Source organism: Cornus florida, unplaced genomic scaffold (genome assembly GCF_030987335.1).
Source record: "Cornus florida cultivar Cherokee Brave unplaced genomic scaffold, ASM3098733v1 CherokeeBrave_3.0.0_Hap2_Chr03, whole genome shotgun sequence".
In the NCBI taxonomy this organism is placed as follows: domain Eukaryota; kingdom Viridiplantae; phylum Streptophyta; class Magnoliopsida; order Cornales; family Cornaceae; genus Cornus; species Cornus florida.
Genome location: NW_026775573.1, coordinates 26,560,316 through 26,704,494, shown reverse-complemented (window position 1 = coordinate 26,704,494; position 144,179 = coordinate 26,560,316). Strand labels below are relative to the sequence as shown.

General features: G+C 34.3%; 8 protein-coding genes and 1 pseudogene across 10 annotated transcripts; 4 read left to right on the top strand and 5 right to left on the bottom strand.

Annotated features, from left to right (window-relative positions):
* Positions 1-31,465: 31,465 nt before the first annotated feature.
* LOC132300037 (probable cinnamyl alcohol dehydrogenase 1) lies at positions 31,466-34,915 on the top strand. The gene is made up of 5 exons (XM_059796963.1): positions 31,466-31,634; positions 31,908-32,021; positions 32,178-32,405; positions 32,995-33,437; positions 34,423-34,915. The coding sequence occupies exons 1-5, from the start codon at positions 31,546-31,548 to the stop codon at positions 34,623-34,625; spliced, it is 1,077 nt and encodes a 358-aa protein (XP_059652946.1). The 5' UTR covers positions 31,466-31,545; the 3' UTR covers positions 34,626-34,915.
* A 5,746-nt stretch (positions 34,916-40,661) lies between these two features.
* On the bottom strand, positions 40,662-49,565 carry LOC132300036 (uncharacterized). The gene is made up of 10 exons (XM_059796962.1): positions 49,318-49,565; positions 47,726-47,793; positions 45,300-45,325; positions 43,558-43,648; positions 43,111-43,206; positions 42,670-42,738; positions 42,353-42,411; positions 42,135-42,257; positions 41,274-41,345; positions 40,662-41,185 (listed from the first exon to the last, which is right to left on the bottom strand). The coding sequence occupies exons 1-10, from the start codon at positions 49,402-49,404 to the stop codon at positions 41,121-41,123; spliced, it is 756 nt and encodes a 251-aa protein (XP_059652945.1). The 5' UTR covers positions 49,405-49,565; the 3' UTR covers positions 40,662-41,120.
* A 3,226-nt stretch (positions 49,566-52,791) lies between these two features.
* Positions 52,792-54,283, bottom strand: LOC132300034 (transcription factor MYB44-like). The gene has a single exon (XM_059796961.1). The coding sequence runs from the start codon at positions 54,088-54,090 to the stop codon at positions 53,185-53,187; it is 906 nt and encodes a 301-aa protein (XP_059652944.1). The 5' UTR covers positions 54,091-54,283; the 3' UTR covers positions 52,792-53,184.
* A 37,189-nt stretch (positions 54,284-91,472) lies between these two features.
* On the top strand, positions 91,473-95,737 carry LOC132300033 (uncharacterized). The gene is made up of 2 exons (XM_059796960.1): positions 91,473-92,032; positions 95,255-95,737. Exons 1-2 carry the CDS (start codon positions 91,760-91,762, stop codon positions 95,528-95,530), a joined length of 549 nt encoding a protein of 182 aa, XP_059652943.1. The 5' UTR covers positions 91,473-91,759; the 3' UTR covers positions 95,531-95,737.
* Positions 95,738-102,925: 7,188 nt separating this feature from the next.
* On the bottom strand, positions 102,926-103,058 carry LOC132301819 (U2 spliceosomal RNA; annotated as a pseudogene).
* A 6,122-nt stretch (positions 103,059-109,180) lies between these two features.
* LOC132300032 (probable carbohydrate esterase At4g34215) lies at positions 109,181-111,698 on the top strand. The gene is made up of 2 exons (XM_059796959.1): positions 109,181-109,845; positions 111,257-111,698. The coding sequence occupies exons 1-2, from the start codon at positions 109,297-109,299 to the stop codon at positions 111,485-111,487; spliced, it is 780 nt and encodes a 259-aa protein (XP_059652942.1). The 5' UTR covers positions 109,181-109,296; the 3' UTR covers positions 111,488-111,698.
* Positions 111,699-114,843: 3,145 nt separating this feature from the next.
* On the top strand, positions 114,844-119,806 carry LOC132300030 (D-3-phosphoglycerate dehydrogenase 1, chloroplastic-like). Its single transcript, XM_059796955.1, has 5 exons — positions 114,844-115,608; positions 117,023-117,399; positions 117,480-117,590; positions 117,678-117,773; positions 118,973-119,806. The coding sequence occupies exons 1-5, from the start codon at positions 115,062-115,064 to the stop codon at positions 119,642-119,644; spliced, it is 1,803 nt and encodes a 600-aa protein (XP_059652938.1). The 5' UTR covers positions 114,844-115,061; the 3' UTR covers positions 119,645-119,806.
* Positions 119,807-120,943: 1,137 nt separating this feature from the next.
* On the bottom strand, positions 120,944-137,666 carry LOC132300031 (sodium/proton antiporter 1). Of its 3 annotated transcripts, XM_059796958.1 has the most exons (12): positions 137,272-137,373; positions 136,768-136,968; positions 136,306-136,676; positions 136,036-136,212; positions 135,782-135,910; positions 134,034-134,210; positions 132,002-132,108; positions 125,801-125,921; positions 124,529-124,590; positions 124,109-124,411; positions 121,507-121,801; positions 120,944-121,418 (listed from the first exon to the last, which is right to left on the bottom strand). In XM_059796958.1, exons 3-12 carry the CDS (start codon positions 136,306-136,308, stop codon positions 121,299-121,301), a joined length of 1,494 nt encoding a protein of 497 aa, XP_059652941.1. In that variant the 5' UTR covers positions 136,309-136,676; positions 136,768-136,968; positions 137,272-137,373; the 3' UTR covers positions 120,944-121,298. The 3 variants fall into 3 exon arrangements, with proteins under 3 accessions (XP_059652941.1, XP_059652940.1, XP_059652939.1); XM_059796957.1 differs by lacking the exon at positions 136,768-136,968 and having other exon boundaries at positions 137,272-137,350; XM_059796956.1 differs by lacking the exons at positions 136,306-136,676; positions 136,768-136,968 and having other exon boundaries at positions 137,272-137,666.
* Positions 137,667-139,350: 1,684 nt separating this feature from the next.
* LOC132300029 (uncharacterized) lies at positions 139,351-143,670 on the bottom strand. The gene is made up of 7 exons (XM_059796954.1): positions 143,494-143,670; positions 143,275-143,313; positions 142,923-142,978; positions 142,756-142,814; positions 141,900-141,949; positions 139,866-140,011; positions 139,351-139,760 (listed from the first exon to the last, which is right to left on the bottom strand). The coding sequence occupies exons 3-7, from the start codon at positions 142,940-142,942 to the stop codon at positions 139,559-139,561; spliced, it is 477 nt and encodes a 158-aa protein (XP_059652937.1). The 5' UTR covers positions 142,943-142,978; positions 143,275-143,313; positions 143,494-143,670; the 3' UTR covers positions 139,351-139,558.
* Between the last annotated feature and the right edge of the window lie 509 nt (positions 143,671-144,179).

Sequence of the window (144,179 nt, the reverse complement as noted above, 5' to 3'; positions counted from 1 at the left end):
TTGAAACGTTGATAATAGCTTAGAAATGGCAGAAATTTGCATACTTGAGGTAGTCTACTTTCAACACTTGTTTAATATGTGTCGTTGCTTCTCAAGTAAGAAAGAGCTGTTGATGTTTGTGGGTACCATTTCTGTAAACCCTCACGAGACTTCACTCGTCCACTAGGGGTAACCTAGGGGTTTAAAAGGCTTGTTGCATATGCTAAATGCAACCGTGATCCCTACGAAAGTGGTGTTATCTTTATTTGCTTTATTAGTTCATAATTGTATATATGTTTGTTTCATTTCCATGCTGTAGTTTATTGCTAGGGACTAGCAATATCTAAGTTTGGGGGCGTGATAAGTGCTTAAATGTTGCACATTTCAGCACCTAAGCTAAGGTATTTCAGTCTTTGCATCTATCTTAATTTTATATTTTAGTCCTAATTTATGTTTATGTGTATTTCAGGGCAATAAAGTTAAAATGAGCTAAGAACAGTCCAATTAAGCCATTTTGGAGTTAAGCAAAGATTTTCAGATAATGGCACAAAGCGGTCAATTTCGGGCCTTTGATGATGTTCCCAAAGATGGAGAAGCAAACCAAATAGCCCGGGGCAAAAATGGAGCTGAATAAGGCTTAAAGGAATTTGTCAACTCTGGGGGGATCGATCCCCAGGGTGGGGGATCGATCCCCCAGGACTTAGCAACATTACAGTTTTTATTTAATTTTTGGGCTCATTTTGGGAACTGTTGGGCTTTAATGAGATTGTTACTTAAGGCCCAGTGAGCCATTAGATTAGGGTTAGTTTTAGTTTTTATTTAGGTAAAGATTATTAGAGAAAAAAAAAAAGAGTTTTATTTTTATTTTTTTTCTGTATCGTGGTATCGTATTTTCTCTCTGGAAAAACACGCGAAGAAAGGGAAAAAGAAGAACAGGCTAGGGTTTGGAAGAAAAGTTCAGAGAAGATGAAGCAGATGATGGGGATTGTCCTATCTTCGACTCCATCAACCGTGAGTGGCTAATTCTTCTACTTAGGGTTGGATAAACCCTAAGCATGTAACCTATTCTCTCTCTCTTTTCATACTTTTTGGGGATTAATTTATGTAATTAGTGTATAGTCTTGAATATTATGAATTAAATTCTTCCAATTGATTATCTGTATTAATCTCATATTGTCTTATGTGCGGTTGATTGATAAACAAATTTTACACACGAATTCTTTGTTAATTGATTCTTGTGATGGCTATGCATGGTATTGCTTAGTTGTAATTGTGTTTCAAATTGATGAAAAATGCTTACATTTGATGGATGGTACTACATGTTTAGGTTAATTTGTTGTTTAATTAGTTTTAAATTCATGTTTAATTAGTTTAATTTAAGTTTAATTAATTTAATTGCAATTCAATTATTAGGTAAGTAGACCATCCATACTTATGTTTGAATTCCATACTTTTTGTCACAATTGCATTATCTTCTAGATTAATGTGTGTTAAATTTGTAACTTGGATTGATAAATCATGCTTTGAATGGGTGAATTGCACTACACTTAGTTTAATTGTCATTAGGTAGTTGATTCATGCTTGAAATTGATGGTTTACACTTTTCATTGCTCTTGTTAGCCACATATAGATTACATAGTATTATTTCCCCAATTAGTTGAAAGTGAGTGAGTTAGGGAATGTGCTTAGTGGTGAATCCTACACCCTAAGTCTCTTTCCAATCTCTTAAACTCTATTTCTTTATTGCAATCATTTAGTTTAAAATTAGTTTTAATCACAAACAAAACCCTTTTGGCAATCACAGAAGCACTAAAGTAGAATTCAATTCTGGAAAACCTATAATTGTTTAGATCTCTTGGGACGATCCCTGCTCACTTCATACTCCATAGTATAAGTGTTTAGTGGTTTTATAAATTTTAAAATATGGTGCCCACTTGACATTATTTCTAAACCTAAAGTGTTGTGCATTATTTTGTGCACACGCTCGGGTCGCATCAGAGGGGAGGAGAGGATGTAAGGCTCTCGAACACAGACAACACAAAGAGTAATCCAACCACTCGAGTAACAGGAAACTCTCAAAAAGTAGTTTTGTTGGAATGGGTTTTAATTAAAATGTGATTTATATACTACAATAATTTATAAATAACATTTTTCGGGAAGCTAAATTACATTTGTAATTGTAATAAGTTGGCCTTCGGCCCTGGCAAAGGCCAAAGTCCAAGATTAACATATAAAACTGTTAGAAAGCCCAAAATGGTCCGTACCCAAAAGAACTAAGCTGGCCCATTTACGCACCCTAACCAACGAGTCTGAGACTCAAGCTCAACTCGTGGTACTATAAACATATATATAAAGTCCGTCCAAATTCAGGGTATGCAGTTCAACTATTTATTAAACTGACATACAATAAACCAACTAGTTAGTCACTTAACTTATTCAGTTGATATGACTTAACTACCATCCGTTAATCCAGGAAGTCATCCAACTTGGTTACAGCTGATCTAATTTAGCCACAATTAGGATTCGATAACTTCCAATCCATTCCATTAATCCATTAGGTTAGGTTTATGCGTTTTGAACTAAACCGTCCCTAGTATGTCACCGTCTCATACCGGTACATACAATCCTCCATATCCATATAAATTACAACATATATAACAGTTCAATAATTTACAGACCCAAAAACCACCATCCAAATAATTGCAGAAAAATATTTAAAGCTTCAGCAATTTAAATCCAAGCATTTAACCATATAGTTGCAGGAGACGATTTAACAAATCAACAACTAACATCCAAAGCATGCATAAACCAAATTTAATGTGTCAGGGACTCCATCATGCATATGAATAGGTTAAATAATCCTATTATTATCGAATAAATTGCTAAAACAATTTCAGAAGATTGTTTAATATTTCAGCAATTTAAATCCAAGCATTAACCATATAGTTGCAGGAAACGATTTCATAATTCAGCAACTAGCCTCCTAAGCATGCATAGATCAAAATTAATAATTAAATGACCTTATCATGCACTTGAATGCATTCTAAAATAAGTTTTATAAACACATTATATTCCATCAAATTGCTGAAATTTAATTCAACAATTAATTCAACTTCTATTTGTTAACAACATAGGAAGTGCCTTAATTTTTACACTGTTTGTCTCGACAATTTAGAATTAAACTTTAATCAATTTAGGGTCTTAATAACACTCAAAATTCATTCCTTAATATCTCTGTAAAGTTCCAAATTCACTCAAATAGTCTCCATGCTCCAACAGTGAACATAGTACGTAGAAAATAAAAAAAAATAAAAAAATAAAAAAAACTTAAAATAAATCAAAAATAAAAAGGGAGCCTGCTCCAAAATTTGGAGCAGGCTCTTTTTCCAGCCTAGAGCCGGCTCTAAGACTCCTTAGAGCCGGCTCTACTTTGTTGTGGGAGCCGGCTCCCACTTCTATGGAGCCGGCTCCCACTTCTATGGAGCCGGCTCTCACCTCCTTTGAGAGCCTTCAGTCCTCGGTGCGTCGTTTTAGCTCTTGTGCTCCTTCTCCGGCTTATTCCAAACACTCTGTTAGTTTTTAAAACCAAACTTAGGTGTCATATTAATACCCAGTAGCATCCCAATGGCTTGATAACAACAATTAAAATCAATTACAGAGATTAAATTTGCTACCGAACTAACCCGCGTTAGGAACAAAACTGAAACTATAATTCTATTCCAACCTCTCTGTTTCTCTTCACAAACTGATCTTAGGAGTCTTATATCATCTCATTAACATCCCCAGGGTTTGTTTACAGAAGATATAAGCAAGAATCGTAACTAAAATCTCAACAGATTTTAATATGCTTTAATGAACAGAGCTGGGAGCAACAATACACGAACTATAAACAGATTTGAATTCAATGTAAACGAATCATCAACAAGCATACATTAAACACATAAGTTTCATTTACTAATTAGTTAATCCCTAGAGACTATCTAGGTGCACAGAACACGAGCCAAAGAGAAGGAGAAAGAAAAGAATTTGCCTGTAGTTTTGGACTCAAAACGTGTCGCCGTCGTCCTAACTTCCGGTAACCACAGACTATCTTCTAGCCTCCTCTGGTTCTGGTATAATCCACCAAAATCCTCCCTTGGTACTCACTGTTCTTCTCCTTGACAATTTTTACAGGGCCTCCATTCACAACCCTCTGTGTGCTAAGAACTTACTTCACGTTTATGTAATCTGATTTATGGTTGTAAACCCTAGGCTAAAGCATAATGGTTGTATTTATAGATTTAGCTCTAAAACCCTAATCCTTGTAATTTTAGTGGCAGGGCCCTAATCTTAATCCTAGTCGGCCCATAAACAAAACCTATGATTAAATTAAAAAAAAAAATCACGTAACTTAATTTTAACAATTATAATAAGTTAATTACCTAAGTTTAAAACAGTGAATTACAAATAATACAATTAATAATTTATGAAAATAGACACAACAATTTAAGAATTTAAATAAACCAAATAATGCACATAAAACCAATTTAATTTCAAATAACCAATTAAACAAATGAAAAACAATAAAAGAAATAAAAAATTGCGATAAAGACAATAAAATAAATAAAAATGCAATACAATAAATAAAAATGCAATACAATAAATATTAAAAATGTCGAGACTATCCTTTTTAAAATTAGGGGTATTACACATAACTACCCAAAGTGTCGGTCTAAGGATCCCGAAGTATTCGCCGAATAAATCAAAGTAATTATTGATTAATAAAAGAGTCTATACTTCTCTCATGCTTAAGAGTCAAATGTCATGACAGTTATAAGGAGCAATTGCATACGACGGCTCTCGCAATATATCTCAACCTAACGCGGATCCAGTTCAAGTCTTAATTAATTATGAGTCAATCCATAATTACTGACTATGAACAATTTATGATTACTATTTACATTCATATATTGATCATCATCACATACATATATAAATATCTCTTGTAATTAAGTGGACATTATCAATTCCATAATAAATCGAAACATAATACATTGAATTCACCAATTATATAAATCATAAATATTTCAGATATTACAGGAACATATGTCACTATAATCCAAATATGAATTTGCTATGCCAAGGCATATAAATCCCATTAACTAATTGCATACCACGTAATTGCATTAGCTAAAAGTTCAATCTTTCTAGAGAAATGATTTTTTGGCCAAGCACTTCAACCGATATCTCCTTGAACTGCATTCAACAATTTTTCTGGCATAGGTTCTGCATTTCACGAAATATCGAGTTTATTTATCATAACTCATCTCTTGAATGCACCTAGGGTTGAAAAACTCTCCGTCCTCTAGTTCGGTTTACTTATTTGGTTGATAAATCATTTTTTTCCATAACATTTTTACTGATATATAATCTTTAAAAAGTATGGACTTGGTTAGCTTGTCATTTGGAAAACAACTCTTAAAAACTCAGAAAAAATAAAACTATTTTTAAATAATTCTCTAAACAATTTATGGACAAGCAACCTGATGGATAAAAATAGTATGGCCAAAGAAATTTTTATGCTTAAAAACTATTTTCAGAAAACTAAACCGAGCAGGTTCTATACAACTAATGATAAAAGTAAAAAAAGTATTAATCATCCCACATAGAATCCCCCACCAACAATGTGAATCACATCCCATGCACAACAGGATCCAGCTCCAGCTTTTTGACTTTCGAAAACAATCATTTTATTTAGGCATTTTCCAAATGTAGGGTAGAGAAATCCATGGTGAACCTACAAAAGGAAATTTTTTGCGTAAAGGTAAAGCCCAAGAAAATGTTGCCACAAAGGTCATATCTCGAGGCAAGAACATGGTAATTCGAGTAAACATGGTTTTGGTTAATCCTTGTCTTGTGGAGGGTCAATAGGCGGGTTCATAGCATAGAATTTTGAAACTCTCCCATTATAGTTGTGACGACTTTAGAGTATGTTCACATCTTCCTTGCAATCGTGGTAGTTTTTTTGGTTCTATTGGAAGTTAACTTTGTTTCGGTGGAGTATTTGTAACAGTCTATCATACCAATCACGTGTGCACGGTGCTTGAATCACAAAAAAACTAACCAAATTAGTATTTGATCCAATACTCTATTTTTCTTTTTTGAAATTTAGTGCTTTTATTATTCTAAAAAGTTGCAGATATATTAAGAAAATAAATTGCAGTTCTAAAATCTTTTAGATTCATAAAACTCCACATATGATAGACTTTAAAGTTTATTCAAAATATTGTGAAATTTGAGGAGTTGAATGAAAAAAAAAAAAATGTTGTCTTCACCTAATAATAAAAAATATAACATAAAAATCTCCAATAATTTGGTAAAATGGATCGAATAAAAATGGAGAATTTTTTCACACGTCTGCCATTTTCAAAGTAAAAAATGAATTATGCAAGTTGATGACTAAGGCCATGGAAATTAAATTACAGTTTCTGTCATATATATATATATATATATATATATATATATATATATATATATATATATATATTTCACCTTATTTACCAACTTGAATTTTTTTTTTTTTTTTTTTCAATTGATCCACATTCAATGCGTTTTCTCCTAAACTATGACCCACTTGACTTCCTCAGAAAGAATAAATAATATCAGAACCCTAATATTACTCTTTAAGTCTACAACTCAGTTGGCAATTGAACCAACAAACTGTTAAAAACACTATATAAGGAAGCTTATATACTTGGTCACTTGGGCATATACGATATATATATTCATAAACTTGTATTTCTTTGCAACCTACGTATTACCATGAACATGTCTAAAGGAGTACTCATGCTCCATTACTTCTTCCCTCTTTTGCTGATATTAAGCTTTAATTTCGTAGCAATTGAAGGCCGGGTTTTGAAAGGTCCGAATACAAAAGCTTCTGGTGGAGGAGGGATGAAGCGTTTCTTCGCCGGATTTTCTTTTCAGGCGGCTAAGCATTCCGGCCCCAGCCCTGGCGGTGGAGGACACAAGCAGCGTACCGGCGGCCACTACTAGTGATCCCAATGATATATGTTCCATTCATTCCTATTATTAGTATTAATTTTTTGTTTCTTTTTATACAAGTTTCATGAAACTAGTGCTCATTTTTTCTTAAGATACAAGTGATGAAACATACCCTTTGGTATTTTCATTTTCAAATTTTTTTTTTTTTTTGGGGTGAAAAACTATTTCTAAAATAATATTATGAGCCTTTAAAACTCAGAGCTGATAATATATTCTCTTCTTAATTTGGAATGTATTTATGAAATAGCACTCATAGCCAAACAGCTGATTCGAAAATATATTATTAACATAAAAATTGAAAATTAACTTACGCCCTTTTCGTTATTATCATTATTGTTTCTTTATTGATGTTAATCATGTTACAGAACCATATGTCCACAAATTGATGTTTTTCAAAAATTAAAATAGCCTCTACTAATTAGCCTTAAATTTCATAGGTTTTTTCTTTTTTTAAAAAAAAAAAAAAAAATTGTAAAATGTATAGATAAGTATAACTGAACAAGGCCTGAATATATAGGCCCAAGAAGCCCAAAGGTCAAAGAACCCCAACGAAAGTTATGCGTGAGGAGTTCAGTATTTATTACATAATGTAAACAATGTAAATCAATAGTTATACCATAAGCTTTTAAAAAATAATTTGCTATCTAGCCCATACGCACTTTCCATTGCAAGAATGTTAAGGGTTGGAGGGGAGGAGAGGGTGCAAGGCTCTAGAACACGAACACCTCAACACAATGAGTAATCCAATCACTTAAATAACACGAAACTCATTAGTCTATACACAGACTCAAAAAGTAGTTTTGATGAAATGGGTTTTAATTAAAATGTGATATATATACTACAATAATTTATAATAACATTTCTTTTTCGGGAAGCCAAATTACATTTGTAAATGTAATGATGATGTATGAATTTTTTAACTGATCTCTAGGGCCCATAAAAAAAAAAGGGTCAAAAGTCCAAGATCAACAAATACAGCACTTAGAAAGCCCAAAATGGTCAGAGTACCCAAAAGAACTAAGCTGGCCCATTTAGAAGCAGCCAATTTGAAAATAAAAGATCGTTGTGTGCATAGCATTTCACATACTGTATTAAAATTAGGGGTGGTCATGGATCGGATCAGATTAGGTATCAATCCTAATCCAATCCGCTCCCAACAGAATAGACAAATCTTAATCTGCTACCAATCCGTTATCCCACCGATTGGATCGGATTGGATTCGCAGATTGGGTTTTATCTAAATTATTTATTATTATTTTTATAATTAATATTATTTATTATTTTTTTATCTTTTAACCATAACTAAAATTTTAATTTATTAATATTAATTCATATATTTAAATAATTATTAACTAAAGAGTCCATTTAATTATCATTAACTAATTACATTAACTAATATATTTTTTAAAAATATATATATATTTCACGGATCGGATCGGATCGGATTTTTAACAGCACAATCCGTGAGCTACGGATTCAATTTTTTTTAATCTGCTATCGATCCGTGGGTGTAGCAATCCGATTAGATTCGCATGAATTGGATCAGATTCGCGAATTCACGGATTAGTTGCCTACCCCTAATTAAAACAAGGCAAAAGTGCAAAATACCCCTGGAGGTTCCGCATATGAGCAGTATTTCCCTATGTGGTACAAAACTGAACAAGTTAGTCATAGTAGTTCCAAAAGTGAACACATTGCCCCCAAAACAAACTGGAACCACTTTCCCGCGAAATAGCATGCTCGTGACTGAAACATTTTAAATAATTCCTAAACTACTTTAAAATATGAATTTTATACCCTCCCTCTCGATAGAAAGCCTTTTCCTTCCATTTGTTCAAATAATATATATAGGGTCGTGATAGAGGACCGATCATTTTTGCCGATTGCTTTGGCAGAATCCACATGGCAGTCCACCTGACAACCAACTTTAAAAATATATATATATAAAAATCTGTGTCTTGCTTCTTCTTCTTCTTCTTTCCTTGTCAGTTACCTGTCTTGTTTCTTCCCTCGTTAGTTGTCGTCGACTTCACCGTCTTGAGGAGACCGTTCTGTATGGCCTGCAACCGTGGCAACGTGTTTCGATTCATGACTCTACATTATTGATTTTCATTGCACACCTTCTCCAAACACTTGAGGTTGAAGATTTTTTCTCACCTTGAGAGTAACCTCACTCATTTTTATATAAAAATGATAGAAGTTTCAATCCTATTCGATTGATGTGACAACGTATTAAGATAAACTTACACCTTACACTTTTTAAAGAAGAGAAACCATATCTTATCCATTACCGACTAAAAGTCTTGTTAGCCTGTGTGGACGAAAGTCTAACAAGAACTTCATCGGACGCTATAATTTATAATTTGCTGTAGAGATTTTGAACGTAATTAAATTATATTTTAATATATATTATTCTAAATTTAGACATATAAAATTAATGTGCTAAATCTCTTTTCAATATATTACTTCGTATTTCAACATGGACAATACTTCATGAAAGTTGTTGTCTTTCATCAAAACTAACTTATAATTTTGAGTGGCACAATATCAAGAAACAGTTGATAATTAGTTGATTGGGTGGAAAACAAGCAAAAAAAGGAAGTGGAAGTTGATCAAACACATGCATAGTATGATTCCTTTCTTCTTCTAAAAGGAAGTGGAAGTTGATCAAACACATGCATAGTATGATTCCTTTCTTCTTCTAACTGAACACTTCCAAACCATTAGACAAGATCCAAGTCAAATCATCATTCCACTACATTTGCAAAGATAAAACTAATGTTTCAATGATGATACACAATGTATCGATTGGTTTACAATTTTTTTTAAGGGTTTGACACTAGTACATACCTTCGTGAATTGACCGATTTAACTGGTTTATAACAATATTCGTCCTTACACCGACTGCTAACCATGATTTCAATACATTACTTTTATCTTTGAAATGTATACATATATGTTAAAACACAATTTAATTGCATTAAAAATCTCTACACCACGTTAGAGTAGGAATCCGCTATTGCAGATAGGCACGGACCCAATAAGGGCTCAGTGGAGGCAGCCACCCCCACTAAATTTTTTTATTTTTAAAATTATCTATAAATTTTGTTCAAATCTTAAAAATGTCCCTAATTTTTTTAAGAATCTTTAGAATGCCACTACTCAATTTCTAATGATACCCGACTATATATTATGGCCGTTCAAGGAAGTCCCATCTCATACAATTCTCTGGTCTATCACTAAGTGCAGAAGATCCAGAATTCACCATGTAATCCATATATACTTATTTCTTTTTCTTTAGAGCCTTCTCCCACAGCCTATTCAGCTATTTCTATATGAAATTTTACAAAAAGGAAACGGAAAAGGAAAAAGGGGGGTCTCATGTGGTCAAACCGAAATTCTTTTTTCAGTGGGAATGAATTTTGATATCTACAGTTATACTTTGTGGAGATGCTGAAAACAAATTTAGTTCAGCACCAAAGAAATTAAGATAAATTGATGGATAGTCTCCATCAAGATCTAACTTGTAGTTTTCGGTGTCACAATATCAAGAATGGGTTAAAAAAGTAGTTCATAGGGTGGAAATCAAGCTAAAAGGGCAGTGGAAATTGATCAAACATATGCACAGGATGATTCCTTTCTTCTTCCAACTGAACACTTTCAAACAATTAGATAAGATTCAAGTCAAACTATCATTCCACTAAATCTGTGAAGTTTCTAATCACAAGTAACTTGGTGTGTACGTGTATCAAAAATTGCTCAAGCAGCACACCTCTTTTCCTATTAGTCATGGGAGTCAATTTGGCAATGAAGTGACTCATGCTATAAAAAGAAATTTTAAAGCGTACGTGTCTAAAGACTCGTTATTAGATTTTATCTCAAAGGAGATAATTCAACTGGCTGGTCGGAATATTTCATATGGAGATTTGTAATTTGTTGTGTTTTCTGTTTGTCCCAAAAAAAAATAAATAAATAAATAAAAATAAAGGTATCAAAATGAAAAAGAAAAAATTTCAACTGTTAAATAAAGAGATGATTCAAAAATTTTAATGGCTTAGTATTAAACAACTAATAGGGTCATTGCCTGATTGGGAATCAGAAGAATCTATTAACTTGAAACTAATACATCATAGAAAGAGTGGGGAAGGAAGAAACTATGATCAATTGCATACCATGTAATTGCATTAGCAAAAATTTCAATCTCTCTAGAGAAATGATTTTTTGGCCGAGCACTTCAACCGATGTCTCCTGCATCCAACGGTTTTGCTGGCATATCGAAATATCACGAAATATCGAATCTATTTATCATAACTCATCTCTTGAAAGCATCTAGGGTTGAAACACTCTCCGTCCGTAATTTTATTCTGCTTTAATGCAGTTAGGGTTGAAACGCTCTCCGTACTATAATTCGGTTGATAAATCATTCTTTTCCATAACATTTTTACTGATATATAATCTTTAAAAAGTAAAGACATGGTTGGTTTGTCACTTAGAAAACAGTGCTTAAAAACTCAAAAAACATAAAATTGTTTTCGAATAATTCTCTAAATAATTTCTAAACAAGCAATCGGATGGATAAAAATAGTATGGACAAACAGATTTTTATACGTGAAATTTATTTTCAAAAAACTAAACCGAACAAGTCCTATATAAAAGTAAGAAATTTATTAATCATCCCACACATAATCCCCACCAACAATGTGAATCACATCCCATGCACAACAGGATCCAGCTCCAGCTTTTTGACTTTAAAAATCAATCATTTTATTTAGGCATTTCCCAAATGTAGGGTAGAGAAAATACATGGTGAACCTAGAAAAGGAAATTTTTTGCGTAAAGGTAAAGCCCAAGAAAATGTTGCCACAAAGGTCACATCTCTGAGGCAAGAACGTGGTGATTCGAGTAAACATGGCTTTGGTTAATCCTTGTTTTGTGGAGGGTCAACAGGCGGGTTCATAATCCCAAGTGCATAGAATTATGCAACTCTGCCATTAGGGCTTTAAGTATGTTCACATCTTCGTTGCAATGGTTGTAAGTTTTTTTTGGTTTTATTGCAAGTTCAATTTATTTCGGTGATATCACAGTGCTTGAATCACAGAAAACTAACAAAATTATTTGATTCACTACTACATTTTTCTTTTTTGGAATTTAGTGCTTTTATTATTCTAAAAAGTTGCGCGCAGATATATTAAGAAAGTAAAGTGCAGTTCTAAAATCTTTTAGATTTATAAAACTCCGTATGATGTGCTTTAAAGTTTATTCAAAATATTGTAAAATTTGAGTAGTTGAATGAAAAAAAAAAATGTTGTCTTCACCAAATAATAAAAAAATTAATCTCCAATAATTTGGCAAAATGGATCGAGTAAAAATGGAGAATTTTTTCACACATCTGCCATTTTCAAAGGAAAAAAATGAAGTATGCAAGTTGATGACTGAGGCCATGGAAATTAAATTACACTTTCTGTCACACACACACACACACACACACACACACACATATATATATTTCTCATGTACCAACTTGAAATTTTTATTTATTTATTTTATTTTTTTCCTTCTGTTCCCAATTGATCCACATTCAATGCGTTTTGTCCTAAACTATGACCCACTTGACTTCCACAGAAAGAATAAATAATATCAGAAGAACCCTAATATTACTCTACAAGTCTACAACTCAGTTGGCAATTAAAGCATAATTAAATAAGGAAAATTTGACCTTTTTAATTAAAGAAATTTAAAGAGTAAAAGACAAAAAAAAAAAAAAATTTAAAATTTGAAAACTAATAATTTTGGGGGGACATAATTAACAAATTTCTATTAAAAAATAAAATAAAAATTATAGATAAACATAAGGTGGGGCCAGCCCCCAATCAGAGGTTACGCCACGTAAGTGCCATGCAGACATCTAGCAGAAAGTCCAATTTCCTCCGCCCTTGCATATACTGTATATATATTCATAAAACATCAAGATTCATATATTTGTATTTCTTTGCAACCTACCTATTACCATGAACATGTCTAAAGGACACAAGCTCCATTACTTCTTTGCTCTTTTGCTTATATTAAGCTTTATTTTCGTAGCGACTGAAGACCAGGCTTTGAAAGGTCCGAATACAGAAGCTTCTGGTGGAGGAGGGATGAAGCATTTCTTTGCCGAATTTTCTTTTCAGGATGCCAAGGATTCCGGCCCCAGCCCTGGTGGTAAAGGTCACAAGAAGCGTACCCGTGGCCACTACTAGTGATCCCAATGATATATGTTGAAATAATATTTCTTCTATTGAAATAATATTATTAGCCCTTTAAAACTTAGAGCTGCCATTCATGGATTGATGACTTTCATAATATATCCTCTTCTTAGTTTCGAATGTATTTATGAAATAGCACTCATAGCCAAACATTTGATTCGAAAATTATTAACATAAAAATTGAAAATTAATTTAGTCCTTTTTTTTTTAGTTATTATCATTATTGTTTTTTTTTATTGATGTTACTGAACCAGATGTCTACAAATTGATTTTTTCAAAAATTAAAATAGCCTCTACTAATTAGCCTTAAATTTCAAAGGTTTTTTTTTTTTTTTCAAAAGGTAAAAAATTGTAAAATGTATAGATAAGTATAACCGAACAAGGACTGAATATATAGGCCCAATAAGCCCAAAGGTCAAAAAACTTTTACAAGAAGCCCAACGAAAGTTATGTTCAAGCAGTTAATGTAAATCAATAGCTAAATTGTAAGCTTTCAAAAAATAATTTGCTATCTAGCCCATACACTCTTTTCATTGCAAGAATGTTAGGGCTAGTTTGGTGTGCAAAAATGAAATAGAGTGAGAATGGAATGAAGCTGAAAATGGAATGGGAATGACCATTCCATTCTAGTGTTTGGTTGTAAATATGAAATGATGATTCTCATTCATGTGTTTCGTTGAACTAATTTAAAAACTAGAATGGAATTAATTTACATTGATTTCTCCAAATTACCCTTTATCATGAATAAAGAAATTTAACTTAAAATAAATAAATAAATAAATTTAACAAAAAAATTAACGTAAGAAATGAAATTGGGGCAAGATTAGGGCAAGAAGGCAAGAAGACAGACGCCATGTTGAGAAGAAGGTGATTGAACAAAGGGGAGGCGTTTCCGGCAGCGTTGGTGAGATAAGGGGTAGTGAGAGAGGAAGACGGGGGAAGATAAGGAAGTTGAATCTATCTCCGGCGGCGAAGGAAAACAGCGGAGGTAGACGACGAAAGTGAAACCAGTGCTTGGAGACGAGAAAGGCGGCTGGGTTGGGTTATGTTGTGTTGTGGTCTTGTATGTTCCACCGTTGAGAAAGGAGATGATGATGACGGCGGAGCAAGACGGCTAGATTATGGAGAGAAGTATAACATATCTGATATTGGGGACGAAGATTGTGGCAATGTCGAAGGAGTTGAAGGTGCGATCCAGATTTCTAAGGTCTCTAATCTCAACGGTGTTTCTGGATTATTCGATTACTTCCTCTACTTCGGCCACCTTTGTCGTTGTCGTGGTTCTAGGCTATGGAAGGGACTCCAAAGTCGATGGTTTGGAAGAGAACAGAGATGGGTTTAGAAAAGAGATAATGAATAGGTTTTTTTGTCATAATTTTTTTAATTATATTCCATGTGGGAATGGAATGTCCATTCTATTGATAAAGAGAATGAATGATTTTGGTGGAATGACCATTCTCGGAGAATGGTCATGAATGATGATTCCACCTTTAATAGCCCACACCAAACACAAGAATGCAAAGAAAAGCATTTCATTCCTTGTTATTTAATTCCATTCACCTACACTAAACATGGCCTTAAGGATTGGAGGGGAGGAGAGGATGTAAGGCTCTCGAACACAGACAACACAAAGAGTAATCCAACCACTCGAGTAACAGGAAACTCTCAAAAAGTAGTTTTGTTGGAATGGGTTTTAGTTAAAATGTGATTTATATACTACAATAATTTATAAATAACATTTTTCGGGAAGCTAAATTACATTTGTAATTGTAATAAGTTGGCCTTCGGCCTTGGCAAAGGCCAAAGTCCAAGATTAACATATAAAACTGTTAGAAAGCCCAAAATGGTCCGTACCCAAAAGAACTAAGCTGGCCCATTTAGAAGCAGCCAATTTGAAAATAAAATACCGTTGTGAATAGAATTATGAAACTCTCCCATTATTATAGTTGTGACGACCTTGAGTATGTTCACATCTCCATTGCAACCGGTTTTTTGGTTTTATTGGACAGTTATTTTATTTTGGTGGAGTATTTGTAGTAATCTGTTGTGTCACGTTATCGTTGCAATCAATAATTTCTTATTCAGATCAAGCACAATGCTTGAATAAAATAAAAAAAATTAGGGAAATTATTTGATTCAATACTCCATTTTTCTTTTTTGGAATTTAGTGCTTTTATATATTATTCTAAAAAGTTGCATATATATTAAGAAAATAAATTGTAGTTCTAAAATCTTTTAGATTTATAAAACTCCACATATGATGTGCTTTAAAGTTTATTCAAAATATTGTAAAATTTGAGGAGTTGAATGAAAAAAAAAATGCTGTCTTCGCCAAATAATAAAAAAAAAATTATAACAAAAAATTTAATCTCCAATAATTTGGCAAAATGGATCGAGTAAAAATGGAGAATATTTTGTTGACGCTGTTCCATTTTACTTAAAGCAGCAACAAATTTGATTTAAAATTTTCTAAAATTCAAATTTATTTTAAAATTTCATCCATTCCAAATTATAGGAATTCATTATGTATTCTAAAATCCCATCAAAAGCATTTCCAAAACTGGGTTTCCCACGGTTTCTCATTTTCCCGCACTTTCTCTTTTTCTTCATCTTTTCCTTCCAATTTTCCAAAAATTCTCTCTTTCGTCTCTGTGCCCCCTTCTGTTCAGTCTTTTATGCATTGAATTAACCATACGTTGTTGTGGTTACTATTACGCTTTTTACGTCTAAATATCAGATTGTGATTCAATAGTTTTTAACTACCAATTCTTTAAAATTTAGGGTTTAGTGTTTTATCAAAATGATTGATCTTTCATTCCTTTTGTATTGAAAATTTAATTTATCTGTTTCGAATATTTACAACTTTGTTGTTAGTTGCAGAATTATATTGACATTTGAGAAATTTGTTGGTGTTATTAATTTACAAAATCGTTTATAAATTACTAGCTTGTTCTTGGAAGAAAATTTGAGATCTTTGCGTCACTAACAAGATTGTACGGTTTGGTTCCACAGAACTCTAAACTTGGATACTCAGAAAAACTGTTTGGGGCGGACGATTAGGGTTCTTGTTACAATTGGATTCAAGAGAGTTAGGACTTGAGATTGGTATTTCATGGAAATACATTGTGTTCTACAAGCCAGGTACTCTCCTGAAAGTTCACTTGCTTCATATTTTTTTTTTTTTCCTTTTTGTTTGTTGTTGATGACCTAATGATGCAAATCTGGAAATGATAAGAAGTTCTACTTAAACCTTTCTAAACTGACCTTATGTATGAACCACCTAAAAGTAAGAAGTGGATTTTTTTTTTTTTTTTCGTTTGGATTCTTCGTTAGCTGGCTCAATTGAAAAAAGAAACCAAGTGGTCACCAGTTGATTGTAATGTCTAGAATATCTGTGGAGCGCTCTTCACTTGTGTGACTTGCATTAGGACTGTGATTACTACTTCCCAGTGATTCTGATGCAGAGAATGCATCGGCTTATAAACACCCCAATACCAAGAGTATTACTGTATAGGCTATAGCTGAGTAACTCTATCCAGCATATTGGTTTATATCTAGGAACATCTTATGCCTTTTTAAATAACTATAAGTTTCCTTCAAAAATAATAATTTGATTTATTGGAGTATTGGCTGGTCTGGTGCCCAGTGCCTAAATTTCGTCTCTCTTTAACTGATTAGCAACTACTTTCTTAGTTGAGGATAATTAGTCAATTGCTTTGACTTTGTATGGGTCACATCTTTTATTAATAAAATATCACAATTGATCTCTGTATTGGAAATGTTTGCTTTAAGCCTTCAGTCATTGATACTTGTTTGGTCTTAAAATAATTTGCAAAATTAAAATTATACTGCCATTTTGCTTCTAATGAACTAATAGTAAGTGACAAGAAAGAGCTCTTTAACCCATCCATCATTGTGACACTTTTAGGTATGGTTTAACAAACTCAGGTTGATGTTTTTGCTCATCATTTGCTTTTATAAACCTACATGCCTTACCTTTGTTGTTTGCTGTTTTAGCAAATGTGTTGTAACCTTAAAAGTGAAATGACTTGGGGATGCTTGGAGTGATTTCTAGAATATCATCCTTTTTCTTCCACTCTTGAGAACCCTCAAAATACATGAATTTTATAGCCTAAACCAATTGATTGTCCAATCATAGTTCTTTTAGCTTCCAGGTTTAAAATTCTAAATGGATAGATTTTGATTTGATCGATTTTGGATTTTAGTTTAGATCTGGATTTCAACATCTATGGATGATTTTAAGAGTCTTATTTCAGTGGATTTGATATTAACAAGATGAAATAAGTTATATAGTTTTGCTGATTACTATGCAACATCAGCAAAAGTTATTGTTACATGATGAGGTTGAAGTTGAATTAAAGGAATATACAGTGATGAAAGAGGAGGTTGTCAGGAAAGAATTCGTCTTTATATCACCAGAGGGAGAAAATCTAAAATATGCACTCTGATTTGGCTTCAGAGCTACCAATAATGAGGCAGAGTACGACGCTTTGATAGCAGGATTAAAGTTAACAGAAGCTCTCAAAGTGCAACAATTGAAGGTGTTTACTGATTCTCAGTTGATTGCAGGCAAGTTTGTGAAGAGTATGAAGCCAAAGATGACAAGATAAAATTGTACTTGTAGAAGGTAAGGGGTCTAATTAGTCGTTTCAAAAAGTTTACAATCAAACATATACCCAGAATTGAGAACGAGAATGCAGATGCATTGGCTCGACTAGCTACAGCAGTAGAGCTTGAGAGTACTAAGGCTATACCACTTGAGTACTTGGAAGAGCCTAGTGTATCTAAAGAGCACAAGGAAGTCAACCAGTTGGTAGCAGGGTTAGAGTGGGCAGACTCAATAGGTAGGTACCTTAAAGATGGGGAGCTACCACAAAACCCGGTGGAAACTCAGAAGGTAAGGATCCGAGCGCCCAGATATACGCTTGTCAATGGAGTTCTCTACAAGAGGGGTTTTTCTTTGCCCTTTCTACGTTGTGTCTCAGCAAAGGAAGCTCGTTATATAATGAAAGAGATACACGAAGGCGCTTGCAAAAATCATGCAGGGAGCAGATCCTTAGCTTGCAAAGCAGTTCATCAAGGCTATTATTGGCCCACCATGCAGAGAAATGCACTTGAATTTGTAAGAAAATATGATAAATGTCAACGATTCGCCAATGTCCCTAGACAACCACCAGAGGAGCTAGTGCCGATGTCAAATCCATGGCCCTTTGCTCAATGGGGAATGGACCTGATTGGACCACTAGCTACAGGGAAAGGGCAAACCAAGTACGTTGTTGTGGCAATCGACTATATCACCAAGTGGGTAGAAGCTCAACCCTTGGCCACCATCACGGCAAATAACGTTAAAGACTTTACTTGGAAGTCTATAGTATACAGGTTTAGAGTTCCCCACGTCATTGTGTCAGACAACGGGAAGCAGTTTGACAGTGCTGTCTTCAAAGATTTTTGTTCTCAGTTAGGAATAAAAAATCATTATTCATCACCAGGGCATCCGCAAGCCAATGGGCAAGCTGAAGTGGCCAATAGAACAATACTCAGTTTAATTAAGAAGTGACTTGAAAAGGCAAAAGGGGGTGGCTGGAGGAGTTTCCCGGGGTGTTGTGGGCTTACAGAACTACAGCAAAAACCCCAACAGGTGAAATTCCGTTTCTCTTAGCCTTCGGGAGCGAAGCTGTAATTCCAATGGAAACTGGTGTAGCAAGTTTCAGAACTAAACACTACAACCTACTCCAGAATGAAAGAGAACTGGCTGTCAACTTGGACTTAATCAAAGAAATAAGGGAACAAGCCCAAATCAAAATTGCAGCCTATCAACAAGTGATGTCTCGATATTATAACTTTCGTGTAAAGGAAATAAGGTTCCAACCCGGAGACCTCGTCCTACGTAGGGTGACTCAGGCAACTAAGGAACCTAATAAAGGCAAACTTGCCCCTAATTGGGAAGGCCCTTATAAGGTTGTTCATACAAGAAGATAAGGCATTTATTAGCTAGAGACATTGGGAGGAAGGCAACTTGACTACCCTTGGAATGCAGAGCACCTGATGAAGTACTATCAGTAAAGATATGATTCGATATTAATGTTAGTTTTTAATTCTAGTGATGTTTAGTGTTAGTTTCGTATCGATATTCTCGACTTAAGACTTTTATTTTCAATAAGCCTCAAGGCAGATGATCATTTTTAATAAAATTCATTTTAGTTACACTAAAGATCTTCTTTTTTGATTTTTAACGTCCCCGTATTACAAGGGATAATAAAAAGTGTCATGTATTACAAGGACCCGAGCTGAATGAATCACGTAATCAATGTCCCCGTATTACAAGGGATAATAAAAAGTGTCATGTATTACAAGGACCCGGGCTGAATGAATCCCGTAATCAACGTCCCCTTATTATAAGGGATGATAAAAAGTGTTTACAAGGACCCGGGCTTAATGAATCCTGTAATCAACATCCCCGTATTACAAGGGATGATAAAAAGTGTCATGTATTATAAGGACCCGGGCTGAATAAATCCCGTAATCAACGTCCCCGTATTACAAGGGATGATAAAAAGTGTCCTGTATTACAAAAACCCGGGCTAAATAAATCATGTAATCAACGTCCCCATACTACAAGGGATGATAAAAAGTGTCATGTATTACAAGGATCCGGGCTGAATGAATCCCATAATCAACGTTCCCGTACCATAAGGGATATTGATCAGTGCCCCGTACTTCAAGGGTCGGGTTAAATAAAACCTAAAGCCAATATCACATATGGTATGGAATCTTAATAAAATTTTCCACATTACAACGTAAAAAGCAGATATTTTTAAAAAATAGGATAAATGTTGTTTGATATGATATTTGCAAAGGCAGTATTCGATAATATAGCAACGGAAAAATTGAAATTACATAAAGGGTGGAGCCTAAAACATAAAGCTACTCTTCGTCCTCATCCTCTTCATCTGCACCTATGGTGTCCTGTGGGGAAGTAGCCGGTAAAACCTTAAAGATTTCGAAATCCTTGTCTGAATATTCTTCATATGCAAGGGATCGGAAATGCTCAAAGCCGCTGTTAAAGCTCTGTGCTCCATAAAATGCATATTCCGTAGAGTCTTTGAACCTTGCAACAGCATGTCCTCCCTCAACTGTAAGTTTGGTGGACATCTCGGCGTTAAGTTTTGCCACACGTAAGTCAAGACTTGTCTATGCTTCTTTCAATTTTTGAGTTAGGTTTTTCTCGGCAATCTCTACTCGAACTCGGAGCTCTCTCTCTCTCTTGACGTTTCAGCTAAGCTCTGTGCGTATGTTGAATTGAACGAATGAATCTCGGAGGTGTGGTGAGCCTTTGCTCTTTCTAGTATCGCTTCAGCGATAACAGCTCGGTGCGCAACATTCATAAACATGAAAGTGCACTACAATTGTATGCAAAAGAGAGTGAAATTGTAATATGAAAGATAAAGTTATATAAGACATATATAAAGTACTCACTCGACCCAATTCATACATTCCATGTTGCAAGACAATTGGAATTTGGAAAGCATCCAGAGCATGCAAGTCTTCAGGCAATACAAACTGGTCTATCCTGTCTGCGGCGAAACCAGGATCTCTAAGGATGGATATTGGGGCTGTAGGGCAAGATTGTGATGCTACCGGATTAAATTATACCATTGGAAAGGTCAGTTGTGCATCTACAAAAGTTATTTGGCTCCCGGACGGTTGTGCATTTACAAAAGTTGTCTGGCTCCCGGACAGTTGTGTATTTAAAAAATTTGTCTGGCTTTCGGATGGACCTCCTTGGGCAAGAAGAGACTGAAAGGGGTTACAAAAGGGATTTATCCTTGTCATCAATTGAAACAGTGTTTGCGTAGGAACCCCAGAAGGAAAGGCAGGAATAATCGGTTTAGGTTCCATTTGCAACGAAGAAGCTTCAACGGTGACTCTTTGTGCCGTGTTATTCCTTTTCCTTCTACTACTAGGTGATGACAAAAGGCTAACACCCTGGCCAAGTGACGCAGGCATGCCTACAAGACCAAGGAGTGTTGAGAGAATAAGTTATGTAAAACATATATGCCAATCGTGGAAAAAATTACCTCTCTTCGTCAAACATGGTGGTGGAACGCTATGATCTATGGACGAGAGAAACGCAAGGGTCTCAGAATTAACCACTTGGCTCCAACTTCTGCTATAGTAGTTGAGGGCCTTATTCACACGGGCATTCTCAACATTGCTAAGGGTGTCCTTATCTTTCAACACTGCCAATGAAATATAAATTAGCCAATAAGGGGCTAACAAGAATAAGAAGTTGTTATAAAAGTAAACAGAGTTAGCTTACTAGTGAAGTCAATTTTGCCCCATTTGCGTTGCACCCTCGACTGTTTTTCTTCTTCACTAGCATCTGGGTAAAATTCCCACCCGTCGCCTAATGCAAAGAAAATTTTTAACCGCAAGTCTTTGTCATACTGCAGAAAATCAAGGAGCAAAGCCCCTCTCTTTTCATCATGTGCAAAGTTAATCCAGTATCCGCGCCGTTGCGTCTTAGGGCGATAACAAGATAAAAACTCTTTCAGTGTCAAAGGTGGATTCCCACACAAGTACCAGAGAATTGTGCACTCGGTAACTGTCCTCCAGGCATTGGGGGTAAGTTGGTAAGGAATGATAGAGAAAAATTGGAGTATTTCTTTGGCAAATTTGAACAAGGGGAAGTGCAGGCCACATTCAAATGCAGCCTTGAAAAAACAAGTCTTCGTGCCTTAAGGGACGTCGTAAGACCTCTCGTGAGGCTCTGCATGGCAGAGGACAATATTTTTCGGAAAAGAGTGTTTGAGTTTTAAGCGGGCAATGCTTTCACTAGTCAAGGAAGAAACTGTCATCTCTGGTCTAAACGAAAGAGCTTTGCCATTGCTATCGCGCTCAATAATATATTGTTGAACAGAGGGTTACACACCATCTTGTTGAACAAGGGTGTCCATATTACCAGAAAACCAACAAATGGAAAGAGAAGAAAGGAAAGGTTAGGACAATATAGGGTGACTTGTTGATTCTTTGAAGATAATCAACTGCCTTATTTATAGAGACATTCGAATGTTGCAACAGATGGAAATATGAACGTTTGAAATATGATCGTTAAAAAAGAATATTCTCGTCTCTTGCTAGCTTTGTATTGTGCCATCAGACTGACAAAATAAGAAAACACAATAGACTCTTGTTTTACAAGGCATAAGGCAATGAGCAAGGTTGTGGTTGTCATAATTAGCAGTGCAGTTATCTACAAACAAGGAGTAATAAAATTTAAAAGGCTATTTATTCTTAGTACAAGCCAACGACAGGCTTGTTCTTGCAAGTTACAAGTAGGGGTTACAGGCCTACAATCTGCAAGCTATCTACAAGTACCTACATTCTACAAAAGCTGAATTTTACAAGCTTGAAAAAGAAAAAAAGAAAAGGTTTGTTACAAGAGACACACAATTACAGGCGTAGTAACCAACTACATACACGCTTTCACAAGTGCTTATTCCAACTACTACAGGCGCGTTAAGCTAAGCGATTGTTTGGACAATGGATGTGATATCCCTCGGATCCGAGACACGGGTTGATCAGGCCCAGGCCCAAACCCGAGGGAAATATCAAATAATTAATATTTTGAACCGAACACAGATGACAAAATGAATTAAGAATAAATATTAAAAGCTGGAAGAAACTAAATAAAATCCTTTAAAATAAATACTTAAATCTCAATAATCCAAAACCCCCAATAGATTAAACAACTCGGGAATCCATCTTTAGTGGACGCCTAATAATAATCCAAACTGAAATAAAAACAACTGAAAGAACATCCAGAAATAAGCTATGGAGAGAGAGTCCTACGTCGTCGGAAGAGTGAGTAGTAGTCTATGCTCAGCACGATCAGGTCTAAGTCTGATACTGACGAGTACCTGAAAAATAAAAGTGGATCAGACCCACGAACAAGTTCTAACCTACTACAATCCAAGCAGAAACTCGGTACGCATATACATCCTAAGCAACTCAACAATAGCTAATAGTCCGTACGTAAGTATATCCACACTACAGGACTCTCACTGGACTATGGAGAGGGTCTCAACCTGAATAGAAGGCAACATGCAAAAACGCACCCATAGGTGGACATGAGTACCTAGACCTAACAGGGTACACCTCAACCTCTCATATCCAGCTACGCATCCTACTCAATATATGCTACCTAATCGACGACTCTGAGACTCAAGATATCGCGGTACTATAAAAATATATTTAAAATCCTATCTTATCCATCTATAAGAAATCCAGTTAGTCATTCAGCTTGTGCAGCTTCTTTGACTTAATATAGATAACCAGCAATCCGGTTAGTCGAATAGCTTATTCAGCTTCTTTGACTTAAGTATAAGTAGGATTTATTTTATAATCAATTCCCTTATTCCGTGTAAGTAGGATTTGGTATTTTGAAACTAATCCAAACCTAGGCATGCTACCGTCCCATACCGGTGCATATAACCCAACATCCAGCAGTTATACAATACAATTGTATAAGTAAATACCAACTATTCCATACCATCTAGCAGTTGATAACACTAATAATGAAAGTAATTACCAACTAGTCCATAACACATATAACCAGAATCCATTACAAGTATAACAAGAATTATGTATATGACATGCTTGTTCTGTACTACCGACACATGTTTCTCCAACAAGTTTACAATACAGAGAGAGTATTATCTATCCTGTGATCCCCTACGAGCATAATAATAACAATATCAAAATTAACATGCTCATTCAAAACCATTCCACGATATCCAGAAAGTTGACAAGATACAGTACTGTAAAATTTGCAAGTAAAGTCCCATTACGCATAACAAAGAGTTAGTATACTTGACATACTTATTTTTTTCATAATACTGTGACATGATTTAAACCACAAATTCCCTAAGTCACTTGCTAAATTAAAATCATTCACCTCCAAACCAATACCAACTTTCTGAAGAGTCTCCTACTGTGTTCTATATTTGTTTTCTATGGTATATTCTGTATTACCATAACTTCTGAGACATTAATACGAGTTTAGACATTACTGAACAACCCCTAAATCAATCTGGAATTTTAAAACCCCAACCACAATAGCCCAGAACTCACAGAAATCAACCAAAACTAAAAAACCATGAAGGGAGACGTCTCCAAACAAGTTGGAGCCGCCTCCAAACAAGATGGAGCCGGCTCCAACTCACTTGGAGCCGCCTTCAAGACACTTAGAGCTGGCTCCATGATCCGATGGAGCCGCCTCTTTGTGAAAGAGAGCCTGCTCTCTTCAACTCTCACTCGTTTCCTCACCTGCTTCGTCTCCGGTGAATTTCGTTGATTCCATCCCTCTCTTTTACAGTCTCTAATGGTTTAATTAGGTTTAGACTTAACCAGAAAAGTTTTATCCAACTCCTCTATGCATTGATTAACAGCAATTTAAAACAAGAATGAACACGGTGAAGCATAAAACTAACAACTTACAGATTGTTTTCAACACATACTGCTTTAATAAGTTTTGAACATGTATAACCAATTAATTCTTATGTTTAATAGTTCCTGGAACTACTTAGGCATGCAAAGAACACGAGTAAAAGAGAAAGAGTGAGGTTAGAACTTGCCTTACACCGACGTCGTTCTAAATTCTCCGGTTACTATCTGTTTGCTTCCTCTGATTTCTCTCTGCCTCCACAACCGTGAACAAGGTTCTAAACCCTAGGCAGAAACCTTAGATGTATATTTATAGGCCAAACTAATCCTAGGCTCAATTAAACCCTAATCTGACTTACTCGGCCCATAGAACAACCTAGGTTATAATCAACGTCGGCTACATATGTGAATTGTAAACCTAATGTAACTATATGTGTGCAACAATAAAAACAGTCATGTTAAGTCAGAAAAAAAAAAATGAAATTCAATTAAAACAATTAAATAATTAATTACAATTAAATAATCAATTAATTCATAATTAACCTAAACAATTAATTCAATTAAAATCAATTAAACAAATAATCAAGTAAATTGACAATTAATTCAAATAAAAATGCAATTACATAATAAATTAAATATCAAAAAATATTCTTTTTAAAATTAGGGGTATCACAATGGACAACTTTATACGCTAAATAGGTCTTTGTTTGATTACAGCCGAAACAAGCACGTTAATCCACGTAGTTGTTTGGACACTCGAACAAAAAACAACAATGAGATGCAAGAGGCAAAAAAAAAAAAAAAAAATGACTGCCTACTTTATATTTAGTCTTTGGTCATCTACAAAGCATTATAACACACGCGCTTCTTTGCTTGTTTATTGGGCATGTTGTCTTGTTCACTTACAACATGGGACTACAGGTCATCTACAAGGCATTATAACACACGCGCTTGTTTATTGGGCATGTTGTCTTGTTCAATTACAACACGGGACTACAAAGCTTAGCTTGTACATGCTTGTTAACTTGGCATGTTGCACCAAGTACTTGTTCAGTACTTCAATACACCATCACTTGATTTTAATAAAAAATTAAAAAAAGGCCACATGTGCTCCTGTGTAATCAATATATATATTGTTATATATATTTATACTAAAAGTTCTTATGTAAGACAAAAACAATAAAATATAAAGGTATACATTAATACTGTAACATATTAGTTAGATACTGTAACATATTAGTTAGATATTGTTTATATATGTATATATATTATGAATTTTCTACTAACCTTTCATGTACCGAACAACTTACATTCTCTTAGTTTGAAATCCAAACATAAGAATGGGGGGCAACTGATGATACGGACTCTACAATTTAACACGGACTCTAATAAACACAGGAGTCAGGGAGTTGGACAAGCTACAATCAATAAAGCGATATGGATAAATAGTAATTCTCCGATCCGTATTGAACAAGAAGGGAGAAATTAATTCCCTTGTTAAATACTACAACCTACCCTATAAAAAGGATAGTCAGCAAATTCAAAAGGTACGCCAAATATTCCTAACAGAGTCCATTCATCTTCCTGGTCCTGTACTAACTTGACCGTCGGAGACTTTTAGGCCGGTACCGTAGCGGTGCCTTTCAGATAACTTTTTCCCTTCTCTACAGGTTACGATGTCGTTCTGGGTTGTGATAGAACCTTACATCATCATAAACAATCTCCAAACCACCATGTACAAATAGCATTCTGGTGTTGAACTGTTTCACCTATTTTAAAATTATGGAGTTCACCACGTAATTACATAAACTAATTTGGTATGCTCTCTAAGTATCTTTAAAACATTGCAAACTACGCTACTATGCGCCGGAGTGATTAAGAAGGATTTTGGCTTGAATTCAATGTTGGTGTCTCCTGAAAGTCACTTCCTACACAAGTATGTGAAAAAATATGAGAAAGAAGCTCCTGAGCTTTTGAAGTTATATCAGGAGAAGTTGAATCTTTCAAAGTGACTAGGATATGGAAAAATGAGGAACAGAGTTAGGTTTCTCCTATGTTTACTCTTGGGTAGTGAATATGGTTTTGTGTGAAATACAACATGCCGATCAATTCACATTCATTCATCTCTGACCAAATTCTATGATACTCTCGTAGTCGATTGGGCTTGGTGTGATATACCATTGTTTGTTTATCCGGGAGATCAGTCTGGCGATTTGGTTTTGTTCGGAACTAGTTCAATTTGGTAAATTAATGCTTTTCATTTTCATTTGTAATGCTACAAACATTTAACTCAGTGTTGGATTTTTTTAATCCAGCAACGGTTATTTTCCTCTTTTATTTAGAGCATATATTAATGAGATTATATAACATTGTTCTCTTTATTCAAGTGTGACATTGTTGGTTCAATTCATGATTCACTCCATCTACCAGTAACCCCCTAACCTCTGCTGCCCCACCTCTGTGACATTGTTAGTTGTCATTTTCCTCTCCGGCTGCAACATCACACACTCGAACCCAAAATCCTCCATCACCACTCCACCACCAATACCGTAATCCACCACCCAACGACCCTAGCCGCCACTGCCACTGTCTACAACAAGCCCACGCCAACCAAATCCCTACTTGGTAAGAAACAAGTACACCCATTTGCTCCTTTGGAGATTTGAACACTCACCGTCCACTCTGAGAGGCTTAACCACTGCCATTAGAAACCATTCAATATCCATCAAAACCCGAAACCAATCCACAAATACCTATCTCATCAAACAATGGATTAATCAGGCTAGGTTAAATGTTTAAGTTTCATTCTTGCCTCCTTGTCTAAGATACAGCAGAGATGTGCTTAGTAGATGTGTTTAATTAATGTTGTTAAATGCATAAATAAAATTACTTACTTGTTAGTCTATTATCCATGCATAAGCTTATGGATGTACGGATAAGTATTTACAGTATTTTAGGTAAATTCTTGTACAAAGAATGCCAAAGAGATGATTATATTAAGTATGTTTCAAGCTAGGAAGCACGCCTAAAAGGGTAGACACCAACACGGATCATCCGAAAAAAGTGTTTGAATATTTTATATTTTTTTATAAATATTCAGACACTTGTTGGACACGCATCCGACACGTGTCCCATTCTTGAACATTTTTAAGAAAGTTTTAGAAACAATGTTAAGTTAGAAGTATAAATATTAGGAATTGTTTAATAACTGCCGACAAAATGATGGTTATTACATAAACTTTGAATTTGAAATTGAAAGAATTATCATAACTATATATGTGTAAATATAATTAGTAGAAAATATCAAAACGTGATAGAATTTTTTCATTACAAACATAGACACTTGTAGTACAAAAAAAAATGTAAATGTAGGCACGATGGGTTCAATTTTTCTCACTGTGCAAGTAAAGAATAAACTTTTTTTTTTTTCCTAAATGAAGGATGTTTTATAAATATCAACAAAATAGTACAAAGGGAAAAAGTAAAGGCATGCCCTTACTTACAAAACAAACCTCAACCTAGCATGGGATGCAACCCAAACAAAGCAAACAAAAACAGAGAGTTACAAAATATCTTGAAGTGTAATCCCCGTTACATCAAGAACCTCCCACAAAATACACTTAGCAAGCTCCTTTGGCTTCCTACACTTGTCATTGTGTAATCTCTCATTCCTTTCCAACCAAATGAAATATAACACAGCAGTGAATAAAATCCTTGCCATTTTGTTGCCCTTCCCTTGAAATTTTTGACTAAAAACCATCGTAAGATTCTGAACCTCAGTAACTCTTTGTAAGTTCCAATCACAAATATCAGAGATATTAGCCCAAACTTGCCAAGTAAAATTACAACCACAGAACAAATGATCTAACGATTCTATATTCTTATAACACAAATTGCATCTAGAAGCAAGTGAGAAACCTCTCCTTTGCAGAAACGAATGTGTGAGAATAGCATTCTGCAGCACTAAAACTGAATGGGTAGACCATCTAGGTCTCCCCCCACTCCAACACAGCCCAGCCCAGCAAACTGGTTGATTAATTTCTCTACAAACCTCCCATGCCGACTTGAAGCTGAAATTATTTTTCCATCTAATTTGATCCTCACCCCCATAAATCTTTTGAGCATGAAAAACCTGTAATACCTCCTGTGAAGTATTCATCAAAATATCATCATTCCATTGTCCATCAAGAATGAACTCATTCAGAAGACTCTTCTTATTCCTGCTTAATTGTCTCAGCAAGTGAAGAATAAACTTGACAACATTGCATGTGAGTAAAAAGATAAAATTGATTTAACAAGAATAATTTGATACTTTAGAATAAAATTTTGGAGGGCATTTTGATTCAATTACAACAATAATTCTAAATAAACACATAATTTTATTGTTTAATTCAATCAAAGTAAAAAATTTGCCCAAAAAAAAAAATTAAATTGAAAAATATAACTTTTAAAAAACACCATTTTATTATTTATTGGTGTTTTATTCCTTTCAAAGTAAAAAAAAAAAAAATAGAGATTTTGGGTCTCACCAAGAGAATTGTAAAAGTTATTTATTAATATATATATATATATAAGTATCATTTATTGCCCATACAGTTTGGTAGCATCTAATGTCATGAGTCAATATTCCAAGCACTTATCCATATGACATGATGTGGACAAAAATGGAAGGCAAGTAAAGAAATTACCAAAAAAAATGAAGACTACCTGTAACATGCTGTGCTTCCATGGAAATCATTATCAAAATTTTCATCCATTTTCGCGCGGACCATGAAATGTGAGCAAACCTAATAGTTGGTACCACGATGTAGAATGGCTCACCAACCCCACCTGCATATATATATTTTATATATATATACACTCACCCTTTATCCTTCTAATCCATTACTGACCATCCCTTTTAAGCAAAATATACAACTTCCATATATTTGTAAAACAAAGTCAACACTTATTATATACATTTTCAGATTGTTGGGAGATTTGATTCAATTTATACAGACACTACAGCTCATGTGACAATCTGGTTCTCTATATTGGGGGCAATGGTTCAATTAAGGAGAATTGTGGGGTTTGAGGCCAACACAGGCCTGGATCAGTTTGAAACCGAGCACAAATAAAGAATCATGATACACCATCCCGACACTGACTTTCTTGACTCACTCACATATGTGTTGAGATTCCGGTGTGGTGGGATCCACCATACATGTGAGTGAGTCAGGGTATCGGTGTCGTTTTTTTTATCATTTTTCTAAATTTGGGTTAATTTCTGATTGGCCAAGTTATACTCGAATTAAAAATTATGACGATTCCCAAACTCATTATTAAAAACTATTTAAACATCAAGTAAATTTTGAATTGACACCTACAAGTTGCACTCCTCTAATGCAGGGGGAAAATATATGTCACTTCAGTTCCACGAATTATAGTTTCAAATGTAGTCATGACCCATGAGAATCATGTTTAAACATTAAGCTCTGACAATCAATCTTTCTTTAATTTTTGTAATTGGAGTCTTAATTGGACAACATTAGTGACAGGACACCATGTGCTCCTATTAGGAAGACGATTGACTAATCAATTATTACTTGTCATTTTACTTATTCAAATTATTTTTAATTGATTTTCACTCACCTTTTCTCCCCTTATTACTGTTTTTTTCTCAATCCATTACTACCTTTCAACTTTGAACTATCTCACAAATTCTAGGGGGTGAAAAACTATTTTACAAATTGACCCTTCATAATTATATTGCTTCTCATCATTAAAAGGTCCTGTGTGTGTGTGTGTGTATATATTTACTGGCAAAGGGAATAATGAATTTATTAACAGTAGGCTAAATTGTACTAATTTTTTGTACTATTATAAAGTTGCAAAATAAATTTCTATATTATTATTTATTTATTTTTGTAATAAACACTAAATTTATCAAATATATCATTTTTTTGTTATTAAAAGTAGTCACACTGCATAAACTGCTTATTTTGAGAAAAAAAAAAATACGCTTACGCGTGCAACAAGGATCCTCAATTTCTCATTTTATAAAATTAATTGTATTCCGTAAATGGTGAAATTGACATTGCCAAAACGTATTTTGGTATAAACAATCCCACGAGTTATGTCTTGTATCAGAATTCCAACTTCCATTGACTAGAGGGGGTAAATTGTAATTTTTAATAAATTGAGGATATCTCTTACTAAAAAAAATTTTAAAGAAATATTTTGTTTCCTTTTCAGATGGTACATAAACTTTAATACAATTTGCCTCAAAAGAGTAGTTAGGAGTAAAAAACATTTGTGATAAAAACCAAAATTATTATAAAAAAAAAAAAATTACCCTGGCCAAATTGACCAAATCCAAACCTTGACTCCAACATGTGGAGAAAAAAAGGATTTAGACTTCTAGTCATACTTTATTGATAATTAGAGTGGTGAAACCCTAAATTGGAGAGCTGAATGAAAATTATTTTTATTTGTTAAATGACATGACATGATAACACTTACCTACCAAACAATGCGACAAAATTACATACAAAAAAAAATTAGGGCTAAGAGGGACAATAATAATAAACAAAGTTTAATAAATAAATAAAAAATGCTCTCACCTACCCCAACAACACCCTTCCGTTGCTGAGGTGTCTCTTTTACCTCTTCCCAATATGTCATTGTCATTGCTTTACCTTTTCATATCCGTCTCTACTCTCTTTGTATATATATATATATATATATATATCCTCCTCGTCACATTCCACCCAATTCATCATCCTCTTATCTCAATCACTTCTCATTTCCCTCCCCTTCTCCCTCCGGTGAAATGGGTAGTTTGGAAACAGAGAGAACAACAACAGGATGGGCAGCAAGAGACCCCTCTGGGGTTCTCGCTCCCTATACCTACACCCTCAGGTAATCTCCTATTAACCCCCTCTATTTTTGAGTAATTATTTGATGTTGTTCAGGGACAAGATTATTTATCACGAAGGAGGAGATATCACTAAGCTACAATATTTAATTATTAATACGAGTAGAATTAGTAACACGGTTGTTTGGGTGAAGACGAATAAAGCAAAATGGGAACATGGGATTGGTGACCCAAATATTGTTGTAACTTATATGTCTCCATTCATTCTTTCTCTCTCTAAAAAAAATTGTACATGTATATTTGTCTGTCTATCTCAGGAACACAGGCCCAGAAGATGTTTTCATCAAGGTCATTTGCTGTGGAGTTTGCCACACTGATATTCATCAAATCAAAAATGATCTCGGCATGTCCACTTACCCCATGGTTCCTGGGTACCTTTCACTCTCTATATATATACATATATATGTATGTATGTATATAGATACACAATTAATCAGACGAATATTTGGGTGTTTGTACTATACGTACTATGTTACCTTAATTGTTGATACTAACATTTATTACTCTTTTTCCTATGTTTACAAAAGTCATGAAGTGGTGGGTGAGGTGGCGGAGGTAGGATCGGATGTGACCAAGTTCAGAGTAGGAGACTGCGTTGGAGTTGGCGCAATCGTTGGATGCTGCAAAAGCTGCCGCCCGTGCAAAGCAGACGTCGAGCAATACTGCAACAAGAAGATCTGGTCCTACAACGACGTCTACACCGATGGCAAGCCTACCCAAGGCGGTTTCGCCGGTGAAATGGTCGTTGATCAAAAGTAATCAAACGCTCTCCCACAATAATCCTCCATGATTCATCATACACTCGCATACACTGGATCACACCTTTTCTTTTTCTTTTTCTTTTTAATTATGGAATGGGAGAGAATATACATCATTATTGCCTCAAACGTGCGCATTTTTTATACTCATAAAATTTCATTTTGAATTCTCTTTTTGTTATTAATATAGTCCAAGAAAAAGGGGCCACTTTGTTCAATTTTTGAAGAATAATCTTTAACAATAAATTTTTCAATTAGTTTAGATTTATTTTACAATCTTGAGTTTGAAATGATTTTTCTATTTTTTAGTTGGTATTCACACGTACTTATGTTTTTTTTTTTTTTTTAAGAAGTTAGAGTCAGATACCACTAAGTTACTGATTTATTGATAGTAGTATACATTAATTATTTTCATTATTTTAAAATCAAAAGAGTAAATTAGAAATATTTTAAAATTAAAAAATTAATTAATTAATTTTTTTTTTTTTTTTTTTTTTTGTTGAGTGGACCAGCATGAACATATTTGTTATTTTCCTGGTCAAAATGGCTGAATTTGTTGTTAATATAAATTTGATTTTTGCGGCAGATTTGTGGTGAAAATACCAGAAGGGATGGCACCGGAGCAGGCGGCGCCGCTACTATGCGCCGGAGTGACAGTGTACAGCCCGTTGACCCATTTCGGGCTGAAAGATGTGGCTGGACTGAGAGGAGGGATATTGGGGCTTGGAGGGGTAGGGCACATGGGGGTGAAGATAGCGAAGGCCATGGGACATCACGTGACTGTCATAAGCTCTTCCGCCAAGAAGAAAGAGGAGGCCATGGACCACCTTGGAGCGGACGACTACCTGGTCAGCTCGGACGCGACTCAGATGCAAGAGGCTGCTGACTCACTGGATTACATCATTGACACAGTGCCTGTGAACCACCCTCTTGAGCCCTACCTTTCTTTGTTGAAACTTGATGGGAAGTTGATTTTAATGGGTGTTATCAATACCCCTCTTCAATTTGTATCCCCCATGGTCATGCTTGGTGAGTAAATTAATACTCTCTCTCTCTCTACTTATATATATATATATATATATCTATATATATATATAACAGTAGCTATTTAGAATTTGCATAATATAAATGAACTGCGTTCTCCAACCAATTATTCGCTGACACATAACTAACGTGTTCATTAGTTTTATGTCAAATTTAACCCACCTTTTATTTATTTGTCAACACCTAATTTTATTAATCGAGATCATATAATATTTTTTAGGGTGTCAGATGTACATGTGAGTCCCACTAAGTTGTATTTGAGGATTCTTAAAGATTTATATTTAGTTAAAAGGTTTCAGTCCAATCAGTTTCTTTAATTTAGAAAATAAATTCAAACCGAGTCTTATACTCTTTATCATCCGTGGTAAAGAAAATGAGCTTAGAAGTCTAAATATGAAGAAAGAGATTCATGTATAGAGGATCGTAACGTATCTATCGATTTCGCAATCTCTTCCCTTTCGTCCTCAATTAGTTTTGTCCACTCAAATTTTGTATTTATCAATTTCGCAATCTCTTCCTCGATTAGTTTTGTCCATTCAAAATTATGTCACGAATGTGTAATCAATCATTTATATCTTGTCACTTGAATAAAATTACAATGACTGTGCTTCAATAATTTCTATTACTTGTCAATTTTTGAATGATAGACCATGGTGAGACAAGGTGGACCCCACAATAGGATTGTGGCTGAGTGTAGACAACAAGAAATGAATAGAATTGTCATTTATTTTTAGTATAATCTTATCACAATGTTTTGTCACGCTTGGAGGACATTTCTTAAATATTACGGCTAATATATGGTGACCCTCTTCATGACACTGCAAGTGCACATATTAAATGATGATACACATGCATATACAAATGCATATATATACACATTTATACTTCTATAAAAATGAGAAACAACGATTATATGCGTACCATTTTGTTGTATCTAATGGTGGGTGCTCTGTTTTTATACGTAATGTAGGGAGGAAGGCCATCACAGGGAGCTTCATCGGCAGCATGAAGGAAACAGAGGAGATGCTGGAGTTCTGCAAAGAGAAGGGCCTCACTTCCACCATCGAAGTCGTGAAAATGGACTACGTAAACACTGCATTGGAGAGGTTGGAGAAGAATGATGTCCGGTACAGATTCGTCGTGGATGTCGCCGGCAGCAACCTCGATCAGTGAACCTGTTGATAGTCTAAAACAAGCCCCTTGTGCACACAAATATACTGAGAGATATATAAAATTTCAAACTCCAATGATATTATAAATCGGGAAATGACAAAGTAGAGTACATTTGTCACCTCGTTTATTAATCATGTAAAAGTCAGAGTGGGATTCATGTAGTTTTGAGGTGCTCTGTCATGGACTAAGAGTGACAACGTGTTGTTTTTGTTTTCGTGTGAAATGAAGTGGTGTTTATTGATGTAAACTTTATTAAGATAATATAAAATATAAGTAATGTTTTGTGGTGATGTTAATTTTTTCTCTATTTTTTTTTTTATTATTATTATTTTTTTTTTTGGTGAGTTTTGGATAAAGATTGAGAGTGAAAGATACCAAACCTATTTGATATGACGTATGAAAGCCTAGTCACAATTGATTATTTGAATGGAGGTGGTGAGTCGATTTTTTCAAAGGTTGGTGAGCATTGTCGCACGTTAATTCAATTGTCCACGTGTGTTGAAACCATTCAATCTATCGAATAATCTCACAGTAAGATGAAAACATTGCTCTCTATTTTGCCTACCCAAGCATAGCTACATATAATAGTTTTGTTATAAATACCGGTTTGGAATTTGGATTGAGATTGTCTACTGTCGGTTGAATTTGTAACTTAAACAAATCAACTTGTATGCTTTCAATGGTAAAGGGCATCTTTAGTGAGTTTGTGACCTCGTTATAGTTGAATTGCACTTTTTGTTTTTTCATTTTTTTTGTTTGACATAAACACCCTCCAATTTTATTTATTATTATTTTTTTAACAAGATAAAAGTTAGAAGTTATATTAGTAAAAACACTAATTCACTGAACTATCAACACATCTGTAAATCCTTTCATATTTATATCAAGAATAATAATATCTTTTCATATAAGGAGTACCAATGCATGAAATGCATTTGTCACTTTTCATCCATGGACCATATTTGCAAAAATCTCTACACCTTTATGTTTCTTTTTATATATTTGGTCTCATTTTCATTTTTCTCTCATTACATAAGGTCTATTTACATAACCATAATGCTATATTTGATGTATATAAATGGAATGGAATATGAGTAGAAATAGAATGAAATTGGGAATGGAAAGAAATTGTCATTCTCAATCATTTTTAATCTATTGTTTGGTTGCAAATATAAAATATGTATGAATGGAATGATAATAAACATTCTAGTGTTTGATGAAAGCAATTTAAAATTTAGAATGAAATAAATTTAAATTAAATTATCCAAAATACTACTGTCAGTGACGAATAAATTAAATTAAGAAAATAACATTATTCTATAATTTTTTTAAAAGAAATTATGGTAGTACTTTTGGATGGCGGTGAAGATGTAGTGAAGGTAGAAAGCGGTAGTGGTGTTGGAAGGCGGCAACGATGGTGGTGGCGAACGGCAGTGGTGTTGGTGGATGGCGGTAGCGATGGTGGAAACAATGATGGTAGTGGTGGAAAGCGTCAATAGGGTGGGCAATGATGGTGGAAAGCAGTGTCGGTGGCAATGGTAGTGGTGTGATGCAGTAGTGATGTAGTGTGGTGGAAGGTAGTGGTAGTGATGGAAGGTAGTGGAGGTGACGATAGCGGGGGTGATGGAAGGCAATGGATACAGTGGCGATGGTGGTGGAAGGTGACCGTGGTGCAATGCAGTGGTGGTGACGTCGGTGGCAGTGGTGCCGATAATGATGACGACGGTGGTGGTGGCGGCGGCAATGACAGTGGTGAAAGGCAATGGAGGTTGCGATGGTCGAAGATGGCAGTGGTGGTGGCAATGGTGGAAGGCAGTGGAGGCGGCTGCGGTGTGGTGGCTATAGGCAACAACAATGGTGGCGGTTGAAGTGACAGTGGTGAAAGGCAATAGAGTTGGCGGCGGTGGTTGTAGTGGAAGGTGGTGGCAGCGATGATGACGGTGGTTGTGGTGGAAGGCAGTGGCGGGGATCGTGGTTTTTAAACTTAGAATATGAGAATTTTTGGGGAACTTGATTTTAAAAAAATAATAATAAAAAATTATTTGGAAATGAAATGACCATTCTATAGGTTTAGTTGTTGAATGAATTTTCATTCTAATAAAATAGTCATTCCTATTTTAAATTGCATATCAAACAAATGAATAATTGAAATGAGCATTCCGTTTCTGCACACTGCAGCATAAAAGAATTAATTGACTTTCTAAGACATAGACCCTAATTTTTAAATAGCACCGTATTTGCTGTCTGAAAAAATATCCAACTCGAAACACAGGATATGCTAGAGTAGTGGAAAGAAAGGGCCTGTCAAAGGGGTTGGAATGCATATGCATGTGGCTCAGCCAAAGTCTTCGGAGCATTTCTTTTTTATTTAAAAGGAAAATATTAGAAGATACCAAACCTAAGTTGATATGTGAAAGCCTCTAACACAATTGACTCTTTTGGATGAAGTTTTAAAGAGTCGACTCTTTCAAAGGTTGGTGAGTTTTGTATCACACTTGGTCTATATATTTCAGCAACCACTATAATTCAATGAGAAGTACAAGTCATCATGTGTTAATTCATTCATAAGATAGGCAGTGACAACCCATTCAATGCATTTCTAGGATTACAAAATTAGGGAACAAAGGTTTGACTACTACTTAAGCACATGGCTTTACATTTCAATTTGAAATGTTGTTGTATTAGTACAATATATATATGAATACCATCTTGTTTTTATAATATTGCGTGTTAATTGTGAACCTTAAATTTAGATAACTTATTCGAAAGAGTGATTTGAATTTTTAGTTCGAAAAAGAATGTCAACTTGTGTTTTTGCAATGGCTTATAGATGAGGGTGCAAGTCTAATGAGAGAGCCACTCATTGTAGCACCTTTTCTTTTTATTTTTTTATTTTTTAATGGTCTTATATATTAATTAGTTGTTTGTTAGAGACAATTAAATCATCTTTCTTGCATTTAATTTTTCTCTTTTAAAAAAGAAAAATGATTTTTTTTTTTTCTAAAATTTAAAAAGTCAAATGAACCTACTGTTACAGAGTTAGATCATTCCAAACTCACATGATGCTTTAGACACGTTCAACACTTGTTTAGAAAAATTTAGAAAGTTTCCCGTTCATATAAGTTGCCATGTCATATCCTGAGTGCTGGACGGAAGCATAGTATAACCTCTACGGGATAACACCTCCTTCTCTAATTAGACTCTCTATTTCATTGTCATAACTCATATAATAGTGTGTATGAGCGATTTTTTTTATTTTTTATTCTCTCATTTAAAAGAAGATCAACATTGGAACAAATGTTACTTTAATCTCTTGCTTGTGAGTTACGGTATCTTTTTCAATTGCATGGACAAAGTCTTCTCTTCTTTCATTTCTATCTCCCTTTTCACCTTTCTTTTCTTCTCTCTTTTCCATGATGTCTCTCAACATATTATATATTGAAAAAAAAAAAAGAAAAGTCAATTGGTGAAAAGTTTGAATGATAAGGAACCCAAATCTTCATATTTGTTAGATAACTAAGACTGAATAAATTAAGTGATGGAAGATCGAGTTGAAGTATTTTTCATTAAATTTTTTTTTGGACAAATTGCATAAATTTTTTTTTTTTCTTTGAATTTTTGGCAAAACACTCCCTGAAGAAAAAATTTAACACAAATCCCCCCAATTATTTAATTTATTGTAGAGTGATATTATAATGACACAAATGCTCTTTAAAATAAATGATTTTTTTATTTTTTCTTTTTTCTTTTTAAATTTTAAAAAATTAAACTGTAAGAAATTTTTTTAAAATGCACACCATTAAAGTGAAATTATAGTACAAAAATAACCTTTAATATAAATTTAAGAAACTTTAGGCTACCTTAAAATGATTTTCATTTGAAGTTAAAAAAAAAAAAAGCAATGATAAGAAAATTATTCCAAGACATTTTCATTTTCTTATAGATGCCACCATTTTAAAAAGTTTGGAAATTTTTTTAAAACCACAATGCCAAATGAGTTACTTGTATTAATTTTAATTTTAATTTTATATTAAGAGAAATCATTTTTTTTTAATTTTATATTAAAAATCATTTGTGTTATAATAACGTCAAACTCCATATATAACTCTTGAACTTAATTGGCATTACTATTTTTATTTTCAATCTTACCTTCATTGTCTATCAGTAGATTTAGATAAGGTCATACCACGCGGGCTGCAATAAAATAAAAGAGTTAATTGGTTTTCTTTTCTTTTTATCTGTTTTTTTTTTTTTTTTTTCAGGGCAAAAAGGGGAAAGAAACAGAAACATCAATAATTGGTTTTCTGATTCACTCCTTATTTTCGTAATCTAAATGATGATAAAGATGATGATTGTTTTCATCACCATTGCGTGGCCTGACGTGGCTTGATGGGTCCCACTTGATCACCAACCCTCTTCAGTCTTCATCCTGTGAAATTCTTTAACCAACGCCAAAGTCCACAAACCCACCTTTTTATACAGTAATATATACCATACAACAAAAGGGAACCCTTTGTGGTTGGTAAAGGATAGTGATGGTTGGTGCTAAATTTTTCACACACCAATAGTGGACTATGATATCACTTTAAATCCGAGAAATTATTAAATAATTTTAATCCATTAATATTTGATGAATCGATTAAATATAGATTCTTAAATTGAAAAAATAATTTCAAGAGAGTATTAATAAATTATAAAGTTTTATAACCGGAGAGTTTTCATTAAATTTATTCACCAGTGTCAAATAGACCAAAATAATCTAATAATTTCTTCTTTCAACACACAATGGGGATCTCTAAACCATGATTAAAGGTCACACCTAATTTTACCAAATGATTGACCACTAAGATTATTTTTAAATATATACACACACAACCACCCTTTTTTTTTTCTGTTTTTTTCTTTTGTTAAGGATGGTTGTTAAAAGCTTTCATTGCAAATTTTATTGAGCTTACAAAGTGACTCATATATGACCATTCTATGACATTAGTGTCTTGCTAATTTTCATATTATTTTAAATAAAAAAATAAAAATAAAATAAAATAAACTAGGTTATGTTGACCAAACGTAAACCAAGCATATGAGTTTAACTGTATTGCAATCAGACGGTCATGAATTAATTAACCATTTCCCAAAGGAAAAGTTAGAAAGTCCAATACAGACTTTCCAACACTGATACTCCCTTTGGGGGGCACCCCACAGCCGTGGATCAATTCGAATTCCGACCATCTGATTCACATTTATGAACAATATTCTTGTAAGCTCCGAAATTTATTTTACTCATAATTTTCTACAGAAATTTTCTATTTTGTCAGACAGTTCCTGCCTAGGTATCCACTGCTTATAGCCTCATTTCTAACTATACCTTAAAAACAAAAACAAAAAACAAAAAACAAAAAATATAACAACCACCTACTCTTTTTTCAATTACTTAGAATCCACTACATAAGGCTTCATTACTAACTCTACCTAGCTTTAATCTTCCTCTTCAGGTTAAATTTATTTTTCCTCTTCTCCTTAAATTATTCTCAACGTGGACAATGTCATTTTTTAAACCAGCTCACTTAAAGGACTTCTTTGTACATATCCAACCTATCTTAACCAGTTCTGTGTCGTATTATCTCTGATTGATGCTCTCCAAAACGTGATTATTTATAATTAATTCTATCCTTTCTAGTATTATCATACATCCATCTCAACATTTGGTACCATAAAGTATAGTTCTTAAATAATAGTAATAAAAAATTAAACTAAAATAAAATAAAATGAATCCCCGTGCAACTCCTACAAGGATACAATCAGATTCTCGACACACAGCAGCATAACCAATCATCCTCAGTTATTGGATTTCAAGTATTCTCTAACCCAACTTTTAAGCAGGAGAGTCCCACACTACCAAAGCTTAATTTTGATAGTATTCTCTATATTGCCCATAACCAATCTAGCTATATACCTCCTGCACACATTTGGATAGTAGTAAGAGTTGTAGAATAACACAAATTAATTCTAGCCTACTTTAGAATATAATCAACAGTCTGAAATGAAAAATGAGATAAGACCTTATCCTCAATCCACACCCATTTTAACAATTCCTATACATCAAGGCAGATCTGAGTTAAGAACTTACAACAGGTACAGTCAATTTTTTAGTCTTCAATGAATGTGGGATTAGAACAACAAAAATTGCAACAAGAAAAGAAAAGAAAAGGGAAAATGTTATGGGGCAAAATCATTACATTCAACAGATTTATAATTAACAGATTTTCTTTTCACATGGAAAAAACACTTTATGGCTTGACTTCACTTGGTTACGTAAAAGGCCTGCAGAGAATACCTACGGTAGCTTTTCCATGCTGGTGAATCGATCTTTGTCTTCCCCTATGCATATAAGAGAACCAATCCTGTAGCCGAAAAGCCTTTCCTACATTCTCGCTTGTCTGAACTAGTTACATCCCCATATAATGTGCTATTTGACAGTGTGTTAGCCACCGTGAATCATAACCGTCGACTGAAGTGGATGTTCATGAAGTATCTTGACGGATTAAAGCCACTCAGAATCACTACAAAGAAAACAACAAATTAATTTTCAGTCGCACTAAACTCGCAAAGCTTCAGGATATACCATCAGTGATGATATGTAACACTTACATATAGGTGAAAGAACGATGACCACACCAATTGGATACAGAAAAAAGGTGGTCCTTTCTAGGAACGGCAATACTGCATCAGGAGACACACCATCAGAACACTCATCTATGAAAACAATCTATCTACTACAAGAAATGGAAGCTTTATCAGCCAATCTGAGCAAACAATTAAATAGAAATGTTTCCGCAACCATAGGCTTACCATTAGTTTTCTATATTTCATTACATAATAAAGGTAATCCATTCAGATTTACAAGATATGAGATTCTTTTTCTTTTTACTTATTGATATATAATGGCAGTGACTTTATTTTTCACTTGAACAGTTAAATGGGAAGCACATAGGTATGCCCCTGGACCAATATTTCAGCTCCCAGAGGAGCTCCTGAATAAAAACAAAATCAATCTCAACTATAAAAAAAAACTGCCATGAACAATAGTGAGTATACAAAGAAAGAAGTTATTCGCCCGAAATCTAGAACAGAAATGGCATGCATTAACCAGGCCCACCCGCAGTTTGATAAAAGCAATAGCCGCAGTTTGATAAAAGTAATAGGAAAATTTCACTTGTTACATAACTGAATCAATCTGAGGATCCCTGCCACGAAATCACAAGTATCCATAAACTTAGTCCAGAAAAACTCTGTATGTCAAACAAGGATGATATGATTGGGTGATTGAGAGAATATGTTGTTCTAGATTGATCCGACTGAATTCAACAGTTAAAAGTTCCCGAAGCAAGATGCTTGCCATGCATTGTATAAGAATTAAGGAGTTCTCTCATCCAACCAATTGGACCTGAGTATTGCGCATTTCCTCCAAAAATAAAAGGACATTACTATCGAGAAACAAGATTTACATACCATCATAACCTAAAAAGTTGAGATAATGATAGTATGACGATGCCACCATAAATAGCAAATTTGACACCAAAACAGGAATGAAACCATGAGCTACCAACAGGGGTGATAGGAAATAATGTATCACTGCCAAAAAAAAAGCCAACATCAGTAACATTCCGGTGCATAAATTGAAATGAAAAATATCCATAAGCAAAATACAATAACAACTTCACAATTACCATAAAGCATCACAAACATTGGGAAGAGAGAGTTGCAGTGCACATCAAACGCATACAACCTTCACGAGAGAGAGGAAAAGGGCAAAAAAAATTTAGTTCATGTTACTCAATTAGAATGGAATATCCAAGAAATGCAAGGATGAGCTTGTCTTGGATGCTAAAGTAAGAAAAGCATAGACAAGTGCAGGCAGCATTAATCATTTTTACACTTCAAAACACCCGCACAAAGACTGTAAAATTTACTGCCAAGCAGTAATACACTAGTACAACTTGGTTAAAACTGAAAAAGTGGGGAAGTGGAAAGGTTCCGAACTTGCCATTCAACCCTTTGCTCCACTACATGACTGTTCAGAGCTTCCTCTCGAAGATAAGTATTTGTCAGGAACCTGCATTAATATTACAAACAAAATTTGGCATCATACAAGCGTTTCTGTATCTATAATGTCTAACATCTATTAATACACATGTTGACAGGTTTATACAAAGGGAAAATAAAATTTAGGATAAACTTTTAAGCCCCAACCATGCCCTTTGAAAATTGAGATTATCCAGAACATATCATAGAACTAGCCTTAAATTTCACCCCAAAAAAATTTGTCCTGGGCAGGTGCCAGAAATTAGTAGTATGAATGCATAAATATAAGAACAATGGTATGGTATGTACATTAGTACAGCTAACATCAAGAAAACAGAAGTAACAGGAGTATCTTCAATAATAAGACAATTATGGTGTATTCTTAATGAGCAGTGGCTCTTACCAACAACATGTGGCTAGAATGAATCCAGTTGTTAAAAAATGAAAGAGCAATACTGAAATAACTACAAAAACAGCATGTGCCAAACTGTGATCATACCTGGAATAAAAAAAAGAGAGCAAACTACGATCAGAATCAGAATGAAGAGACATTAGTACTACTTGAATAAGGTTTGAACATTTGAACAGTCAAGAAGTACAAAAAAATAATAAAATAATACAACTCCAAAATTTGAGCCATGAATTTACTAGACTCAAAGAAGGTAAACTACATTCAAGATGAAGTATTTACCTTTGTGCAAATACATATTTGTCAAATATCCAACTTTTAGTAACTCTCTGATGGCAAATCTGACAAGATTTTCTTGCCAAAGAAGCTCAAGAAATGGGGTTTCATACATGAGATTCTTAAACATCAAAATTTTGATCAGCAAGTACATGAGAAACTTACGCAACGCAATAAGCCATAGTAGAAACTGATAATAGAAGACTGAAGATTACAACAAAGGCTGGATCATCACGCGCCCATTGATTCTTGGTTTCTGAGACCCCCAAAAAAAAAAAAAAATAAGGTGAACAACTATCCAATTCAAACTGTTGAAAGTAGCAAAATTTTAAATTCCCCACATTTTAAGTAGTGCACATACAACAAAGTTAATCCAGATATAACTTCAAGCAGAAAAATCAACAAGGTTAAATGAACAACTTCTGCCTCCCGCCGTCGGAAATAACCAGGGAGACGACAAGCACAGAACAGATCATAACAAAGCTAAAAGATATGCCATCTAATTTTAAGAAAAACTGTAATAAAGAAAAAAATAAAAAATAAAAAAAATCGTAAACTAACAGTATTCTCATTTCAGCTGATAATTCATATTTAAAAGGACTATTATTAAATTTTATCATATTTTCTACAGGTTATATCAATCAAAGTTTCATCTCTAACAGATGAATTGAGAAACCATTAGCTCTTAACGTTACTCAAATAAATTTATTGATATTTTGGACATTTCCTATTTCCGGAAAAGGTAAAGATTTTTGTTACATCTTTTAATAAATTCACACTCTTTGTCTGCTTAACATTACTGGCTGACACACGTTCAAAGCGGAACCTAAAGAGCTTGATATTCTTTCCAACTGGGATCTTGCATGACTTGTGGAATTTTAGGCTTCCCAAACGGGATAATCATTTCTTTCTTTTATTAGGAAATTATATTTTTATTAAGTCATTCAAAAAAAATTTGTATGCGAATGAATCAATTAAGTCCAAATTGAGCTCCCAAAACTTGCTAATTTTCTTATATATCAACGCGCCTCTCATTATTGGGATTTTGGTACTATTGATGTCCTTTTTCCACCAAAAGTCTCATTCAAATCCTCCAAAAATTTCCAACATTTCAATTCCAGAAAAAATTACATATTTATAGTCAAAATCAAAATTTTCATTGGAATTTCCATCTAAATATCTTTCTTTAATTCAGATAGTCAGATACCAATTAAATAATAATCCAAGATTTTTGAACAAAAATCTATAGTACATGCAGAATAAAGAGATACGCAGTATACTTAATGTGAAATCAAGAAAATTGTGTTACATCCATATAGGACATTTCAAGAGTAAATTTTTTAAACCATATATAGGTCATCATCACCAATACATTGAAACTGCAAGTTAAAGACGTGCACACAACAATTGCATCCTAGGAACTATTTATTTTTGGTATGGCACACCAAAATAGTCACTGTACTTTAGAGAGATTATGTACTTTAGAGTTTTTACTTTTTTAAGAAACATCTTCAATTCTTCATGAACTAATTTATGTTTGCTCACTCAAGTGCTTATCATGCAAAAGATATTTGTGTGTGTGTGTATGTATGCATGCATGCCTATACTAGAAATCCTACTATGTCAAGGAAGAAAAAACAACTGCTGCATTTGCCTTTGAAACCAAGCCAACTGTGGACTCTGTTTCAAGCCGAAATTTCAAGATTTCAAAGATAAAAATTATTCCTACAGACAAATGTAGCTATTTTAGATAGAAAGAGCCACAAAATTCGCATATGACAGCCAAATAAAAAGGTCAAATACTTGAACAGTAATAACTGCACAACACCAAAATTTGGCTTTACAGAAAAAGACATCAACACTAACCAGATGATAGCTAGAAAAAGGATAGTAGAAGGCACACTTACGCTTGTGGTATTTTGTGTGCTGGTAGCTGAATCCATCATACAGTTCCACATGCAAAATGTAAAATCAATATAATTAGGAAGTTCCAGAAAACAAAATTTTTTTGGTAATGAAAAAACAAAAATAGAAGTGTATTCATAAACACCCAATTTTTTAGTTAGATTCCAGGACTGATTTACCCATGGGCAAGATAACCTAACAAGGATTTCCCAATACAACTCTAACCAAGATCAGGGGCTGAACTATTAAGGGCAAGATTACCTATAATTTTTATTAAAATCCTAAAAATGTCCCAACTCAATTTTGATAGTACTCCATTATATATTCTTGTTGTTCAAGTGAGACTCCTTTCGTAAAATTTTCTAGGTCCATCACTGACCAAGATAATGATAAGGTCACACAGAATGAGGTATAGATCCCTCTCTTACTCATCCAAGCCGCTACACATTTTATCAATTGGCAATGTGAAATTTGATAGAAAAATAAAAGTTAACGGGATAACTAAACCGACTAAATACTTAGTTCTTCATCAACCATTTTGAAAATTATTAGGAACAATGTGACTCCAAATATTAGCTAGAAGAACTTGAAAAGACAGATAAATAGATGGACAACAAAACTTTTAACAATTACTTCTAAGGCTGACTGATACAATGATGGAGATTTTTTTTTTCCCTGGCAAAGAACTCCTACAGCGCTCTTGGGGAGACTTGAACCCACCAGGCCATAGGCCTCGGTGATAATGGAGATTTATTAAGCTAATTTTTAGCAGGGGAAAAAAAAATCAAAGCATACACCGAATTAAGAAATGTTTTTCACTCTCTCCTTTGCACTAACGGAAGTCAATAAAGAGTGAAATGGTCATATCAGTTAAATCAAAATCTGAGCAAGCATGAGTAGAAGAAGTGTAAGCAGGAAATGCAAAGAGGCGTCAATATATTATATTATTTAAAATAGAGCACGCAAAAAATGAGAAGATTCTAATGCTTGATCTAGTAGGAACCACAGACCTTGAAAGATAAATACATTTAGGAAGAAAAGGAAAGAAGAGAGAGAGAGAGAGAGAGAGAGAGAGAGAAAGAGAGAAGGATAGCTCCAATGATAGTTTCAGTACACTCGATCTCTTGCTTTGGCATGAAATGACCACCTAGGAAGAACGGATACGGATGACTGACACGGATACAAGAAGATACAGACAAATCATGGAAATTCTTTAAAAAGTTAGGATGGATGGGGTGAGACAACAAATGATAAACCTATATTTTAATATATATGATTATAAAATAAAATTGCACTTGTATAAGTAAAGTTTACATAATTTGAAAAGAAAATGAAGTATGAGTATGTATCACTTCACTTGTCTTACAAAAAGTACGCAAACCAGAAGAACCCCACTAGAAAATATTCTTCTAAGAATGAACAAATTGGCTGCCTTTCAAAAATGCATCTCTTAACACCTAACAAGCTCACTGATACGAGATGACACACAACAACTAATAAATACATCTTTTTATATATCTGATCCTATGTTTTAAGAGTAATATTATTTTTCATCAACATAATAATGAAAACTTCACAAATCATAATAATTAATGAGTTATAAAAATAATTAGTTTCTTGTTTAAAGAACTACACGGTTGAATCTACTCCACAGAAACAATATCAATTGTTTTTAAAACCAAAAATTTGAAATATTTTATGTTATGATTGTTATATTATTAAAATTGTTCAAAGAAGTCATCATATTTACACTTTAACCCTTCTTTCTTTTTAAAACTTTCTTAAAAGTCTCTAACAGTGTGACACGACCGTAGGACACTTGTCTATGGCGTGCCTGTACCATGTCCGCAGCATGTCTGAAAATGTAAAAAACAAATAATTCCAAACACGTCTTTGGCGAGTCTGATGTGTGTCTGATTCTCTGACCTTCTAAGCGTGTCTGTTCTTCCTAGCTCAACACAATTTCTCCCGCATCATTCCATTCACCATATACTCTTATCTTTCATATGACTACAACGAGGATCATAATCATGTGCAGCTCATGCATGCGAACCATAACTCATTCTCCATCATGGACACTAAAAAGGACCCTAGTGGACATGTCGGTGCTTCCTAGTTGGCTTTATAATTATCTAGTAATAGTACAATAATTGCATTCTTCTACGAAAACAACAAAATCTCCCTGAGATTTGATCAAACTGACATCCAATCTCAACTATTATTGAGTAATTAAATATGAATTACCCTTTAGCATGTGTGACTAGCAAGTTCATATTCAAAAGCTAGGTCAATAAGTACAAAGTGCATTACAAAAACAATATCAAGAATAATAGCTACTATTTTTACTACAATTAGAATATTAGTACTACTACCATTACAACAACAATATCAAGAATAACGTAAATGAAAGAAAAGCTAAAATACGTACACAACTTTAGGCGAAGTGCATAGATGAAGCATTTGCCAGAAAGTATATTCAATATCCATTTGTTGCCACTACAGTGAACCAGCCAAGAGAAAATTTGTTAAAATATGTATATATATATATATATAAATAAGTAGAACAAATCCAATGAAAATACAACAAAAGAATAACAAGTAGCACCGACTTTTATTAAGCTTCCAATTCCCTGATATATTCTTGATATTTTGCACAAAATATTCCAATGCAACAATGTACTCTTGCTAAGCCATGTGACCAGCAAGGTCAAAGTGTATCCACCATGGAGCTCCACAAATGCACAACATAAGGATTCTATGAAGCTCAACCACACCCACTTCTTTTTCAACATACTTACTATTGCTTACGAGCTTATTATCATAAGCATACTTATCAAAACCAAACTTACTTATGCCCTCAACAGTCGATATCATCACCTCGCATCTTACCTTCGACAGACATTATTATCTCCAGCAAACATACTGTTTCTGCCTTCTCTGCAAACAACTGCATATATGATGATGTCTTTAACAGAGCTCAATTGCGAACTTCTCCAGCCACATAATCCCTATGTTAGTCGTCTAATTATTATTATTATCTTCATACGTCTCTAATTAATATTATTATCATAGAGGTCGTGGAGAGGAGATTTATGTCGGCAGATCCTGAATTGGTGTTAATTGGAACACTGTTGAAGTTCTGCCTTTCTTTAGCTTATGTGTTCTTCGTCTCTGCATGCAACAGCTCTGCTGTCTCCACCAGCAGAGCACCAACCACCAATTCCATCTAGGGAATTGAGAGAACTTCACTGGATATTCCACTAAATATCAACCACCAATTCCAGCTAGAGAAAGTTAAGAGGACTAAAGAACATGTTATTACAAAACCCAAAACAGCATGGTATTCAACTGCACCAGAAACAATCTATCTGCTAAATCATAGGTCACGAGACCTCATTTTCGGAATTTATGTTCTGAGTACAGCACTCTTACCAAAAGCCAAGTGTTCACCCACTGTCCCCATACTATTTTTTCCATTTTTGGTAAGTAAGTCGCACACGCCCACAATTTCCCCCTTGTGGGGATTTGAACCCTCTACTTTCCACTTGAAAAATAGAGGAGATACCACTAGAGCTAAGCTCGTGGAAATGCCGGAATTCACCTAATCTACTGGAAATAAGCTAATCATTCACATCTACAGCAAACCCACATCAGAATAATTTCTTAGAAAATATCTATTCAGTTTGCATTCATCACAAACCCCAAAAACTAGAAAACAAACCCCAGAAAATAGAAGAGTAGAAATTCACCAGTAGTGTGCCATCATGATTGCATCTATATGCAAAATTCGACTTTAATTTTCTAAAACAGTACATAAATCGGATACTCCTTTATTCCCTATGGAATGTGATGTGCATAAAACAACAGTAGCTGGCAAAAGGACACAAACACATTTTCGAAATTCAATACAGAAACAATTTGATTAGGGTGAAGATCAGATCTAAGGTCCGCAGAATTTGAGAATAGACAAACCCAAGACAAAGACATATAGAGAGAGAGAGAGAAATGGAGGATCCGAACCTTGATTATTCTTCGAAGGTATTGAGGAAAGACGGGATTGGGTCGAACGTGAGAGGGCGTACGCCCTTTTGATGTTGTGGGAAGCATTTTCCTGTTCTTATTCGTCACTCTTTCGATCAAAGATCTGTTGAATTTCTCTACCCTCTCTCTCTCTTTCTCCCTCTGCTAACTGTTTAAGCTCAAATCGGAGGACTCTCTCTCTCTACGTCTCTGATTATAGATCGGAGATTGAGCGGGTTGGCTCTCGACCCAGCCCAAGTGTTTCGTTACAAAAGCTTGGGCTAAATAAATGAGGCCCATAAAAATCAAATCTTAAGAAAAACATTTGGAGAATAATGGACTATCAATCACCATGTCCAATGTGAATTGTCTTTGGTCCACGTGGATGTGGATTTGGATTCTCTTGAAGAGAATCCAATTATAAAAACATGTCACATCATTATTTGCGAAACGATCCACTATGTTGGCTTTATACACGATTTTATTTAAGCAAAAATGATGATGGAGTGTTCTTGTAACCGTCCTTGAAAATATTTGGAGATATAAAATATTGGAGAAGATCCATGTCCTATGTGAATTATGTGAATTGTCTTTGGGCCATCATCATCTCCTACTGTTCTCCTCTCTTTCCTAAGCTTTAGAGGAATTTGAAGGTAAAAGAAAGGAAATGATAGTAACGAGTGTGTTTGAATGGGAGGAATGGGAGAGAAAAGAAAGGATTTGGAGAGATTTGGAGGAATAGCAATCCCTCCAAATCCCTTATTTGGAATCCCTCCAAAATTAACAAGATTTGGAGGAATTTGGAGAGAAATGGAGCAAATTAAAAAATCAACCTCGAGAGAAGGGGCAAGCTTGGTTGAGAGACAAGATAAAATGATAAATTATTCATTCCTTTCTTTTATTTTTTATCCATCCAAACAAGAATATTATATATTCATTTATTTTCTCCCATATCCATCCAAACATGAATATTATTATATCTATCATTTTCTTTCTTTTCTTTTCTTTTATTTTCTCTCATAATCCTTTCCTTTTTTTTTTTCTCTCTTATGTATCCAAACGAAGCCTAAGTAGATTAGAAATATGCTTATAAAAATTTTAGTATTACATAATTTGCATCTCCAACAGTATGTTAAAATACTTTTTTTTGTATAAAATATACACTGCCACCTATGATCGTGTAAATTTTTTCCATCTCCAACAGCCTATTAAAATACATTGCCACATCACTAATGTATAAAAAAGTTGTGTATTTTACACAATCTTTTTACACTGATCAACATATTTCCTTTTTCATCCCTCTTTCTCATTCCATTAAAAAATCAACCATATATATAAGTAGGTTTGTAAAAGTTATGTGAGGTCCTGGCATGACATATGGTTGGTTGTTATAAAAGTTTTGTGGGGTCCTGGTATGATACATAGTTGGTTGTTATTAGGAGATATATTTTTACGCAAAACATATAAAACAACTGTTGGAGTTAAAATTAAATAATCTTATTTTTACACAAAACGTATAAACACAACCGTTCGAACTAAAATTAAATAATCCAAATTTTTTGTGTAAATCCATCATGACACGTCAGATTTACCCAAAAATATATATATATATATACATAACGGTTGGGGATGTTCTTAGTGGTTTTTTTTCTTTTTTGAATTATATACTTATGAAATTTTAATAATAATAAAAATAAAAAATAAAAAGAACCATTATTACTCCACCTCACATAATTTTCCGCTTGTACTGTATATGAGGTGTGGTAAAGCTGCACAATCTATTGTTCATATATGCTTTTGTTTCTGTCCTATTGCGAGGATGGTAGGAAGAGCTAATCATTTTCTCCAAGTAATGAAGCTAAAATCATTTGATCCAATAGTTAAAGTTTTCTGTGATGATATGGAGTTTGCTTAATTCCAATAGACAATGGAGTTTGTTGTGGTGTCATAGAGTGTGCAATAATATGGCTGCTGATTTGCTTTGGGTTAAAAAAAGAAATTTAAAATGTGGGATCTTCTCAGTAAAAAAATATACTCAAGAATAAATAATAATAATAATAATAATAATAATAAATTGAATGGAAATAGTAGAGCATTTCTTAAAATAATAGAGATCATGTTTTATATATTAAAATTCATTTACAAGTAAAAGATAATTCTAATTGTATAAAAACCAAACTATTCAAACTATAAAATTTTATTCTCATCTTACTCATTAGAAAACATGTTGTCCAAATTTTGTAATAATAAAAAAATAATAATAATAAAAATGAAGCAGCAGATTTAAAAGAATGCAGAATCACCTAAATCAACTGCAAAAATCAGAAAAGAACTTGCACATGAGATTGAAGGTCTTCCTTTTTTGTTCCTTTTCTGATAAATTTGGTGGGTGACCCAAAAAAGTTACCATTTGATTCAAATATGCTCTTTTTTTATGTGTTTCTATAATTATCATTCCCTAATTCAAAATCAAAATCAATTATGTTATGTTCCGGAATATCAAATGGTGCCTAAATGATATTCTAAATATAGTATTTGTAATTAGATAATGTTTAGAGCAATTCCAAGGGATATGTCAAATCCTATGTGGCATTTGGCATACCATCAAACATGTCAAATTTAGCATATAAAAGTGGTATGCCAAATAAAAAATTTCCATTATTTTAGTCTATAAATCTCACAAACAATTTAAATTTGGCATATTAAACATCTCCACCCGAAATTTCAAATATTAATAAACTAATAAATTTGACATATCATAAAAGTATGATAAAATATCATATCTCAATTTGCCACATCCTCACCATTAATGTGGAGCATCTCTCTCTTATATATCTTGTGCTTCCAAATTAGTATTAATGTTCCAATAATGGGGCATAGCGGCAAAAATACTTTAGTATGAATGTTGATTACTAAAAAATATCAATGCATATCCCATGGGTAACTATTTTACAAAAATAATAGTAATAATAATTGAGAAAATCTTTTTAATAAAGAAAAATATACTCAAGAATAAAATTTAAAAAATCAATTGAAATAATAAAATATTTCTTAAAATAATAGAGAATATGTTTTATATATAAATAAAAAAAATCATTTATTAGTAAAAAATATCCGAATTGTATTAAATGTGTTAGAAAAAACAAATCAACCAACCATAGACGCCAAGACCTAAAAACATAGCCGACGAGCTAGGCTAAAAGGATAACTACCAATATAGGCAAAAAGACAATAATACCCCCAAAAAAAACAGTTGTCCAATTCCAAAATTTGTACGGTCGGGTACAGTCCGTACCACCAGCTATAATGACATCATTCGTATCCCCACCTTCAAAGTGTATACGGAGTATTTTTATTTTAAACTGTCACACCACTTTCAAAAAATTGAATCCAACCAAGAAATAAAAGTAGGAATATTTTTTTTTTAATAAAAGCACATTTAAAAGACTGCAGAACCAAAAGAACTTGTAAAAATAAGATTGAAGGAGGTCATCCTTTTTGTTCCTTTTCTGATAAATTTGGTGCCCCAAAACAAAGATACCAATGTCAATTCAAATTTGCTCCAAATTTTTAATTTTTTTTATTTTTTTTTATGGATTTCTATAATTATCATCCCCTAAAACCCAAAATTCAAAATCAAAATCAACTAATAATTTATAATCCTCTTCCGATTCATCTTCTCTGCAAGACTGCAACTCCAATCAACAAAACTTGAATTTCCTACTCTGCCCCTATCTCTGTCTTCCCCTCTGTTTTTGTACACCACCAAGCAAGTTCAACTCCAAGAGAAAACATACCCAAAATCAGTTCTTTTTTGAACCCAAATCTCTGTACCCTCATTCAACTCCAACCACATTCTCCGATTCATCAATCAATCTTGCTGATTCCGATCCGTTTAACCCCTGCATTCCTCACACCACTCTCACTCTGCAAACTTTCAGACTCCAGTTCCGAGATGCAATTCCTCACTTCCTTCTTGATCATCTCTCGCATCACTGACAGAAACTCAGGCCCAAACGACATCGTCTGATGCCCCTCTGATGGAGGAGGTGTTCCCAATTCGTCGCTCTGGCTACGGCGGTGAGTCGGCTGAGTCGAGTTGTGGTCTTGAATCTTGTACGAGTGTGAATCGTCGTCTCCCGGAGGAAATAGAGAGAGTGTGAGTGCTGTAGGAGGATCAATTTGTGGCTTCCACGCCGGTGGCGCCGTCGACTCCACCACCTGTTGCGGTGGTTGATAGATTACAGGTCGATACACATTCATAAGATGAATGCCGGAATCACTGACGTCCGAACCAGTCGGACTCTCTGGACTCAAACGCAAACCACCAGAGATGGTCTTCGTCACATCACCGCTATCCGCTCGCCTCAACACCTGAACCGGCCGCTCATCCCCACCGCCGCCGACCAACGCCGAGTGCTTCCTCTTCAACGTCGAGTTCCAGTGGTTCTTGATCGCGTTATCAGTGCGACCGTTGTTGAGGAGCCTCGCGATCGTCGCCCACTTGTTCCCAAACCTCGCGTGCGCCTGAATAATGATCTTGTCCTCCTCCGGCGTGAACGCGCGGTGCTCCACCTCCGGCGACAGCTGATTACACCACCGGAGACGACAAGACTTGCCGGACCTCCCCGGAATCGACCTGGAAATCAACGTCCAGTTCCGAGCGCCGTGCCGTTGCACGAGCTGTCGCAACGACTCGTCCTCTTCGGGACTCCACGTACCCTTGATCCGATCCACAAACGAAGACTCCATTGCCAAATCTCTGTTCTCCATTGAAATCCAAATACAAACCCTAACCCTAATATATATGTATGTAGTTTTAGAGAGAGAAAGTGGTAAAGACGTAGACACAGAGAGAGGTCGAAAGGGAGAAGGGGTTTATAAGGGGGGAGGGGATTAGGGTAACGGATTGAACCGGTGAAGAGGAGGGAGAGCGTTGTTATGGTTACCGGTTTTTGAGAGAAGGCGGTTAGACTGGGTACAGCTGTGAAGTGACACGTGTCGAGAGGTGATTAGTTGGATTGGGGGAGTGTCTCGCTGAAATATCTCACCAGAATGGAACGTCTCGAGAGGGGAGTTATATTTTTTTACCTGTATTGACTACTCGTACGGTTATGGAAGTTACTGAGACGGTGAAAAGAGAGAGAGAAAGGGAGGAGTGTTCTAGAACGGGAATATATCGCGATATTTTGGGGGTTGGAAGAAGAGGATAAGATTGAGTGTGCCAGGCTGGAGAACACTAACGTGATGTATTTGAGTTGTTTTGAGTCTACCCGTTTTGAATACTATGAGTCTATGCCTAACGTCCGTTTTTTTTTTTTTTTTTTTTTTTTTTCTTGACTCCTATATTTTGGAATAAATTTTATTTAGATTTTTCAAATATGTACAATTCTTTACTTTTCATAATTTTACTTGGCTCCCCTATTAATGACTTTTTTTTTTTTTTTTATCATTTTGTTCTTTAAATGTTTGTAATTATTTCAGACATTAGAAAAACAAAATAGATATTAAGTCGAAACTTTAAAAGAGATAACTGAAATTATAAAACGTAAAGATAATAAAGATTTATGTAGGATATTACAAACGAGATATTTTGAAAGACTATCAAGTGAATCCGAAATAGTGAGGTCCATTGTGTTTGCAAGGTTCATACTAAAGCATACTCATGTTGGCACGGACTCATTTGAGAAATTATTGGATTACTAAATATCTCCATCCAATCAATTCATCTAATCAAAACAATTAATTAGGTGAGGTATTCAATAAATGGTACCCTCGAAGTATTGTATATATATTTTTTTCACATAGGAATGAGTCCACATCCTCGATCAAGGGTGGGCATGTGAAAGAAGCAATTGAGTCGGTGTCGTAAAGGTAGTCAAGATTTATGTAGGATATTGACAAACGAGATAAATCAAATTTACCTGTAATTTTTCAATGCATTGGACCAACAAGTGAATCCAAAATAGTGAGGTCCGTTGTGTTTACGAGTATAATTGAGCAATGATACTCATGTTGGCATGGACTCATTTGAAAAATTATTGGGTTACTAAAATATTTCCATCCAATTAATTTATCTAATCAACACAGCTAATTAGGTGAGGTATTCAATAAGTGGTACTCTTGAAGTTTTGTATATTTTTTTCACATAGGAATGAGTCCCACCACATCCATCAATCGAGGGTGGGCATGTGAAAGAACCAATTAAGTCACTACTCTCAGATTTTGAAATTTTCACTAGTGTCAACTTTACTTTTGTTTATATATTTTGCCTTCACATAAATTTTTTTTTTATTACATTTTATATCTTTAAAATTGTACTTTTTTTTATATTTATACTTATAAAAATTTGAAATTACCATCATTGAAATTATGAAAAAAAAAAAAAAAACCTCCATATAAATTCCCCCTTCAAACTTGTTAAAAAAATTAAATATTAAAGTTGCACATTCTTTAGTAACTTAAATTTTTAAAGTAAATGATAGTTAACACGTTCAACTTCCAAATATGTACTCGCTACTTTAGGTGTAGCGAAAAAAAAAAAAAGAAAAAAAGAAAAAGAAAAAGAAAACTATTACTCTTATGAGATGTACTGTTGATTTATTGCAATTAAGAAAAAAACCATTATGACTGGCAATCAATTTCACTTTAATGATAACAAAAAGAATTTGATAAAGTTTGAGCAGAGCATATAATTTATTATAAATCAATTTTAATTATTTAATATAAAATTCTAGTTGATGAATTTTGTTCATTGTGGTAGTAAAGGACTGAAAAGATAAAATCTTTTAAATATAGTAGTATACAGACAGTTAGCTCTTAGGGCGTTAGTTTAGTGGTAACTTTCATATTAAAAAAAAAAAAAAAAAAAAAAAAAAAAAAAACCAGATGGGGTATGGACTGACACTGTGCCAGAAGGAAGAAGACGCTCCAAAAGCCTACTACCGTTCACCGGTAGTGACGGTCACCACCGACTTGACTGTCAACTTTGATTAATTTCCTATTAAGTACTAGTAGTGGTTTAAATTTTAAATTTTAAATTTTAAACTAGATTGTAAAATACGTACTAGAATTAAGGTTAACGTTGAAGAATTATAGAATTGAGTGTTGACCAAAAAGGTTAAGAAGATCAACGGATTGATTAGTACAACAACTAATTATCGTTTGTTTACTACCAAATCTAACGCTTATATTGTTCTGTTCTACCAACCTACGACTTCTTAACTTCACGCGGTTGTTCAACTGCTGGATGGATGACGTTAAACGAGCCGTGTGGAACAATTACGACGGTCCACGAATTTTGACTATCATTTCAGTTGGAAATTTTGTTTCTCGGTGAGATGGAACTAGCAGGAAATAAAATAAAAAAAGGAAAAGGAATCGAATTTTTTTTTTTTTTTTACCGTTTTGGATATAAAACATAAGAAAATTCTAATTTCAAGTACGACTTGTGACTTTATATTTTAAATTTTTACTATGTTTCTTATAAATTGGTGATTCTATTATCTGTTTACCTTTATATTTCTAATAGATTTTTATATACCAATTAACTAAGAGTATTTCTAACAATATGTTAAAATATAGGGTTAATTACACATCCTCCGAAGTTTAACATATTGACAGTCATATATAACTTAACTGTTTTTGGACAAAGACACCCCCTGTGATTTTTTTGATCCAAACAAGTCCTTAAAACATTAGAAAAGACGAGATTGCCCTTCAATATTTAATTCAATTTTATTATAAAATATCAGAACTCATGAAAAGACAAATTTGTTCTTATATATATATATATATATATATATATATATATATATTATTACTCTTATATATATAAACAACTATGGCCGCCCCTCTCTTTCTACCGCCACCATCACCATCCCTCTCATCTCCCTTCTTCCTCTCTCCGTTCCCTCTCCTCTCCACCGAACGTCGCTGCCACCCCCACTGTCACAATCACCTCCACCATTTATCTCATCTCTCTTTTTCCTTTCTCTCTCTCCTCTCCTCCTCAAGTTCTCCACCCATTGTAGTCATCGCCATCTGGCTCTTATGTCGAGGAAGTGTTCATCGCCACTGCGGATGACAGAGGAGGCGGCAAGTTTCTAGTGGCGTTCACGGTTGTTCTCGGGGTTTAACATCTAGAAAGTGTTTCAGAGCCAGGTGGGTTGGGATATGTTATGTTCACAATTCTTCTAGCAAACTGTATTATAAATTTATAGAGAAAAGAGACAGTTGATCCACTTCGAATGGGATCTCCTCCTGAAACTAGGTTTGTAGAATTCTGAATAATTTCATTAAAGTAGCAAACTGATATATATATTTACAAAGCAGGCTATTCATGCCCACTTTCCCACTACCTCCTACTTTTACTCACCATAACTACAACTGACCTACTAATTCCAACGCCACAACTGACAACTAACATATATACAAACAATCAACCAGAATACTTATGTAATTAAGAAATTAATAACCTATATCATTCCTCCCTCCTCTGTTTCGCCTTGTCCGCAAGGGGAAAATCAGGATATCGATGAATGAATTTGTAGTACGGCTCCCATATAGCATCTTCTGATGGTATGCCTTTCCATTGAACTAAAATCTCGATATCAACTGCATTCCCTCGCTTAACCATTCGTCTAGCCAGAATTTCTTAAGGTTGTGGTTGCAATTTTGCATCTTCATTGATTGCAGGGAGATTTACATCCACATGAATATGCTCCCTAATTTTCTTTTTAAGGCAAGAAACATGAAATACGTTATGAATCTTGGTTCCCATAGGCAATTCCAACTTGTATGCTACGAGACCAATGCGTTCTAACACCTTGAATGGACCATAATACCTTGTTGATAGCTTAACTGATTGCCGGGAAGAAAAAGTGGATTGTCGGTAAGGCTGCAAGCGAAGAAAAACCGAATCTACAACTTCAAATTCTCGTTTAGTGCGTCGCCTATCAGCAAACTTTTTCATTCTTTCTTGTGCAATCTGTAAATTTGTTTTGAGTTCCTGCAAGATAAGAGAACAATTACGAAGAGCATTGTTAAGTGCTTGGACCTTAGTCGTACCAGGCTTATATGATAACAAAGTCGGTAGCTATACTCCGTACACAATCTCGTATGGAGTCATTTTAGTGCTAGAAATGGAATGTAGTGTTATACCACCATTCAGCCAAGTGTAGCCACTGAATCCATTTCTTAGGATTTGTACTGGTGAAGCACCTTAAATAATTATCTAAACATTTGTTCACCACCTCCGTTTGGCCATCTGATTGCTGGTGATAAGCACTGCTCATCTGTAGTTTAGTTCCTTAAAGGTGAAACAACGTCTGCCAAAATGCATTAATAAATGTACGATCTCGATCACTAACAATTGAAGTCGGCATCCCATGTAATTTAAAGATATTCTCCATAAAAACTTGAGCAACAGTGGCAACTATGTAAGGATGTGACATTAGTACAAAATGTGAATATTTAGACATGCGATCCACAACCACAAAAATTATTGTTTTTCCTTGGGATGATGGAAGACTGTCTATGAAATCCATGGATATATCAGACCAGACCTGCTCCAGAATAGGTAGTGGGTGTAATAAACCAGGTGTTGCCACCTTCCCTGCCTTATGCAGTTGACAAATGTCGCATTCTCGAACACGCATTTTGACATCTCTGCGTAGACTTGGCCAATGGAACACTTTTGAAATTCTTTTTTAATGTTTTATGGTAGCCTGAGTGCCCGGATGAAGTAGAGCTATGTAGTTCCTGGAATATGGAATCCTGTAAAGAAGAAGTTGGACTAAGCATAAGTCGCCCTTTCTTGTAGAAAATCCCGTCCTTAAGCTAAATTTTTTTCTGTTTAAGAGTTCTTTCTTCATAGGCTCCTTCAAGCGCCTTAAAATAAAGATATTTGCAGACTTTTTCACATACATGCTGCAACTAGTTGGAAATTGTTGGGATATTCCCATTAGCTCTGCATCTTCATTTCTTCTGGATAAAGTATCAGCAACTGTATTTTCCTTGCCACTCTTATACTCGATTGAGTAGTTATAGCCCATTAACTTAGAAAGCCAATGTTGCTGGGCTGGAGTTATGTTTCATTGCTCCAATAGAAACTTAAGTCTCTTTTGATTTGATCCGTTGGTATAACAAACCGCCGACCCAACAAATATGGTCGCCAATGTTGCACCGCTAGGATGATTGCAAACAACTCATTTTCGTAAGTTGACATAGCCAAATTTTTTCCATGTAAAGCCTGACTCAGGAATGCAATGGGCCGACCCTTCTGCATCAAAATAGCCCCAATTCTTGCACCTAAAGCATCACACTCAATGATAAATGGTTTAGTAAAGTCGGGTAGCGCCAATACTGGCGCTTTTTTCATTGCAAGCTTGAGGGCTTGAAAAGCCCTGTCAGCATATTCAGTCCAGCTCCATGCATTCTTTTTTAATAATGAAGTCAACGGTGAAGCAATTTTACCGTAGTCTTGGATGAACTTACGGTAATATCCTGTTAACCCCAAGAAACCTCTCAATGCCTTCGGAGATTTTGGTTGCGACCAATCCACCATATAAGTAATTTTACTATAATCAACAACAACTTCTTGATGACTAATAATGTGTCTTAGATAGTTAATTTCATGACACCCAAATTAACACTTGGATTCCTTGGCAAAAAGGCAATGTTGTCTCAAAATTTCTAATGTGAGGCATAAATGGTGCAGGTATTCCTCCCAAGTTTTGCTATAAACGAGTATGTCATCAAAGAAAACTAGCACAAAGCGCCTAAGACATGCTCGAAACACATCATTCATTAAACTTTAGAATGTAGATGGTGCACTGGTAAGGCCAAATGGCATCACTAAGAACTCATAATGCCACTCATGAGTTCGAAATGAAGTCTTGGATATGTCTTGTTCATTCACTCTAATTTGGTGGTATCCAAACAACAAGTCCAATTTAGAAAAATATCGAGCCCCATGTAATTCATCAAGCAACTCATCAATGACAGGTATGGGAAATTTATCTTTGATAGTTGTTTAATTTAATGCTCTATAATCAATACAAAAGTGTCATGTTCCATCCTTTTTCCTCACTAGCAACACTGGTGAAGAAAATGGACTTGTACTAGGCCGAATGATACCAGAAGACAACATTTCTTTTAAAAAAATTTCTATCTCATTCTTTTGATAATAAGGGTACCTGTAAGGTCGAACACTGACTGGCTGAGAACCTTCAAACAATGGAATATGATGATCATGCTTGCGGTGTGGCGGCAATCCTTTAGGCTTGTTGAACACATCTCGATACTCAAGCAATAATTCTTGTAAGTCCCTGCTATTGACAATAGGTAGAGAGGACGTTGGGGTGACGCTACATATCTGTAAAATCATCGCCTTGCCTTGACGTCGTGCTTCTTTAGAAATTGATTTTGCATCTGTAACTTCAAGTGAGGAAGCATGAACACCCTTGAATAAACATTCTCCTTGGTTCGTCTTGAACTTCATAGAAAGATTTGAAAAATCTCAAACAACGAGGCCGAGAGTTCATAGCCATTAAGTCCCTAACACTGCATCACATCCGCTCAGAGGCAATAAGAAAAAATCAGCAACAATAGGTACCCTCTGGACATGAATGGTCAGGCCTTTACATCTCCCTTTGCTGATAAGCCGCTCCCCATTAGCCACCATGACTTCAAAATTAGCCTCTTGATCGATGGACACACCTCCTTTTCCTACAATTCTTGGGTCGATGTAGTTATGGGTGCTCCCACTATCAATTAACAAAGTCGTTGACAGATTTTAAAATTTTCCAATGACTCACATAGTCTGTGGGGTGGTGTTTCCAGCAATGGCATGCAACAATATTTCGGGTGTTTCCTTCTGTACCTCCACTTGCCCTTCGATCTCTTCACTTGAATCTTCACCTTCAAGTGAACATCCATCAATTGCAAAAAGACATGGATTTTTGCAATGATGGACTGGATGAAACTTCTCATCACAATAATAACATAAACCTTTTTCACGTCTCTCCCGAGCTTCTTTCGGAGAAATTTGTTTCACTGGATATGGGGTTAAGGCAGTTCCACTAGAATTATTTGTTGGTAAGACCTTAGTTGTATCAGTTTTTATCTGTTTTCGATGAATGTTGAGCTTCTCTTCTTGTAATCGAGCCAATCCAATAGCTGTAGTTAATGTTGTTAGATGGAACATCTACACCTCAAGTCGAATTTCATCCTTCAACCCGCAAACAAAACAACTAATCAAGAAATCCTCTTGTAGATTTTTGGTTCGATTTGCAAGGCGCTTAACTCACTTTGATAATCACGTACATATGAAACTTGCCGAAGCTTATCCAACGCTCCAGCATAGTCTTTGTACTTTGTCGGACCAAACCGTGTGTTGAGAGCAGTGACAAGTGCTGACCAAGTCAACTGGGGGTTGAATGTCTTATACCACCTGAACCATTGAAGAGCCTCCCCCTCTATATGAAATGAAGCAATCATAAGGTGTTGATTCGGTAGAGTTTGGTGATAAGAGAAAAATTGTTCTGCCCTGTAAACCCAACCCAAAGGATCATTACCATCAAACCGTGGAAAATTGAGTCGAAGAATACAACTTTGGATAACTCCGCCACCATTAGGACCCAATTCCTCTCTAGCATCATTTGGGCGTTGAAGGTTGATAGCACGCCTATTTGACGACTCTTCCTACTCGGTTATTTGACTTCGAGTCATTCGGTCGAATTTGAGATCAATGGCCACAAGCATGTTACATAACTCTTTAAGTTGCCTTCCATATTGTTCAGAAGATTGTCGAAGATCATCTAATCGATGGCCATGTTTTCCTGTAGTTTCTTGAAGAATTTTCTCTGCTTCCTCCATCTTCGCAACTCGTGTACCCTCAGCCATACTCAGAATCGGTGCTCTGATACCAAATTGTTATGTTCACAATTCTTCTAGCAAACTGTATTAGATCAAGAAAGTGATTCAGAGTCAGGTGGGTTGGGATATGTTATGTTTACAGTTCTTCTAACAAACTATATTAGAAATTTAAAGAGAAAAGAGACAGTTGATCCACTTCGAGGGGGATCTCCTCCTGAAACTAGGTTTGCAGAATTTTGAATAATTTCATTAAGGTAGCAAACTGATATATATATTTACAAAGTAGGCTATTCATGCCCACTCTCCCACTACCTCCTACTTTTACTCACCACAACTGACAACTGACCTACTAATTCCAACACCACAACTGACAACTAACATATATACACACAATCAACCAGAATACTTATGTAATTAACAAATTAGTAACCCATATCAGGGTAGAATTAGAGAAGAAAATAAACGAGTTGAGTGAGTTAGAGTGATTTGGATTGGGTGGGAGCCAGTTGAGTGAGTGTGGGAGCGAGTTGATTGAGTCAAGGAAGGCGAGTTTATTGAGTCGGTTGGGCCACCGTTGAGGGCGTCGAGTGGTGGTGGCTGCCGAAGGAAGGTTGAGTTATTGTCATCATCGTCGTCGGTGGCGGTGGCGGCTCGTTTGCATTTAGAGATATGGTTGTGGTGGTGATGATTTCAATTGTTTGTGTTCATTTTGATGGAGAAATTAGAAAACCCAACTTTTGTGCAATTTGGGGGTGATGTGGTTGTGGTTGTGTGCACGTTTCTGTGCACATGTATCTGCATCTGTGCAAGAGAGGGAAGACGTGTAATTGTTTGTGTATTATCTTTATATGTATAAATATATGCGTGTGTTCAAGAGAAGAAGCGATTTATAAATCTGTGTGTGCGCAACTGGGATTTTTTATTTGTTCAATTGGCTGGGTTTTTTGTGGGTTCAATTGATGGGTTTTGGTTGTGGTAGCAGAGGTTGAAGTGGTGGGTGGAAAGAGAAAAAGAAGGGGTGGGCAGTATTGGTGGTGGCGATGGTGAATGGTGATTGCGGTGATGGCTTGGTGGGTGGTGATTATAGTAGGGTATTTTGGTCAATAAAAAATAATTGTACTGAATAAATTGGTAATTGAATGTGTCAAAAGACGATCATGTCCATTCAAGACCATTGGGTGTCTTTGTTAATTTTATCAAACCTAAAGGGGTGTCATCGTTCAAAAATGGCCAAATTTATATATAGTTATCATTATGTCAAACCTCAGGGGGTGTCATTGTAATTAATCCTAAAATATATATATATTTTTGTAAAATATACATTGTCCCTATGATGTGTAATTTTTTTTTTTTTTATTTATTTTTCCTCCAGCAGTTTGTTAATATAAAATGTCACGTCACCAATATGTAGAATTGTTATATATTTTACATAACCATTTTACATAGCCACATCAGCATATTTTCTTTCTCCTCTCTATTTCTTATTCCATTAATAGTATCTCCAACCATTGTGCATATATATGTAATGACCCGGTCATTTCCTTCATTTTCTTTTTCCTTAGAATTTCACGGATGAATTTTTTTCATTGAAATTTCTTTTCTTAGTTCAGTTTCTCATCGTTTAGTGTCGTCTTGAGTGCTCGAAATGGTTTCTGAGACTCTTTCATTTGGATTGACAACTTCCTTTAAGGATCGAGTTATTTCCACATTTTTTGTTTTTCGACACTATTCACTTTTCGTCCTTTCCCTATTTTGTCTTTTCCACGTTTGTCATTTTGTTGGCATAACCTCACTTTTTGTGTTCAGAGTTGGTTTTTGACTTCATGTATCTTCATTCTAAGTGGTTTCCACGAAATACTTATCTTTACTTTTGTAGGAAAGTACTCTAGTTGCTCCCGGTGTCCATAGGGGTATGGATGCAAAGTTCTTCAGAAACATTTTTGTTTCTTGGGGTGTTTTTCATAAATATTTTTGGAGATATTTTATTTCAGGGGTTTTTAAGAAAATATTTTTGGAAGATATTTTCATTATGGGTCATTAGTGCAGTTTTTACTTTTTGGAGAGGCCATTGTGCAATTAATGAAAGTTATTGTAAAAATGCCTTATTTTGAGCTTGGATCATTGTACGGGATTCTTTTCACTTTTCGTCTAGTCGTGTACTCTTAGAATTGCCTTTTGGTCGTTTTTTCCCAATTTCAGGGTTTTTGGCCCCAATTGCCGCCGAACTTGTTCGGGGCATATCTCTCTGCTCGGGAATCGATTTTTGATGCCGTTTCTTCCATTATTCATATTTTCTCATTTCAGTTCTTTTTTGTTCATGGAGTTTTATCATTTGAGGGCGTCTGCTCAAATTTCACTTTTCCGAACCCGGCGGGACCCTTTCGGGGCACTTTTAGGGTTTTCCTATAAAAGGGAGGTGAGACATTTCATTTTTGACCATCTCTTCTCTTCTTGCATGACCAGCAGCTGCCATGGCAGCCCAAGGGGGGCTGCCACCCTTCTTTTCTCAATTAAAACTTCTTTCTCTTGTTAAAAAGTCGTAGTGCCTTTGCGTTTTATATTTGTCTTGACTATGCGTATCTTTCCCCCTTATTAGAACCCATTTTTAGCCATTTTTTGAGTTCAAGTTTGAGGTCAAATTAGGATTTTGGTAGGTCCTCCTTGGAGTTTTATGTTCACGGCGTTGTCCCCGACAAAACCCTGAAGTATTGTCTGATTCAGAACCGTTTCATTTTGGTGGTTTTTGAGATTTTCATCTCAAATTGAGGTAGGGGATGTCTTAGGTTTATATTTATGTTGTATTGATTGTTATATAAGCATATACAACTTATAAGCATGCCTTTGTTCAAGTTTTAGAATTTAATCTAATTATTTTCTATGTTTAAGATTTAATTCTTATGAAGGTGTGTACCTTAGAATTAAATTGTGGCATACTAGTAAATTAGGCCCTGGTATGTATATCAACATATATTAAATTGGGAGTATTTGAATAAGAAATGCAAATTTTATTTAATATTTATCTTTTGTGAAAGATTAAATCATATAGTTGTGATAAGTATGAATTCAACTTGTAATGTGATATTAAAATAGGTTCTGGTATGTTCTTCAACCTATGAAAAATTGAAGACATTTGGAGTTATTTGAAAATCTAGAGAAAATTAATTAATTTTATTTTAAGTGTTTTAATTCCTTGATTCGATATTTAGTTTGATATATGTGAAGACTAAGTTATGTCCCTTAACATATATTAATTTGAGATTATTTAGGATTGATTTGAAATCTAGATAATTTAATTATTTTAGTTAATTAAATTATATCTACTTGTTCCCTGGATTTAACTATGTCTTTGAAATTGTTTATATGTTTAAATCAAAGAATTGGACTTAGCATGATATAAGATATCATTGTCTTGCATGACTTATTTAAATATATCTTGTGTAGATATGTAGCTTGTTAGAATATTACAATTGTTTACCTTGAAAGTTAGTTACTAAATTGTAGCTTATTTAGTACTTGTGGCTTATGATGGTAATTTGGTTCAATTGTCGTAAAATATTCTTACTTTGGATATAAATTGCATGGAATGTCGTAACATGTCATATGCTATATAGACTTGAATTATAGGACATGGTTTGTATGGATTCAACCTTACTTGTGCATGGAATGTGGTAACTTGCATTTGATTTTGTATAAGTTTCGAACTTATTGATTTTGGAAAGCTTGTGAGGACATAATTTATGTGATGGTTAGGATTTTGCTCTAGTACGTGGACAAGTGTCCTCTAAGTCATAAGTGCGCACTAGGTGGTACCTTATGGGTCGTAACTACCCGAAAATATTTGCTTGGTCTAGCGACCGCATGTCCTAGTCTTTCCACTATTTGATTTCGCGTTTAATTTCAAGTTGTTAATCATGGATTACTTGTAACTTGAGAATTGATACTTGCTTTAGGTATTTGAATCTTGTTTAATACACTTGAACTTGTATACTTGTTTCATGAGTTTAAATAGCATTTAGTATACTTGTGTTGTGTACTTGATATACGAGATTCCATATTAAATGTACACTTGTGTGAATATACTTAGACATTGCATGACTTGTCTTAATATGGTTTAGTATACTTGGAAATGTATGCTTATATGTTGTATATCATGTTTTTGCATCGTTTTGTATACTTGAGTATGTATACTTGTATACCGTTATTCGTTTCAATTACATGAGTAACTTAGGATGATCCCTGAGTCTCATTTATGACATAGACGTTAGGTGGCATGATCTTTGTAAATGTAATAACCTTGTAAAATGCTAAGTCGATGCATGCTCATTTCCTACGAGTAGCTTTATGTTACTCACCCCGAAGTTACCGGGGATTTGTTTCAGGTATGAAGACTTGGTTCGTGATGCTTATCATTCCTTGGATGACTTGTAACTTTGAAGTTTCCATTTCATGCAAATGTTAGCATGAAATATCATTTTGTAGCCTTATACGTCAAAACTTGTATTTTTTTATTCCATACATGTAATGTGTACATGAGTACACTCTTTACAATATATTTGACATGTATAAGATGAGGCCATAGGGCAATGGTATCTAGTTTGTATCCTATGTAACTTTTAACTTCATGAAATATTATAAAAATATTGAAAAATGACAAGTTTTTGTTTCACTATGTTTGCATCGGGTGTGGGAATTTCATTTTTATTCTTTCATAGGGTCTCATTAATCATGTATGAAGTGTGGCTAAGGGCCCAACAACAATTTGAAATCATTTGTTAATTGTGGTTTTCAAATTTCTCATTTCTTGTTCATTTTCGCTGTTTTGGCCTTCGGGGGGTCGAATTTTGCATCGACGGTATTTTTAAGCCGTAGACCATTATAGCACGTCTTATTAGGTAAGTTACGTTTGCGTGCATGATCATTTTCAAGTTTAGAGTCATATTTCACAAAATGAGTACTCTATGGATTTACTTTTGAATTTTTAAGCCTCTACTGATCTAGGGGCATTTTAGCCATTTCATAGTTTTTTTTTTTTTTTTTTTTTAACTTTCTCCTACTGTGCTGGGTAGAAAATTTGATTTCTGGGGGGGTTTATTTTTCGTGTTTTTCTAGAAAAATTTATTTGATAGCCTGTTTCTACTCTCAGATCAGGATAGTTACTGTAGCAGCTTTTTGCCCTCTTGACCTTTCTGTTCTAGGGGCATTTTGGGTAGAAAACTCGATTTTAGAGGGGTTTTTTTTTTCGTATTTTTTCAGAAAAATTCGTTTCGACCTCCATTTCAAGCCTTAATTCTGGAAAATTTGCTGTGGACCTTTGCTGTTAGCATGTGCATGCCATTGGGCACCGCATAGGGCGTCGGTGGACGCGCGCATGGGGCTGCCATGGCCTTCATCGAGCCGCCACGACGTCTCAACTTCAAACCCTCGTTTCTCTCTCGTCCGGACTCCAAATCGAGTGAACTTCTTTTTGAACTTGGCTAATTTTTCGCTGTCTTTCCAACGGTGTACTCGGTTGCACTCGGATCTTCCTGCATAATTACCAGTTTACCCTTTTAGCCTTAAGTGCTCGTTTTTCTTCATCATGCCGTTTCTCCTTCGTCTGGACTCCGAATCATGCTATTCCTGAGTCCATCTTGATTAATTTTTTGTTAACTTTCCAGTGGTGTGCTTGGTGGCACCAGAATCCATAATCTTATAAATGACTATTTTGCCCCTGGGAGCTTAACTGTTATTTTTTTTTTAACCTTAACATCCGCATTTGATTCTTTTGAGTTCCATGACCTCATGGAAGGTCATCAAAGTGTCTTAGAGATGTGTTGTGTCTTGGGAGACCGTTGTTTTGTTTCTGCCTTCCGCATTTGGATCCGCTATCGGGTCAATCTTCGATTCATCACATGACGCACTAGCTTGAAAAGCCAGGGCCGTCACAATATATATATATATATATTGTAAATCTGATGTGTAATATATATATATTGTAAATCTGATGTGTAAAAATATATCCCAAATAATAACCAAGTAGTATTATGCCTGGACCTCGATTTGTTAATGGAATGAGAAAGAGGGAAGAAAAAGGAAATATGCTGATGTGGTTGTGTAAGAAAATTATGTAAAATACACAACAAATTTATACATTGGTGATGTGGCAGTGTTTTTTAACAAATTGTTACAAATAAAAAAAAATTACACATCATACGTGGCAGTGTATATTTTACGTAGAATGCTAGATATGCTCTAACGAATCATCCTTATATTAAGTGCTTTGTAAATATTATTTGGGGTCATACTAATGGATTGTTATTGGAGTATATAGCTTTACACAAAAAAAAATATAAAATAACCGCGGGAGCTAAAAATAAATAATTCAATTTTTTTGTGTAAATCTATTCTGACACATCAAATTTACAAATACACACACACACACACACACACACACATCGATTGGAGATGCTCTAAAAACACACATTATCAAAGCAAATTTGTATTTTGGAAGTAAGGTTTAAGGGTAAAAAAAAAAATTATAAATAATAATGTTATTATTTTTAATACATTATTATTTTATTATAAAAATTTTTGGACTAAAAATGAATATAAATAATTAGATATAAAAAGGGAAATATATAATACAATTTTTTTAATTATTATTTTAAGTCATAAGGGTTGTTTTAATGGATACAATAAATTTTTTTGCTTCTATTTCATGCCATTTAAATTAACAAAATTTTATTTTACTTTTACCTTTCATTATAAATTTTCATTACTTTTTTTTTTTTCCTTTCACTTTCGTTACAATCTAAGTGCACTATATATATATACATATATTTTTTGGTAAAACTTCAAATTAATAATTTTTGGTAAATGATGCAAGTACACTTTTGTGAAATAAAAATAATATATTTTTTTATTCAAATTATTTTCCTTCCATTACCTCACATATATATCTTTGTTGAACGTGTTTTTCATTCTCAAAAATTTTTATTTTTAGAAAGTTCGCAAGTCTCGAAATTATTCCAAACCATGTAGTGTTATCTTTAACGAGAATGTGTTTCAAAGTTAAAATATATATATTTAAAACATTCCGTAATTTAATGTTATTATACTTTTTTTCCTTTTAAATTCTTGTGAATATGACGAACTTTTGAAAGAACTATATATCCAATTTTTATTTATACAAAATCGTCTCAAACTTGAAGTGAGGACTTTTAAAACTGAATATATATTTATTATTATTATTATTATTATTATTTTCCTGGCTAAGAAAGACCATACGGCATTTACAATGAAAGGCAAAACAACAACAACAACAACCAGACAAGAACCACAAAGTACAACAAAAACCAAAAGCTAGCAATATGAACTAACACCCAGGTCAAGATCATAGTGCTGACAAGAAGAATTAAAGGGTGTCAGGAATCGTAGGAATACTAGCCCCCACAAGCAATGCTAGCTGAGTTGCAAAAGACTGAGACGATTGCGAGTTATATAATTCTGTCATATGATGGGTTTTAATTAGGAATGATAATGGAGCGGTTTGGGGCGGGAATCTCATTCTTCATTTAATTTTTTCACTTTCATAACGGTTTCCAAAGCAACCTCCATCCCCGGCCTCATTTACATAATCGGTTCCCTAGAATCGCCCTAAACAAGGCGGGGCACCGCCAGGATTGGAATTTTTGCCATCCTTACTTGTGGCTCTCTTTTTTTCTAAACACTTAAGACATGAAAAGAAATGAGGATTATGGTTTCCTCCTATATATATACTTTCCTATTTTAGGAATATTTCATTGTGTATAAGGGTAATTTAATAAATTTATAGCATATTCCAGGGCGGGGTGGGGCAACCCTCTCTTCAAAACTCGTCAAAATTTTCAAAACAACCCCATTTACATAATTAATTTCTCAAAATGGCCCCCAAACGAGGTGAGGGGCCGCCAGAATAGTAATTTTTGTCATCCCTAATTTTAATTTATACTACTCCAGTGAATAAACGGCCCATGGTATTGACATGTCAACCAAAAAGAATATTGAAATGAAAATTTGATAATAGAACTTATGCCTATATATATTTAAAGGTAGGACACTGAGGAGCCTCCTTGTTCTGCCGCCCACTTATCCTTAGTTGATCTGTTTTTGCGGTGGGGTTGGTAGTTTTTGTGTTTTGTTGGTTTTTGCTTGGTCTGGTTTGGGTGGCTCTTTTGTAAGTGCCGTTGGGCTTGTGTTTGCCGATGATGAAGAAAAAAAAAAAATGGTGTGAAATTTAAGGCTTTTAGAGAAGTAGATTATAAAAGTAAAAAATAAAAATGAAAAAAAGAAGAAGAGAGAAAGTATAGTATAAAAGTTAAAAAAGAAAAAAAAAAAAACAGGGAAAAAATAGAAAGTAGAGTATAAAATAAAATTAAAAAAAAAAAAAAAACAAATGTAAATTAGTTGAGTTAAGCAAAAGGAGAATCTCATTTACATCTATGAACTTCTATATGTTTAATCAATCAAGATGCACGTGTGCAAAAATGATCTAAAAGAATTGCAGCGACACAAAAAGGACTGCATCAACATACTTCTTAGTATTATACGGAAAAAAAAATAATAAAGAGAGAGAGAGAGAGAGAGAGAGAGAGAGAGAAAGAAAGGAAGAAAAGTCGATTCTATCTACACCGAATAATATTATTTTATATAAAGTAACTAGTTTTATACCAAAACACGTTATTTGGAAAGCAATATTGGTTTGTGGTCACAATTTAAGTGGGCTCTCATTCAAGTACTCCATTAGAAGAAAGAAAAAGAAAGGAAGAAAAAAAAAATTCTCTACATTTTAAAAATTGAGCAAATAATGACATTTTCTTAATTTAAAGACTAAATTATTTAAAATATTCTTAAAAAAAAACACTTATATGTATAAATTTTATTAAGAGTGTGTTTGGTAGTATGCAATTAGAATCTTAGAATTGAATTTGGTGGAATTTGAGAAAAATAATTAAGAAAATAGAATCAAATTTTTTCCAAATTTCAATTTTAAATCTCCGATTTAAAATTGAAAAGTTAGAGATTAGGGTTAAAAGAAAAGAGAGAAGTGGAGGCACATCTCAAGAACACATCTCTAAATCCACTATCTCTCCATCTCTAGAGCTTCAAAGAAGAAGAAGAATAGGAGGAAGAAGAAGATGGAGCCATGTTTGGAGCTTGATTCCATGACTACATCCACCTCCTCCATGATTGACTAGATCTACACTTAGGGCTTGGATGAGCCCTAAGTCTTGTGTAATCTAAATCATTGTATTTCTATTTTTGGGGATTTATATATATATTGTTGTGATTAGTGTTCTAACCTTGTGAATTTCATGAATCTTGGTATATTTCTATGATTTCCATGGTCTAATTCTTCCTAATAATTCTCTAGTTTATTTACATGTCTATATGTGATTAAATTAGGAATTATGTATCACATGATTCATATGGGTAATTCTTCCATTGATTCTCTATTTTAATTACATGTTGTCTTATGTGTGATTATTTGGGGAATTGATCTCTATACTAGTTTTTCTATATTAATTGCATGTCTATGTGTGGTTAATTGAGAATCTAGTGATGGCTAGACATTAGTGCTTAATGGAATGCTCTTGTTATGTCTCTTAATGATTCATACTTATTCCTTGGTAGATTGTGCCTCTCCTTTAGTTTATTTTCATGCTAGTAGTGTAGTTGTAGTGTTGTGTTAGATGGGGAGACAATTCATGCTTGTTCTTTGATGTTCCATGCTTTTGAATGCAAGAAGCATATGCTCTAATATTGTGGTGTAATGGAATTTTGAGCTTAATGAAGGATTAATGACTTGTTATGATATATTGTATCTTTCACATGTGTTTAGACAATATATTCCTCTCCTAATAGATATATTGTGGCCTCTCATATGATGTTTAGACAATACATGTTTAACTAAGTCATCCTTGTGAATTATTTGGACTATGAGCTTAATGAAAGGTTTAATGACTTGATTTGATATTTTGTTCTCTTCACATGTTGTCTAGACAATATATTCCTCTTCCAATAGATATATTGTAGCCTTTCACATGTTGTTTAGACATTATACACTTGTTGAGTCACCTTTGCTAGTCGAACCAATTTTGTTCACAACAATGTATTCCCCATTAATGGAAAGCAAGTGGTTAATTACACAAGCTTAGTGGTGATTCCAACACCCTAAGTCCTCTCTTCTCATCTCTTAAATCCCTATCTCTACTTAGTTTTATTTTTATTGCATTTTAATTAATTCTTTTCTAGAAGTAATCAACCAACCCAACTCTCTTTTGCAATCATTTGGTACGCTAGAGTCGAAGTTGAAATTCCAACACGTATAATCCCTTGGGATGATCCCTACTCACCCTTGCTACGTTAGAAGTGGTGTTGGTAGTGGTTTTTATAAATTTAAATTTGACATAAAAGGCTTTTCTTGAACCACACATTCACTACATTTAGTTTGGCGTATTGGAACGGCCGTCGTCATCCCTTAACATATATTAATTTGAGATTATTTGGGATTGATTTGAAATCTAGATAATTTAATTATTTTAGTTAATTAAATTATATCTACTTGTTCCCTGGATTTAACTATGTCCTTGAAATTGTTTATATGTTTAAATCAAAGAATTGGACTTAGCATGATATAAGATATCATTGTCTTGCATGACTTATTTAAATATATCTTGTGTAGATATGTAACTTGTTAGAATATTACAATTGTTTACCTTGAAAGCTAGTTACTAAATTGTAGCTTATTTAGTACTTGTGGCTTATGATGGTAATTTGGTTCAATTGTCGTAAAATATTCTTACTTTGGGTATAAATTGCATGGAATGTCGTAACATGTCATATGCTATATAGACTTGAATTCTAGGACATGGTTTGTATGGATTCAATCTTACTTGTGCATGGAATGTGGTAACTTGCATTTGATTTTGTATAAGTTTCGAACTTATTGATTTTGGAAAGCTTGTGAGGACATAATTTATGTGATGGTAAGGATTTTGCTCTAGTATGTGGACAAGTGTCCTCTAAGTCATAAGTGCACACTAGGTGGTACCTTATGGGTCGTAATTACCCGAAAATATTTGCTTGGTCTAGCGACCGCATGTCCTAGTCTTTCCACTATTTGATTTCGCGTTTAATTTCAAGTTATTAATCATGGATTACTTGTAACTTGAGAATTGATACTTGCTTTGGGTATTTGAATCTTGTTTAATACACTTGAACTTATATACTTGTTTCATGAGTTTAAATAGCATTTAGTATACTTGTGTTGTGTACTTGATATACGAGATTCCATATTAAATGTACACTTGTGTGAATATACTTAGACATAACTTGTCTTAATATGGTTTAGTATACTTGGAAATGTATGTTTATATGTTGTATATCATGTTTTTGCATCGTTTTGTATACTTGAGTATGTATACTTGTATACCGTTGTTCGTTTCAATTACATGAGTAACTTAGGATGATCCCTGAGTCTCATTTATGACATAGACGTTAGGTGGCATGATCTTTGTAAATGTAATAACCTTGTAAAATGCTAGGTCGATGCATGCTTATTTCCTACGAGTAGCTTTATGTTACTCACCCCGAAGTTACCGGGGATTTGTTTCAGGTATGAAGACTTGGTTCGTGATGCTTATCATTCCTTGGATGACTTGTAACTTTAAAGTTTCCATTTCATGCAAATGTTAACATGAAATATCATTTTGTAGCCTTATACGTCAAAATTTGTATTTTTTTATTCCATACATGTAATGTGTACATGAGTACACTCTTTACAATATATTTGACATGTATAAGATGAGGCCATAGGGCAATGGTATCTAGTTTGTATCTTATGTAACTTTTAACTTCATGAAATATTGAAAAATGACAAGTTTTTGTTTCACTATGTTTGCATCGGGTGTGGGAATTTCATTTTTATTCTTTCATAGGGTCTCATTAATCATGTATGAAGTGTGGCTAAGGGCCAAACAACAATTTGAAATCATTTGTTAATTGTGGTTTTCAAATTTCCCATTTCTTGTTCATTTTCGCTGTTTTGGCCTTCGGGGGGTCGAATTTTGCATCGATGGTATTTTTAAGCCGTAAACCATTATAGCACGTCCTATTAGGTAAGTTACGTTTGCGTGCATGATCGTTTTCAAGTTTAGAGTCATATTTCACAAAATGAGTACTCTATGGATTTACTTTTGAATTTTTAAGCCTCTACTGATCTAGGGGCATTTTAGCCATTTCATAGTTTTTTTTTTTTAACTTTCTCCTACTGTGCCGGGTAAAAAATTTGATTTCGGGAGGGGTTTATTTTTTGTGTTTTTCTAGAAAAATTCATTTGATAGCATGTTTCTACTCTCAGATCAGGATAGTTACTGTAGCAGCTTTTTGCCCTCTTGACCTTTCTGTTCTAGGGGCATTTTGGGTAGAAAACTCGATTTTAGAGAGGGTTTTTCTTTTTCGTATTTTTCCAGAAAAATTCGTTTCGACCTCCATTTCAAGCCTCAATTCTGGAAAATTTGCTTTGGACCCTTGCTGTTAGCATGTGCATGCCATTGGGCACCGCATAGGGCGTCGGTGGACGCGCGCATGGGTCTGCCATGGCCTTCATCGAGCCGCCACGACGTCTCAACTTCAAACCCTCGTTTCTCTTTCCTCCGGACTCCAAATCGAGTGAACTTCTTTTTGAACTTGGCTAATTTTCACTGTCTTTCCAACGGTGTACTCGGTTGCACTCGGATCTTCCTGGATAATTACCAGTTTACCCTTTTAGCCTTAGGTGCTCGTTTTTCTTCATCATGCCGTTTCTCCTTCGTCTGGACTCCGAATCATGCTATTGTTGAGTCCATTTTGATTAATTTTTTGTTATCTTTCCAATTGTGTGCTTGGTGGCACCCGAATCCATAATCTTATAAATGACTATTTTGCCCCTGGGAGCTTAATTGTTATTTTTTTTTTAATCTTAACATCCGCATTTGATTCTTTTGAGTTCCATGACCTCATGGAAGGTCATCAAAGTGTCTTAGAGGTGTGTTGTACCTTAGGAGACTGTTGTTTTGTTTCTGCCTTCCACATTTGGATCCGCTATCGGGTTAATCTTCGATTCATCACAGGACGCACTAGCTTGAAAAACCAGGGCCGTCACAATATATATATATATATATATATATATATATATATTGTCAATCTGATGTGTAAAAATATATCCCAAATAATAACCAAGTAGTATCATGCCTGGACCTCGATTTGTTAATGGAATGAGAAATAGGGAAGAAAAAGGAAATATGCTGATGTGGTTGTGTAAGAAAATTGTGTAAAATACACAACAAATTTATACATTGGTGATGTGGCAGTGTTTTTTAACAAACTGTTACAAATAAAAAAAAATTACACATCATACGTGGCAGTGTATATTTTACGTCGAATGCTAGATATGCTCTAACGAATCATCCCTATATTAAAGTGCTTTGTAAATATTATTTGGGGTCATACTAATGGATTGTTATTGGGGTATATAGTTTTACACAAAAAAAAAATATAAAATAACTGCGGGAGCTAAAAATAAATAATTTAATTTTTTTGTGTAAATCTATTCTGACACATCAAATTTACAAATACACACACACACACACACACATCGATTGGAGATGCTCTAAAAACACACATTATCAAAGCAAATTTGTATTTTGGAAGTAAGGTTTAAGGGTAAAAAAAAATATTATAAATAATAATGTTATTATTTTTAATAAATTATTATTTTATTATTAAAATTTTTGGACTAAAAATGAATATAAATAATTAGATATAAAAAGGGAAATATATAATACAATTTTTTTAATTATTATTTTAAGTCAAAAGGGTTGTTTTAATCGATACAATAAATTTTTTTGCTTCTATTTCATGCCATTTAAATTCACAAAATTTTATTTTACTTTTACTTTTCATTATAAATTTTCATTACTTTTTTTTTTTTCCTTTCACTTTCGTTACAATCTAAGTGCACTATATACATATACATATATTTTTTTGGTAAAACTTCAAATTAATAATTTTTGGTAAATGTTGCAAGTACACTTTTGTGAAATAAAAATAATATATTTTTTTATTCAAATTATTTTCCTTCCATTACCTCACATATATATCTTTGTTGAACGTGTTTTTCATTCTCAAAAATTTTTATTTTCAGAAAGTTCGCAAGTCTCGAAATTATTCCAAACCATGTAGTGTTATCTTTAACGGGAATGTGTTTCAAAGTTAAAATATATAAATTTAAAACATTCCGTAATTTAATGTTATTATACTTTTTTTCCTTTTAAATTCTTGTGAATATGACGAACTCTTGAAAGAACTATATATCCAATTTTTATTTATACAAAATCATTGTCTCAAACTTGAAGTGAGGACTTTTAAAACTGAATATATATATTTATTATTATTATTATTATTTTCCTGGCAAAGAAAGACCATACGGCATTTACAATGAAAGGCAAAACAACAACAACAACAACCAGACAAGAACCACAAAGTACAACAAAAACCAAAAGCTAGCAATATGAACTAACACCCAGGTCAAGATCCTAGTGCTGACAAGAAGAATTAAAGGGTGTCAGGAATCGTAGGAATACTAGCCCCCACAAGCAATGCTAGCTGAGTTGCAAAAGACTGAGACGATTACTAGTTATATGATTCTGTCATATGATGGGTTTTAATTAGGAATGATAATGGAGCGGTTTGGGGCGGGAATCTCATTCTTCATTTAATTTTTTCACCTTTATAACGGTTTCCAAAGCAACCTCCATCCCCGGCCTCATTTACATAATCGGTTCCCTAGAATCGCCCTAAACGAGGCAGGGCACCGCCAGGATTGGAATTTTTGCCATCCCTACTTGTGGCTCTCTTTTTTTCTAAAGACTTAAGACATGAAAAGAAATGAGGATTACGGTTTCCTCCTATATATATACTTTCCTATTTTAGGAATATTTCATTGTGTATAAGGGTAATTTAATAAATTTATAGCATATTCCAGGGCGGGGTGGGGCAACCCTCTCTTCAAAACTCGTCTGGTTTTTCAAAACAACCCCATTTACATAATTAATTTCTCAAAATGGCCCCCAAACGAGGTGAGGGGCCGCCAGAATAGTAATTTTTGTCCATCCCTAATTTTAATTTATACTACTCCAGTGAATAAACGGCCCATGGTATTGACATGTCAACCAAAAAGAATATTGAAATGAAAATTTGATAATAGAACTTATACCTATATATATTTAAAGGTAGGACACTGAGGAGCCTCCTTGTTCTGCCGCCCACTTATCCTTAGTTGATCTGTTTTTGCGGTGGGGTTGGTAGTTTTTGTGTTTTGTTGGTTTTTGCGGTGTCTGGTTTGGGTGGCTCTTTTGTAAGTGCCGCCGGGCTTGTGTTTACCGATGATGAAGAAAAAAAAAAATGGTGTGAAATTTAAGGCTTTTAGAGAAGTAGATTATAAAAGTAAAAAATAAAAATGAAAAAAAGAAGAAGAGAGAAAGTATAGAATAAAAGTTAAAAAAAAAAAAAAAAAGGGAAAAAATAGAAAGTAGAGTATAAAATAAAATTAAAAAAAAAAAAAGCAAATGTAAATTAGTTGAGTTAAGCAAAAGGAGAATCTCATTTACATCTATGAACTTCTATATGTTTAATCAATCAAGATGCACGTGTGCAAAAATGATCTAAAAGAATTGCAGCGACACAAAAAGGACTGCATCAACATACTTCTTAGTATTATACGGTAAAAAAATAATAAAGAGAGAGAGAGAGAGAGAGAGAGAGGGGAAGAAAAGTCGATTCTATCTACACCGAATAACGAATAATATTATTTTATAAAAAGTAACTAGTTTTATACCAAAACACGTTATTTGGAAAGCAATATTGGTCTGTGGTCACAATTTAAGTGGGCTCTCATTCAAGTACTCCATTAGAAGAAAGAAAAAGAAAGAAAGAAAAAAAAAATTCTCTACATTTTAAAAATTGAGCAAATAATGACATTTTCTTAATTTAAAGACTAAATTATTTAAAATATTCTTAAAAAAAAACACTTATATGTATAAATTTTATTAAGAGTGTGTTCGGTAGTATGCAATTAGAATCTTAGAATTGAATTTGGTGGAATTTGAGAAAAATAATTAAGAAAATAGAATCAAATTTTTTCCAAATTTCAATTTTAAATCTCCGATTTCATATAACCGAACACACTCTAAGAGTATTTTGCAATTTTTATATAAAAAAAAAAAAATAGTCAAAATTGACTAAAGGGGACAAACAATTTGCAACAATTTTTAAATATTAAGAATTTATATGCACCTACTATATAATATGAATGATTTTTACACAATTTTTTTATATAACAGATTTATTTTTGCACTTTACCCACACATATAATTAATTGTTACTTCAAAATAATTTAATCTTATTAAGCTTATCCATACCAAAATTTAGTAGAACACCATCATTTCCCAAGTCCAACTATCACCACATAAAATCATTACAACTACAACTGCGAATATCATCATACCACACATCAAATACATTATCCAATTATCATATTCATGAGCACGCGTAATAAATAAATAAATAATGGCATGTGATATATAGATTATCCCATTATCATATTGCTATACTTGAAAAAAAAAAAAATGGCATGTGATATAGATTTTGGTTCTAGTAATTGATACACACCCCTCAAAGAGATCATAAAGATTCTGTGTGTCATGCCAATTTTGGTTATTTTAGCTTTTGCTAACATCTAGAATTTGGATAACTTATTCCTTCACACAGAATATGGAGCACATGCCCTTTGTGGCACCCAATAAACTGAAAAATGCACTTGGCTTTTGTTGTGAGAATATTATGGGGATGACCGGTCTCACTCTATCCTTAAGATTTAAGTCACGGAATTACATTTTGGCCCGCCTGAATTTTTTTTTATTACTAATATACCTTACTAATTTGTTCTTTTTCAACTACATATCCCTAAAATATTACTATTGACCTCCATAAAATTACTAAAAAAATTTATTATTATCCCCCCTTACCTTATTTTTTGGGTCCGTCCCTGCTTACAAAACCCACATCATTTTCTGATGCGTTATAAATTCCTCTCTTGTTCTTACAATGTGTATTATGTTATGTTTAGAAACACTAAATCAGCGTTTCGAAATTAAAATTAAAAGAAATTTAATTAAACTTATTAATTTGCATTAGTCCATAAATTTATTATTTATGGGCGAGAAAGTCTATAAAAGAAGTTATTAGTCTGCTAAACTTAATAATTGGTATAAAATCCATAAACTTAATCAGTTTAAAGTGATATTCTCACTTGAGATGAGAGTAAGTTATTTGCATAAATCATTAAATTGACATTCATTCGTATTTAAACTTATATAGTCTCTTATAAGTTCACGTTTTAGAGAGTGTACTTTTAACGGTAATACTAAACAATGTTGGAAAATGGCATTCTGGCTGAATTTTTTAGGTTCTTTTAGGTAAATTTAAATATATATATATATATATATATATATAGTCTTTTTAAAAATGTTTCATTTTAAAATTTTGCAATAGTAATTTCAGAAAGTAAAATAAAATTACGATAGCATGTTTCATTATGTGAAATGTTTTCCTATTTTACTATAATGCTATGTTTGGGAATATGAATGGATAATTACATTTTATTTAAATCTTAAGATATCAATTCGATACTTCCAAACACGACATAATTATCATTTCTATTCATCCTAAAACTTATTCGTTAGTTCGTATTGCAAGGATTGAAATATTTCAAGCCAACAAACCTTTGTCTAAAAAAAATTTGCTGAATGATGTCAAGTTGTTCAAATCACCCAACAGATGTGAGATGGATCACATCCATGTCACCACGCCTATTATGGAGTAAGTTGAGCTTTGCTTTTCAAAAGGCTGGAATGTTTTGAAGTTGCTTTAATTGAGGGAAGGGAGACAACAGTGGATCTCTTTGATTTTCTTATTTTGAAGAGATAAGTCAGAAAAGCTGATTAATGATAAATATATATATATATATATATATATATATATATATATATATATATATATATATATATAAACATAGCACAAATTTACAATCAATTCTAAACTCTTTCCATTTTTTAATAAATTAGGTGAACCATATTTAAAGTGGGTTAAAAATGACTTGGGTAATTTTTAACCAATTAATTTGAAGGTCGAGATAAGTTGAATATGATACCCAACACAAATTTATTTTATATTGCACTTACATTATCATTTTCAACCCGCCCACATTTTCAACTCGTCCGTTTGTCAACCCTAAGTTTAAGAATATCAAACATTATGTTTTCTTTCCAATACTTAAAGGTGGATGAATGAATAATATGGGGAAGGTGAACTGTTTTGTAAAATTGAGTGATAAAACATATAAGAAAACTATTTATTTTTTGGACTCCAAATACAATTGTATACTATATGTTTAAGCTTGGTAAGTTGGATTCCATGGACATTCCTTTCTTATTTATAGTCCTATACCTCTTACTTATAGTTTCTAGATTTTTGCATTCTTATTAGTAAAACTACACATATATATAATCATTTACTCTCTTCTAGATTTTCTAAATTTTTTAGTAAAAAATTAATCAGATGCGAATGCATAGAAAAACCCATCTAGATCTTTAGAAAAATTTCAAGAATTTGTTAGTTTTGAAATTCTCTAAAAAAAAAAAAATGTGCATCACGTTTTAACATAGATTGTGCTGCAAAAATCTCAAATTTTCTAACATATTATCCGGTTTGTTCAAACAGCTTCTAGGTTGGCTCGGGTTTCACTTTCTACCTGCAATGCTGCAACGCCACCTCTCTCTACGATTTCCAAGACCAATCACGGTTGAACATGGAAATAAAAAGTTAAATAAAACTTAAGCAATTGCCTAGGTGTTTATTGGTGATTGACTTGAAACCCTTTCTCTTGTTTCTCCTAGTTCAGCCCCCCCCCCTCTCTAACATGATCACAAAGTCTATATGTAATATTATATATTTACGCTAATTTAGGATGGAATAATTGTTAAGCGGGCCTAAGAAGGCCAACTTAGGGCTCTGTTTAATTTGTATGTTTCTATTTTTATTTGAAACAAAAATAATGTTTGTTTTTTGTAGTGGAGTGTGTTAATTTGTGATTGGAAGTATGTTTAGCAACATAAAATTCATTAGAAATTTTTTAGAAATAAAAACATGAAAAATGGTAAAAAATTACTTACACGATACAATAACAAAATGACTAGTTAAAAAAAGTCAGCAACATTATGTATGTGTCTTTTTTGTGGGAAAACATTAAGAAACACACAAATACTTATCCTATTTGGACATCTTATCTGTAATAAATGAAAATAACTAATTATCAAATATGTTATGGTTATGTTATGTTGTTTTACTTTGCTATAATACACCACTCACAGCACAAAACACACAACAAAAACAACAGCAGCAAAATATGCCTTAACCTTCATGGTCATAAGTCAAACCTAAGCCAAAACCAGTACCAAACCTAAGCCAAAACCGGTACCAGAGGGCTAATATAATTGGATTTTGGGAGTTGTTCTATATTTGGTGATGGTTTGCCTAATGGAGGATGACACGTAAAACATAATAATATATTCAATTTTTATAGTGAAGAATATTTGGTTATGTTGGGTTATACGGAAATGAAGTTTTAAAATTAGAATTAATGAATTTAAAAAAAAAATTAAATCAATTTTATGAATTTTTTTTCTTCAATTTCCCCGATTTCAATTTTAAAATTCCAATGAACATAACTAAGGCCCCATTTGGGAAGTGTAGTGTGATGTAGTGTACTGCTCTAGCCTAGAACAGAATCGCCTGTGAATCCGAGAGTGCAGAGAGTAACGGCGAAGCTTGGTTCGCCGGAAAACGCAGAGGTCACAAAGGGGAAGTTTATCTTCAAATCTGCATACACAGTGGAACACCGAGAACAAGGATCTTCATTATACATGTGACTAAATTTAGACAGAACAGAATGACTCCATTTATGAAGAAGATGCATGTTTGGAACTCACCGGTGAGAAGAAGACGTTGCCGAGAAGCTTCGTATTTACATCAATGGTGTCGATTTCAACCCTAGATCTCGGAAAGCTTCAGACACAAAAGGGTACACTGTGAATCGCCTCAGTCGTGTAGAGAGAACCCTAGAACAAGATGGACCGATTCTTTACATTGTGTTCTGTGGATTCCTTGTTTTTGAGCTGTTGTTCTCCATTCTACAGTGAATAGTGGGCCGACTATAATTTGGGAACACTTTGGAGCATGATTTTTTTGTTCCGGAAATTGGCCCAAAAACTGAAATTGTTCTAGCACTGTTGGACACAATACAGCCCATACCAAACAAGTTGGTGTCCTCAATAGTGTCCATTTGCACTGTAGGGAAGGGCATAGAACAAGATGGAGCATCCCCCAAATAGGCCCTAAATTAGGTAAAAACACACTACAACACTGTGTAATACCCCTAATTTTAAAAGGATAGTCTCGGCATTTATTTATTGTTTTTATTGTATTTTTGCGTGATTATTTGGTTTAATTATTTTTATTTATTGATTTGATTTAATTGTTTTCCTATGTGTCATGTGTTTTAAATTGAATTAAGTTATCTTTTATTATTTAATTGGCATTTATTGTTTAAGTGTTTTTAATTATTTAATTGGGTTATTTAATTGGAATTAATTAGTTAAGTGTATTTAATTATTTAATTGGATTTTTAATTTAATTATGGTTTAAGTTACAGTTAGCTTTGGGTTGCAAATCACGTATAGGTAAGCCGCACTATGATAACCTAGATTGCTATATGAGCCGATTGACTAGAGTTTTACATTAGGGCTCTGGCTTTAATTAAACAAGGATTAGGGTTTAGGTTTTTACGTCTATATATACATAGTTGTAATCTGTATTAAGGGTTGGAAAAACCCTACTCACGTAACATAGATACAGAAAGTTACACAGTGAGGCTTTGAGAGAGCAGAGCAAGTTTGTGAGGTTTCCAACCGAGGCTTCAAGATTTGGTTTAGGAGAAAGGAGGAACAGAAGTCATGGGAGGCTAGACGATATTGCAGTGGTCGTCGGAAAGCTTAGAACAACGGCGACAAGGTTTTGTTTACAAAATTGTACAGACAAGTTCTTATCTTCCTCCTTCCCTCTGGCTTGTGTTCTGTGCACCTAGATAACCTCTAGGGGATTAATTGGCCATTAACTGAACCATGCATGTTTTGTATATGTTTACTTGAGGATCTTTTAACCGTGAAAATTTATCTGTAAAACCATTATGTCAGGTATGTGTTCTATTCTTTGTTTTGGCATAACGTCCCACTGTTCTAACTTTTATTTTGAATCTTACTGAAATCAACCAAGGTCTGAGTGGATACTAGATGTAATGTAAGACCTTCAAATTTAAATTGGAGGAAGAACAGAGGGGTTGGGATAGAACTGATGTTGCAAATTAGTTTCAGTGCCGTTCTTCAACAATGCTAGTTTAAATGGCTTGATTAAACTCTGTAATTGTTTTCAAGATTATGGTAAACAACCTTGGGGATGCTTCTAGACTAAATTAAGACTCCTAAGATTAGTTTTAGAAACCAACAGAGGTGTAAGAATTGATCAGAGAGGGAGCAAACGGACTGAAACGAAGTAAAACGGGGACAGAGGCTCTCAAAGGAGGTGAGAGCCGGCTCCATGGATGTGGGAGCCGGCTCCCACAACAAGTAGAGCCGGCTCTAAGGACTCTTAGAGCCGGCTCTAGGCTGAAAGAGCCTGCTCCCAAAATTTGGAGCAGGCTCCCTTTTGCAATATACATTTAATTCTTATTTTTTTTTAGTTTTAAGGCACTGTTTTGGCAATCTGGGTTATTAATCAGTTTTAAAATTTTAGTTGGGTGTTAAATAATAATTTTAACTTGTAACTAAGGTCTTGAATTGCATAAATTTACCCCTTAGTTTAAATGGAATTAACGGTACGCTATTTGACAACTTTGCGTACAGTTAACGGCTGAAAGGAGATTTGTTGATTAATTTTAATCTGATGGTTTAGGGTGCTATAAAATGATTTTAAATTTTTTTAGATGCACGATGAAGTCTTTTAAAGTATTATATTGGACTTGTGGCATAGTGGGGGCTCGGTGCTAAAGGATACAACAAAATATAAGTATATGGCTTAGTACTCTGTTACCGGATGGAGGGAACTAGATCGCTTAGTTTAATTTAGCGATTTATTGGACTATAATATTATTATAGAACTAATTTTAAATACATGATAGGGTCATTGTTTTATTAAATTTGAACTATGCATGTGTTGGATGTTGATTGTTAGAATAGTTAATTCTTCGATGCAATTACATGGATTACTATTGGGTTTTAATTGCTAGATTGTTAAGATTCCTTCTGCAATTATTTGGAGGGTGGTTTTTGGTCTGTAAATTATTGAACTGTTATTTATGTTGTAATTTACATGGATGTGGAGAATTGTATGTACCGATATGGGACGGTGATATACTAGGGACGGTTTAGCTCAAAATACATAAACCTAACCTAATGGATTAATGGAATGGATTGAAAGATATCGAATCCTAATTGTGACTAAGTCAGATCAGCTATAACCAAGTTGGATGACTTCCTGGATTAACGGATGGTAGTTAAGTCATATCAACTGAATAAGTTGAGTGACTAACTAGTTGGTTTATTGTATGTCAGTTTAATAAATAGTTGAATTGCATACCCTGGATTTGGACGGACTTTATATATATGTTTATGGTACCACGAGTCGAGCTTGAGTCTCAGACTCGTTGGTTAGGGTGCGTATATGCAGTGGATGCGTAGCTGGTTATAATAGGTTGAGGTGTACCCTGTTAGGTCTAGGTACTCATGCCCACCTTTGGGTGCGTATTCGCATGTTGCCTTCTATTCAGGTTGAGACCCCTATTATAGATTAGTGAATGTCCCTTAGTGTGGATATATTTATACGTATGGACTAGATAGATATTGTGGGATGTCTATGGTGTATCTGCGTATCGGGTCACTGTATGGATTGCAGTTAGATTAGAACTTGCTCGTGGGTCTGACCCACTCCTTTATTATTCTTTTCAGGTATAGGACGGTTCCAGCCTTAGAGCTTGATCGTGCTTGTCGAGGACTGTGATACCCCCTGCTTTCGGAACACGGGTTGATCAAGTCCGCGCACAAAACCAGAGGATATCAAAACAATTAAAGTATTTTAAGCAAGCACAGAGTACAAAATGAAATAAAAAGAATAAATAAACCGCTGAAGAAAAACTAATAAATAAATTTTAATTAATAATTCTCCAACAATTACAATTCGGGAATCTCGTAACTCAAGGACCCCTTAAAATATTATCCAATAATCTTATACTACTTAAAAGTACACAAGATGAATAGATGAAAGACAGTCTCCCAGTTGCGGATCCTCAACCTCGAGATTGGAACTTCTAATAGCCTGAAAAAATAAACCGTGGGTTAAACTCTACGAGCAAGTTCACTCTACCAGGCCTCTGAAAACCAATAAGCAGATCATCTCTGATCAAAACCAAACCTAATAAAGTTTTAACTTTAATAAAGCACGATATACATGTCTATATATAATTATATATACTATACTAATCACATCCATTAATAGGTTTATTAAATTTCCATACCTATTAAATAATTAATAAAATAATATTCATATATAGACCAATCTACCATTTCATTTTATAAAAACTCCTTTGACCTTAATCCCATCCTAGTCAGTTGTCTAATCATTTAAACAACAAATTATAATAAAAGAAATACTCTATTTAATCCCAACCCGATAATGATTTAAATTGTTTAAATCACATATCCAAAATCCAAGTTTTGACAAATCATCCACGTCTTCCCCAATATTATTTTATTAATGGAAAATAATACACTAATCAGTAAGTACTAAACTATTCTCATTTAAGAATATCTAACCCTAATCCAATCCATACATACAACAACCATAGATGATATTTTAATCATCTAACACATAACAACGTAATTATGCTTTGACAAATCAACCATGCCATTGTAAATATTTTTATTTATATATTGGCAATTCAACCATGCCTCCATAAGTATATTTATTTATACATTGGCAATTCAACCATGCCTCCGTGTATGTATATTTATATATTGGCAATTCAACCATGCCTCCACAGGTATATTTATTCATACATTTAATTAGCAATTCATCCATACTTTCCATATATGTATTCTATTCATACAAATATTTAGGTAATATATTTAATCATTTGACAATTCATCCATGCCCACACTTTAACCATGAATTAACTTTAAAATTAACAATACGCTAAATCATACATAGCCATCACATGCATATTATACGCATATCATTAATTTAACAACCAACCTATTAAGATATGCCAAATAAGAATGATAATATTAATCATCTTAAATGATTTATATATATATATACCTACACATATGTTATTTAATGTATATATGTGTTGGCGGGTGTGCCGTGGGCGGGTGCGAGAGACACTGTCAGGCTACCACACTGGCGAGCTACGGGTGCACAGTCCCACATCGCCTGGGTAGAGGAAAGGCGAGCTACGGGTGCACAGTCCCACATCGCCTGGGTAGAGGAAAGGTGAAGTACTTATATGTAAGTGTGTCACCTCCAATTGGTATGAGGCCTTTTGGGGTGAAGCCCAAGAGCAAAAACCGTGCGGGCTCAGGCCCAAAGCGGACAATATCATACCATATGGTGGAGTGGGTCGTTACAAATGGTATCAGAGCCTGACCCAGCCGGAAGTGTGCCGACGGGGACGTCGGGCCTCCAAGGGGGGTGGATTGTGATGACCCTGTGGGCGGGTGTGCCGTGGGCGGGTGCGAGAGACACTGTCAGGCTACCACACTGGCGAGCTACGGGTGCACAGTCCCACATCGCCTGGGTAGAGGAAAGGCGAGCTACGGGTGCACAGTCCCACATCGCCTGGGTAGAGGAAAGGTGAAGTACTTATATGTAAGTGTGTCACCTCCAATTGGTATGAGGCCTTTTGGGGTGAAGCCCAAGAGCAAAAACCGTGCGGGCTCAGGCCCAAAGCGGACAATATCATACCATATGGTGGAGTGGGTCGTTACAAGGACAGTCTCACTTTCATCTGATTACGTAGGACTTCTCTCGATGTTTCTAGCATTATCTATTTTCAGTTTTCAATTTCAGTTGAACTTTTGGTTAGGGGTCCATCAGTGGATTCCCAAGTTGTAACCTTGAAGTTTTAGAGGATTGGAGTTTAAATTTTCAGTTACACATGGAGGATTTTTATTATTATTTCTTTCAGCTTTATTTTATCTTTATTGTTTCTTTTTGTCATCTGTGTTCGTTTTAAAATACTTTAATTGTTTGATATTCCCTCGGGTTTGGGCCTGGGCCTAATCAACCCGTGTCTCGGATCCGAGGGGTATCACACACTGTAACATCACTAACCAGGGCTAACACCTCTTAAGTTCTAAATTTATTACTTGAGGGAGTAAAATTGAAGTATACAAAGTTAAAATTCTTAATAAGTGACATGAATGTGACAAGTTGTGATGACCCAATGTAAACTTTATCCAAATGGAATACTTCAACAAAAACAACAAACAAATAATATGGACTAATTAAGATTAATAATAATAAGTAATTCGAAAGTTGAATGTACATGATGTTTTATGTGAGTAAGAAGTGACGTTACCACGACGTCATCTTTTATTAAAATAATTTAGTTGGATGTGTTCGCTCTCGAATTCTATATCATTACTCATTAGTTTTGAAGTATGTTCATTAGAATAATGATACATCTTTTAAATTCAGAACATGTATCATACGATACGATGAGACCCATACTCATCTCACATCATTTTCGAAATTTATGAGAATGAAAATATATATAATTTTTGAATTCTATATCATTACTCATTAATAATAATGAGGTTCGAACCACCGACCTCCCTTTCGGAAGGAAAGGGCAATACCGTTGCGCCAATTAGCCCTTTGTTATATATAAAAAAATTCCAAACAAATATCATGCAATGTATCCAAAGCACATGTTGCCTTTAATATTATTTGAATTAAGCATGGGCATGATGTATTCCATTTGCCTTTTTATCAGCAAAGAGTTATTAAAAAGTCTTGTATGAGTAAAACTAGAGAATAAAAAATAAAAAAATTCTCTTGAACCATCAATTTTTTGCAACAAAATCTCTCGAACTATATTTTGAATCAGAAAATTCATCGTCTGTCACAGAACCGTTAAGTTCCTGCAAAATGACAAGAATACCCTTGATAGTATATTAATATTTATTTAAATATATTTACAGTAATTAGATATATAATTATAGTAATTATATATAATTATAGTAATTATATATAATTATAGTAATTATTAATTATAATTATAATTATAATTATAGTAATTATATTTATATAATTACTATAATTATAGTAATTACTAGTATATAGGAATTATATATACATATATATACACACACATATAGCAACATATCCTCCTTGCCTGCAAACGAAAAAGCCAATTGACTAATAGCACACCAGCGGCATGACAGAGGATAATTGCCCTAGGGTTTCTTGAACGGAATAGGCCACTGGGATTGAACTGGATTTATTGACGATGGTGTCGATGAGCAAAAGGTTCCTAAGAATGTGCTATCCCTTTGATTTGTGGAAGGGTATGCCTCCCTGATAGTGTGGGTTTGACGGAGCCGACCCTCCACGGCGGGACTTCTTCTTCTTGATCTTACCACTCGCCATTGATGAACCAAACACTGAAGAAGAGCTGAGGATTTGGGGAAGCAAGAGAAGCTAGTATTTTTTTGTTTGTTTGTTTAAGCCGCTAGGGTTTACTGTGGCAAACGCCCCATCTAACTTCTGAGTTCTGACTTTAACCTAAAAATGAACAAATAAAATAATAATAATAATAATAATAATTCACCTCTCTTATTTCCATTTATTCGTGAAATTTTTTTCCAACATATCAATCTGTTGGGTCTTTGTTTCATCAGGAAAAAGAGTGCATCAGACTTGTTTGGATTCACATGAAACACGCCGGAAAACATGGAGTGACGTTGTTGAAGAGATGAGAGATTCTTTAGACTTAAGTAGGGCAATTTAGTCATTTAGTGGTTAAAAAGGGTAGTATGGTCATATTCAAATGAAATATTATGGCATGTGACCATCGTGTGATCTGATCGGTTAGTTTTTGACGAAAAATTAACGTGAGGGGTCATTATGATAGACTTTTTAAAACATTGAGGAATTTTATAGTAGTTTTTGTATTTGAGGGGGTTAGTAGATAGTTTTTGTAAATAAGAAGGGGGTTTTCAGATTTTAACCCCTTTTTTTATATGAAACTATTAAAGCACTCCTTGTGATATAAGTAGTACATGACAAATAAAATAAACAACATGTAATATTAAATAAAAAACACAAATTAATTATTTCCATTCAATGTGACATTGTTTTATTTGGATTAATTAATTATTATGAAAAAAAAATTACCATTTTTGAAAAAGAATATTATCATAATAAAATGAGAGTTGTTTATTTTATTTATTTTTTCAAGAGTAAACGGTACTAAACTCTCTGAAATATCAATTGAAGTAAGCAAAACCCCTGGACTATTAAGAGAAAACTGAAGTTTCCATTTAGCCCTTACTTGTTTTTTTTTTTCGGTAAAGTACATTGACACCTTCTGAGGTTTGGGGAAAGGACAAGTAGAGGAAAGTTAGCCTGTTTTTGGACAATGACACCCTTTTAAGTTTGAAAAATGGACAAAGAGACCCTGAAGATCGTGAATTGACCTTATTACCCTTTCAAATAAAATTAACATTTTAATTGACTTAAATATCCTTTGATTAAACCCAAACCCGAAACCAAACCCTAACCCGAACCCGCCTGTGTATGTTATACAGTTTACCAGAGGAGAGAAAAGGGAGATCAGATGGATGGTGGTTGTGGCCGCGGTGGTGGGGTAGAAAGAGGGGGAAGAGAGGGGCGACCATAGTTGAAGAGATGAGGTGAAGAGGAGAGAGAGGAAGAAGATATGAGAGATATTGTGGTGATGGTTGCGACAATGGGGGTGGCGGCGATGACTGCAACAGTGGCGGCGAAACCCAGAAGTATCAGCGAAACCCTAAAATTGCCGACAAGGACCAAACTCCGATGAAGATATGGCCACGGACTGAACAGTGTGGCGAATTTTAGAAACCGAGCAACAAGATACTGACGAGCAGAAACAATCCGGCGAGGACCAAGCTCCGATGACGACAAGGTTCAGATGAGCACAGTCCGGTGACCGTCACCTGCAAGGGCGAGGAGGCTGAAGTGGCCATCGCTTCTGCCGTCCGTTTTGAGTCCAATTAGAGCCATTTCCGTGCAAAGATGAGAATTGGGGATGGTGATGTGCACAGATGAGGGGGTGATATATATGTGTGTGTGTGTGTGTGTGCGCGTGTGTATAGAGAGAGAGGGGAAGAGGGTAGTGGTGGTGGCGGCACCGATCTCATCCTTAAATCTTCCCTGCAGGCTCAAACATCAACTCTCTACCGTTGTCAAGAATCAAAGACGCCTGCGTGGGGAACGTCTCTGTCAATCCCGGTCAAACCCGGCTTGTCCGAGGCCGAGTTCGCCGCCCGAACCGAGGCTGAGCTCAGGCGAGGTCGAAGAGGTGGCAATGGCAAAGCTCTTTTTCGGCGTCTTCTTTTGTGGGTGGTGATTATGGAGGTTGGGGGTTGGTGGAGATTGGGGCGGTGGTGACTGGTTGTTGGTGTTTGTATATATATATATATATATATATATATATATGAAAAAGGGTATTTTGACCATTTAAGTTTTAAATATTTTATAATTAAAATTAATAAAATAGTGAAGGGTAAAGTGGACTTTTCACTTGATTTAAGGCTCTGTTTGGAGGGCAAATTTCACAAGGGGGTGTGTTTGTCCAAAAACAAGCCAACTTTCCTCTGCCTGTCCTTTCCTCAAACATCAGGGGTGTCTTTGTACTTTACCCTATTTTTTTTTACATGCTGATGTGGCAATATATTCTCTCTAGCCAATAAAGAAGCGACACCTGGCCACCTATCTAATCAAGAGGGCGCCAAACAATGACCCAACAACAATTTCCGCAGCCAAACATGTCCTAGTAATGTCTAGAACCAAACAGCTCCCATCCCAATCATAATCAAGTGTAAACGAAACCCTAGTATTCTTTGCTCGGGTCGAAAAACCTCACCTACCGGACCTTCCTCATATAGATCCTGCCATCAACAACCACTGCCTCGTCCCACGACCTCGTCACCTTCATCGAAACTATTTCCGTCCATGTTTGCTAATACAATCTCTTCGAAATCCTTTTAAAAAAGATTTGATTCAAGCCGGCGTCCTTGGCACGGGCATTAGAGCAGTGTTGCAGTGAACTAGGGTTTACCAAACGGCCAAAATGTCATCGGGCAGGCCGACGACCGTTGCGGAAGGAGACTTGCAGCTAGTTGTGCAGCTGGAGAGGGCCGAGAGGCGGTCTCTTGCCCTCCCACCACGGCCCCCGGCGGCGGCGGCGGCTGGATCGAACGCACTCGTCGAGTACGTTCCTCCTGCTAATCCGGAAGACGAGGACCTCGAGGTCAAGCTTCGCCGCATCATCGATCATGTCCCCGTCCGTGTCAGCAATACCTCCGGCAGCTCCGCCGGTTCCGGGTCCGGCGATTTTCATCAGGTATTGTATAAATATTCTGTTGGCTTAAATCCCTAGATTGAAGGTTTTCACCATACTGTTCAAGTTGTACCTACGTACATATGTATGATGTATGTGTTGAGGGTTTAATTGAGTATCTTACTTATAAATTGATTTTTTTTTTTTTTTTTTTTGAGTATGTTAGGGGTGGTTATCTTTTCAAAATTGTGTTTTTTTTTTTTGACTCTTTTGTTCCTTTCAGAGTCTTACGCGTTCAAGTGGAAGGAACATAGTGTGAATTTGCATTTTTTTTTTTGCTGTCAATTTGCTTTTCTTATTTTCTGTCTAGGTGACCATAAGAAATAGAACACTGAAGAAAAACGATAGCCCATGTCTACAAATTGAATTAGATTTGGGTATAAAACCTAGCTTTTGGTTGTGATTGTGAGGAGTGTGTTCATTTGTGATTGGAAGTAGGTTTTTGTTTTAGGAATGGTAGAATATTGAGATAAAGCTCTGGGAGATCAGAGATATTTTCTACATGATAGACTAAACTGCGATGCCTAACGGGGACGAAGGGATACACCTTCAAATGGGCTGCCACATAAGGGGCATTTTAAATCAGCTTTTATGACAAAAATTATTTTCTGATAGAATACTGCTTATGGATTGTGGAATTTAGTGCAATTCCTAGATAATGTTCTAGATTCCTGCTTCAGAATATCATGGACAAGCCATCGATTTGATCTGCTTATGAACTAATATTGTGAAAGTGGTGGTCATAACATAAAATATTAAAATTTTTTGGTCTCAAGAACAATGATTATTGTTGTTTTTGAGTATATTCAATTGTGTAGTTCTTTAAATGATAAACTAATTATTTTTAAATCTCATTATTTATTATGTTTTGTGAATTTTTCATTGTTAGGTTGATGAAAGATAATATTTTTAAATCTCATTATTTATGCTGGATATTACTCTTAGTTATTATGATTTGCCGTGTCGACGTGTCCGTTTCCCATATCCACATCCATGCTTCTTATATAGGAAGGAATCTAAAATCTATTGGTTTAAACAATTGTCGTTCGGAAAAAAAATTATTGTACTGGTTATGTCAAGATCCCACCAAAAACTTGCTGTAGAGAAGTGAAATCTTTGACGACATTTGATGGTCGCTAGACAAATGAAAGTGTGAAGTGGAATGTAAAATTAAATGTTGGACGGTATTTGCTGCTAAGTATTTAGGTCACTGGAGGAATTGTGTGGTTGCTTAAATTGAAATAAGACAATATAAGAAATTTGTGTAGATATGTTATTATGTGGATGGTGTATCTAATATAGGATACAACCACCACCTTTTTCCCAACTACTTGGGCTCGGCTACATAAATCCTATTTTTCTATTTCGCTTTATCTATGGCCGTAGCCTCAGTCAAACAACATGTTTCTCATATCCTTCCTTACTAACTCTACTCACATTAACTTGAGTCTTCCTCTTTCCCTAGTATTACCTTCAATCCAATCTAGTATATTGGATATGTAAATAATTAAACAAGGTTCTAGATCCTTCGGGCTGAACATGGAAGTCTTGACATCCATCAACTGAAGGCACTCCAGTGAGATCCTTGATCAATTGGAGCCAAACCTCAACCAATCAAGGTGTGTGTAGGGAGTTGTAGATTGATAAAAAATGTTTGGACAATCTAGAGTCAAAACAGTTCCAGAAATTACAAGTTTTTAGATCGACATTGAATCCTATTTTAGTTTTGTGGACTTCGAAAAGTCTATAAACTCCCAAAGACCTTATTTTACATATACATTCGAGCATAAGAGAGTTATATGCGCATCAAGAGAGATATCTTGAGAGATTTTTTACACATATTTTGAGAAATTACTAAAATCAGTTTCTGGATCATCAAGGTTTTCTTGGATCTTGGATTGATGATTGCTTAAAGAACGATTAGCAGTGGTGTTTACCATCACATTTTTAGAGAATTGTGAATAATTGTGCTTTTGTTGCCTGGGAAGGCAGTTCTTAAAAGAGCCAATGGGTTTCTTTCCTGCAAGGGAGTCATGGAAGAATGTTTGGTGCCTGTTAGTGATCACTGTGGAGAAAAAGTGGTTCGTTTCCAGATAGAGCTACTAGACTTGTTATGACAAGTGGAACCAGATGTAAGTCTCTAGTGAGAGGTAAATTAAAGCTGGTGATTCTTTGGGGTAAGAGTTTGTAACCGTAAGGTAAATGTTGTACTTCTTTTTTTGCGTCTTGGATGTGTTAGCACTTAATAAGGTCGTGGTTTTCCAGTTTTGATTATCCATGAAAAAATTCGGGTGTCTCTTTTGTGTGGGGTGTACTTGCTTGCTTTTGGTTGCATGGTTAGGTTGATGATTGGATATTGAATGGTTTGTTGCGATCAAAGGTTAAAATTGGACATTGAATGATTTTCGAAAAAACAGACACAAAGAGGCCTCTACCTTCCCCTGGGTGGGTGTCCTGCTCCTGCTTGGCGGGGATCATGGTGTGTCCAATGGCATATCTAAGGACTTCCGCTACAAAACTATCGTGGCTATGTATAAGCAGTATTTGTGAACAGGGGAGAGGGAGAAACCACAGGGAAAAAGGGGACGTGACTCCCAAACAAGGTTGGTGGAATCATGAAGGTTAGATCTAGGAGAATATATCCACCTCTGATGGGGCATAACATTTGTCTGGCCCAGCTGGAGTTCTTTGTTACCCCCAATGGTTTATTTGATAGACTTTTGCTGAGATTTTAAATTATAACGGAGAAATGATTTCATTTGTGATGCTTGAAATTTTAGAATGAGCAAATGACAATGGTAGAAGGCCTTGCTGCTATATACGGGCAGTGTAAGTTGATCTTGTCTTTGAGGTAGAGAGAAAAGGACCAAAGACTGGTTGTATCTTCTGTGTGCAATGTGCATGCTTCAAACTTGCCCGCATATTGTTATCAAGCATTCAACTCAACCAAGATTTACAGAAATCCTTTCTTTTATTTATTTATTTATTTGTAAAATAAATAAACTATAGATTTAAAATTGGGCACTGTTTTTGTTGGCATTTGAAAGTTCTTTCTTGGTTTTTAGAGTGGAATTTCCCCCTTTGTGGATGCTATGCAACGCATCTTAGCTCTAGATATTTTTAGTCTAACAGGACTTGCGATTGGTTTGATTTCATTAGAAATGTTAGTTAAGCTCTTAAAGCACGTATCTTGACTGCACTTTTCTGAAATTATTCCTGGAACAGTATCGGCAGATGAGACGGAAAGAACAAGACCGGCTTGCAAGGATGGATGTTGACCACCAGAGGAGGAAAGAACTGGCAGAATTTAATATGCGAAGGGAGGAAAGACTGAAAGCTGCAGAGGAACGAACAGCAAAGAAACGTTTGAAACGCCAGAACAAAAAACAGAGGAAGAAAGAAAAGAGGACCAAAGTGAATGCCAGCGATGAACAGCATCAAAACGAAGAAAAACCTTCAGATGACAATGGGGACTCTGATAATGGTGAAGCAGTGAATTGAACGAGATTTGACCGACACTTTTTCTCCCAACCTTTTGTTCATACTTGGGATTGCAAGGACAATTTCCATGTTGAGCAAATGAGACAAACCATTCTTCAGTTTCTGTATTCTGGTAGGCGTTTTCCTTGCATGTATTTTGTGAAAATTGCTCAAGAGATACAGGGAAAATGGAATGGTTTATTCGAAATAGTGATAGTTTATTTTCTATTTTCTAGATCACAAATGCATGATTGTACTGATCTTATAGCATATACCTACAGGATACACCTACTGATTTTCTGGTTTATATATATATATATATATATATATACACACACGTCGCATGGTCTTCTTCGTTACACTCTTCGCATATTGGATACAGACCAGAGATACGCCTCCCTTTCGGTAGCCTGTTTCTCGTTCTTCTTTCTAAACATTTCTTTCTCAAATCCTGGAAGATTCATAACAACACAAACTAGTTAAACGGCTAATATAAATACAATTTAGAACAGCTTATTTATAGTTCTTGATGAAAGTGAAACGTAGGATTGAACTTGAAGTAAACCAACGTACCGTTACTGCGATCAACGCCATCCCAGTGTCTCCCTGGTTTGATGCCATAGCGGTTGGGTGCAGCAGCATCGAAGCCACTTTGAATCCAGCTATGTCTGGGAATGTCCTCAGGAATTATAAACCCGAATTCTTTCATCTTCTTGTTATCTCCAACCATTTGCGTTTTAGAATTTAAATTTGGAAGATTAGGCTCCGAACTAGAGAGAATAAGAACAATTGTAGAGAGAGAAAGTTTGAGAACATCTATGAATTCTTGAGTATCCTCGTGTTAGAGGGTTAGATAAATAAGACTCCAATTCCTTGCGGGACTTGCAGCACAAGTTTACCTTAGAAGGATTAATGGGCCTATTTATTGTTCAGCTTCCAACAGGCTAATTAGAGTACCAATCAAAACTATAAATAAAACAATTTAATCTTAACTACTACGTATTTGTTAATTCCACTATATAAAAATAAGGAATAACTAATACATACGACAATAAATAGTAGGACCATAATTTATATTACTATAATAACCCAAAACACAACTGTTATAACATAAAATAAATCTAAGATATGTCCCACCATGCTTTTACATAATACTATTAAATATACTAACCTTTAAAAAGTTATCCTGCAGAGTCATCCAGCGAATTTTAAAAGCTATTGCATTTTTTTTTCTTCCAAAAAATAGTCTTTGCAAATCTTTCACGTCATTTTTTATTTTTATTTTATTTTATTTTATTATTATTTAAAAGAGCCGTTTCAACTTGCCATGGCTCTTTCCTTCTTTGGAATATATGTACTCTAAAAAAAAAAAAAAAATAGACATTGCAGCTCTTTGACATCATTTCTATTTTTTTTTAAGTTGCAACGGCTTTTGTCTTTTTTTGAAACATATATATATATACTAGTAAAATGCACGTGCGATGCACGTATTAAATGTTTTGTAACTTATTAATATATTCGTTGTATGATATTGTCGGATATTAAATAAATTTTTATCAACAATATTTAGAGTGTATTAATTGTCATCTCAATGAATTCCTAAACTATAACTCTTTGAATATAAAAGTATTCATATGAACAACGTTTAGAGAGTAATAATTGTCACTTTAAAAGAAACAAAATAAGGTTTTTCATTAATGAATGAATGAAAAGTATAAATATTTTAAAAAATATATGAAAATTAAAATTCTATAATTTAAAAAAGAATCATAAATAAATACTATATAAAAATTCTATATATTATAAAATCCGAAAGAGTACCAACAATGTTTGCATTGTAATAATTGTCACCTCAAAAGAAACAAAATATATTAGAAAATTTAAAACTATGACTGTTTGAAAATAAAAGTATTCCTAAATTATTTATTTCTCAATCTTTATCTTTTTTGCGTATCTCATTTCTTCATGAAATGAATCATTGTCAAGTGTCAATTCTTTTAATTCTTCCACCGCAAAATAAGTTTTTACGACTTGTTGTTGAGTATTGTCTATCTTCACCAGAAAAAAAAAAAAAAAAAAAAGGTTTCCCTTTGCAGCTTGTCACTTTGTTGTTAAATTCATCCATGTCATGCAAAAATAAGAAATATAATTTAGAGCTATTGAGAAATTCAAGTAAGTATTTTTTTTTTTTTAATTTAATTAAAATTTTATGAATAAAGGTCGAAAATTACCTCAATTTGTAATTGTAGTAAATCATCTAGTGAACAATTTATTAATGTTTGGCAATCATTGAACACTGTTAGGGTTGCAAGTGTTGCAATATGTTCCATACTTCGCATTTTAATTATCATCATGAATCTACATATGAGTAAAGATAAAGAATTGTGTATTTGTAATATTATTAAACCATTGAAATAAATACAATAATAAGGTTTTATGATATAATAAAACTTTTGAATGCATTTTGAGTCTGTTGTGTTGCATCGAGGACAATATACTCTATCTTTTTCAACTTTTATTTTCTTATTGCATTTCTCACAGGCATTGTACGACGGTTTGCGATCATTAACGACATTTTCAATTGTTGCTTCGAAACAACAATTTGTTTTCTGCAGATTGTACAACAAAATATAACTTCTCGATATATGAATTGAATATAAAAATGTGATATACAATTAAGAAAGATTAAGAAATATACTGAAATTTAATATCTCAAATGACATTGTAGATTTTCCTATTATGTCTTGAAGTTTGACTTTTTTAGCACCATTGAATTTTTGATCTTTTGTACTAGAAATCAAACTTTTTATATCTTTGTTATTTATGTTCTCTTTGGACCTGTCCACGTATAAATTATCTTGTAAAATAATTAAATAAATAAAACTAAAAAACATGTTATCTTTCTACAAATAGTGTATATTTTGCACCAAGAAGTCTGCAATATAAAAATATAAAAACAAATATCATATGGCATATATGTTTAGTTATATATGAACATGCTCAAAGAAAAAGATTACATATAACTTTATGAATATATATATATATATATATATATATATATATATATAATGTAATAAATAACGAACCAATGTCTTAATGCTTTGACACTTTCAATATCGATATTGATTTGCAATGTAGATTCTTTTTGAAGAGACAGACCTGGAATATAACGTTATTATTTGTAAAAGTTTGTTATTATAGATTTACTTAATAATATATAATGTAAATAATATCAATTTGTATGATAATTTACCTTTGTAGGTGTTGCTTGCCACATGTGTAATTGTGATAATAGGTCTTTCCTGTATTAGTTCCATGATAAAATTTCCTTCATTCTCAGCAAGATCCTCCCATAACGTCAAAGTAGTTATCCTTGAACTATAATAAAGATTAATTACTTTAGTCATTATATTATATTGGCATAATTATGATTGTATATGTAATATAGTAATAACGTACCTCATATCCATTACAATGACTTCCTACTTTTTGGTTGTGCCTTTGTTGTTCTTCTTACATATGTTCAATATAGGAAATATCTCAATAACAATTCCCAAAGCATCTAGCCAGATTAAAAATAAAATAAAAAATAAGAAATTTTAATTTTAATTTTATATATGTACAAGAGAGAACATATATATGGAAAGTTGAGAATTAAACGAAAACTAACCCATATTTTCTTTTGCATTAGTGTACTTGTTCAGCCCCTTGAAGTCCACAAAATTAAAGTTTATTATTTCTAAGCTTACTACTTCAAGCTCTTCAACTTCAATATTAAGGTGTTATTAAGAAACTTCAATTCATACTCCTTGTGCACACTCCTATATATATGATTGACGTCTTTTACAGTTACATTAAAAATTCTGTATGTCTTGTGAAGCAATAGTGAATCACTGAATTGGTGATGAGCTCGTTAAATAAGACACCTTAAATTTATGTTCCTTGAAAGAGTAAAAAAGATGTGTAAATGGATTAATGAGATCATTAAATAACAATGTTGTCATACAAATATAGATGCATTTAATAAAATTAACAGAAATAGCCGATGGTATACTTATATTATCATCCATTAGAACTACTTTCAACATTGTTCCTGATGTGTATTCCTCGATTGCTCTTCAAAGTACAAATACTTTTATTGTCGATTCTGTTTTTAAATTAATAAGTGAATTTATTAAGTCAAAGCTTTGGTGACCTTTCTTCATTTTCATAATTTTTTCTGCATGATTAAAAGAAAAAAGAATTAAGGTTAAAGAAATTAAAATTAAAATTGTGAAATAAGAATGATCGAGTATCAAAATAGAAATGAAAAAATATATATACACATCAATAGTAAGTTAAATCGAAGTTAATATTTTTTTATGTTTTTCAAAGAATAAAATTGTGAGTGAAAGATTTAAATATTGTAATAATTGGTAGCGAATGTGGGATATATTTACCTTTCGAATAATGCAAAATAATTTTGGAATGGAAAGGCATGGATATTAATGTGGGTGTATCCTTACCTTTCAGACTGAAGAACCTCCTTATAGACAACATTTTTAGTGTATGTACCACTTCTAATGTTTGTTTGATCCTTCTTAACAAGTACTTTAGTAGTTGACATTGAAGTTCCTCTAGATAGTGCGACATATAATTGTCCATGGGAGAACACGTGCTCAGGTAGAAAAACTCCAACATAAGGAATTGTTTGCCCTGTGCCTTATTTATTGTCATTGCAAAACTCAACCGGATTAGAAATTATTTTCGTGTAAAATGGAAAGGCGTAGCTTCATTCTCTACCGGGCATAGGAGTATTCTTGGAATCAGTATTTGTTTTCCAGCATGTTGTCCATGGCTAATTTCTGCATTGATCGTATTGGCCTTTGTTCCATGACAGATGAGCCTGGTACCATTACACAATCCATTTGTCGGATCCAAATTTCTCAGCAACATTATAGGACAATCGACTTTCAACGTTAACTTATGTAGCGGGAGGCCATTTGGAGCCAATGAATTAAGGAAATCTTCTTGGTAATAGGTCTCCATATCATCAGTAAACCGTGGGATATAATAATTAATGAGAGCTCTTTATTGTGAATTAAACTTTTTTTATATTTTGTTAATTTGAATTTTATTAGGTAATTTTGAATTTTATAGAATTTATATCACTTAATAAATAAATACTAAAACTCTTTGCACAAAGGCTGAGAAAGTAGTACAACACTTGATCTTAGTCAAAAGACCAAGAAAGGTTAGCCAAAAGACCAAGAAAAGTTAGCCAAAAGACCGACCCAAAAAAATTTAGTATTACACTTGATCTTAGCCAATAGGCCGAGAAGGTGTGATTATTATTTCTTTAACTCTATAGTTTTATAAGATATTTTCATGTAATCCTTTTTACTTAAAACCAATGTGGGACTTTGTAATTTGAATTAAACTCTTTTTATATTTTGTTAATTTGAATTAATTTTAATTTTATTAGGTAATTTTGAGTTTTATAGAATTTATATCAATTAATAAATAAATAATAAAATACTGTTCTATAAATAGTGGAATATAATAATTAATGGGAGCTCTTTATTATGAATTAAACTCTTTTTATATTTTGTTAATTTGAATTTTATTAGGTAATTTTGAGTTTTATAGAATTTATATCTTTATTGTGAATTAAACTCTTTTTATATTTTGTTAATTTGAAATAATTTGAATTTTATTAGGTAATTTTGAGTTTTATAGAATTTATATCAATTAATAAATAACTACTGAAACTCTTTGCACAAAGGCCGAGAAAGTAGATATATACTTGGTCTTAGCCAAATGACCAAGAAAGGTTAGCCAAAAGCCGACCCAAAAAAGTTTAGTACTGTACTTGATCTTAGCCAAAAGGCCGAGAAGGTGTGATTATTATTTCTTTAACTCTATAGTTTTATAAGAGGCTTTTATGTAATCCTTTTTACTTAAAACCAATGTGAGATTTTGTAATTTGAATTAAACTCTTTTTATATTTCGTTAATTTGAATTAATTTTAATTTTATTAGGTAATTTTGAGTTTTATAGAATTTATATCAATTAATAAATAAATAATAAAATACTGTTCTATAAATAGTGGGATATAATAATTAATGGGAGCTCTTTATTATGAATTAAACTCTTTTTATATTTTGTTAATTTGAATTTTATTAGGTAATTTTGAGTTTTATAGAATTTATATCTTTATTGTGAATTAAACTCTTTTTATATTTTGTTAATTTGAAATAATTTGAATTTTATTAGGTAATTTTGAGTTTTATAGAATTTATATCAATTAATAAATAACTACTGAAACTCTTTGCACAAAGGCCGAGAAAGTAGATATATACTTGGTCTTAGCCAAATGACCAAGAAAGGTTAGCCAAAAGCCGACCCAAAAAAGTTTAGTACTGTACTTGATCTTAGCCAAAAGGCCGAGAAGGTGTGATTATTATTTCTTTAACTCTATAGTTTTATAAGAGGCTTTTATGTAATCCTTTTTACTTAAAACCAATGTGGGATTTTGTAATTTGAATTAAACCCTTTTTATATTTTGTTAATTTGAATTAATTTTAATTTTATTAGGTAATTTTGAGTTTTATAGAATTTATATCAATTAATAAATAAATACTGAAATAATTTTAATTTTATTAGGTAATTTTGAGTTTTATAGAATTTTTATCAATTAATAAATAAGGACTGAAAAACTATTCTATATATCGTGGGATATAATAATTAATGAAAACTCTTTATTGTGAATTAAACTCTTTTTATATTTTGTTAATTTGAATTAATTTGAATTTTATTAGGTAATTTTGAGTTTTATAGAATTTATATCAATTAATAAATAAATACTAAAACTCTTTACACAAAGGCCGAGAAAGTAGTACTACACTTGATCTTAGTCAAAAGATCAAGAAAAGTTAGTCAGAATGACGACCCAAAAAAATTTAGTACTATACTTAATCTTAACTAAAAAGCCGATAAGGTGTGATTATTATTTCTTTAGCTCTATAATTTTATAAGAGGCTTTCATATAATCATTTTTACTTAAAACCAATGTGGAACTTTGTAATTTGAATTAAACTCTTTTTATATTTTGTTAATTTGAATTAATTTGAATTTTATTAGGTAATTTTGAGTTTTATAGAATTTATATCAATTAATAAATAAATACTGAAATACTATTCTATATATCGTGGGATATAATAATTAATGAGAGCTCTTTATTGTGAATTAAACTCTTTTTATAGTTTGTTAATTTGAATTAATTTGAATTTTATTAGGTAATTTTGAGTTTTATAAAATTTATATCTTTATTGTGAATTAAAGTCTTTTTATATTTTGTTAATTTGAATTAATTTGAATTTTATTAGGTAATTTTGAGTTTTATAGAATTTATATCAATTAATAAATAAATACTGAAACTCTTTGCACAAAGACCGATAAAGTAGTATTGCACTTGGTCTTAGCCTAAAGACTAAGAAACGTTAGCCACAAGGCGACCAAAAAAAATTTAGTACTACACTTGATCTTAGCCAAAAGGCTGAGAAGGTATGATTATTATTTCTTTAGCTATATAGTTTATAAGAGGCTTTCATGTAATCATTTTTACGTAAAAGCAATGTGGGACTTTGTAATTTGAATTAAAATCTTTTTTATATTTTGTTAATTTGAATTAATTTTAATTTTAGTAGGTAATTTGAGTTTTATAGAATTTATATCAATTAATGAGTTTTGTAGAATTTATATCAATTAATAAATAAATAGTGAAACTTTTTGCACAAAGGCCGAGAAAATAGTACTAAACTTGATCTTAGCCAAAAGACCAAGAAAGGTTAGCCAAAAGGCCGTCCTAAAAAAATTTAGTACTACACTTGATTTTAGCCAAATGGCCGAGAAGGTATGATTATTATTTCTTTAGCTCTATAGTTTTATAAGAGGCTTTTATGTAATCTTTTTTACTTAAAACCAATGTGGGACTTTGTAATTTGAATTAAACTCTTTTTATATTTTGTTAATTTGAATTAATTTTAATTTTATTAGGTAATTTTGAGTTTTATAGAATTTAAATCAATTAATAAAAAAATACTGAAATACTGAAACACTGAAACACTTTGCACATTTAATAATAGTATAGATACACACACACACACACACATATATATATAGTGTTGGAGGATGAGAAATTATACTACATATCCAACACTTAATTCTCATCCTCCAACACTCCATATGGATCATCGACCTCCATTTTTCAACCTTTACTTTAACCAATTACAAAACTCCAAATTATTACCAAAATTAATTTATGGGTTGCAATCTCAAGATTAATTTTTCCCAATCCGATAACTCACGTCATCTTTAAGTCTAATACGTATCTCATCCTCAATTCCAATGTTATAAATAAATAAATAAAGTATAGATCTCTGTATTGTGTTGTATAAAATATTACATAAAGTGCCTATATAGGAGAATGTTTGAGGGTAGGTGAGTGATGAATAAGTAATATATAGATATTAATATGGTAGGTGTAATCATATATAGTAATTTGTAATATGTAAGAAACCTCGGTGATAGGTAAATGGGTAAACTTGTAATCTAACAGCCCCCCTCAAACTCAAGGTGAGTATGAACCCAACTTGAGATTAAAGGCAAGATCATGAAAGTTGATGGAATTTTGGTGGAGATGGGTTTTCACTCATGATATAGATGGAGGCACGATTAACAGCTGACGTACCAGGTGACGTGACACTACTGCTGGCACCGCTACTAACTGTGTCTGACATGGCAACTAACGTGGCACTACTGCTGGCACCGCTGCTGGCTGTGTCTAACATGGCAGCTGTCATGACAGGTGACGCATTACTGTTGGCATCGCTGTTGATATGTCTTGGAAGCTGATTGGGCGGCCAAATAAGGCTTTTGCTAATTTATGAATTTAATACTGAAGGTTGGGATGCAGAAGCATAAGTTTGAAGGTTGATTGCCGCCGAGGATGGGGCTAGGGGTGGCAAATTATCACATGACACGACAACTCGACACGAACACGACACGAATTAAAATGGTTTGGGTTTGGCATAAATGGGTTTGAGTCATAAAAAGGTGGACACGATTAACCCGTTTACTTAACCGTATCGGGTTAGGGTTGAGAGGTTCAACCTGTGTAACCCGTTTATGACCCATTTAACTCAACATATTATAATCGTGAATATAACCTATATAATATGTTACCTGTTTAAACCCAATTACTATGGATAGTTAAGTCATTTCAATATAAACCTTGTCTATGTCTTATGATTTTTCTTTTTATTTTGAATATTTGGGTTAATTATGACAACCTTTTCTATTATTTAGTATTTGATTAAATATTAAATGTCTCATTTTAATAAACAGGTCATTGAACGGGTTAACACGATTACCTGTTCAATAGACGAGTTGGGTTAGTGTTGAGATTCTTGACACGATTATTAAATGGGTTGGGTTTGGGTTTACCTATTTATTATAATACCCTTACATCGACACGATACGAACACGACCCACGAACACGAATTGCCACCCCTAGATGGGGCTAATAGTGTCATCCTCGATGGCGATTATGATAAATTGGTATATTATTTACTAGAGATTGAAAGACTCTGATACCATGTTAGAAATAAATGAATGAAAAAATATTATATTGTATTAATGTATTGAATGAGATTACATAAAGGGCCTATATATAAGAGAAGGTTTGGGGGTAGGTAAGTGATGAACAAGTAACCTATAGATACTAATATGGTAGGTGTAATCATATATGGTACTTTCTAATATGCAAAAAACTTAGGTGATAGGTTAAGGGGTAAACTTGTAATCTAACATCTAATACCTATCTTATCAACCTTCTGAATCCCAATCGATCCCTTAAAGCAAAAAAAGCTCAACTGTTCCATAAAAAAAATGATAAAGCATTATGCAAAACATGGAAAATGGTTGGGGAAGATTCAATCACGGGTTTGAAGCAACATAGATCCACCTATTGGTAACAAATCCGTACTAATTTTCTACGCCAAGGGGAGGGCATGCTGGCAAGAAAAAGCAATGGTTTGATAAGTTGTTTTTCAACCATTCATCTAAAGGTAAACAAATTTTCTAGATATTACAAAAGTCGTCAAAGACCATCGGACTAATGGCTACAATGCTGAAGATAACGTCAAATCAACAAATAAGAAAGATGGATGTTGTCGATCTCAATATTAATAAGCCTGGAAATTGCTCCGAATTGATTTCAATAATACAAGATTCATTCTTGAACAATCCAGTTACTCACAGAGTATCAACACCAGGTTTGGTAAACCTTAGTGATGACGACCCACCGCCCGGTGCTAAAGGTTTGCATGACTTACAATAATGAACAAAGAAGGGTAAAAACAAAAACAAATATGTTGTTCAAATGCAGAGTTTATTTCCTTGGCAGAAAAAGAGTGACGAGCCTCTTTCTAATGCGTTTAGAAAACGAGACTTTTTAATGCGAGATGTCACTTTGCAAGGTCAAAATAAGATTGTGGTTTAAGAAGCCTTTCTAGTCAAATTTACATTTATAAAATCACTACTACAACTAATAAAGTATAGCGAGTAGGGATCGTCCACAGAGATTATACGTGTTGGAATTTAACTTCAACTCTAATGTACCAATTGATTGCAAAGAGAGAGATTGGTTGATTAAACTAGAAAATAATTAAATTAAAATGCAAGTAAAGTAAACTAACGAGAGATAGGGATTAAGAGATATGAAGAGAGGTCTTAGGGTGTTGGAATCACCACTAAGCTTATGTAATTAACCACTTGCTTTCCATTAATAGGGAATACATTGTTGCAATCAAGATGTGGCTACAAACATAAACACAATTTGCATGTAAAAGTGTGAACTATCTAATGCAAGAGTGAATTGTCTACCTAACCAACAAGTAAACTAAGTATAGAACAACCTACCAAGATAAAAGCATAATCTATGAATTAAGTAACAAATGGGTCTAATGAGAGCACACATCAATCTAGAGAATCATGAAATTTGAAATAATAAGCCATGGAATATCAAATCAAGTATTGATTGTCTACCTACTTACAATCATGAATTAAATTGTAGAACAACCCATCAAGTATAAGTATAATCCATCAAATTAATTGACAAATCCATTCAATGAAAACTTATGCTTAGCCATCACTAAATCCTTAATTAATCACACATAGACATGCAACCAACATAGAGAATCTAGTGTAGAGATTAATTCCCAAATAATCACACATAAGACAACATGTAATTAAAATAGAGAATCATAAGAAAGAATTAAATCAACAATCACAAGGCTAAGCACTAATCACAACAATATATATATATAAATCCCCAAAAATAGAAATACAAGAGTTTAGATTACACAAGAATTAGGGCTTATCCAAGCCCTACGTGTAGATCTAGCCAATCATGGAGGAGGTGGATGTGGTCATGAAACCCTCGAGGGCAAGCTCCAAACATGGCTCCATCTTCTTCTTCCTCTACTTCTTCTTCTTCTTTGAAGCTCTAGAGAGAGAGAGAGTATGTATCTAAAGATGGGTTCTTGAGATGTGCATCCACTTCCCTTTTATCTTCTAACCCTAATCTCTAACTTTCTAAAGTGAGAAAGCTACAACAATATAGAAATTACAATGAAAATATTTGAATGTCCTTACAAAAATGGTTGAATCCCTCTTATATACAAGGCTTGAGAGCCCAAAAATGTGAGAACTCGGCCCTAGAATCTCCCTTTTCAAGCACAGCCCGAGTTGGTTCGAAATGAGCTTCAGATCTGTTTTTTAATAAGTTTCGCGAACAGTTCGATCGATCAGACTTTTCTTCGATCGATCAGAGTTCGATCGATCTTGGTGTGATCGATCAGGAATTCGATTGATCTGGGTTTGATCGATCAGACTTGGCAGATTTTCAGCATCAGCCTCATTTTGCTCCAGATCAGCCTCCATTTGCTCTAGATTCTCACCAAGACTTAGTTTGACTCCAAAAAGGCCTTAAGAAGCCATTTTTAGCTTGTTTTAACTTTATTGACCTAAAAAAGGAATAACACAAAATTAGTCTAAAACGAAAAAATAAGATAGATAAAGGTCCTAAAACACTCAAGTTTAAGGGGTTTAAAAGCGCACTTTTCAGCGCTTATCAAAGAGCAAAAAAAGGTAAAAACAAAAACAAATATGTTGTTCAAATGCAGGGTTTATTTCAAACATAAATTCAAGATCTTAAGCAACAGGAATGCTTGGTGAACGAAGCAGAAGGAGAACGATTGGAAATTGAAGCCAAAATCCAAATTAGTGGGTGTTTTAGTTTGGAGCAAGAGATGACTAAATAGCTGAAGATAGATTCAAGAAAAAGGATGGTTAAATATGAAAATGAAATATCTCAAGTGGAGTTTGTAAGAGATATATAATGCTTAAAGATTCAATTAAGTCTCCAGCAAAAGATTGAATTGCATGGATCATTGCACAACAAATGACAATCTTGAATAAATTCAGTCCAAGGGGGTGGTCATATTAAACTACTTTTTATTGGGTTTTTTTTTTTTTTTTTGGTTAGAAAATATGAAATTAACTTTTATTTTATTTATTTATTTGTAAGAAAATATGTAATGCCTTTTTATTTATTTCCTTTAAATTTGTCAATAAATATATGAGATGCAAAGAACTCTCTCTTAGGGTTCGTTTGATTAGCATGTACTAGTTAGAAAAGAAAAGAAAATGAAAATTTTTAAATTTTGTAGGAGTTTGATTAGCAAGAAAAAGGAAATTTTTTGAAGAAAATCACTTCTCATAACCACCTAATTTTCCCATTGATTTTTCTTCCCAAAAAGACATGAAAATTTTGATTTCTTGAGAAAATTTTGTGAACCCCCAATACTGTTCTTTCTTTAATGGTAAGCTGCATACCATTCAAAGCATAAAATAGTAATATTAGATAATTTTCTTGCAAAATTTTCATGGTAACCAAATTGATGTTGGAAACATAATTTTTCTTTACTTCACTTCACTCTCTTTTATATTCACCTTCCAAAACGAGTTTTCGTCTAACCAAACGACCTTAGAACATAACAGTTAAGAACAAATAAAAACAAAAAGTTGGAAAAATAATTTTACACACATTTCTTTAAAAAAATAATTAAAAATAAATTTTAGTTAACCCAATTAGCACCATATCGACTGACCGGGCCGCCAAGCTGGTCACTTTAGATAGAGGTATGAAGGGATAAATTGAGAGCACGATACTAAAATTATAATAATAAAATAAATCGTTAAATAAATGTTTGACTTAACATCGAATCAGAATCTAATTAGCTAATGGATTGTATTGGTGGACGCTTGTTCATTTATCTAAAAATTCAAGTTATTGGGTAGTATTACATACTCACTTATTTATACGTACTTCAATCCCCACCCGAATCTGGATAACGCCCTCTTTGTGATCAGGCCACTTTGCCTTCAGGCCGAGTGCTTGGCATGACACTAAATACAGGAATGAATCTGACTCTGATACCAACTATAATAAGTGAATACTTACTCATTTCCTCAAAAAAATTAAACTATTGAGTAATCCTGCATACTCAATCATTTATACACATCCAACGCCCAAATGTACTTGGTAGTGCCTATATTGCTCTTAGAGGCTAAAAGTTGTCCTTGACACCTTGTAGTACAAGGCCCTTGTGACACGATGAGCCATTCCCAGTAATTTCTCATCCATATGTCAAACTAATCACACACACTGTCTAAACCAAACCATGGAAAACTTCAATGCAACCCAGAAAGACGCCCAAACCCCAAAGCAGATCTTCATATTATCCGGCCAGAGCAACATGGCCGGCCGAGGCGGCGTCAACAAGCACAAGCACTGGGACGGCGTCGTCCCGCCCCCGTGCCGCCCCGACCCCTCCATCCTCCGCCTCAACGCCCACCTCCACTGGGACCCGGCGCGTGAGCCACTTCACTCCGACATCGACGCCAAGAAGACCTGCGGCGTCGGGCCCGGAATGTCCTTCGCCAACGCCGTCAGGGAGCGCGTGGGGATCGTCGGCCTCGTTCCCTGCGCCGTGGGCGGCACTGCCATAAAGGAGTGGGCGCGTGGGGCCCACCTGTACGAGAACATGGTGAAGAGGGCCAACGCCGCCGTGAAGGGCGGCGACGGCGGCGAGATCAAGGCGTTGCTTTGGTATCAGGGAGAGAGTGATACGTCGTCTCAGCATGATGCTGAATCTTACAAGGCTCATATGGAGAAACTCATCCATGATGTGCGAGCAGATCTTCACTCACCTTCGCTTCCAATCATTCAGGTCAGTTATATATACCATATATATATACATACACACACATATACATTGTATATATACACATATATAATCATCTATAATTGTTTGGTGGTATATGCAACCTATAGTTAGAAATGCATTAAGGGATTGAAATCATTCTGATAGGATTTGGGGATAGATTCAAAAGATAGTTTAAAACCCTCTCTATTAGGGGCAGATTTGAAATGACAGTTTAAAACCCTCACTCCAGATTGGGGGTGAATTTGGAAAGATAGTTTAAAATCTGTTGATTAATAATAAATATATAATAAATATTTTTTATTAGCTAGTATATATTTTTCCCTTATTTTCATAATAATTTTAAATTTTAGTAACTATTTTTTTTATTTTTTTTTATTTTTTTATTTTTTATTATGATTGTTAATTATTTATCTATGCTTAGAAACTTTTTAAAATTTTATTCAGGGTTAGAATTGTTTTTCTTACAGAGTGGTGTTACTTAGGGCCGTATTGATATGCTCTTTATTTTAGGTGTTTTGTTTTTGGCCCGTGTTGCTTTATTGTTATGATTTTGGGCCATGAACAGTTGTCAAAACAAAAAAAAACAACTTTTTGAAAAAATAACTTTTTAGCGTTTTGGATTTGGACTACTGTTCACGAAGTATTTTAGTACTGTATAAAAATAAGGCCACACCAAATATGATTTTGTTGCCAAAATTGACACGGTAACGGTTCAAAAACAAAAACAATAGAAACAAAACGCATGCTAAAAGGTGTCAAAGTAAATTGCTTCACCGACAACTTTTAATTGGTTGTGGATGTAAAATGGTAAGGAAATGGGATCCAATTACGACACTTAATTACTTATCTAAGATTAGATACTTTTTAAAAAAATTATTAGAGATTGAATGTTTTTCTTAAGCCAAAGTGTCAAAGTAAATTGTTTGACCTATCACTTTTGATTAGAGTCTTCGATCATGTATAACAAATATAATTTAGTGGGGATCCCACTTTCTTTCTTATACTACAATTGTCACTTTGTTTTGACAATTGTAAAGTTGTTCCATTGTGAGTTTGTGACCTCTAGTTTACCGCTTCGAAACGAAAACAATCTCTTCATATGCGGAGTTAAAAGCTATTTATAGGCTCCACCGTGACTAGAGTATCATGTATTGTGTAAGCCCTTTTTTATAACAAGTGTGATCCTAACCTATTCCAATTTCGATGTGAGTCGGGATGAATTTAAAAAGAAGTTTTATTTTGTGGGACAAATTTGGAATATGGGTGCCCCCACACTGGTTACAAATAATGTATAAAGAAGTGATGGATGACACGATAAATTCGGACTCGTTTAGACTCAAATGGTTCCGAAAATGTATCATTACTCTAATGTTTAATTTGCATTGTATTGTGTGTGAAAAAAACAAAATGACAGGTTGCGATTGCATCAGGGGATGTGAAATACATGGAGAAAGTTAGAGAGGCGCAACAGGGAATAGATATTCCAAATGTTGTGTGCGTGGACGCCAAGGGTTTGGAACTGAAGGAAGATCATCTTCACCTAACCACAGAGGCTCAGGTTGAGTTGGGCCATTTGTTGGCTGATGCCTATCTCAAACATTTTGCACCTCAACAACACCCACCCACTTCTGTTTCTTCATCTTGAAGACGGCCTCCCTATGTCGCTGTGTGTCTGTGTGACCTATGTATGTGTGAGTGATGCTTTTGGCTGTGTTCTTGATGGCATTGATTTTAGTTTCAACTGAATTTCATTTAATTAAAATAAGATTCTTCTTGAAAATTGGTTCCAAACATAGGATTCAATATGATGGACCATGCTGTACAACAATCAAGTACAATATATGTTTGTTTGTGTATGTTTCTTTTACCGACATTAATTATTGTACAACACCCTGCTTTACAACAAAATGGAAGGCGCTGAGCAAAGGGCCTATGGGAGTCACAGTTGGATATTGATTATGTTGTGATTATGACTCTTGCCTAACAATTCGAAGGTTGGGAGTTTGAATTTTTTTGAAGTCATTTTTAGAGAATTTTTCGATAATTGTTTGGTGCGTTTGGGATGGTGGGCTGTAAATTAGTGATGGGATTTTATTGTAATTAAGACTCTTACCTAACAATTTGAGGGTCTGGAGTTTGAATGAGTCACTCCTAGAGATTTTTTTTTTTTTTTTTTAATAATTGTTCGGTACATTTGGAAAGGAAGATTACAAGTGTCGGATGATGAATTATGAAATTTTCTAAGAGGCCGGACATCACCATCGTAAAAAAAAAAAAAAAAATGTCTATGAAAGCTTAAGCTAAGTCATTTCTCTAATACCCCTCTTGGCCGGGCGCTTGGCGCGATACCAAATCAAAGAAATGGGTGTGATTCCAACTAACTGTATTGAGCTGACTATTTAACAATCTGATCTAAAAATTTAAGATATTAGTTGAGGCGAATAACAATCTATTCACTTCATCCCATATATGATATGGGACAAGTCAACAGTGGTCCTCATAATCTTTGTTTAAATTGGTAAGATCCTAACCAAATTTGAAAAGCTAAGAATCAATCAATCACGAGTCATTCACAATTTTTATAACTTTTGCTAATTTTCCTATTAAAATCCGTACCCTGTTTTGTGACATGTCCCTCTCCAATCCTATGATAATCCTATGGTAATTCTGAGTCAACCTAACATTTCTGGTCGACTTGATCAATCAAACAACAGTTTGAGCATGAGTTAAGTCCATATTGAATCTATGAACTTGACTCAAGATCAAGATTTGATTACTATAAAAAAGAATTTGATTATAGACCTAAACAAGCGTTGGTAAAGAGTTATATTCATGATCTTTCAACTAGTTTTTTTTTTTTTTTTTCAATGAACTTGTTCACGAGTCAAGGAGTTAAGGAATTGTGATTCAACTCATTTTACAAATTTAAACATGTTTTTGGAGTTTGTCTTGTTTAATTAGTAAATGAACAGAATTAATGGAACTCGTAGAAAGTTGAACCTAAATTATTAATGAATAATCACCGAAAATAAAATTAAATTATTGACGAACGACTTGATTCACTTGCGTATTTGTGATAATTTTATTATAACCCATTCTACCTGGATAACCAATAATATATATATATTTTTTTCAGAAAATAAAACTAATATAACCAATAATATTTGAATGCAAAGCAAATGACTCTGAGTTTCTCGTTGATATAAAATATAAATGAGTAATTACAGGGAGAAAGAGGGCTCACTAACCCGTATACTCGTCGTTTTCTTAAAAACAAAGTTATGAACTTTTTTTTAACTCTCCAATCTTTCTCGAATATAATTTAAGATTAATAGTATTTTCTTCTTCTTTTTTAATTAAACAAACAAACATGACAAGAAGTTGACACTATCTTATCACCGTAACGTTATTCATTTTCTTCCTTTCCATCATGATATACAAAATCAACGCAAACGATCAATAAAATCAATAACTTAATTTCATTATTTTGGTTGTTTTGATTCTTAGTTAGCAAAAATGCATATTATACACGTATGTATGTATAATTTTTTAAAAAAAAAATCAATTTTTTGTATGAATTTCTAATCCTAACAAATAATACTCGTATTTTTAGTTTAATAATATAAAACATGTCTTAAACGTTTCGCGGATTATACATTATGAAAATACTTCACTTACATAATTTTTTTATATTAAAAAAGTGTACATTGCTTTTCATTTTATTAGAAGAAAAATTTAAATGTTATAGCAATGTAACCTACGTTGAACTAGTTTCACCTATGTTGGAATGATTATAAACCTAGGGTAATAGTTAGTTTTCACTTGCTCTTTCATGACAAACTCCCTTTTAACTCACTAAGTGGTGGAAGGTTATTTAGATCGAGTTAAATTTTCATTCATCACACACATTGAAAATATCATCACATTACATCAACATCACATTAAGCGAAAGCATTATCACATCACATCAACATCAACATATATATGAAGATAACAATCATATACCATAACACAATATTTTACATGATTCATCAACTCTAAGGCTGCATGGAAAGATATTTCACTATTATGAATCAAAGAAAAGAATATACAACCAGATATCAAAATCTCACACAGTCACTCATTATCTCAAATACTCTCTCATTTCTTCATAACAATCATCCGTAACATTTACCCTTTCTCTATCTACCCAAGAATTCCACAATTTACGGTTCAAGAATTATTCGAATGAGAAATAATTTTCGAATACTTGGTTTTGTCACGTCACAATGCAAACAAATCGAACTTGTCTCTCTTGTATTTTTATGTTCCATTTATACATAAAATTTTGAATACACACACGCGCACGATGAATGATTAATTATGTATTTATATCTACTTTGCTAAAACAATATACAAAATTGTTTCTCAAAGTAAAAAATATACTCCGTCCAATATTAGTTGTCTATCTTTCTTTTATTTAATTGTCCTAAAATAATTGTCCAGTTTAAAAGGTCAAAGTATCTTTCCAAAGTTATCATTCACATAGTAAAATTTTAAAAGTCTCCCAACATAATAATACTCCGTGATATACATATTAAAATTTTGAAAGGATTAATACATTAATTACATGTCCTCTAAAAAATTATAAAATTGAAAGTGGACATTAATATGGACATATAAATATGTTATTCCATAAATGTGTTATGATGTTATTACAAGCATAAAATCTTTTCATTTCTCTTTTAATACAATTTAAATATTGAAATATGATTGAAAAAAGTTAAAAAAAACAGTATGAAAATAATAATAATTATAATATGTACACATCATTATTTTAATTTGATTTAATAATAATTATTATAATATATAAATGCTACCATATACGTTTCACTTTGTTTTATGCTGAATTTTTAATCGTATTTTTTGTTATAAGAAATAATACAGTACCATATTTCATATTTGTATGTACTGTTTGGATGCATGAATAAAGATCCACTTGGATTAAAAAATCACAATACCCACCAACTTTCTCACCAATTATCAGCGCTTGCGACTTTAGTACTCACTCACTCACTCACTAATCTCTCTCTCTCTGAATTACTGAAATCCCACTCTAAACACACCACCAACCCACCCAATTGAAAAGCTGTATACTCCATCAACAACCTCCATATAGATATATATAAAAACATATATAGAGAAAAAAATAGAGAGAGAGAGTACTACACAATTTAGCAATGGCGGCGTCTGCTTACTCGACCCTTCTCTCCAGCACTTCATCTCTCAACAAAACCTCATCCTCGTCTCTTTCATGGAAGATTCCCCACTCCTCCGCCTTCGGCGTCTCCGTCGCCTTCTCCCACCGCCGCCGAGCCGCATCGTCGTTCGTCGTGTTGGCGATGGACGCCAAACCTACCGTCCTCGTCGCCGAGAAGCTCGGGGAGGCCGGGCTCAACCTGCTCAAGGACTTCGCGAACGTGGATTGCTCGTACAACTTGAGTCCCGAAGAGCTTTGCACGAAGATCTCGCTCTGTGACGCTCTGATCGTGCGCAGCGGCACCAAAGTAAATCGCGAGGTGTTCGAGTCGTCCGGCGGAAGGCTCAAGGTCGTCGGACGCGCCGGGGTCGGGATCGACAACGTGGATCTCGCCGCCGCGACGGAGCACGGGTGCCTTGTGGTGAACGCTCCGACGGCGAACACTGTTGCGGCGGCCGAGCACGGAATCGCGCTTCTCACGGCCATGGCTCGCAACATCGCGCAGGCCGATGCGTCTGTGAAAGCAGGTGAGTTTTACTTGTTCTTTTATCAACTCTTGAGTTCTTTTACGCATTTCTTCGAACAGGTTGTGCTTAAAAGGCTTTTATCTGCATGTTATAGTGAAGACTAATTTAGATCTGCTTTATGAGTGTGGGGTTACATTTTGATGTGGAAATTGAAGGCTGTGTGACAGTCACATTAGCGGAGACTTTTCAGATCTGATTTGGGTGGTGGTTGTGACTATTGGATCTGTTTTTTATGACATAAAGAATGGTAAGCTTCAACAAAATCAAAACTTTTTGACATGCACATAAGAGATGGAAGTTACTTAATGATTTTGCAACTTGGGCACTGTTTGGTTAACATTTCAATATGGGTGTGCATATATTGGATTCTAAAAGTGAAAAGGCAACACAAGAAGTTGGAAAAAGCGTATAAAGCTGTGATCTTTGATGAACTACAGAGGTTTGTCCTGAGAAGAAGAATAGTTGCTTTTCACATGGAAGAAAAAAGATATTCGCCACGGGGATAACCACTCCACCATCGGACAACTGATTGAAGTATGAAGTAGTATCATCACTGCACTGGTCTGTTTAACATATCAATCTGCTCACACCCCAATAGGGATCCCTCTCCTACAGTTGGCACCAATTCTAGTATTTCATTGGAAATACTGTTCTCCGTCAATCTTACTTTGTCTATCATTGCAATGACCACTCTATTGCCATTGCCCTCTTCGACACCATGATCACTATTGCTGTTGTAAGTAAAAGTTCACCACTTCACCTGCCCATTCTCGTCTTAATAGTTAAATCCTAATTTCAGTAAAAAATTAAAAATATTATATCAACTTTTTCATTTTAAAAGAAAGTAAAAAGAGCAATGTTTTGGTTACTGGCCAACATTTTCTTTTACCTTCTTTTTATTTATTTATTGAAAGTACACTAAGAACACACAACTTAGTGGCTATTTACTCATTTAACATTTCTCGTGATTCTGATTTTGAGAAACCTACCGTGAAACTTATTTGTAACTTCACCACAAAATTACAAAAAAAATAAAGAAAGAACTTATTTTGTACTACTTATCAAAAAAAAAAAAAAACTCAGTAGTATGTCCACAACCAATATTATTCAGGTATCCTACAAGTCGATATACAGTTATTTGATCAAATTAGCTTGCATATCTTGTTTCTATTTTTATTTGATTTATTATTATTTAAATCAGCTCAGACAACTGCCACCATTGGAGCTCCCCTTGCTGTGACCATTGAATAACCATTATTATTATTTACTGTTATTATTATTATCATTTTGGAATCATTTGCATATGAACCTTTTTTCTGTAAGATGTTAGATGCTGATAATCATGATTGTCATACACTGGCTTTAACTAGCATCTTGGAAATGTTAAATCCTTTTAATAATTTGGTCGATCCAGGGAAATGGCAGCGGAACAAATATGTGGGTGTTTCCCTTGTTGGCAAAACCCTTGCTGTGATGGGCTTCGGGAAGGTTGGAACAGAAGTTGCCAGGCGTGCCAAAGGGCTTGGTATGCATGTGATTGCCCATGATCCGTATGCCCCAGCTGATCGTGCCCGTGCAATAGGCGTGGAGCTTGTGTCTTTTGATGAAGCCATATCATCTGCAGATTTTATCTCACTTCACATGCCTCTTACTCCGGCTACATCAAAGATTCTCAATGATGAAAATTTTGCAAAGATGAAGAAAGGAGTTCGGATTGTCAATGTTGCTCGTGGTGGAGTGATTGATGAAGAAGCTTTAGTAAAGGCAGTGGATGCAGGCATTGTTGCTCAGGTTCTTGCTTTCACATCGTTGGACAACAAAAAAATTTGTTTTTGTGGAAGAAAGTGACTAATATTATCTCTTTCTTGCAGGCTGCACTCGATGTCTTCACAGAAGAGCCACCACCAAAGGATAGCAAGTTGGTGCAGCATGAGAACATAACCGTAACTCCGCATCTTGGTGCAAGTACTATGGAAGCTCAGGTGTGTTAGATGATTGTTATTAACGTATAGTCATGCTGAAGTATTTTTTCTTACCATGTCATTGAAATGTTTGATTTTGATGTGTAGGAAGGAGTGGCCATTGAAATAGCTGAAGCCGTTGTTGGAGCCCTAAAAGGGGAGCTTGCTGCTACTGCAGTCAATGCACCAATGGTTCCTGCTGAGGTATCATTAAAATGTTGCTCTCTTTTATTTTTATTTTTTAATTTTTTTGTAGTATTGTCCTTATTCCCTCTATTCTCAAGATCCACATTTTCTTTGAAAAGGGAATTCCATGCTTAATCCTTTCTTTCTTTTTCATTTTAAATACATTTTATAAAGTGGTGCACAATGACAGTTTTTGCAGATGTTGATTGGATTTCAATTTAGATTTATTATTATTATTTTTTTTAAAAACAAATGAACTAGTTTTAAATTTAAACGGACAATATTGGTGTTAATCAGCCAACTCAGTATTCAAAGAATGAGTAATTGTTTATTGATGTCATCTAATAAAAAGTTCCTTTCTCATCTTCATCATCATCATCCTTGCCATAATCCTATATGAATGGGGTCGGCTCCAATCCTTCCCATACTCTGAAATCTAAACATGAGGGTGGTTATTGACCATTTACTCTTTGGATGAACGGTCATTCTAGTTCTCTTTTTTTACCATATATTGTAAAAAAGAGGGTGTTTGTTGACCATTTACTCTTGGATGAACACTCATTCTAGTCTTCCTACTTCGGTAATATTTACTCTTGTTCTCAATTTGGAAATCTGAAATTTTATCATCCTGAAAAAAGGACTAGCAAACCATGGAGTATGGAGTTGGATTATTTTATAGCATCATTTAAGAGTTTCTATTGGATAGTGACAAAAAAAGGAATTGCGCTCCAGCATTCTACTCTGGTTAAAAATGGCATTGTCATCCACATTAGAGCTATTTTTATGTTTTATCTGGTCTGAAGGATAATGGTCTAGAATCTAGATGTCTACTTTAGTATGTTTGTGTGCCCAGATAAACTTTTTATTTTTTATTTTTTTTGATTTTTAAATCAGGAACTTTATTAGTGTAGAGACAAGAATCTGGATAGGAAAGTAGAGATTGTGACTAAACATTTGATTGACTGCGGTTTACCACATTTCTGTTTTGTTTAATACTTTCTCCACCCCAAAATAAATGTTACGATTTCCATTTTGGGATGTCCTAAAGTAAATGTCCACTTTTCTTCCCCTTAAAAAGTTGGGAGTCTCAACCAGCGACATATATTTTGGAATGGAGGGAGTACTTCTTCTTAATTGACAATAACTTTGTGGAAATTTCTTTGGAAAAATGATTGAAGCGTGTTGGTTTTATAATTATTATTCCTTCTAAACTGTAGGTTCTATCAGAACTGAAACCATATGTTGAACTTGCTGAGAAACTTGGTAGACTGGCTGTTCAACTAGTAGCAGGTGGAAGTGGTGTGAAATCAGTAAAAGTGACCTATGCTTCTGCTAGAGCCCCTGACGACCTCGACACAAGGCTGCTCCGTGCTATGATAACCAAGGGTCTTATTGAGCCTATTTCCAGTGTTTTTGTAAACTTGGTGAATGCAGATTTCAGTGCTAAACAGAGAGGATTGCGGATATCTGAAGAACGAATCCTTCTGGATGGTTCGCCCGAAAATCCACTTGAGTTCATCCAGGTTCAGATTGCCAATGTGGAATCAAGATTTGCCAGTGCCATTTCCGATTCTGGGGAGATTAAAGTGGAAGGACGCGTGAAAGATGGGATTCCACATTTGATGAGGGTAGGATCTTTCGAAGTGGATGTGAGCTTGGAAGGTAGTATTATACTCTGCAGACAGGTTGATCAGCCAGGTATGATTGGAAAGGTCGGTAGCGTTTTAGGAGAGGAGAATGTGAATGTGAGTTTTATGAGTGTCGGAAGGATTGCTCCACGAAAGCAAGCTGTAATGGCAATTGGAGTGGACGAGCAACCCAGCAAGGAGACTCTGAAGAAGATCGGAGAGATTCCAGCTGTCGAAGAGTTTGTATTCCTTAAGTTATAAGGTGTCATCTATCTATATCTTTCCATTATGAATTAGTGCCCAATTTTGATTATTTTTGTTGTGTCATGTGGTGGTAGCTTTAAGGAGGTGAAACGAATAATGGTTGTGCAATTTATATTGTACTTTATTGAGTTGCTATCTTTATATCAAATTTTGTTTCAACTTTGCTTTCTCATAGATGAAACAGCGTAACAGTATACTTTGTTTTGTTGGTATTTTCTTCATATCGAATCGTGTTTCAACTTTCTTACAGATGAAACAGCTTAATGTAAGCCTAGGTTATTTTGTTATGTGTACAGAGATGGTGCCGTTAACTGATTAGAAACATGATTCTGGGCACTAGAGGAAACCCTAATTTATGTGAGTGATTGAAATGTCACTTTGTACAGTTTGGGGTGCACTGATAGGCTGCTCTAAGGTTAGCTGTTTAATCCGTCAAAACCAAGCTGTTTCTTTACCTTGGCATTTGTTTAGGGCGACTCTGAACCACGGTGAGAAAGTTAAGACGGGGTGTCATCTTTTCCATGGCCGTTTGTTAACACATGGATTCTCAGATGTTCATTTTATTCGCTTCGTTTTGGTTACAGAAAGGGAGCATTATCACAAAAACTTGTATACTCGACCTTTAGAGCAGCTTACAACAATTGTGCTACCCGTGCTGGTGTTCTCTGTTGTCTTCCACCTGAACTAGAATTTTCATTTTCCTTATTAACCACATGTAAGAAACTCTTTAGCACCATTTGTTGCAGAATCTATCAGATACTTCTCTTGAAAAGAAAGCACTATTGGTTGGTTTGTGTATTTGCTGTAATTTTAGCCATGGACAAGGCTCTAATTTTACTGGTGCAACCACGTGCAATATTAAGTTGCTTTTTCACTAGGCCGGCAAGTGCCATGCAGCCCAAGTGGTTGGGGTTGCTCCTGTCCTGAAGCCCGTGTCCGAGGGGTTGCTCCTGTCCGGAAGCCCGTGTCCGAGTTGCACCCTCGCCCTCTCCTTTAATCACTTACCCTTATCATTCTTGCCATGAAAAAAAAAAAAGAAAAAAAAAGACGGAGAGCTGAAACAATTCAAGAGCTTTGCAGGGAAGGCATTATTGCAGGCCTCCAGCAAACTTGAATTTCACCATTTTGAATAAATGGCGAATTTCACTTTTTTAACAAGTGAGTAAAAATAGGTGAAATTCATCATTGAAAATGGTTAAATTTTCGAAGTAAATATGATGAAATTGAAAAGTGTACTGAAGAGGATTGGGATCCCAGATCCAGATCCTACTCTTATTCGTATCACAAGAACCCACCTTAACCAAAGGAGTTTTCCATTAGGTCCTCTATACATTCAGAAAGATAAATCTACTGCGGGAAACATTTCACCATTCCAGTTGTGCTGGCAAAATGATTTTTATTCAACTACGATCAAAAATTACATTTTCAATAGAAGGCATCATGATGTAAAATATATGGGGCATCAATCTAATTAACCCTCTCTTTTCTTAATCAATCTAACTAATATCACCATCCCTCCATCAAGCTTCTGTTGTTTCTAGATAGGGTTTTGTACATATAACTTTCAGTTTCCCAACATTTTTGCCATTTAGATCAAACAAATGCGTATGGCTACATCTGCCGGCTACTGCCCCTCTTGATGCAATACCATTTATGAACCGGAAAGGAACGGTGCCTGAGCTAGAGTTGTGGGGATGGAGATGTGGAGATTATGAACTGCCAAATATGCAGCTATACCAGCAGCATAACCAGCGAAAGCAAAACCACTAACCTGCAGAAGGAGAATGACTTCATTTATGGCAAGGAAAAGTTAAATTATTCATTAAAAAAAAAAGAGTAACATCGAAAGAAGTACATACCTTCCGTAAGTACCAAAAAAAATCCACCTTTTCCATACCCATAAATGCAACTCCAGCTGCAGAGCCAATAACCAGCATGGATCCACCTGTGCCAGCACAATACGCAACCAACTGCCAAAACTCGGAATCTTGGGGGAAGGAGGTGAGATCATACATTCCCATTGTTGCTGCAACCAACGGAACATTGTCTATGATTGCAGACACAACCCCTATTGCACTTGCAATCAGTTCAACATTTGGAATCTGAGCGTCAAGATAATTTGCCAATTCCCGGAGAACTCCTGATGCCTCTAGACTGCAAATTAAGTCTCAAGATTCATCAGAATAATTTTACCTCCTGGTACCATCCCAACAGATGAGAAAGTTGCAAAAAGATGTAAAAAGTTGAATGTGTTGCCCTCAACATGTTATGAAATAACAGTTCGTCTCATGAATAAATTGCAGAATCAAATGCTTATTACACTCAAAATCATGCACGTCACACTAGAGATAACCTGATGCTTCATGCAGTTATAAAACCACGGATAAAAGAAAGTGGTAGAAATATTAATCAAGTTTAGACAACCAACAGAGACACTCAAAATCATGCATCTCACTCGGGACGGAGCCAGAAACTTATGTGAGGGGGCAATAGTGAATTTTTTTAGTAATTCTAGTGGGGGCAATGTTGAAATTTCAAAGGTATATAATTAAAAAAGGAAATTTTAACATGGTATAATACTGTAAAAAAAATTTCTCAGTGCCCCCACTGACTTGAATGTAGATCCGTCCCTGATCTCACTAGTATGATAACTTGATGCATCATGCAGTCATAAAAATGACGGATAAAAGAAAGTGACAATTACGAAAAATGCATATTGCATTTTTACTGAGATTGTAGCTATCAATTGTGAGTGATATAGCAAGAGAAAATACACTTCAGGTAATTATAGTTCAAATCATTATTTTTTTTAAACGCAGTCTGCAACGATTAACTGTACAATGCATTATTAGGGCCTATTAATGATCTTCAGACCTCCCCCAACAAAGAAGAACTATTAACCTGCGTAACCCAATTGAATGTCAATAACCTGCTTCAGAAAAATTCTATAAACAAGGTTGCAGTTAAGTCCATTGGCCAGAAACTTGCACTGAAATTCGTGCCAAAAGAAATGAGATTGCTTCAAGTATATAAATATCTAACATGAAAAAAAGGGATCAAAGCCTTATCGAATGAAGTGCACATAGGCAAGGATCAGGAGAAGAAAGCTGCAAAATTCATGGCTTCCTATGCAAAGTAGGAGTTCTGTAGCCAAAATCAAATAAAATAACCTTGTCAAGCAATTGAGACAGTCAAAATCATTATAACTTTTGGGCAATAAAGTGATCCATAAAATTTCCTCAAGCTTTCAATATTATTGCAGCAAAGAGACAACTTATTGGCATATGTTCACTTGAAACCAGGGTTGTTCCAAGCCAGTAGTAACCCAGCAGTCTGCAATTTGACTCACATGATCCACAGGACATGCCTCCTGCCATTTTCAGAACATCAAATCTACTTATGAAAAAACAAACTTTGTTTTTCTTTTCTTTCAACCTTTTACCTTGGCACAAAGCATTAAACTCAAATAAAATATACTACGTAACAGAAACTAATTTTTTTGTCAAAGATCACAGACCATAAGAAAATTTATTAATATTCTTGTCGTTATCGTCACCATCATCATCCATTAGTTTTAATTATAGATGTTCAAGACATCCTAGGCTTGCCTATTTAGTTTGCTGGTTCTCTAAAAGTTCATCATCATCATCATTGCCTTCCTCCCATACAAGCGGGGTTGGCCACATGTTACATCTTTTTCCACTCTTTTTCTATCATAAGCAATTTCTCCTACTAGATTTAATTTTTTAAAATAATTTCTTATCACTTTATTCCATATTAGTTTTTCTCAACCTCTTTGTCTCTTACTGTCTATGATAATCAATCTCCCTCTTCTCATGGGTGCATTATAGGCCGGCATTGAATACGCCCATACCACCTAAGTCTACTCTCTCTTATTTTCTCACTAATAGGCGCCACACCTAATTTTCTCCTAATACTTTGATTGTTAATTTTATCTCTCCTAGTTATTCCTGCCATCCATCTTAACTCCCACATTTTCACCACATGAATGCATTGTTCGTGTTGCTTTTTTAACGCCCAATATTCCGCTTAATAACAAATGGTGACAAAATAACTAAGAAGAGCAATTTAGATTCGTACAGTAAAAAACAAATTTATAACAAATTTATCCAATTTTTGTAACGATGACAGCTTAATAGAAATGACAACGATGTGAATTTGACAGAGACAAGAAAGTAGCTTTAGATGCAGTACAGAGGAAGTTTCATTAAGCTTCATAGAGAACAATTATATCTGTCTCATTCAATGGTCAATTGATGATACAGAGTCGTGACTAAACCAGTTAGGTTGCCAGACCAGGTACAAAGTGAGGCGTGATTTCTGAACCTTGACCTTTCACAATGCTAAACTGATGAGAAAAAAGATACTCTGACATATTCTTATGTGCATTTGATTCACATTGTAGAACAGTACAAAAGTTTAGATGGTATTCTTGTATACCTGCTGACAGACAAAAGGATTCCAAGGAAAAAAAGTACTCCTTGAGTGTCAATGCGTGATAAAGCCTGTGGTACTTTCAATCGTTGTCTTTCAGATTCACCATAATGTATAGCATCTGTCAGGATCCAAAGAACTCCAAGCCCAAGCAGCATACCCATGTAAGGAGGTAGCCCTGTTAAAGCCTTGAACACAGGGACAAACACCAAAGCTCCAATGCCTACAGAAAAAACAAGCTGTCCCCGAGGGGCCACCTGTTCGGATGCCAGAACACTGGAAGAGTCCTGCTCCTTCCCGTTAACTTCACTGAACGAAAAACAGAAGGGACAAATGATTTCTTCATAATCAATTAATCATGAATCTTAATTCAACCTTTCAAACTCAAAGTTCCTCAACTTTGGTTCGACTGTAAAAGAAAAATACCTAGTAAAGGACATCAAAGCCAGTGGGACAACCAGAGAAACAGCGGAAGGTATAACCAAGTCCTGTAAGCAGAAAAAATTCAATTATAGAAATCATTTAGCTCCGCCGCTGCTACATTATTAGAATTTCTGACGATGATGAAATAAATAGAGTTCCAAGCCTCAAACTGAAAACATGAACTAAAGCACTGCAATTGGTCACTTTTTAACGGTCTAAGACCAAAGGGCCACACATCGTCATCGTCATGATCATCCTTGGCTTTATCCCATGAATTATTTCAACTGCTTACTTAAAACATGGTTGTAACTTTTTTATTGCAAGACCATATGTATTTTATGCAGTGATCAAATCCAAATTATAATTTATTTGATCAGTTTACCAATAAATGACTATTTATGTAGGTAGTTATGTTGATTTCTTAAACTAACAAGAATTTTTATTCCAATTCCTTGAGTGGCTGAAGTTTAACCCAAAGTCGATGTCCTGAAAAATTCAACCAAAAAAATTTCCACTACCAAAAGTAGAGAGAATTTAAATTGTACAAAACCATTTGATGCCATAATCTTTTTCTGCACATTTTTATCAGTCAGACCCATCTCCCCACCCCCCAACCCCCACAACACACACACACGCAAAGGCCCCCCCATCCCCCCCAAGATGCACACCCACACAAAGGAGAAGCTCATCTCAAGATAGTCTTAAGCTCACCTACTCAGGATTGGCTAAACTATTTCTTCTCTGCCATCCAATTCTATTTTAGTTTCAGACTCAGACCCTTTGTTAATTTATACGTACTTTTTTCTCACTGCCTCAACCCAGATTGCCCACAGCATCTCTAATGTGTTTTTTTTATTTATTAATTGGTCAACCATAATTTTTTGTTTACCTTCTTTATAATAAGCCCCTTAGATAAATGTCATTTTTAATTCCCATTAAGTTTATCATATAACTTAGTATTGCTATTAAGTCACTAGAACAGGGTGACTCATAAATGCTAACACTGCTTGAGTCCTAATTGTGGTCAGGAGGAAAACAGACCTTACTAAGTTGTTTTTATTGGAGCCCCATGCTATCCCCATTTATGCTTTGCATGTAACATAAGTACGTGTCAGAAGTATGAAACACATTATTTCCTGGCAATACAAGATTCTCCCAGAAAGTAATAATCTTGGTATGCATGGTTTCCCTTGAAGATGGTAGGAAGGTACGAAAAATGAAACCACAGGGGCCAACTGTATACTAGGAGTGAGATTATTAGGACAAAGAGAAGACCTTCATCGTCTGCAACGTGGATATTTGACCATGTATCCATAACATAGTAGTGGTGACATCACCAATAGGAGTCCATGCACCACCAGCATTTGCTGCGATCACAACAACAGCCCCAAGAATCCTGTCAACCAAATTTTTTTGTGTAAGGAATATGTATTGAACAAATTGATAAACGACTTCTTGAAGACAATAGCAAAGAAGCTACTGACAATGGAATGTAGCCCAGTATAGAATTTAATGACCATGATCAAAGGTGGACTCATGAACACACAGACCAAAGCAGTAATTTGCTGAATCTGATTAGACAAAAAAATAAAGTTTCCAGCATTATAGTCAATTTGCTATGGGCTAAAAATAAACCCCAAGGAAAGAGATCGAGATTAGAAAGAATACAATTAATTATGAATTTTGCTTCTCCAGAAAGACTTCACAGCTATCTTCTATTACCACATATATAAGCTCTCTCTCTTTTTCTTTTTTTTCTCTCTCTCTTTCAGCTACCCTAAGTTATTTTGTCCTAAGTAATCCTGGTCTGGAAATAACTTGGATCCTAAATAAGTTACATGTAAGTAGATACGGATAAAACAAGTACAATTAAACCTATAAACCAGACCCATTCTAGATTAAACTAAAATTTCTAAATTACTCCCAGAAACAAAAATTAAATAAACTAATTTATTGCAAATCAGATCAATCTCTTTATAATCCCATTGGATCAGTTAAAACATATTTAACTATTATTACGTCACAATCTTTTTGTAATATAAGACTCTGCAACCGCAAGATCAATAATAATGAAAAAGTGAAATTTTTTAGAGCCACCAATATCATATACAAGGACTCCACAACAATAAGAGTTCCAAAAGAAAGGTGGAAAATTAAATTAGACACAGAATATTATTCCCTAAATCCTACTGAAACTTCTTGTTCAATAGAAGGTCCATGGTTTTCATAGACAAAAGAATTTAACTTCCACAAAGTGATGGAGCCAAGCAGCAGCACCCTTTATAATTATATTAAGGTACAGAAAGAATGCTTCAGAAGCTTAAATTCCATTTGGCACATGTTAAATTGTGTGAGACCCTCTAGGAAACTTGCATAAGTGTAGTTGAACTTATTAGAGGATCTCTTAAGTAAATTTGCTGTTAATTTAATTTAACATAAGCACATATATTTTCACAGTTGAAGATATTTTGTTAACTTCTACATTTGCCGGACACAGTTTGAAGTTAAGGTCCGTGGGTCTTTTTCTCGGTCAAGTTGAGCTATTGGATCATTTTTTGTAGTTAGGTTCATATGAGTTTTACCAGTCAAAGTCCCAATTTCTCAGTATGAAGCTTAGTGTAGGACAAGAACAGGCTCAAATAGAAGAAAGCAAATAAGAGTTTTGGGCCGAAGTTCAAATGACCAGGATTGGGGTTCAAGAGGTGTTAGTAGAAAGAAAGGATTTGAAATAAGAAAATCCTATTGGAATCACACCAATAGGGTCTAGGCATCACACCTAGGGAAGGCCTCACACCCTCATATCTTGTGAATCACTCACCAAGAAAACTGATGTAGGACAAGGGTAGCCTCAAATAGTTGAAATATAAAGGAGCTTATTGGCTGGAAATTCAAATAAGCAGAGCTATGGTTCAAGCTGTTAGTAGAGAGAACGGATTGAAAACAACAAAAACCTATTGGAATCACTCCAATAGGGTCTAGGCATCACACCTAGGGAAGGCCTCACACCCTCATAATTTGTGAATCACTCACAAAGAAATCTCAAAAGGTTTTTTTGTTTCATTCATTCACCGAGTCACCTAGTTTACATCATACCCTTCTTATAGCAACTTATGACCCTTAGATTACCCAATAATTGAGGTAATCAAAAGTCGACTCTAAAGCATAATAAAAGTAACCAATAATGACTTGCAAAATTTGACCATAATTGATGCAATTTCCCATAACTATGTAATTAACCATAATTGATGCAATTTATCATAACTATGCAATTTGACCAAACCCCCCAATTATGCAAGACTCCAAGCGGACCCCACATCCTCTAGCATGTGCCAGATTAAGGCTTAAGCCTTAGAGCCCTCCTTGCCACGCCTTTTATACACTTGCCGCTGCCACTGTTCTCTACCACTTGGAACGTAGTAGAGTTAAGACCATTTAGAGGTCTGCATAAAGACACATAATGCTTCCAGTTCGAGAGAGTAAGTTTTAAAGCCTTTCAATGTGCCAGTAAAGGCATGAAGGACACATCAACATCCAGATAATCCCATGTCGCAATTCTGTACAGGGTCTCGAAGACCTCTCAGGGATCTTCCATATGCCTCGTCTCTCGGGGAGTTTGCTTTAGCTTTAATAATCAAAGCTCTACAGTAATATTTATATCTTATACATCGCGTACATCTATTCTGCAGGACTCATTTGGAGACATTGAGGAGCTCCTATTCTAAGAATAAATCTAGAAAGTGACATCTCAATTAAGTTGCCTAGGCTTAAGGCAGAGCTTGAGGGACTTGCATATACCTCAAAATACCACTTTATGGGAGCCTAGGAGTATTTGGCTTGGAGGCTGAAGTTCATGAATTGTCAAGGAGCACCAACTCTGCATGGCCGCTTCTCGACCAGACTAGAAGAGCAGATGGAGAATCACAGTTCCTAGAGATAGCCATATGTTCTTCTCTACCAACCAGACCCTTCTCACTCCTCTCTCTCTCTTTTGTCTTGTTGCATCACTATAATTATATTAATATATTTATGTGAATATTTGACGTGTGTTTGGCCTTTGACAACATCCAGTGGTCAGTAATTCATCACCCAATGGTTATTCACTCCTCCAATGCTCTATAAAGGGCACTGAACCCTTGTGTTAGGAGGATTCAACCACCACCCTCGTATCCTCTACCTCTCCAAGGGAAACTTGAGGAAGTGCCCCTACTCACTGCCTTTTTCTATTCTCTTTGGATCTGCCTTGAATTCCACCTAGGCTGACCACCTCGAATCCTTTTACGGCACATTCAAGCAACTAATAATTGATTCTACTATGTTGCAGAGAAACACATTCATCCTTTTCAGCAGCAAGGCCTAACATTCTCTTTACAGATTGCTTGCCTTGATGCAATACAAAACACTTAGATATGATACTTAATGGACCTTATGAGTAAATCCTACATTCTTCTTCTACTTTTTCTTTTATTGTTCTTTAAATCCTTGTGCATTTTCAAAGAATTATAATCCACAACCAGATCTTATTAACCTTCTTTTTTTTTCCATATACCCTAGTGAACAAACTAATTTGTTCCTCCTGTCATACAACCATACCACTCCAAAAGAACCCATAACAGCCCAAGTTACTGGTCATGGGTACTGTATACAAGACCCAGAACAATCCCAAACTCACTCTTCCCTTTCATAATCAATGCCTCCATATCTCACCAGTTTCCTACACCTTTCAAAAACCCTTATTCCCCAATGTCTTCACTTACTTTAGCCACAAAACCTGACAATAATCAAACTCTGAAATTTAAAGCCGTCCAACAACACAAATTCTTTGTGCTTTCTCAGCTTCTTATATTATCATAAGAGACTTATGACAGTGAGACAGACGATGCATCTTTCCAAGGATATAACTTGACTATTTTCTTGTTACCATGCTCTTTTCATTAGTTCAGTTTGAAGAAGAAGAAGAAAAGAAAAAAAAAAAAAAAAAATTTACTTGCAAAGTACTATTAACTTTGACGTGCAAAAAGAGCATCAGAGGTTGGGCAGCAATTCATGATACTCTCAAGGACTTTATTATTGCCTCATAGAAATGCCATGAAACTTTTTTAAGTCATTAAGTAGATGATCGCCTTTGAGTTGCTGCAAATAGCTATTACTACATACAAGGATGATATATTACACAGAAGGAGATATGATGGTAATTTGAAAATCAGGACGGACTATTGATGAGTGCATATCAGTAGGTTTGCTTTCAAAGTGCATGTCCGGGCCTGACTCCTTCCTTCCCAACCGACCACAAAACTGTTGAGGAGATTTCCGTCTATTATGGATATGGACACAGACACGACACAAATTGAAACATCAAATCTCAAAGTAGGATATGAATACAGTGAGGACATGGCAGTAACAAAGTAAACAATTTTGTATAGAAATTATCATGGTATTTGATGAGTAAACATTATATGACAGGATCATCATAAATTGCTCAAAAATATATAATTATGGTCTCTAAAGACATATCAAGAACACGGCATGGTATACGCATGTCTATGTAAAATATATGTGCTCCTAGCTCAATGCACACTCCTTAAGTAACACCATACTCCTTTCCCTTTAAAAATATGATAAAACTTTTACAAATTTTACATGAACCTTTAATTTGAATTTCTTATGATAATGTTTTTTTCCATGTTAAAAAGAAACTCTTATAACGTGCTAGATTCATTAGTTACATGGTCTATGTGTCAAATAGTGTCTGACAAGTCAGTGTAAGAACTCCTTACAAGTGTGTGCGCTTTTTACACTGAGAGCACCTATCATGATTGTTAACAACCATCTACTCTAAAAGCTTAAGCTGTTAGAGAGGGTATAACATTTAAACCCTTCAACACACCACCTCACGTGTGGCCTTCTTTTGGTCCAACACGTGTTTAAATTTTAATTATTAGGGTGATGATGAGGTTTGAACACAATACCTTGCCTGCTCTGATACCATGTTAACAACCATCTACTTTAAAAACTTAAGCTGTTTGAGAGGGTGTAACTTTAATATTTAAATTCTACAACAATGATTATAAAGCTGAAAGAAAAAATGTGGATCTCCTGTTCAAGTCTCTAAGAAGTTCTAGAGAAATCAAATGGAGCCCCCATTAATCAAAATTGACATGGACACAAAAAGATACAGGCCAAAATTCCAATTATACCTGCCCCAGATGCTAACCCATGGAACAAGTAAAGAAGAAACTCTTAATTGACATGGTTATAAACTTATAAGCCTTTTCTACAGTAAACTTGCATACAACTCCAGCTTACAAAAACTGAGAATTCATCCCAATTAATGAAACATTCAAATTTGTAAGTAAAGTTTTATGGACCAATAAAATTGTTCCTTACAATATAAGAATGCAATTAAATCACAAAGCAACGTAATTGGGGTATTACATCATCTTGACTAAAACATCAATACGATGAACATATGCTAGGAATATGTAAGGAATTGTTTGATAAAGTGAAATTTAAGTGCTGGGAATATTTAAGTGTTGAATTTTATATGCTTGAAGTATTAAAATCTTTTATTTTTTGAAGGGTAAACTTGTCCAATTGATAAAAATTTAAACATATTCTCACTGAGTTTATTAAGTGATAAGTTCAATTCACTTAAAATTTTGACTCATTTTAAGTGAAACTTAATTTTTCATTGACGCTGAAAATGCGTTACCACAGTACTTTATTGCAAAATGACTTAACATGTTCAGTCACCTAAGTCGAGCTTTTCCACTTAACTTAAATATGTAAATAAGGTATTTGATTAATGTGTATAAGTTATTGAAATATATTTGAAAACAAATCTCGTTTTTCAAAATATGGAACCCGCAACTCTCTTTCAGTCGAAGTGTTTGGACTTTCAAGACTCCTTTCTTCTCTTACTTGAAGGTAAAAAACTCCATAAAATCACTATCAACAATTGGCAGGACTCTGATCAAAGAACAAAGCTCTAGCTTGAAGTCTCTTCTAGGTTTGTTAATTGATTTAAATTCATCTTCTTCTCCAACTTTCCATTAACATGGTTTCATATTTCAATAAATTTGATTCTACAGCACATCTGAACAAGATTTTTCAAAGGAATTTGAAGTTTATAACTTAAATTTTATGTTCTATTTTTACACTTGCAAGTGCTACCCTTAACGCAGGATAAGAACTTCTACACTTGATTGTTGTTTAAGCCATTCCTCCAGGTTTTCAATGTATTTCTAATTTCAATTACTCATCTTGAATACAATCCTAATTAACCCCAAACCTTATCCCAAATCTTCTCAGCCAATCATAATAACCTCCAAGGTTGACTCATCAAAAGTTATAAGTTGTAAAAACCAAATATTCATGAGATGAACAAGAGAAGTTTGAGAAAGATAACAGAATAATCATGCAACATTAGTGGCTTTATTAAACCATATAAGAAGACAAAGTACAATCACAAGGACATACTTTCGGTATTCCGATGGAGGTACTAGTTTCCGCAACAAAGAAACCATGACAATCGTGGAGGTCAGGTTGTCAAGGACTGAACTAAGCAAAAAGGTCACAAAACCAATCTGCAAGCAAACACAATCTGTAAATGAAACTAGAAATGATAAAGCTGCTCCACTGATCTCAAACTGCCACATGTAAATTGCTTCCAGAAGAAGGAGAAAGAAACTATCATAAGCGAATTAGAACGAAGAATTATTCTGAATGCAGCTGTTTTTAGTTCTTTCTGTCTACCAGCCACTAATACCCCAATTACATTGGTTAATCCATGCCCTCTTACAATGGAAAACATTTCAATCAATCAATAATAAATAAATAAATCCGTATTACCAAGAACCTATGGTTCAATTAAGTAGTAAATAAGGGAAGTTTTAAGTTAGGACATAGCTTAATCTTTGATTATGACAAATCTAGATTATGTCAAAGAAATGTAATTTCAAAAGAGTGCTTTCACAAAATGATGTTGCGGATGCCCCTCGAGGCACAACATGGATTCCCTAAATTTAGTTGCATGGATTCTACATATGATCTAGCAGATAAAAGTGATAATAGTAAATAGATGATGAACTCCCATAATTTTAGCACTTGAATCTTTCTTGATTAAGAGGCCCTCTGCTCATGTTACATGTATCCTTCATAAAATGACCAAAGATGTTGCTTAGATCTCTGTAATTAATACGGAGCCAAACTGTCAATATAAGAATACCATTTGGTGACGGAAAAAGACAGAAAAAGAAATGGACAATTAGATGTTCTTTTATCATCTTGTTCATTTTGAGAAATTTACTTCACTATTGTCCTTTCCAAATATGTGGTTTAAGACAATGGCCACAGAAACGTCCGGAAAGCATAGCAGGCAAAGTCTCTTTCTAGGGGTACAAGAGACTTGGAAGGCTGGCATCAAATCCCTCCTCCATCAGAATTTTGGAGGGTAGGATCAAGGGGCAGGGTCTATGGTTATGAGCAAGGGTCACTTGCAAGTTATTACCCTGAACACATAGAATGGGGAAGTAAGTTCATTATATTCTTATACAAAATTAGGACAAAAGACCTATATATTAAAGACACTAACTCCCATATAATAGTTTACAGAACATGAAAAATAGCTCCAAATATACAAATGGTCATGTGACACAATATTGTCGACTCCCACAACAACCACTCCGCACCCCTAAAAAAAAAAAAAAAAGAACAAACAATAAGAGGCTAATCCGTCTCTCTCACACACACACACATTAATTAGATAATCCTGTGCTTGCTTCAGCCCTTTAGTAGAAAACATTAACCACTTTTTGTGCGTAAGAATTTTTTTTTTTTTTTTTCTTTTGTTTGGGGGTAGGGAAAATATCTAGAAATGACTTTAAAACTACGAAGAGTCATTACCCAATCAGATACCATTAATCGAGGATGCCGGGAGGGGTAAACTGGGTACTGACCTAACCTATCTTTCCGGTAGTTCTCTAGGCTCCTTATATTGCAGTACATTTCAAATAGGATATTATTCAGATTTGGTCATAGAAGCTTTAATACATTTCATAACAGTTTCATCAGCTCTAGTTGATATCCACAAAAGAAATAGCTAAAAACATCAAAGGATACAGTACTGAAGCCGAAACAAAAGAAAGCATAGTCACAAGATTTTAAAGACCAATATGAATGAAACAACATTTGATAAAGTAAATAATTTACAGGACAGTATAGTACAGCCAAATATAGAAAACAAAAGGCAGTTAACAAAGATGTCTCAAGGAAGAAATTGTATTTAACTGAAAAAATTAACAAACGAGTAATGAAATCACTTTAAAAGGTAGCTAAAGTCGTTCTTTCTTTTATTTTATATATATATATTTTTTAAAATTAACAGGTGAAGCTAGATGGAGTCACTAACTAATCCTTGTCAACTTTATGTTCAATAATAAATTATACAACACATAGACGCAATAGAAAGGACAAGTCAGTGCGGCCATAGTACAAAAATTAGAGCACCAACCACCCAAAGGAGAGTCCGTGGCTTTCGAGTAGTTATATTGTCAGTCACTAGCTTAAATCCTTGATGAGCATCAACTATTTCCACGATGGTCATTGCACCAAGCACGAAAAACACTATTTCGCTGACTTCAGCAGATGCATGTGATAACTCCGAAACAGCTATATCAGTTGATGGGGCCTACAAAAGAAAGTTAGACAACATAAAATTTAATGCACGAGATAAACTGAGAGTGAATATGCAAAAGAAATATAAAACTAAATTGCAAGGGATACAAAACTGATAAAATAACTGCAGAGAATTAACAGAAAGGCACTAATACAGAACTTGTCATACAACCACGAAAATGGTTGCCATAGTAGTTATTGTACTATCCTAATCCATAGCAACAATTGATCAAAGATTAAATTCAATAATAGCATACTATTTTTCACCGAATCATAGCTTCAGAGAAAAAGCATATACATGAAATAAATATATAAAATCTGCTACGATAATACACCAATACACATAGCATTTGGTTTCTTGCTTCATATATGATTATTGGGTGAGAAAGAGAGGATTATTATGGTGAAGCATGTAGTTAAGTAAGAGAAAGAGGGAGGGGGTGGCTTAATGAACTTTAAAAGCAATTATCATGCACGAGCTTGGACAAGATACTCCAATAGGCTTAGTCATTATCATTTTGCACCAAATTCTGAATCCATGTAACATAGTTGTCAGAATTGGGGCAATACAGAGGTTGAACACATAAATTGAGATTTTGTATAAGCTATTTAAGTGGCGGGAGTTTTCATAGTGCAAGTACTAAAACAATTTAATTAAAAACATACTGCCCCACCCACATGCCATCCCTTTAATTTATAGAGATGCAATTGATAAAAAAAAAAAAAAAGCTTCCATATTATCAAGAAATATGAACATGGCATATTTCCTCTTGAGCACTCAACTTGCTGGTGGATCTCGTGCTTTCCTTTTTTGAGCATGTTTCAAAGTCAACCTGAAGGAAGTCTTGCAACTCGAACCGCGTAATTTGCTCTAATAAAATACTTTAAGAAACCAACTCAACTTTAGCATCTTTATCTTTTATAAGTAATAAATATGTTGACACTAATTTCACTTTAAGAGTTACCTGATGCTGTAGCTACCAGTCACAAGGATACTGATTCCGTCAAAGGAACCTTAAAGGTTCTGATTATAGTACACCCTAAGTTTTAAATCCTCCATTTTGTGTTTTCTTAACAATTTATTGTCCCCATTCCCTATGTTCATTTCTCTTAGAAAACTAGCCTCGGAGAGAAGATACCAATTTTAACTTTCTCACGTTAATTTCCCAACAAACCTATATTAATAAATCCGAATTGTGGTATTCATTTTCAATTCAATTATTACTGTGAATGTGGGACAGGTTTGAACAATGACAAAAACCAAGCTAGAATTATTGAAATTGGAAAATAAGTTTCTCAAAGTCCATCTCTGTGAACACTGTGGATTCTGCTCTCAAGTTTCAACATTAGCAAACCAAAAGCATGACAAAAATGGAATTTAGATTACCATTGTTAAGCCGAAGAAACTGACACGGGTAACAAGCATAAAAATGTATCAGCTAAAGTCAAATACTTGTGTTCCTATTCAGATATATTAGGCCATTGTCACCCCATTACATAACAAATGACAGGAAACGAACTGAATATAAACAACAGCTGAAGCAGATGTCGTCAATAAATTCAAAACGTGAATCTAAATATTACCCCAATGCTTCGGACAATCCATAAACTCACAGCCATCAATAGTCCTACTCCACTTTTATTGAAGGCAAGAGATTCTTCAAAAATTATGCCTGCATATCCTATTCCAAATAGCAACACCATAGCAACATCCTGTATCAGAGAAACCAAACTGAAAGATTTCCAATTACGTCCATATATATATATACGCATTATTTCTGTTCAGCAGCACAGAAAACTTACAATTGAAAGACTCAAGCAATAAGGTAAAGGAGGACCTGATTGGCAGCAACCCAGGAATGATTAATTGCCGCTGCCCCTGTTGCAGCTGCTGCAAATATTGCAAGAGCTTTCAGCAAATCAGTCTTTGGCTGGTAAGCGGCCTCGAAATCTTGTGAGCTCGTTTCATCAACTGAACAGAGGGGATCGCATTCTCCAGATGATGAGGTCAGCTCCTGATGGGGTGCTAAAGGTCAATACAGAGTTAAAAAAAAAAATAGAAGAAATGAACATAGTGCAAAATATGCATATGAGGTGCTGTATCATACCATGGTAGATGACTAAGTAACAGTTCAAGGGAAATTGTTTAGTTAAACAAGAGAAGAGATTTTTTTCTCAACAAGGAACCAAATGGGAAAGTTCCAGGAAAATAGTTAGGGCGGTACTTTCCTATATATGGTATGTCTTGCTTTTGGTGGTTAGTGCATGTTTCCTTTTGTGCCTCAGCAGCTTAACATGTGCTCACAAGATGAAACGAGCTCACAAGATTAATTGCCGCTGCCCCTGTTGCAGCTGCTGCAAATATTGCAAGAGCTTTCAGCAAATCAGTCTTTGGCTGGTAAGCGGCCTCGAAATCTTGTGAGCTCATTTCATCTACTGAACAGAGGGGATCGCATTCTCCAGATGACGAGGTCAGCTCCTGATGGGGTGCTAAAGGTCAATATATAGAGAAAAAAAAAAAAAGGAAATGAACATAGTGCAAAATATGCATATGAGGTGCGGTATCATACCACGGTAGATGACTAAGTAACAGTTCAAGGGAAGTTGTTTAGTTAAACAAGAGAAGAGATTTTCTCAACAAGGAACCAAATGGGAAAGTTCCAGGAAAATAGTTAGGGTAGTACTTTCCTATATACGGCATGTCTTGCTTTTGGTGGTTAGTGCATGTTTCCTTTGGTGCCTAAGCAGCTTAACATGTGCGTGACACATTTCTGTAAAAAAGTAACATTAAATTTAGACGAGAAAAGTACTTCCATAGATTTCTAGCCAAAAATAAACATCATAAAATTTAGATAATGAGACCAAGTTCCAAACCCTTCACCAATTCATCAAATAGTTTGAATCATATGCAAACATTTCAAACAAATTCATACACAATTTGCAACATTTCAATCAAATTCATACACAATTTGCAGATAAGATCACCCAAATCGATACTGTGACAGCCCAAATTAATTGATTTCATAGAGTACTAAATCCATGCCTAATTTCACTGGAATTTAATCAATATGAACCTGAAGCTGTTTGTCGGACTTTGGTTGGGGAGGAGGTGGTTGAGTCGACGAAGAAGATGGGTCTCTGGCCTTGTCTTCGGCACGAACGAGAACACCATTGCGGTGCAACAATCTCGGACCTCTGAGACCCAAGAAAGAGGAATTCAAGCAAGGCTGGGACAGAAACTGGGTGGGAGGTGGAGAGAGAAGTGAACATTTGGTGAATTGGGTTGATGAGAATGGGATGTGGGCTCTGATTGGGAGCAAAATAGACATTTAGGGCTAGGGTTTCTGAAGGAGAGTGAGATGAGAGGTGAGGTCAGGTGAGGTGAGGTGAGGTGATGAAGATGAGAAGACGACGAGGTAGGCTTTGTTTGTTCAGTCAGGACTGTAAGTGAGCAAGTGTGTGGGAGTAATTTTTTTGGTAATTGCAAGTTAAGAGTGGAATCAGTATAAATGAGCGGAATTAGCTCTATTTAACCCTTTTCTTACAAGGGTTAGTCCGTTAATGACATGCAACCGACTAGTCGGACCGATCACACAAGACGATTTCTTGAATCTGTATAAAATCTTGTGCACTGTGGAGACGGTACGGTACATAAGGAAAATAATTCAAATTCGGATTAAATTATTAAAAAAAATAGTTTGATGAGGCGGAATGAAATAAAAAAAAGTGAAATTAAATGGGTTTTTTTTTTCATTCTTGTATTTGGTGCCAATTTAAGAATTGGAATTATTATTTTCTATTATTTTTAGAGAATGGTCATTTCATTCCCTACTCATTCCACATTCTAACAAAAAGAATGCCATTCCCTACTCATTCCATTTCAATTTATTCCATCACACCAAACTAACCCTAAAATAAGACGTGTCGTACACAATTAGTTAATGCATTAAAGTGAGACACTTGAATCTTCAGTGAATTAGATGCTGATGAATTATGCAGTCCATCAACTGTTTTTGTATCATGATTATAAAGACACATGTTGAATCCGATGCTCTAAAATGCAACATTAATTTCGCACACTCTCTCACAACACACACACACACACACACACACACACAAACGAAAAACAGCACATTGGAGGGCATCATCTTATCAAGCCATGTTCAAATTGATTTTGCTTATTAGTGTTGGGCTCGTGAGTCATGACACCCTTGTCATCAATAGTGACCTTGGCAGTTATAGCACTGGTGGGCATTTCAACTGCAACTTCTAAGAAATTATCAACCTTGACTTTTCTGCTCAGAAAAGCTTGTAATTTTCTAAGAATTTTCTAAGATGTTCCAACTTGTGTTCTTGTTTATTTTATGTGGTTTTGCTTCAGTGCAAACAAAAACAACACTAGAGAAAAGCATTACAAAAATTATTCATGTAAAAACATGCCACTTTGGCTCTTTGTGCTGGTCTTTATTAGATTTTCACTATTCTAAATCCATCATGTGATCCACTGCTCTAAACCAATTATCTTATGCTTTTGGAACTCAATTTGATTCCAAGGTTCTAAAAATGGTTAAACAAGAAATGCAATGATTCTTATACTATGTTTGGGAGCAGATTTGAAATTTAAAAAATATATATTTAAAATTTTAAGTCTCCGTTTGTTTGTTTCGACATAAAATATTCTTTTTAAAAAATATTTTTTTTTCCAAATAAAATATTCTTTTACTTGTATTTGAAAAAGATCTAATTCGATATTGAAGTCGAGTTCAACGAGCTGAGCATTTAAAATAACTTGCCGAAAATTAATGAATAAATTATTTTTGTTAAATTTTAACATTTTTTTTCTTCGACAACCAAACACCAAAAAAATAAAAAAAATAAAATATTTTTTGAAATATTAAAATATTAAAATTTACGTCCAAACAAATGGAACCTAATTTTCCTCTGATATCAAATCCAAAGAACCAATTCAGTGCTCTCAAACACAACATTAGAATTTTCCCCAACACCACCCAATGCAACATTATGTTTTGGAATCTAGGCTAAAAATTTGTGTCTCAGTCTTGTACTAAAATAGAACTCCTACAAGTTGTTCATTGTTCTCATGGATGGATTAAAAGGGAAAAAGAAAAAAGAAAGACCAAAGAAAGAATCCATTAACAAAATAACCAATGGCTCATAATATCAGCCAAGAAGAAAAAAATTCATTTCAGCAATAACCCAAAGAAACGAATATTAGCAAGAGACGCCCATTGAGTTAAAAGAACAAACATGAATTGCTAGAGGTCATATTAGGACCACCACAATTTCCAACAGAATCAACAGAAATGAACAACATTAAACCGAAGAAGACCGAATATTAAATCAGATCTCCATGGATTGAGGTCCAGGCTGAGCTTTATTCTTTTTCCTTTTCGTCTTCTTTCCATTTTTGTTTTTCCTTCTCTCTGGTTTCTCATCCGTGACAGGTTGAGTGCTCTGTAAGTGTCGATGAAGAGCAGCCAACGGGTCCAACTGGAACTCATGATGGTTAAGAACTGTTCTCAATTGATTTCCTTCCTTCACTCTGATAAAATTAGCCCATTACACAATAAACATGAATATGGTAATACTAAAAGCAAAATCAAATCTTGCAAGTGGAATGAAAAATGATTAATTTTTAAGCACTCACACTAGATTTTGCCTGGATTTACAATTTAGTTTAAACTCGGCAGCAGTAGTTGGTTGATGTTGAGCCTTCAACTCAGGAAGGAACTCCGCGAGAGTCGAGAGATCATAAGCTTTTAATTTCTTCTGTCGGCTTCTAAGTTTTTTCTTCTGATAAAACAGGAGTCACGCAGCTTAAACTCTAAATCAAATAAACACAGACATACACATATATATTGTACACATAGAACAGACAAAGCTACTGCATGCATCATCTTTTCCTTCTTTCTTTTTGGAGGGGGGGGGGGGGGGGGGGGGGGGGGGACTAGGTTTTTGCATGCATCTTTTGAATTTCATAAATGATAATAATGACATGAAAACTTTACAAGTGACTTCACATAGAGCACAATAATGGCTTTGCAAATCAATTGAATAAACTACTTGATAGTAATCATAAAAAATTATCTAGTTGTCCACACATTCATCACAATTAAAGTATCTTACCCCCTAAATTCAAGATTGCAACAAAATAAACCTCTGGAGTTCGCTATAATAGATTTAACTTTGAGCGATGGACTTCCAACCGATATTAGTAAATCTAGATCATACAAATTGTCACACCATAATCATTTTACATACTAGCAACTGAAATGAATCCATTAATAAGTCTGAGAGCTTCTCATATCTTTATCTAAAAAGTCCGCATGACCCTCAAATGAAATGAATCCATTGAAGCACTTGGCCAACCTAGAAAAAATAGAAGAGCACAATGCCAAGGTCCAAATGTAACTTTTAATCTATTCCATTCATTGAAGTGTTCATTGGCTTACATTTTTCTTCATTCAGGAGAAACACGAGGTGCTTAATGACCAATGATATCCGTAAGGCAGATAACAACTTCAACAAAGAATGTAATAAAGAAATGTTGAGGTTCTTAGGCTTCAAAACTTCTTGAAGGAAGTGCTTAAAATATGTAGTCTATGCTCCAATTGACATGTATTTTGTAAAAGAACAGAATTCAAAATTGACTTCATTGTTATTTCACATGTTAACCCATATTATAGCAATTGCAGCTAGATCTTTTCACTACAAGTTATGCTCAAATATTTCGGCGGTACTTGATTTTCAGTTAGAACTTTAGACATTCAGTTTGGCAACTTCGATCGAACCCTTCTTTAGAAAGATCTAAGCTTGAAAATCATCACTTGCTGTTTTGCACCAAAAACACCACCACTTATTCCATTAGCACACTAGGGTCCAAGAATTGAACTCTCAAGGATGACAGCGAGTCTGGACAACAGATTCAAGCCAAACGATTCTTATCCTATATCCCATCAAGGAACTTGTTTATATGATCATACCGTTACAAGTAAAGAGAGCATGTTAATGAATGAACAGGATTAAATTTAAAATGACAAGAAATGACATTGTTTTTACTATTTTATTATCATAAATATCCTTCATATGTGATGTCTCCGTTTTCTTTCCCTTTTTTATTTTCTCATAAAGTAAAATTTTCAGGGATTCAAAAACTACATAGTTAAAATCTAATGATTTCATCTCCTTCTGGTGTCCCTTAGTTCCCAAATCAATATGATCTATAGCACAAAAGTTTATAAGAAGCACAATTCATTTAGCAGATTGAAAGTAGGGCTTTCATCGTGACAATGGCAGCCATCAAAGAGAAGCAAGGGCATTGTCAAAGAGAAGCAAGCATATTCTTCAACAAAATGGGAATACAACACCTCACAGGCACATTTTTACTACCAAATTACCAATAAACAAATGGACATTAAAAATCCAAATGCATAGTTCTAAATTCAATAGGCAAACTATTCAGAACCCAACTAAATGCAGTTATAGAGCTTTAAAACATCACTAATAGCACTGCATCTTGCCACTTTCCCTTGATAATAACGAAGACTCTTCAGCAAACCAGAATTTTGAGTATAACATATCCAATATAACTTCAAAATGTTAAAAACAACATCAATCCAATTTATCAGTTTATTGTTTCAGCTGTAAGATCAAAACATAAAAGTTTCAAGAAGATCCTCACCTTACTGATAACCTTTTGGGTAGTTAATGAAGCAACAGTATCTCTAACCTCTACAAAACAAAAACCCAACAAAAGGTTATACGAAACTATTGACGATTAGCACTTAGTAATGCATCAAATAGGCATCCAACCATTCACCAAAAGGTAAGCAACAAGACATATTTGAAGCATGAAAGATGAATGTAGTTATTTTTCAGTTTTTCTTTGACCAAAAATAAATAAATGAAAATGAGAAGAAGAAACGGAAAGAAAATGAGGAAAAACAACAAAATATAAAACTCAGTTGAGCTTAAGCATCATAATCATATTAAGGATAATTAAAATTCACAAAACAAAACTAAATCACCATCAGATAGAGGAAACAGGAACAACTTATTTGCATTGTTCATAAGAGTGTCCTGGATGATATAAGAGATAAATATGACATCGAAAACATAATAGAGGAGTATTAAACATACTTCAAGATTTGCAAATTACGTTGAAGAAGAGGGCATCTCAAACTTAAATACCACAAATTATTTTAAATGACAGTATTTCAATCTTTTATTCTGAAAATAAGTTTGAGCAGGATACAGAAGCCATTATACAGGATGAAAGTACGAAACTGTTATTTGAACAATGATATTACAAAAAGTTTTCCCCTCATGACAAAAAATGTTATGAAGCTTGAACTTTGCTCAAATACACCAAGCAGAGACATGCGGATATCAAAAGAAAATCAGTTCATAGATTCCAATAATGACGGAGCAATTGCAAATATTAAATTTAACAAAAACAAAAAGGAGGACGATTTTTTCTTTGAATACAAAATTACAAACTTCTTTTTTTTTTTTTAATGACAAAAATACAAACTTACTAGTATAGAACTCCAGTTTCTTTTCAAATTTGCGGTCAGCATGGGTTGATCCATCTGATCTGAATTTACAAAAAAAAAACAAAAAATGATCAGAAAAATCAATAACTGGAGAAAATAATATATATCGAGTAAGAAAACACATTTAAAAAGACGTGCAGAAATTTTACCTTGACCTGGTCTTGCCCATGTTTGATGATTTGGTTTTTTAAGCTGTTAATACAACCTATAAACATAAATAAAATTAAAAAGTATCTAACTCACAAAAGATAATGAACAATATTTGTCTCTTGCACTATCAGGATGAACACCGATGTCTCGTATTTGTATAATATCAAAAAGAGAGATAAACTCGTTTTTAACCGGAAAATCAAATAATAAAAAACCGTAACATATAAAAATCAGACAGTGCAACAAAATAATCCAATAAAACCCTAACGTCCATTTAACACGAAGTGTAAACAATCAGATTCAAAAACATAATAAGAAATTGACAAATGAACGATGATGAATATGATTTACCTTAGAACTTGGTACGAATAGAGAGAGAGACGAGTGCAGCTGAGTTGCAAAATTGAGGCAACAATCCGATTATCAAGTCAGAAATTAACAGACTAAACTCAAAAAACGCAGAGAATCAACGGTGAAATAGTGTCAGGTAAAGCAATTAGGGTTTATTATCAATAAGAAGCAGAGAAACCGAGATTTATATTGTAGAGAGAAAGAAATATTGGAGCGTACTGTTAGTGGTAGCCACCGTGAGTCTGGTCGCCGATTGTCGCCTTGTAGATGAAGACGAAACCCTAACGTCGTGGGAGTGGTTTAAGCGGTGATGCGGTATTGGCAATGGCGGGTAACAGATTTGGGACTTGGGAAGTTTGGCCCGTTTGGGTCCGAGTGTCGACCCGGTGTTAGGGTATACTCCCTCCGTGTCACTTAAATGTCCTGTTTTGTGTTACGGTATACTCTTTTGGTCCCATTTTAATTGTCCTGTTTTAAAAACTGTAATTAACACGATTAACACGGATTCAGGATTTTTAGATGGGGTGGACTAACATTAAACATGAGTACTAAAGAATTGGTTTGGGCCTTTATTTTAGTATGGTGGCTGAGTTTATTTGGGCTTTATTGAGTTTTTGGGGTGGGCTAATACTGTTATTTTTTTTTATTTTTTTGAGCTAGGCTAATATATTAGTATAGTAATTTTTTTTAGGGTGGGTTACAGCCCACCTTTGCCTACCCCCGTGTCGGCCGCCCCTGATCGTGACTCATAATTAAAGTGGGACAAAGTGGTGCACATAGTCGAAGTCTGCCACTCTAAAACTCGGAGATACTAACCCATTGAGTTATGGAAGCATCTGCAAAAAATTTTGCACATTATAAAGTGAATTATAAATAATACATATATATAAGAAAATAAAATAAAC

Bases quoted from the DNA above. Each gene is read 5' to 3' on its own strand.
- LOC132300037 (XM_059796963.1), top strand. From the start codon at position 31,546: ATGGGTAGTTTGGAAACAGAGAGAACAACAACAGGATGGGCAGCAAGA. The intron at 32,022-32,177 runs GTACCTTTCACT...TGTTTACAAAAG, and splicing joins ACTTACCCCATGGTTCCTGG to TCATGAAGTGGTGGGTGAGG. The intron at 33,438-34,422 runs GTGAGTAAATTA...TACGTAATGTAG, and splicing joins ATCCCCCATGGTCATGCTTG to GGAGGAAGGCCATCACAGGG.
- LOC132300036 (XM_059796962.1), bottom strand. From the start codon at position 49,404: ATGCTTCCCACAACATCAAAAGGGCGTACGCCCTCTCACGTTCGACCC. The intron at 43,649-45,299 runs GTAAGTGTGCCT...TGGGGGTCTCAG, and splicing joins GCACACAAAATACCACAAGC to AAACCAAGAATCAATGGGCG. The intron at 42,739-43,110 runs GTAAGAGCCACT...ATATTAATGCAG, and splicing joins ATTCTAGCCACATGTTGTTG to GTTCCTGACAAATACTTATC.
- LOC132300034 (XM_059796961.1), bottom strand. From the start codon at position 54,090: ATGGAGAACAGAGATTTGGCAATGGAGTCTTCGTTTGTGGATCGGATC.
- LOC132300033 (XM_059796960.1), top strand. From the start codon at position 91,760: ATGTCATCGGGCAGGCCGACGACCGTTGCGGAAGGAGACTTGCAGCTA. The intron at 92,033-95,254 runs GTATTGTATAAA...TTCCTGGAACAG, and splicing joins GGTCCGGCGATTTTCATCAG to TATCGGCAGATGAGACGGAA.
- LOC132300032 (XM_059796959.1), top strand. From the start codon at position 109,297: ATGGAAAACTTCAATGCAACCCAGAAAGACGCCCAAACCCCAAAGCAG. The intron at 109,846-111,256 runs GTCAGTTATATA...ACAAAATGACAG, and splicing joins CTTCGCTTCCAATCATTCAG to GTTGCGATTGCATCAGGGGA.
- LOC132300030 (XM_059796955.1), top strand. From the start codon at position 115,062: ATGGCGGCGTCTGCTTACTCGACCCTTCTCTCCAGCACTTCATCTCTC. The intron at 117,400-117,479 runs GTTCTTGCTTTC...TCTTTCTTGCAG, and splicing joins ATGCAGGCATTGTTGCTCAG to GCTGCACTCGATGTCTTCAC. The intron at 117,774-118,972 runs GTATCATTAAAA...TCTAAACTGTAG, and splicing joins CACCAATGGTTCCTGCTGAG to GTTCTATCAGAACTGAAACC.
- LOC132300031 (XM_059796956.1), bottom strand. From the start codon at position 137,526: ATGTCTATTTTGCTCCCAATCAGAGCCCACATCCCATTCTCATCAACC. The intron at 135,911-136,035 runs GTCCTCCTTTAC...TCTCTGATACAG, and splicing joins CCTGGGTTGCTGCCAATCAG to GATGTTGCTATGGTGTTGCT. The intron at 124,412-124,528 runs GTATTTTTCTTT...TTTTTCGTTCAG, and splicing joins GCTTTGATGTCCTTTACTAG to TGAAGTTAACGGGAAGGAGC.
- LOC132300029 (XM_059796954.1), bottom strand. From the start codon at position 142,942: ATGGGCAAGACCAGGTCAAG. The intron at 140,012-141,899 runs GTGAGGATCTTC...CTGTTTTATCAG, and splicing joins CCCAAAAGGTTATCAGTAAG to AAGAAAAAACTTAGAAGCCG. The intron at 139,761-139,865 runs GTGAGTGCTTAA...TAATTTTATCAG, and splicing joins AAATCCAGGCAAAATCTAGT to AGTGAAGGAAGGAAATCAAT.